General features: G+C 44.8%; 16 protein-coding genes across 22 annotated transcripts; 11 read left to right on the top strand and 5 right to left on the bottom strand.

Moving 5' to 3' along the window:
* The first annotated feature begins 5,641 nt into the window (after positions 1-5,641).
* LOC117844140 (lipoxygenase 2.3, chloroplastic) lies at positions 5,642-9,194 on the top strand. The gene is made up of 4 exons (XM_034724906.2): positions 5,642-6,173; positions 6,414-6,679; positions 6,851-7,412; positions 7,492-9,194. Exons 1-4 carry the CDS (start codon positions 5,834-5,836, stop codon positions 9,006-9,008), a joined length of 2,685 nt encoding a protein of 894 aa, XP_034580797.1. The 5' UTR covers positions 5,642-5,833; the 3' UTR covers positions 9,009-9,194.
* LOC117844147 (protein STRUBBELIG-RECEPTOR FAMILY 8) lies at positions 9,020-17,692 on the bottom strand. Of its 4 annotated transcripts, none has more exons than XM_034724923.2 (18): positions 17,180-17,691; positions 16,485-16,632; positions 16,310-16,381; positions 16,141-16,206; positions 15,974-16,045; positions 15,817-15,888; positions 15,124-15,195; positions 14,970-15,035; positions 14,814-14,879; positions 14,325-14,704; positions 13,796-14,049; positions 12,813-13,084; positions 12,498-12,642; positions 11,878-12,020; positions 11,647-11,803; positions 11,237-11,402; positions 11,080-11,152; positions 9,020-9,633 (listed from the first exon to the last, which is right to left on the bottom strand). In XM_034724923.2, exons 1-17 carry the CDS (start codon positions 17,262-17,264, stop codon positions 11,115-11,117), a joined length of 2,274 nt encoding a protein of 757 aa, XP_034580814.1. In that variant the 5' UTR covers positions 17,265-17,691; the 3' UTR covers positions 9,020-9,633; positions 11,080-11,114. The 4 variants fall into 4 exon arrangements, with proteins under 4 accessions (XP_034580814.1, XP_034580811.1, XP_034580819.1 ...); XM_034724920.2 differs by having other exon boundaries at positions 9,020-9,638; XM_034724928.2 differs by lacking the exon at positions 9,020-9,633 and having other exon boundaries at positions 10,139-11,152; positions 11,237-11,399; positions 17,180-17,692.
* A 534-nt stretch (positions 17,693-18,226) lies between these two features.
* LOC117847964 (leucine-rich repeat receptor protein kinase MSL1) lies at positions 18,227-53,657 on the top strand. The gene is made up of 9 exons (XM_072291257.1): positions 18,227-18,253; positions 18,302-18,459; positions 43,761-43,854; positions 46,452-46,559; positions 48,836-49,037; positions 49,347-49,351; positions 49,869-51,922; positions 52,088-53,393; positions 53,448-53,657. The coding sequence occupies exons 1-9, from the start codon at positions 18,227-18,229 to the stop codon at positions 53,655-53,657; spliced, it is 4,164 nt and encodes a 1,387-aa protein (XP_072147358.1).
* Positions 53,658-56,527: 2,870 nt separating this feature from the next.
* On the top strand, positions 56,528-63,385 carry LOC117847970 (uncharacterized). Its single transcript, XM_034729283.2, is given in 4 exon segments — positions 56,528-56,556; positions 59,344-59,542; positions 60,377-63,157; positions 63,160-63,385. Coding segments are annotated over 4 exon segments (3,084 nt in total). The 3' UTR covers positions 63,235-63,385.
* A 435-nt stretch (positions 63,386-63,820) lies between these two features.
* Positions 63,821-67,395, top strand: LOC117861069 (non-structural maintenance of chromosomes element 4 homolog A). Of its 2 annotated transcripts, none has more exons than XM_034744638.2 (7): positions 63,821-64,164; positions 64,286-64,366; positions 65,450-65,690; positions 65,776-65,872; positions 66,079-66,295; positions 66,383-66,474; positions 66,923-67,086. In XM_034744638.2, exons 1-7 carry the CDS (start codon positions 64,065-64,067, stop codon positions 66,947-66,949), a joined length of 855 nt encoding a protein of 284 aa, XP_034600529.1. In that variant the 5' UTR covers positions 63,821-64,064; the 3' UTR covers positions 66,950-67,086. The 2 variants fall into 2 exon arrangements, with proteins under 2 accessions (XP_034600529.1, XP_034600455.1); XM_034744564.2 differs by having other exon boundaries at positions 63,823-64,164; positions 66,876-67,395.
* Positions 67,396-67,632: 237 nt separating this feature from the next.
* LOC117860923 (zinc finger CCCH domain-containing protein 14) lies at positions 67,633-70,490 on the bottom strand. 2 transcript variants are annotated; one of them, XM_034744463.2, is made up of 3 exons: positions 70,093-70,307; positions 69,433-69,493; positions 67,633-68,572 (listed from the first exon to the last, which is right to left on the bottom strand). In XM_034744463.2, the coding sequence occupies exons 1-3, from the start codon at positions 70,163-70,165 to the stop codon at positions 67,822-67,824; spliced, it is 885 nt and encodes a 294-aa protein (XP_034600354.1). In that variant the 5' UTR covers positions 70,166-70,307; the 3' UTR covers positions 67,633-67,821. The 2 variants fall into 2 exon arrangements, with proteins under 2 accessions (XP_034600354.1, XP_034600283.1); XM_034744392.2 differs by lacking the exon at positions 69,433-69,493 and having other exon boundaries at positions 70,093-70,490.
* A 1,177-nt stretch (positions 70,491-71,667) lies between these two features.
* LOC117862245 (citrate synthase 4, mitochondrial) lies at positions 71,668-76,830 on the top strand. Its single transcript, XM_034745782.2, has 20 exons — positions 71,668-71,826; positions 72,053-72,127; positions 72,214-72,276; positions 72,363-72,404; positions 72,858-72,923; positions 73,025-73,090; positions 73,464-73,577; positions 73,784-73,847; positions 74,116-74,198; positions 74,409-74,458; positions 74,547-74,624; positions 74,766-74,894; positions 74,988-75,030; positions 75,205-75,291; positions 75,555-75,656; positions 75,870-75,977; positions 76,053-76,103; positions 76,182-76,255; positions 76,361-76,412; positions 76,496-76,830. Exons 2-20 carry the CDS (start codon positions 72,077-72,079, stop codon positions 76,589-76,591), a joined length of 1,419 nt encoding a protein of 472 aa, XP_034601673.1. The 5' UTR covers positions 71,668-71,826; positions 72,053-72,076; the 3' UTR covers positions 76,592-76,830.
* A 1,013-nt stretch (positions 76,831-77,843) lies between these two features.
* On the top strand, positions 77,844-78,943 carry LOC117847981 (putative F-box/FBD/LRR-repeat protein At5g44950). Its single transcript, XM_034729295.1, has 3 exons — positions 77,844-78,043; positions 78,151-78,682; positions 78,782-78,943. The coding sequence occupies exons 1-3, from the start codon at positions 77,844-77,846 to the stop codon at positions 78,941-78,943; spliced, it is 894 nt and encodes a 297-aa protein (XP_034585186.1).
* Positions 78,944-81,528: 2,585 nt separating this feature from the next.
* Positions 81,529-83,560, top strand: LOC117846858 (uncharacterized). The gene is made up of 4 exons (XM_072291258.1): positions 81,529-81,856; positions 82,872-83,071; positions 83,155-83,310; positions 83,396-83,560. The coding sequence occupies exons 1-4, from the start codon at positions 81,529-81,531 to the stop codon at positions 83,558-83,560; spliced, it is 849 nt and encodes a 282-aa protein (XP_072147359.1).
* A 15,032-nt stretch (positions 83,561-98,592) lies between these two features.
* On the top strand, positions 98,593-103,180 carry LOC117863181 (probable protein phosphatase 2C 72). The gene is made up of 5 exons (XM_034746794.2): positions 98,593-99,145; positions 99,278-99,706; positions 100,176-100,543; positions 100,964-101,200; positions 102,581-103,180. Exons 2-5 carry the CDS (start codon positions 99,385-99,387, stop codon positions 102,848-102,850), a joined length of 1,197 nt encoding a protein of 398 aa, XP_034602685.1. The 5' UTR covers positions 98,593-99,145; positions 99,278-99,384; the 3' UTR covers positions 102,851-103,180.
* A 2,196-nt stretch (positions 103,181-105,376) lies between these two features.
* Positions 105,377-108,449, bottom strand: LOC117863196 (uncharacterized). The gene is made up of 5 exons (XM_034746816.2): positions 108,274-108,449; positions 106,690-106,864; positions 106,505-106,603; positions 106,260-106,411; positions 105,377-106,100 (listed from the first exon to the last, which is right to left on the bottom strand). The coding sequence occupies exons 2-5, from the start codon at positions 106,858-106,860 to the stop codon at positions 105,719-105,721; spliced, it is 804 nt and encodes a 267-aa protein (XP_034602707.1). The 5' UTR covers positions 106,861-106,864; positions 108,274-108,449; the 3' UTR covers positions 105,377-105,718.
* Positions 108,450-109,361: 912 nt separating this feature from the next.
* Positions 109,362-113,291, bottom strand: LOC117863173 (SWI/SNF complex subunit SWI3B). The gene is made up of 6 exons (XM_034746783.2): positions 112,989-113,291; positions 112,496-112,902; positions 111,022-111,402; positions 110,417-110,549; positions 109,931-110,058; positions 109,362-109,834 (listed from the first exon to the last, which is right to left on the bottom strand). Exons 1-6 carry the CDS (start codon positions 113,230-113,232, stop codon positions 109,634-109,636), a joined length of 1,494 nt encoding a protein of 497 aa, XP_034602674.1. The 5' UTR covers positions 113,233-113,291; the 3' UTR covers positions 109,362-109,633.
* Positions 113,292-113,542: 251 nt separating this feature from the next.
* On the top strand, positions 113,543-116,591 carry LOC117863187 (bZIP transcription factor 50). Its single transcript, XM_034746806.2, has 3 exons — positions 113,543-114,060; positions 115,292-115,512; positions 116,068-116,591. The coding sequence occupies exons 1-3, from the start codon at positions 113,660-113,662 to the stop codon at positions 116,388-116,390; spliced, it is 945 nt and encodes a 314-aa protein (XP_034602697.1). The 5' UTR covers positions 113,543-113,659; the 3' UTR covers positions 116,391-116,591.
* Positions 116,592-116,843: 252 nt separating this feature from the next.
* On the bottom strand, positions 116,844-121,124 carry LOC117863206 (mediator of RNA polymerase II transcription subunit 18). The gene is made up of 6 exons (XM_034746825.2): positions 120,130-121,124; positions 119,950-120,012; positions 118,084-118,183; positions 117,953-118,010; positions 117,525-117,881; positions 116,844-117,422 (listed from the first exon to the last, which is right to left on the bottom strand). The coding sequence occupies exons 2-6, from the start codon at positions 119,983-119,985 to the stop codon at positions 117,320-117,322; spliced, it is 654 nt and encodes a 217-aa protein (XP_034602716.1). The 5' UTR covers positions 119,986-120,012; positions 120,130-121,124; the 3' UTR covers positions 116,844-117,319.
* Positions 121,125-123,114: 1,990 nt separating this feature from the next.
* On the top strand, positions 123,115-131,189 carry LOC117863160 (kinesin-like protein KIN-12G). Of its 2 annotated transcripts, none has more exons than XM_034746774.2 (21): positions 123,115-123,442; positions 123,622-123,777; positions 123,882-123,965; positions 124,081-124,200; positions 124,295-124,408; positions 124,620-124,712; positions 124,919-125,008; positions 125,135-125,205; positions 125,330-125,404; positions 125,542-125,629; positions 125,779-125,837; positions 125,935-125,998; positions 126,075-126,140; positions 126,270-126,422; positions 126,507-126,608; positions 126,687-126,922; positions 127,257-127,326; positions 127,428-127,481; positions 127,662-127,721; positions 127,827-127,906; positions 128,599-131,189. In XM_034746774.2, exons 1-21 carry the CDS (start codon positions 123,332-123,334, stop codon positions 130,478-130,480), a joined length of 3,828 nt encoding a protein of 1,275 aa, XP_034602665.1. In that variant the 5' UTR covers positions 123,115-123,331; the 3' UTR covers positions 130,481-131,189. The 2 variants fall into 2 exon arrangements, with proteins under 2 accessions (XP_034602665.1, XP_034602657.1); XM_034746766.2 differs by having other exon boundaries at positions 123,116-123,442; positions 126,504-126,608.
* A 5,470-nt stretch (positions 131,190-136,659) lies between these two features.
* LOC140221514 (uncharacterized) lies at positions 136,660-137,172 on the top strand. The gene is made up of 2 exons (XM_072291260.1): positions 136,660-136,728; positions 136,771-137,172. Exons 1-2 carry the CDS (start codon positions 136,660-136,662, stop codon positions 137,170-137,172), a joined length of 471 nt encoding a protein of 156 aa, XP_072147361.1.
* Positions 137,173-137,513: the final 341 nt, after the last annotated feature.

Consider the following 137,513-nt stretch of genomic DNA (forward strand, 5'->3'; position numbering starts at 1 on the left):
AAGTGGTTGTACGGATCAATATTTGTATGGGAGCGCATGTGTTATCAACTACTCCCTTCGTCCCAAATTACTATTCATTTTGACTTTTTAAGGTACATGAATTGTGCTATGTATCCAGACATAGCATATATCTAGATGCATAGCAAAAGCTATGAATCTAGAAAAGCCAAAACGAATAGTAATTTGGGACGTAGGAAGTAGTTCTTAAACTCACAATATGTGCTTCATAATGGTCCGTACATGTGTGCCTCAGGGGAACTAGATCAAATAAACTCCCATGGCTGGTTTTTCACCTAAGATAATAATTACACCATCTTCATCAATTATCAAAAAGGAAAAAGAAGATACCATCTTTTCCCAAGCTTATATTATATAAGTGGAGCCATGAGCCGCTCTAGCTAGTACCGAATATCTACGACCAATGCATGCATGAGTACATGGTTTACTCCAACAATAAACAACACTATTCTTGAGATGCCTATGGTGCGACTTCGTCGTTCACAAGATTTGTTGGCCCAATCTTTTAGAGGTGCTTGTAGGAGTAGGGTGTGCAATGTGTACATATTTATTGAGATGAGTGAGGCATGCATGTATGCGAATGTATGTATCCAGCAGTGAACGCAGGCCGACAGAGCCTAGAGGGGCTTGTCCACCTCACCCTTCCTCCTTTTCTTCCTCTCACTACTAGATTTAGAATAATTACCGAGAGAGATTTGATCTAGTGGTCGGGACATGCGTACTATGTATTATCTATCTGCTCTAATAGCTGAGCGTGTTTTAGTGTCAAACATGGATTTAGAGAGTTTAGCTTATTTCCCAATAATTTTTTCTCCAACCAAGAATCACAACATCAAAGGGTAGAAGCAACATGTAACCATCGACCACTTCACAACCACCCTTAGCAAAAGCTTTAACTCTTGTGCTTCCTCCTCTTGCTCTTCTCTTATTACTTGATCTCTCTTTTCTTCTTCCTTACCTTCATCCATGGCAAATTTTTTCTTCTTCTTTTTGTTGTGTGTGCGTGTGTGTGTGTGTTGGGGGGGGGGGGAGGGGTTATCATTTTCATGAGAGATGGAGAGATGTGGACTTCCATCAACCGAGTGTGTGTGTGCCTCCAATATGTATGCCATCAGCTGTGGTACACGCGACTTATATTGAAAGCAAATATCAACTCGATCTGAAAGCGCTATTCATTGCCTAGCATATGAGGCTATATATAACGGAGCTTTTTAAGCCTATGGTGATATTCCGAGGGTGTCAGCAACTCAACAAAAGAGGAGTTCCAATCCACACATGGTGACAGAAAAAAATTCAAGGAGGCCCAAAGTTGCTAGACTTTGGAAATGAGTAGCCAATGGAGAGTCCCATAAGTATGGAATTTCAAACGTATCCTACTGATAACCTATATTAAGATCTGAAAGTGCATCTAGGCCCCTAAGTGGATTTTGGTGAATTGAATGACAAAACGATTAAAGGACTAACTTGTTTGCTTAAGATTGTGAGCAGGGTTTTATTCTCATATTTATGATGTGATATTGTCTCATAAGTTGAATATGTATTATATGGTTCACAATAAAGAAAAGCAAGCGAGTATGTGATCCCGTGATGCAACTATATGATCAATGACAAGCAAGGGTGAAGTAAAACTTGGGGATATATTTATGGTTGATTTATAAGTCTCCAAATCATGTGATAGCTTGATTAACAAGTAAAGGGATCATTAAGAAAAGAATAGTGATATTCACAAATGAATATTGCAAAACTTCATGTGCATATAATAAAAAGACATGAGCTTATGTGTTACATGTTGGTTTTGTTATTGGAAGTTTGCAATTTATGGAACATTCTTTATCAATCAAGAACAAACATTTGAAGAGGATTTCAAATGGAATTTCATTGTTGGTGTCAAAAGCAAAGCTAAACTCGAAGTGGTAAGAATAGGTGAAGAAATCAAGCGAGGTACTAGAGCGAGGGACTAAGCAAGCTTTGGTCGAGCGACAGCTTGGACTACGTGCGTTTTGCTAAGGTGAAGTGGCTAGTATCTGGGGGGTTTCGAAGTATCATATCTAAGTCTTACTGAGGGAAGCAATGCAATGCATCTAATCTATTGTAATTGATAAAATGGAGTGACTTAAGGATTCAAGTATATCTTATCATGAATGAGGAAAAATCTTAAGTCACTAGCTCAAGATGGGTGTGCTCAAGATGATAGCTATGTTGAGAGCCCTCAAGTGACTATTGATCAAAGTATAGCATGGATGATGACTTACAAGCTCAAGTGGATGATATAGTGTTTATATTTATTTTTAAGTATAGGAATCCGTACTATCAAGAGGGATGCAATATTAGCTAATTGACAACACCAAAAGTGCTCTTAGTTGACCTATGTGAGATTGGCCTTGAGAAAACCCTTGAGTGAGCTAATTGTCCTAGCTCAGCTGACTTAGGTCGATTCAGCCAGTAGGTGGACCAAGAAAGTGTCTCTAGAGGTTTTTGGGACTAACTTAGCCAAACTAGTTTGACCGGTCTGGGGGTTCAGGGCACCAACAGCTAGTTTTTCAAACCAGACCGGTCTGACCGGTTTGAGCAGCTCTAACGGCTAGTTTCTAGTGTGTGGGGGTATTTATACCCCCTAGTCCCCTCCTTGAGGGGCTGCTGGCTACACACGCATTTAACATCATCTAGTGACCAGAAAAGCTCTCCCCAACCTCTTTTTGTGAGACTTAAGTGATTCTTGTGAAATCTTTTAGTTGGGTTGAGAGAGTGATTCTGTGCGAGTATTAGTGAGTTGAAAAGAGCAATCCATAGCTTGACCCATAGCTTGAGCACTTGTGGTTCGCATCAAGAAAGGCTTTGAAGCATTTGTTACTCTTGGAGGTGTGCCTCCTAGATGGCTAGGAGTCGCCGGCTAGCTCCCAAGGTGTGGTGAGTAGCGGCAAGTTTGTGAGGCTGCGATCTTGCTTCTGCAAGGAAAAAGATCATCTAGTGGAGACGAGGAAAGTTGTTGAAAGAGACCCGACTTGTTGGAAGGGAGTTGAAAGAGGCTCGTATTCCAATAGGCTCCTCAACAGAGATGTATGATTCATTGCGGTGAATCTGAACTTCGGGTAAATAAATCCTCGTGTCTTCCTTTCGTTTGTCTCACTTGTTGATTTCTAGCAAATTACTTGTGCTTCTGCTTCGATCTACTTGGATGTGCTTGTCTTGTGTGCAGGGACTACTTTACCCTGCCAGATATCATCTACAAAAGCCACTCTCAAAGTTCAGTTGGTGCTAGAAGTCAAGGAGGGACACGAGCAGAGCTTGGTGTGTGCTCAGCCCTGTACACCGATCCGAGCAACCGGTCTGACCGGTTTGGCCTGACCAGTGCGGCTGAGTGAGTTGAAGTTTTATAAATTGGTTAACTCGCCTATTCACCCCCCTCTAGGCGACATCTCGATCCTTTTAAGATTGTTTCACTTATTTTCGTCAAATCGAAGCTAGCAGACCTATTCTTCTATAGGTTTTCCATGTAACAATCATAAATATATGAAAAAGTGTATTTTTCATCCCTCAAGTATTGCAAAAGTGTGGCATTCATCCCTCATGTTTCATTTGGTGCAAATCAACACCTTAACTAACTAAACCAATACATTTATCATTGATATAATACTTTTGCAATATTTGAGGGATGAAAAAAATACATTTTTCCTAAAATATATGGTTAATATTGTTGATCTTAGATCATTATTGCATGTACAACAGGACCAGACTTAATCCAAATAGACAAATTAACTTGTTAAATGATGCGAGTTGTCATGCGTACCTACAAGGTGCTATCAGATTTTGTACATATGGAGCCTCTCTTAGACATCAATCTACACTACTAGTAAGAGTTTAGATTTCTAACATACGCATGCATACTGTTCATCTCCATGCACCATATATGCATATAGTCCTCTAGAACACTCGAACAACAACTATTTGCTCTTGCTTTATATATATAGACTTCGTCAATAATGCCACCAACTCTAGAGCAGAGTACTGATGCACCTAGTGTGTCCTACATGCCGGGGTCCTAGCGTATGCGATGCTGTTCGTCTCCAAGCTAGACGTGGCTTTGCCGGTGTGCATAATGGCTAGCTGCTGGGCCTGTAAACGATGGGGCGGTCACATGCGGTGCCGGGTGAGGCTTGTCCATATGCCTCCTAGTCCAATGCATGCCTGCCTTCACTCTTGGACTCTCTCGTCGATGCGGTGTCCATCGAAATGTTAGCGAGAGAGATGGAGTAACCACGAGGTGCTAGCTCCTGTAAGCCTGATCTCCCATACCCAAGCCAAAAGAGTTAGCTGAAGGGTTTCCAACCAGGAAGAGAAAAGGTTGAAGAGATAGGCAGATAGCGTTAGCCATGGAGCTAGCGAGATGGAGTTGTGTGTGTACAGTATGGCTACTAGGGGTTAGAAACCAGTACTGGAGCTTTTCCCAGCAGTGTGGCTAACGGTTGATCGACCAATAATTGCGCGGCAAGGGAACTGTGTGCTGCTGTTTTCCAACAGTACGAGCCTAGTTACTAGTAGATAGGGTACTTGCTAGCAATATAAGCTCCAGCCTTTTCCCCCTATCAATGTAAATATCTCAGGCGCGGCTAGAGTTTTCACTTTCATATATCACAGTTTTGTAGAAAAGTTGTAGACTTTTAAATTGCAATGCACCTGATTCGAAAAAAAAGAAGTATTGAAATGAAACTATGTAATTTCAATATGTTTCAAAAAATATTGTACACCCAGTTTCATCCTGACAAAATCCCCTTCTCCAATCCGTTCTCATAAATCTTTGACATGTCATCATATTGGATGATGTATCATATCATTTAATTCGAATGAAACCCTCACCAATGTCATCTAATCATATTTGAGTCAATGCAAAAATTTATTTTCGTGGTTCCATAGGCTACCATATCATTTAAACGTTGCATGTAAGCGACCAACGAGAATTGATGAAATATATGGAGATGAAACGCAAAGCATCTCAATAGGAGTTTCACATGGTTTTCAACGTGTTGGAAACGGTGAGCATTTCATTAAAAACTGCTCCCAGCTCTTTGCTCATGAATGCTTAGCCACATCATCAAATTTGCTAATGTGTTACTTATATTTAATACGCATGAAACTCTTATGAAACTGATACGGCATGTGTGTATGTATTCAAATCTTTGTCCAAACACCTGTTGATGGCATTTAGTATATGGATGCGCCATCAACATTTTACAGAGGAATGGTGTCAACATAATAGCACAATGTAAATCAAGATTCGATCTTGCTTGTTTTCACTCCATGGATCTTTGTGCGCAACGAAAGCAACCCATCGTCCTGGCCGAATAGTCCATGCGAAGTAGACCAGAGAAACAGGAAGGCGAAAGCTAGCAGTAGCGCTGCACGGTAATCCTAATGACCACAAAAAAAAGAAAAGAAGGGAAGGCCGTGACCATGACCGACATCCCCCCAATCCGATCCCCCGGGAGAAGTTCGGAAGAAGTAGCCCATCAAGAGTGATGCCAATGCCATTGCCCTTTCAAACTCTAAGCAGCCATTATTCCTCCCAATGCAAGAGATGGTTTCAGAAGCGATCGAGAGCACGCTGCACACACACAGCACAGTGCGCAGATATTTTCCCACGTGCAACACGGCCGGCCTCTCCGTCGTCAGGCCGGCTCGCTACATATGCCCACACGCCGCGGCACACCACAAGCTCAGAGCGAGCTCCTCATCACTCGATCCGAGACTACTAGCTCGGAGCTCACCGAGGACGAAGCAGCTAGGAGCTTAGGGCCGAGGTGTAGGGTACAGGGCAGCCATGCTGCACCTGAACCTGAAGCAGCCTCTGGTGCTGCCGGGGCACCAGGGCAATGTAGTCGGCGCGCGCCCGGCGCCGTCGTTGCCGTCCAGGAGGGTCGTCGGGGGGTCCTCGTCGTCGTCCCGGCGGCACGGCATGCCGAGGATCAGCTGCAGCGCGACGGAGGAGATCGGCGGCGCCGTGACGGCCGCCACCGTGGAGAAGATGCTGACGGTGAGGGCCACGGTGGAGGCATCGACGGCCATCGGGCGGATGTACGCCACCCGCGGCCTCGACGACATCGGCGACCTCCTCGGCAAGTCGCTGCTCCTCGAGCTCGTCAGCTCCGAGGTCGACCCAAGTGAGTAGCGTGTGACTAGTGACGCTGCTGCTTGACGAAATCTTTGCTAATAAACCTAGTAAAAAAAAATGAATGCTACTACAAATGATTCGAGAAAGCAAGATGCTCTCGACAAATCAAAGTACAAAGTGCACTACTATAGTCTGCTGCATGACCCCAAACAAATCTTGATTATGAGATGACGAATATCGGCAAAGATCTGACTGTGCGCATCTGGACTGTGTCGGCTGGGTGGAGCAGAGACGGGTCTGGAGAAGGAGCGTGTGACGGCGTTCGCGCACAAGACGCTGGTGGAGGGCCGCTACGAGGCGGAGTTCAAGGTGCCGGCGTCGTTCGGGCCGGTGGGCGCCGTGCTGGTGGAGAACGAGCACCACAAGGAGACCTTCATCAAGGAGATCAGGCTCGTCACCGGCGGCGACGACAGCTCCGCCGTCACCTTCGACTGCAACTCCTGGGTTCACTCCAAGTTCGACAACCCGGAGAAGCGCGTCTTCTTCACCGTCAAGGTCTCCTCGGAGCTAGGCTTCTCAGACCATCTATCTCCATGATCGATCATCCTTCCATAACTTGCAAGATATACATATATACAAATACAACGTATATATAATACCATGCATGGCACTGTACAGATCGACCGGTGGATCTAACAGTCGTTGTTCCTGCATGTGTCCGTGCAGTCGTACCTGCCGTCGGAGACGCCCGAGGGCCTGTCGGAGCTGAGGAAGAAGGAGCTGGAGACGCTGCGCGGCAACGGGCACGGCGAGCGCAAGTCCTTCGAGCGCGTCTACGACTACGACGTGTACAACGACCTCGGCGACCCGGACCGGAACCCGGCCCACCAGCGCCCCGTCCTCGGCGGCAGCGCCGAGTTCCCCTACCCTCGCCGGTGCCGCACCGGCCGCGCCCGGACGCAGCGGGACCCGCTGACGGAGCGGCGGGACGGGCACAACTACGTGCCCCGCGACGAGTGGTTCTCGGAGGTGAAGCAGCTCACGTTCGGCGCCACCACGCTCCGGTCGGGGCTCCACGCGCTGCTCCCCGCGATCCAGCCGCTGCTCATCAAGAAGGAGCTCCGGTTCCAACACTTCCCCGCCATTGACGACCTCTACAGCGACGGCATCCCCCTCCCGGCCCAGACCGGCTTCGACGCCATCCGCACCGTCGTCCCCCGCATGGTCAAGCTGGTCGAGGACACCACCGACCACGTCCTCCGCTTCGAGATCCCCGAGATGATGGGCAGTAAGCATGCAGCTGATCTTTCTCATCTGATTCATTAACAGATAGTTCTTACCTGAGAATTAATCGAAATCGATGGCAGGGGACCGGTTCTCGTGGTTCAAGGACGAGGAGTTCGCGAGGCAGACGCTGGCGGGTCTCAACCCGCTGTCCATCGAGCTGCTCACCGAGTTCCCCATCAAGAGCAAGCTGGACCCGGCGGTGTACGGCCCGGCGGAGTCGGCCATCACCAGGGAGATCCTGGAGAAGCAGATGAACAACAACCTGAGCGTGGAGGAGGCGCTGGCGGCGAAGCGCCTCTTCATCCTCGACTACCACGACGTGTTCCTCCCCTACGTGCTCCGCGTCCGCGAGCAGCCCGACACGACACTCTACGGCTCCCGCACCGTCTTCTTCCTCACCGACGCCGGCACCCTCATGCCGCTGGCCATCGAGCTCACGCGGCCGCAGTCGCCGACCAAGCCCCAGTGGAAGCGGGTCTTCACCCACGGGCCCGACGCCACCGGCGCCTGGCTCTGGAAGCTCGCCAAGGCCCACGTCCTCACCCACGACACCGGCTACCACCAGCTCGTCAGCCACTGGCTGCGCACCCACTGCTGCGTCGAGCCCTACATCATCGCCGCCAACCGGCAGCTCAGCCGCCTCCACCCCGTCTACCGCCTCCTGCACCCGCACTTCCGCTACACCATGGAGATCAACGCGCTGGCCAGGGAGAGCCTCATCAACGCCGACGGCATCATCGAGGCGGCGTTCTGGCCGGGGAAGTACTCCGTCGAGCTCAGCTCCGCCGCCTACGCCACGTGGCAGTTCGACACGGAGGCGCTGCCCAACGACCTCGTCCGGCGGGGGCTCGCCGTGCGAAAGGACGACGGCGAGCTGGAGCTCGTCATCAAGGACTACCCCTACGCCAACGACGGGCTCATGGTCTGGAACTCCATCAAGCAGTGGGCGGCGGACTATGTGAAGATATACTACAAGTCGGACGAGGCCGTCGCCGGCGACGCCGAGCTGCAGGCGTTCTGGGAGGAGGTGCGCACGGTGGGGCACGGCGACAAGAAGGACGAGCCGTGGTGGCCCGTGCTCGACGGCCGGGACGCCCTCGTCGAGACGCTCACCACCATCATGTGGGTCACGTCGGGGCACCACTCGGCGGTGAACTTCGGGCAGTACCACTACGGCGGCTACTTCCCCAACCGCCCCACCGTGATCCGGAAGAACATGCCGGTGGAGGAGGGCCGGGACGACGAGATGAAGAGGTTCCTGGACCAGCCGGAGGGGACGCTGCTGGACATGCTCCCAACGCAGATGCAGGCCATCACGGTGATGACCACGCTGGACATCCTCTCCTCGCACTCGCCCGACGAGGAGTACATGGGCGACCACGCCGAGCCGGCGTGGCTGGCGGAGCCCATGGTGAAGGCGGCGTTCGAGAAGTTCGGCGGGAGGATGAAGGAGATCGAGGGATACGTCGACGAGTGCAACAACAACCCAGAGCTCAGGAACCGGTGCGGCGCAGGGGTCGTGCCCTACGAGCTGCTCAAGCCCTTCTCCAAGCCGGGGGTCACCGGGAGGGGCATCCCCAACAGCATCTCCATCTGATCCAGATGATCTTGCATTGAGCTCCCCATGCATCCAGGGGAGATGATTGCATTATTATTGCATGTAGCAGGCGGCTTGTGAAATAAAATGTACCACTCTGTACACGACTGTAGTACCTATTGATTGTACATGTGTCACTGCAAGAGAGACGTTTTTTAGTTAATATAAAGGGTAGTTATGCTACTAGCTAGCTTTGTCATTGACAGTGACCTGGTTTTTAGGTTCCCTCGCTGGCTCGCTTAAGACGATGCACCTCAACCGCACGATCTCAATCGTGCGCTTCTCCTTAATCTTCTTCCTTCCATCGAGCGCTACTACTATTTTTCTTCTTCGTTGAAACATCTCTGTGCTCGATCCTTGCCTCACACCCTCCTCCATTTGTCTCTCTAGCTAGTGCCGTGTTTACCTCCATGTCGTAGTCCACCACTGCCCTAGCTGCACCCTAACTATAGTAACCACTCCATTTTTGCTGCTCTTCCACTTCCACCATTGTCATCACCTCCCATCAGTCGTCCTTCTTCGCCACTAGTGGCATGTGGCTCCCTGCCTCACCGCTCCACCTGCCGTCCGCCTCCTTCCCCGTGCTATTGACGTTGGCCTTCTTCATGCATAGCCTCAAATTTTCCTAAGCTTCGCAAATAAAGACGGCATTATTACCAAGATGTCACTATACTAATAGATTTTTTTTATGGTCTTTGGGCATTATTACCAAGAGATGCCCCCAAATTCTAACTATGGAGTGATTATATTACCACATCTTAGCAACTTTGATACCAAATTTCATTCTCTCTAGGTATAGTTGTATGATACCTCAGCCATTGAGTTCATTATTCAAGTGTAAACAAGAAAAAAATTGCGAAGATAAAAAATGAAAGTTAGGGTGTTTTCAAATGCCTGCATACATCTCAATTCCTTATAACCTAACACCACCAGCCACTCAAAGGAAGGCGGGCCAAACCAAATGCGCGAGCGCCATCCAGGTTAGATTGACATTTGAGAGGGTGCACTAGGGGGGCTTCCCTCTTTGCTTTCGACCGTCGGAAGGGTGACTTCCATGGTCCCAAGGCCGAGGGGCCAAGCCAACACCTAATAAGCTTAACAAAAAGTTTTCTTGTAGTTTGGCATATTCATCATAGAGACCGACCATATTTTCCTTGAGTTTGCATAAAATAATTGTCTTACATGACTCCTACTAGCTAGAAACGAGCTTGACACAATTATTCATGCATACAAAATATCTGTAACACCTTATGGAATATGGGACATCGGTCATTTGGTGAGAAAAATCTATATGGAATTGAGACACAAATGGGTATTTGAAACACCTAATTTGCATGTGGTGTTATTTTCTCAGGTAAAAAAAATTGATCCGGCCTGCAGGGTTAGTCCCCCATCCAGTTTAATTTGAATCCACACATTCACCTTTTACAGAATATACGAACCACAGACTGGTCAATTTCTCCGTGCATATCACGAGCAGCACAGCAGAGAGGACCTGTGGGTACCATCCAAAAATATTCACACGAAACATGTGAGCCACAGCCCAGTAGCATGATGGGCAGTTCTGGACCAAGCCAGATCGGATGCCGCTGGAGAGCATGGAGGCCAATGTCCACTAGCAAACGTCTTATCTTCGCGGTTTTTTTTCATAGGCAGCGAGCGTACACAGCTGATGACTATACAGGAAGTGAGGGCAGGTGTAAGCCTGGACCAGCCAATGGGCCGGGGATCCTGGACAAACTACATAAGAGCCAAAAATATCACCTCCATATGGGGCTCAACTGAAACTCCGGTCCCAAAGTGATGTGGGGTAAGAACCCTGAACCCGTAAGCCATGGCTGTACGGGTAACCAGGCTTGCACCAATTTCTGCAGGAGTTAACTACAGTTTGTTTCACTCATTTCTATGTAGACAATGGTTAAAACTTGAATCTATCCGATGTCATCCGGTAATCAGGGTGTTGCAACACAGCAGATTTGGGCATTGCCAACTGGCATCAGTAAGAAATGGGAAAGAGTTGGGAGGGTTGAGATACTTGGAGTGCCATTGAGTGGATAAGGCAGAATGAGACCTGGAAGGATTGGGGAAGAACACAACAGGCCTTCATCATTGGGAGATGCAGCTCTCGGTTCCACCCTGGCTGACTGAACAAAATAATCAAGTTGAGACTTTAATATCGTAACTTTAATAGCAAGAGTTTAAGAAAGAAGTGTTATCAAGTGAGATACCAGTAGAGGATGGCTCAAAGTAAGGTCGAGTTGTTACGAAAGAGGGGTCCTGAGCATTGAACTCAAAGTGCTGTGCTGTGCTAGTCTTTTGAAGACCTGTTGATTGGACAAGCTTTACTAATTTGTTTGCTATGATTGTCATCGGCGGGCGGAGATCTGGTGACTGCTGAAATGTAAAAGAAATACCGTAAGTTATTGCCACAGAAACTTGTGGTAAAATCTAATCGATCAATCTTGACAGCATTAGAATTGCTGCGAAAATATATTTTCAGTGTTAATGCCATCAACAATATATACAGAAAACTCTTAGTATTTCCAATAGCACCAGGTACGATCTGCAACTTCAAAGTTGTGTCACTAAGCCCAAATGTCCAAAGCAATATGTACCAGAAAAGAAAATGGAGAACTACCTTGATGCAAAGCAAGATGATGATGCCTAATGAAGAGATAGCTTTAGCTGGCATAGAGCCACTAATTCTTGGGTCAGTTATTCTTTCCAAAGAATCAAGGTCATTGAGATGAGGAGCTGCCCATTCTACTAGAAACTGCTCATTTTGCCTCCTTGAACTGAAGAGGTAAAGATCCTTTAGAAATCCAGATTGCAACTTTGGTACAACAGTGTTAGAACAAAGAATACATACCTGTCAAAAGCCTTTTGCCCAGTCAAAAGAACAAGTAAAATCACACCAAAACTGTAAATATCAGCTTTGATGGCATCTGCTCCTGGCTCAGTAAGTTCAGGGGCAGCATAGCCTTTAGCACTGGTGATAGCTTCTGGATCCTTCTGTGCAGGTGAGGAATTGTTAAAAAATAATCAAATGAGAAACCATCGATGACCAATGGATCGAGTTAAAGGAACTCAATTTTAAGTTGCAGGCTTAAAGCATGCATTGAACATAGAAGCAACATTTGTTATTATGTATCATTTTTTTAGGGGACATAATACACTAACAGGCTTAAAATGTTTGGAGGGAAAGATCAAGCAAGAAAACTAACAATCTTACACCAACATTTGATAAGTTGAGCATATCCAGTGATAAACCTTAATTTTTGAACAAGAGCAATTTCTGTTTTGAATTGAAATTCCAATCAGGAGAGGCCATGATCACTTATGCATGAGGATAAAACTGGAAGAGGAATGGCATCCATGGTGCAACTTGATCCTAGAATCAATCGAATAGATAACTGTATAACCATGCTAAAGATTACATACAAAGTAGTAATACTATCCTTGGTAGCTGGGAAACTTGAGGACACTGACCATTATTCTTGCGGTGCTGACAAAATGGCTTAACTTGGTTAATCCGCTGTCACAGAGGTAGGGCATGAGCTGAGCATCAAGCAAAATATTTCTCGCTTTAATATTTCCATGAGCAACTGGAGGGGAACACGTCAAGTGCATGTATCTGCAGACAAAGATACATATAAAAATTGGGAAATAATGCCTGTACAAAATCTCATCAGTGGTTGCACTTAAAAACCAAAATGGGCTATTAAAGTTGATATTGGTGTAATTAATAACCACGTCGTACAAAATAAAGGATGTAAAGGAATTTGGTGAGAGTGTAAATCTTACTCCAGAGCATAGGCAACTCCAAGAGCAATCTTCATCCGAGCTTTCCATGACAAAGCCCTGGATCTTGTGGCTGCTGAAAACAAAAGATCATCAAGAGAGCCATTTTCTGCATACTCAGATAGAAGCGCACAATGTCCAAACTCCACACAATATCCCACAAGCGCACAGATATTAGGGTGCTTTAATCTGGAGATATTCCAAAGCATGTCCATCAATTCATCTTGTTCTGATAATGATAGGTCTACCATGTCAATCCTCTTGATAGCCAGGAGCTGTGAAGACATTGAGAAATGTTTAATTATACATGTAAAAGTATAGAGAAAATCATGACCTGCAGCAAATTTGGTAAAACCGTACTTCAACTATTTAGAAAAATCACAAACTTTATATGCTGCAGAAGAACAAGGTCCCATTAAGATACTTATTTCAGAGAGTGACATATAAGACCACGCATCCCATCCTCCTTGCGCCTTAAAATGCAAATTATCAAGATTCAAGACATCAAGAAAAAAAAAACGTGTGCTTCCTCCCCTCACAGCAACCACTATTATCAGAACCTTTCTGTGGTCAGAGGGGGACAGGGGGTTATACCTCCCCCAAACCCCTTAACCATGATGTCCACCGTCCCAGACAGACAGTAAACAGTGGCTTGTTACTCATGCAAACAGTAAATAGGAATTCCCAGAAAAAGAAAGCACAAAGAGCCTGCAGCAGTCAACACAGAAAAACAAACTTCATGCCAACACAGAAGGGAAATAAGACCAATTTATGGATTTTTATGAATGAAAATAGCAGTAGACTATAGTTAGAAAGAACTGATGGCACATTTCAGCTATTAGGGCTATGAGATGCATGTTCTAGAAATCAGACTTGATTCATGTCATAAGAGCTTCGTCTAGATTAAGTGACAAACAATAATGCTACTTTCCAACAAGGCTACTACAGAAGACAGCAATAAATGTATGTTTATCAAAGTACCATACCTGGCCATCAGAAAAATCGCCTCTGTAAACTCGGCCAGTGAAACCTTCACCGATAAGGCATTCTTCATTGAAGTCCCTGGTAGCTGCCAGAATGTCAGCAGCTGGAAACTGTTTAGCAGTTAGAAGGTTTTTAGATGTCTTGGACCAACTTTTTATTTTGGGAACTCTGTCAGATGTAATGTCATTAGTAGATGAAGGATCACTGCCAATCAACAGAGAACTCCAAGAGTACAGGACCTCATTTGCTTTAGGGACTGCAAAATGGAAAATATGAGTTTCAGTGTTGCGAAAGAGTCTTGGTCTAATCCATAAATAGAAAATGCAGCATGAAGAAAATGAAAAGCAAACATCTGTACATGGATGAATTTAATCAATGTGCCTTGAAAATAACAAAGAGTTCATGTTTTATGACGAGTCCTGGATTTACAGTTTGGTCCTAGATTTTTAATGAGTATAAATAATTAGAAGCCTGGCTATCAACTACAAATGCATGAATGTTATGCTTAAATAATTTAAGCTCCAGTTCTACCTGCTTCCATATTGGCTGGGAAAGTCTTGGCACAGTTAGAGGTGCTCTTAGGGCACAATGAACAGCTTTTCCAACTTTTCAGAACCAATCCAACAATGAGTAGTAGAAACACTGTACATGTGGCACTAGCTACTGCAGCAACTGTCACTCGAGAGTGTGACTTCCTATGCTGGCTGTTACTTTGCAGAGAAGAATACACCAAAGAAGGCTTTGGAGATTTTGGCTTGCGCTTTGGATTCTGCTTAGCTGCTGGTGGAGGTGGTCGGGTTGGAGGTGGAGGTGGAGTTGGAGGCAAAGATTGAGGTGGAGGTGAATGGGTCCTCCTAGTAAATGAGGACGATGCATATCTGAAACCAGGTTGAAACTGGTTTCCATCAATCCTGGAATGTTGACCAGAAAGTTAATCATTTATTTAGAAGAGATTTGAAGCCATGACACATAGAGATAGTCAGAGAGGAAGGGGAGGCAAAGTATAGCAGAATTTAATACCTCAGCTCAGGAATGGACTCAAATGTTCCGGGAACATAACCACTGAAGTGATTATTTTCAATGTTGCTGTGAAAGAAGTTTACGATCATCAGCATTAGAAGTTAAGATTGATAAAACGCGGACCAATATTTTTAAGCAGCAAATCCAGTTTCTTACAGGGATGACAGTGGAAGGCCTGCTAACAAAATCACAGATCCTGTGAACTCGTTATGATGTAGATAACTGCAAATGCAAATACAAGAAACAATATATTCAAACAAGTTCTGCATCAATCTGCATGAAATAGCTCCAACCGGCAGGTCATTCTTACAGATAGTGGAGGTTAGTCAATGAGCTAAACGATCTTGGTAGGTCACCGCTGAAAGCGTTGAATGACAAATCCCTGAAAACCAGGGGGAATAAACTTCACATGAGTGGTAAAGATCAAATAAGTTGGGGACATTGTTATTTGCAAGGATGCTGAGGATGGGAAAATGCCATTTAGGGTGGAAAAGAACTGTTCTAGTATCAAAATGTGCACTTCTTTCAACAAACAAAATGAGCTGGATCCTCGTGAACAAATATGTGGAAGACTGTTTCAAGGAAGCACAGAACACATCTTAACAAAAAGAAAATGAAAAGGAAAGAGAGATAAGGAAACAAAATACGAATATTTAGGACAATCAATGAGCAGACAACATAGTCTATGTGATCGGCACAAACCACAACAAACAATTCGTTGTGAATGAAAGAAATCATCAGACAGCCAATGGTGAGATGCAGAAAACATGTATGGGCACAACTGAACAAGTAACAAGGGCCATACCAACAAATATCAGAGGAATAAAAGCTAGCAAATGAATACGTATACACTAATGTACAGCTGAAGTTTCTACTGTAGATGCATACGTTAAAGGAAGAATTTCCATGTCTTGTTGCGCGTGATATATAACGTCAAAGTGAAATAAAATAATTCACTTCCAAGTGGACAAACGATTAAGTAATTAAGATGTGGGAATCTTACATCGTTTCTAAGCTATCCATGTTAACAAAAACATCACCAATTACTCCAGAGAGTTTATTGTAGCTGAAGTTCCTGCGATAATGGTTACAGATCCATCAGTAAATTGTGCAACCAGATCTCAGAATGTGAAATGCTCCATTCCCAAAAGTACACTCACAGGTATTTCAGGGAGTGCAACCATGGCAATGATGCTGGTATATTCCCTTCAAACTTGTTGGCTGCCAAATTTCTGCAAGACAGAAACATGGGCGCGTCATTCATACTTTAAATTTAAGTATTTAAGTCACCTAAAATTGGTAGCCAAAGAAGGGAAAAGGGACATACAGGTGTTCCACATTTGGGGGCAAAGTGGGCGGGATTTCACCAGTAATGTTATTGAAGCTCAGATCCCTATCATCAACATGAAGTAAAGCACCAGAAACTAAATCGAATCATCAATTGCGAAATCAAAATTAGCTATCAGAGTACAAAAACTTGGCAATTAGAAGCTCACAGTTTTTTCAATGACTGAAACTTGAGCAGCTCTGGGCCAAGCCATCCACCAACTCCGAGCCCGCTAATGCTTCTGCATGTGAGTAACAGAGCAAATAACAAAGCCAATTGGTCAGCTTTCTATTAATTTGTTAGGAAAACTAATCAACAAGTTAATGAATTAACTAAAGAATTACATTGTGACAACTGACGATCCCTTGCAAAAGACGCCTCGCCACCGTCCACGCCCACCACCCTCACTGCATGGGTCGCCACCCTGGAATGTCCAACCAGAAAGCTGCCACGGCGACTCCAATGTGCGATATAACCCCCAAAGTCCTATCGCTGCGATGCGGCAAAGACAATGACAAAATAAGCACAACTACGAGCCTGTTAGAACCTAATGCATACAAAATCCCAACTTCAGAGCACCAAAACACAAACAGACAACAGGATTGCATATTTGCATCCCACCAAGGCATTGAGAAAAGGGAAGCGAGCACACAGTCTTATTCTGTACCCAGGGCTAAACGCAACGACCACTACCAATCCCAAGTGTGAGCACGCACAAACGGCCATCCCCTTAACCATAGCCAACGATCAAAGGGCTAAACGCCACAGATGACCATCCCGCGACCATAGACAACGATCACGGAGCTAAACGCTATCCCAAGCATGCATAGACACACGCCCAGGCGCGCGCGGCATGGATCGGGTCAAGCTACAAGCCAGTGCCAGACGGCGCGCAAGAAACAACACCCACACGCCCGCTCGGAACCGGATCGACACGCACGCTCCGAGACACCGCGCGCTCGCGTGCGCAAGCGCGAAGAGCAGAGCGCACCCAGGGGGCAGTGCTCGATCGCCTACGGAACAGAGGTCCAGGACTCACCATCGGGGGGGTCGGTGAAGGAAGCAGCGGAGGCGAACGCGGCGCAGAGCACCGCCACGGCGAGGAGGCGGCGCGGCGCCGCCATTCCGACTCCTCACGCGCGGCCCCTAAACCCGCCGCGCCGGTTCCCGGCGAAATCCCGGGCTGGATCGAGCAATCCCGAGCGCGCGCGAACCGGAGCAGGAGGCCCTAGAACGTTCCGGAAGCTTCCGGGGGAGCCGCGGGCTTGCGAGTTGCGGCGCCGTCTGAAATCCCTCCCCCAATTCCGCGCCGACCCGCGAGATCGCGCTCGGATCACGGGACCCGGTCGGGAATTGGAGGAGCCCGACGACCTATAGGGGGCCGAATCGCCCGGCGTGGTCGGCTGGGCGATGCAGATGCTCCCGGGGCGGCAAGGGTTTGGGGTTTTGGTTTGGTGCGGAGGGAGGGAGGGAAGCTTTTCGTTTTGGGAGGGAAAGGGCGGAGGCGTGGAGCCGAGGGAGACTGGGAAAGCGTATGGAGGAAGGGAGGCGGTCACGTGCGCGCCGCGCGAGATGCCGTTGCTGCGGTGCGCTGCGGCGGGCGATCCGGTGCCGTGGTGGGCCGGCCGGCCGGGGCACTACGGCTAGTTTGGGAGGCCCAGTCCCCAAGTGGATCCAGAATTTTCCCTAGATTGGACCCCCGCGCCGCAATTCGGTCCCGGGCTAAAATTCCATGGTGTTTGGGAGCGCGGCCGGCGGGGGAGGTTGATCCTATCCCTGCCTTTTCCACCGGGTGAGACCTCCCCACCTCGAAACACCGGACGTATATTCCCCTGTGCCGCTTGCAAGCGCCGTCACGGCGTCGCTCCTACGCCTCCCCCATCCCTGCGCCTCATCGTCGCTGCTCCTCCCCATCCTTCCCATCCCAACCGCATCGCCTCCCTGTCGCCTCCTAACTCCGTCCAGGTGCCGCCACCCCTCGCCGTCCAAGTGTTGCCCCCTCCGCCTGCCGCCGCTGCTCCGTCTCCCTGTCCAGGTGCCACCTCTCTGCCTCCATCTTGTTACTCCTAGGCGTCAATCTGTGACGATGTCCTGGGCACTGCTGTTGCATCGTGTGATTTTGTCATGGATCTCAGTTTTTCTGTGTGCTCTCTCTGTGTAGGTTGAGCTGAAGAAGAGACTAGCCAAGGTGTACGAGGTGAAGGACCCTAACACCATCTTCGTCTTCAAGTTCCACACCTACTTCGGAGGAGGCAAGTCCACTGGCTTCAGCCTCATCTACGACAACCTCGAGGCCGCCAAGAGTACCGCCTCATCAGGGTACTGTGGCGGATCCACTTCGGATCTACTTGGTTAAACATGATTTAGCCGCCTGATACGCGACGCTCATGCCTAAGCCGAGTAAACACGAAGTGCCGTCAGATTTCCTCCGATTTAACCACTTAAACAGGACCATTTTAGCAGACCCACACGAAGGTGAGCGGTTCCAGAGAGTACAACGAGTCCACCGAGTTAACAACTTAACCACTTAGTTTGATTATGAAATAAACATCAGAGTTTACAAGGTTTTCAGAAGGCAACGGAAAGTAAAACCACTAGCGGAAGCAACGTCGGGGTCGGACATCCCTGGCGAGGCCAGCCGGAACATCACTGATCCCTCTCCTCGCCGTCCGAGGAGGGATCCCACTCGACCGTCCAACCCGGAGGGAGTTGGGGCGGCCAAGTGCCAGCAGGAGAAGGGTCGGGAGCAGCAACAACACCTGAAAAAAAACAGGAGCCACAACAAGGCTGAGCTACTAAGCTCAACAAGACTTAACCGACAGGAGTAAGGCTACTCCACACTTCTAGACATGCAAGGCTTTATGGCTGAGGGGTTTGTTTGCCAAAAGCACTAAGTAAGACCCTATTTTCAAGTTTTAGCTTCGGTTCTAAGTTCATTAACCGGTCTAGGTTTTGCAACCTATTCTAAGCAATCATAGAACCAAAACAAGGTATGTATATATATCAACAAAACCATGTCATCATTAGATTCCTCATTTACTCAGGGTGACATAGCGATCAAGCAGTCTCAAACTGTGAGAGGCAGACGAATCGATTCGAGTTCTTTAACCATGCATGGTGAACCTAACCTCACGACATCCGCGCACCCAGAGGTCGCTTCCTGTGTCGGCCTTCCCCATCAATCCCCTAACCCGTGTCGGGCCCATTTCCTTTGGTGCAAGGTTTCACCGACCCGGCCTCTGCCGTTCTGTGACCACGCTTGTCACCACGTGCGACAACCAGCAGGGGAAACTCCGTTCCAAGAACAATGGGGCGACCGCTCACGTCTAGGTTCAATCCGGTACTAGGCTTCCTCATCCCATACTAAGTATGAGGTTAGTACTTTCAAACACTTGATCACGAACACCACCACTGTCGGGCCTTAGCAAGTTTTCATAGACAGACGGGGCGATCATCCGACCACCAAAGAGTTACCCAAACCCTGCCCCGTCCATCGTCCTTACAGTTGTAACAGGAAGGTAGACATCCAACTCCTACAACTCGCGAGTGACAGGGAATCACTCGGCTTTTACCGTCTCCTAATTAAGCAAGCAGCTACTCGGTCCAACAGCTAGTGTTCAGATCATGGGAAACTAAGTCATGCATCTAGGGTTCCAAACAACTCCTATACGTAAATGCACAGGCATGTTACAGAAGGCATGCGCAAGTCTGGTAAAACAACACAGGGTTTTCATGCAACCGGGGCTTGCCTTCGAGCAAGGAGGAAAAGAACTGCTCGACTTCGGGGGCGACTTCGGCTTCTGGGGGCAGGAGCTCAGCTACACCGTCGTCTTCTGGCGCCGGGTGCAGCTCGTAGAAGCCGTCGGCGAGGCGCAGCTCTACACGAATGCAATGTATTAGTTAGCATAGACGGTTATTTCAACAGCAACACTTGCAAGTCTGAGCCCAGAAACTTGCGACAAAGAGCAGGAGGGTGGGGAGGTTCAAGGGAGCTGGTGGAGATCAAAAGGTAAGGGTGGGAAAGGAACTTATGATCTGATCCTTAAACTAGAGGATGTGGTATACTAGGGATCCTCAGACGCAAGCGCTGAAGGGTTCCTAAGTTTTGCACATACACCCTCGGTTGAAGAAAAGATCACAGCCGAGCCCTCGGGCGAGGCGGATAGGGGTCGGCGGAACAGATAGGGTCGGGCGAGATGGAACAGGGGTCGGGCGGATAAGAGGGGTCGGGCAAAGCGGACTGGGGTCGGCAGCTTACCTTCTTCCTACAAGGAAAGCTTGGGGTCGGGAAGAAACAGGCTTGGGCGGAGGGACTAAGGCTTTGAACGGCGGCGAGGTCCGGCAGTGCTCCGGCGGCGGCGGTGCTTCTTGTGGATCACAAGTGAGCTCTTACGCAGCACGGAGGAGCAAGCGGCTGGGTGGCTCGGGGAAAACGGAGTGGAGCGGAGAGGAGAGTTCCTCAAGAACTTAGCGGTTGGCGCTAGGAGCTTGAGCAGGGAGCAAGAGAAATAGCGGAAGGCAGCAATGGCGGAGGGAACTCCGGCGGGGCTCGCGCATTCCCTTTTATAGCGGCTGGGAAGGGGGAAAGGAAGTGGCGCGGGAGAGAGAAGGGGAGCGGCGCGAAGGCCGGGGAAGAACAATGGAGTGCTCTGCCTGGGCGGCGATTGAGCGACGAGGGCGGTGGTGCAGGACTTCGGGGATGACGCCAGCGGTCATCGAGCTCTGGCGTCAGGGCGGCGCAGGAGCGGGTATGCCGGTGGTTGCAATTTGGCGGAGGCGGGCGTCGTCGTGCGGTGGATTTGATGGAAGTGACCGGGTTAACGGCGCTAGAATCGAGGCCGCACAGGTGAGAAGACAGGCAGCCGCGGGCGAGCGCGGAGCAACAGATTGTCGGGCGGCTTCTGACAGGGCGGGGAAAGGAGCTGTCGCGGCCGTGGCCAGGGTTGGCGGAGGAGGGATCGTCGGGTAGCGAAGACCAGGCGGCATGACTGTGTTCGAAGTGACGGAAAAGACGGGCGACGTCGGGCTCTGTGGCCGGGATCTGGCGATGTGATGATGGGCGCGGGAGGTGAGGCGTTGCAGAAAGGTCGCAGAGGGGCTTCCGCTGCCATTGGGGAAGGGGGCGCGAGAATCCATTCGGTCGCGGGCCAGAGACGAGGCCGAGCGGCGGGCGTCGGAGAAGATGAGCCACGCGGCGGAGAGACTCTGAGGCGGGCATGCAACTCGAGTGCGCCTGTCGCGGAAGATCTGGGGAAAAAAAAAGATCTCGCGGGTCCACCGGTCAGATAGAACGGACGTTTTGGGAGGACTTAGAAGGATCCGACGGTGAGCTGGGTTTGGCGGGGTCGGAACCGGAGCAAAGCGGGGAGGGGTCGGGTCTCAGGGGTCGGGACCGGTCGGAAGGTTGAACACTTAGGCGCAGAAAACTCGACAGATGATCAGGGGCTAGGATTTGGATTAACTTGGAAGATTTGGGGCCGGTCGTCCCAGCCTACCTCTCTTAAAAGGAATCTCGTCCCGAGATTCAGGTATCAAGGGGGTGTGCTGTTCTTACCTCCATGACGAGATAGAAAACCTGGGAAGTGCTTGTTCAGATACTCGTCTGTTTCCCATGTTGCTTCATCTTCGGTGTGGTTTCTCCAAAGGATCTTGTACATTTTGACCATTTGGCGCCGGGTATGCCTCTCTTTCTGGTCAAGAACTCGGTCTGGGTACTCGGCGTAGGTTAGGTCGGGCTCAACCTGAAGCTGCTCTTGCTCTAAGATCTCGGTTGGAACTTGGACACATTTCTTGAGTTGAGACACATGGAAAACATCGTGTATGGCCGATAGCTGTTCTGGGAGTTGGATCCGGTAAGCAACGGGTCCACAGATCTCCACAATCTCATAAGGGCCAATGTAGCGGGGAACCAACTTGCCTTTCACTCCAAACCGTTGTACTCCTTTGGTCGGGGAGACTCGAAGATACACCTGGTCACCAAGGTCAAACTGTAGGGGCCTTCTTCGGCTGTCGGAAGAACTCTTTTGTCGAGATTGGGCAGCCTTGAGATTTGCTTGGATTACCCTTACTTGCTCTTCGGCTTCTGCCACTAAGTCAGGGCCATAGATCTGTCTTTCTCCTGCTTGGGACCAGTTCAAGGGTGTCCGACATCTTCGGCCATACAGGGCTTCAAACGGTGCCATCTTCAAACTGGCCTGATAGCTGTTGTTGTAGGAAAACTCTGCCAAGGGCAGGCACTTGTCCCAATTCTTGTCATAATGGATGACACAAGCTCTCAACATGTCTTCAAGGATTTGATTGACTCTTTCGGTTTGACCATCAGTTTGAGGATGATATGTTGAGCTACGGATGAGCTTGGTGCCCATGGATGCTTGTAGTTGTTCCCAAAAGCGTGCCACAAACTGAACTCCTCGATCAGAGATGATGGTCTTGGGTACACCGTGTAGGGAAACTATGCGGTCGAGGTACAACTCGGCATACTGCTTGACTGTGTGGGTGGTGCGGACCGGAAGGAAGTGGGCGGTCTTGGTCAGGCGGTCCACTATAACCCAGATGGAATCATATCGCTGTGAGGTAAGGGGCAGTCCAACTATGAAGTCCATGCTGATGTCTTCCCATTTCCAAGAGGGAATAGGTAGGGGTTGCAGGGTACCTGCTATCTTTAGATGGCTGGCTTTGACACGCTAACAGGTGTCACATTCTGAAACATACCGGGCAATTTCCGGCTTCATTCCACTCCACCAAAAGGTTTGACGGAGATCATGGTACATCTTATTGCTGCCAGGATGGATTGAGAACTTGGAGAGATGAGCTTCGTCTAGGATCTGCTTCTTAATGTCGGGGTCGGCTGGTACAACCAGTCGATCTCCATAATATACGCCTCCAGTTTCGTCCTGCCGGAATTGCTTATATCCTTCATCCTTTATTAAGATCTTCCTGATGATCCGCTTTATTTGCTCATCCTCTACTTGTGCTGACCGTATTTGGTCTTCCAAAACTGAGTCAAGGGTGATGTGGCCGAGGGTTCCATGGGGAATAATTTCCAAGCTGAGTTTTCCCATCTCATGATACAGAGTCTCGGTGAGAGTTGTTACCAACAAGCAGTTGTAACGGTTCTTGCGACTAAGAGCATCGGCCACCACATTGGCTTTGCCGGGATGATAGTGAACTTCTAAGTCATAGTCTTTTATCAACTCCAACCATCTTCTTTGGCGCATGTTGAGGTTGGCTTGAGTGAAGATGTACTTGAGGCTCTTGTGGTCGGTATAGATGTTGCAGTGGGTGCCCATCAGGTAGTGTCTCCATATCTTTAAGGCATGTATCACTGCTGCTAGCTCAAGGTCGTGGGTTGGGTAGTTCAGCTCATGAGGTCGTAATGCTCGTGAGGCATAGGCAATGACTCGGTTGTCTTGCATAAGAACACATCCAAGTCCAGTGCCAGAGGCATCACAGTACACGTCAAACGACCTAGAGGGGTCGGGTTGAGCCAAAACTGGGGCTGTGGTCAGCAAGTGCTTCAGGGTCTTGAAGGCTTCTTCACACTTGTCGTTCCACGCGAACCTGACCTCTTTCTTTAACAACTCGGTCATGGGCTTAGCTATTTTAGAGAAATCTTGTATGAAGCGCTGATAGTAGCCTGCCAATCCAAGGAAACTCCTGATCTGGTGCACTAAGGTGGGAGGCTTCCATTCCATAACTTCCCGTACCTTACTGGGGTCGACGGCTATACCATCCTTGGAGATAGTGTGTCCCAAAAACTTGACACTATCTAACCAAAACTCACACTTGGAGAACTTGGCATAGAGTTGGTGATCTCTCAGCCGTTGGAGAACTACATGAAGATGATCGGCATGTTCTTCTTCGCTCTTTGAGTATACGAGGATATCATCAATGAACACTACCACAAACTTGTCCAGTTCGGGCATGAACACCGAGTTCATGAGGTACATGAAATAGGCGGGTGCATTGGTGAGTCCAAAGGACATGACCAGGTACTCGTATAGTCCATATCTGGTAGAGAAGGCTGTCTTGGGTACGTCACAGGGTCGGATCTTGATTTGGTGATAACCCGAACGAAGATCAATCTTGGAGAACACCTTTGCTCCAGCTAACTGATCAAACAAGACATCAATGCGTGGCAGTGGGTACTTGTTCTTAACGGTCACAGCATTGAGGGGTCGGTAGTCCACACACATGCGTAGACTGCCATCCTTCTTCTTCACAAACAGGGCAGGGCAACCCCAAGGTGATGTGCTAGGTCGGATGAAGCCTTTTTCCAACAGATCATGCAACTGGGTCTTCAACTCGGCTAACTCAGCAGGTGGCATCCGATAGGGTCTCTTGGATATCGGTGCGGTGTCAGGGATCAACTCGATGGAAAACTCCACCTCTCTATCAGGTGGCATGCCAGGCAAGTCTTCGGGGAACACGTCAGGATACTCACAGACGACAGGGAGGCTTTCTAGACGGGCTCCCGATAGAGGGTACACACAAGGAAGTGCAGACTTAGGATGTTTCAAGGATAGGGTAGAACTGCCATGGAAGGGTGAGTTGATGGAGAGAGTTCGGGCGGCTGTGTCTAGAACTACTTGATGTGGGGCCATCCAATCCATACCGAGGATGACGTCTATGCCTGCTAGGTCAAGGAGGATAAGGTTTTCCTTGAAAAGGGTTGAGCCTAGCTGGAGAGATACAAGGGTAACGATCTGATCCGATGCTATCTTTCCTCCCGGAGTGGTGATCACATAAGGTTCCTCAGTGTGACCGACATCCAGCTCACATCTTTCTCTAGCCTTACTCTCGATAAAGCTATGAGAGGCTCCCGAATCAAACAACACAACAACAGCTTGATTTAAAATAAGGAAAGTACCCGTCATTACTAGCGCACCTTCGGGGAGCTCGGTCAAGCTAGTGTAGTTGAGTCTGCCTTGTCGGACTTGTACCTTGGGCCTTCTTCCTCTGTTTGCCATGGGGTTCTGACTTTGCTGCTGATTCTTGTTCCTGGGGCAGTCCTTAGCAAAATGCCCTTCATTGCCGAAGGTGAAACAGCGGCTACTAGCTGCAGGGCGGGGTGGTGCTAGTGGAGTCGGCCGGGGCACCTGTGGTTGGAAGCCGGGAGAACGGGGCGCTGCTGCTGGTGGGGGTCGGGCAATCCACCTTCCCGACTGCTGGGGTCGGCCGGGGGCTGTGGAGGAACCATTCGGAACCTTTGGGTTGGCTGGCTCGGAAATGCCACGGAGGCCTTCCTCTTCTGGTCGGCTTTGAGAGCCTGCATGCAATCCTCTTGAGAGATGGCCAGATTGACCAACTCGTTGTAGGTGTCCACCTTGATGGGGTTCAACCTTTCCCTGAGCTCCAAGCTCAGTCCTCGGCGGAATCTGTCTCGCTTCTTCTCGTCAGTGTCCGCATGATAGCCGGCATAACGGCATAGGTCGTTGAAGGCTTGGGCGTAGTGCAGCAAATCTCGGGTTCCCTGGGTAAGGGCCAGGAACTCGTTGAGCTTGCGCTCCAGGAGGCCTTCCGGGATGTGATGCGCTTTAAACGCGGTCTTGAACTCGTTCCAGCTGACCTCATGGCCAGCCGGCAGCATGGCATGGTAGTGGTCCCACCAAAGCCGTGCGGAGCCACGCAGCTGTTGGGCTGCGAACCGGGCCTTATTATGGTCGGGGCACGGGGTGGTGAGAAGCTCGAACTTGGATTCGATCGTACGAACCCAGGCGTCAGCGTCGAGCGGTTCTTGTGTCTTCTGAAACAAAGGGGGCTGCGTCCCCAAAAAGTCCTCATAGCGAGCCACATGCGGCTGCTGCTGAGCCCTTCCACCATGGGGTTGCTGCTGTTGTCCTTGTACAAGATGCCTTAGCAGCTCGGTTTGAGTTGCTAGGATTGCCTCTAGTGGAGATGAGGGTGGGGGCGAGGGAAGATCCTGTCACTGTTCGCTGCTGCCGGGTACAAAACCAGATCTGGTGCGATGCGCCATCTGCAAGAGTTAGCGTTCCATTAAATTCCAAAACTTAGAAGTACTCCAACAGGTGGAACGCATGAGCTAAATTATCCAATGCAACTCTTGCTGATAATGCAACACACGTCCTCACAGGGGAGATACGCTCTTTTCATCCTCATGTTAGTTAGCGTTTATCTTAGCCTTGTACCCAACTTCGGGCGAATCACACCCTACCCAGACTCCTATAATCCAACTTGAGCCACGGGGTCGGGCTAGGTGATCCTCCCGAGAAAAAGGGTTAGCAACGATCCACACCAAAAAGGGGGTCGGGCGAGGCGGAGACTGCCTTGAGGGATCGGCGCATCCGATCTCGCGAACCGGGGTTAGCCAACTTGAACAGACTCACAGAAAAACGACGCGTGTGTGATCGCGGCTCAACTCACTTAGTCTAACATTCCAACACTTTACAAGAGTTAGAGGTCAGACTCAGGAATTGACTTCATATACAGCGGTGTTCCAACACAGGGAGTACTCGACTCAAGGCTAACCTATTACAATCCTTCCCAAAATTTAGGCTGCCGAGGAGTACAACAAAAGAATGAGTCCCTGGTAACTCTTAATCTACCAATGGACACTATGAGTAGGAGAAGGGGCGCCGTCTTCTTCGATATCCATGCTGGACGCTTCCTCATCCTCCTCGGGGTCCTCTTGAGCTTCGAGATGCATATGGAGGGCATGCATATCGTCGAGCTCAGCTTGATGCTCCTCCAAGTGAGCATTGGCAACCGCCAGCTCCATCTCTATTTCCATCTTCTCCTCCGACAGCTCGATCATGCCGTCCACTAGGTCGGCTACTTCACCTTCGAGCTCGGAGATCTGGTCTTGCATGTCGTGTATCTGAATGCCTCTTTGGATAAGCTGGTAGGTTTGGCCTACCAGGTCTCTCCTGGCTGACTGGAGGTATCCGTGAGCATCCGCTGCGGTCCGGGCAAAGATGGTCATGGCTCTCCCTTGAAGCTCGATCAGCCGATAGAGGGCTGTCATGCATCTGACGTTGGTGGAGATGGTGACCATGGAGTACGTGGTGGCTAGCACCTCAATATTTCCAACACGATCGAGCCACGCCGGATCCAACCGGTTCCTGGTGGGGAACAGGCCGATCGGGTCTAGCGTGACTTCCAGGGGATGCAGCTGACAGAACTTGGTGAGAAGCTGGAGAGCGGCGGACTCCCAAGTGTCCTCCGGAGCAAGGTCGTAGGCTGATATTCCGAAGGAGGGCCAGTCGGGCCGCACAGGGGGAGGAGGTACCACCGCCTGTACATGGCACGTCTGGATGCCCTGCTCCAAATACAGTCGTCCGGCGTACAATGGTGGGGACTGGTACCCAAACCATTTCAACATGTCCCACAAAATCGCGGGGAAACCCTCGAAATGCAGACAGGTTGACTGGAAAGTACCATCCGCTCCAAACAAAACATGCCCGGGGACGGCCATCTGGAACCAAGAACCAAAACCACGTGAGATAGACTCAAAGAGTCAGGGGTCGGATAGAGAAGCATTCGGCTTTAACCGAGAACAACTGGAAGAAACTAGAAATCCTTAGAACCGAAAAAGAGCTCTTCCGAGCAAGGTTGCTTTTGAGAAGAGTGACTTTACAGATTTCTGCTTATGACGCATGCACGGCCTACCTTACTCTTAACCAAAACAACTGCCCGAAACCTGGGTCCTACGCAGTCAGTGCCGGTGGCAAGGCAACAAGTACGTCTCTCCCTATAATAGCTAGTCGATTCTAGCAACGTCTCTTAAACGAACGCGGTTAGTGTACCTGCAGAAAACACCAACACACGAACCTTTCGTGCCAGCACCCACAAAAGCGTTCCCAAACATTACCGCTCACTATAGGAACGACACCCATGCGTTTTAAGGCTGCATGGACATCACTCAACCGTGGAAATAGGTTCCCTTTGAATGGAACCGTATAACCCTTCGCATACTCGTGATGCGGAATCAGCACACGTATGATAGACGTGGCGAATCAACCGTGCTGATAGGTTCGTTGGAATCGAACCGTACCAACCTTCGTATGGATTACATACGGAACCTGCGCACATGTGATAGACGTGGGCGAAAACAACCACGATGATAGGGTCCTTTGAATAGAACTCCCTATCAACCTTCACACACTCGTGATGCGGAACTCGGCACATGTATGACAAATGTGGCGAAGTGCTGGAAGGGTTAGCAAGATAACCAAATAAACTATTAGCCACCTAAAACAACCCCAAAATCCCCTAGGGCCTCTCGCACTAAAGTCATCCTTAACGGTCATACGAGATTTTTCAAAAAGTTTCTTGCAACTTTTATCTTTTCAAGAAGTGTTAGGGCTTGCTGTGTTCTCTGTACTGCTAAACCGGCTCTGGTACCAGCTGTGGCGGATCCACTTCGGATCTACTTGGTTAAACATGATTTAGCCGCCTGATACGCGACGCTCATGCCTAAGCCGAGTAAACACGAAGTGCCGTCAGATTTCCTCCGATTTAACCACTTAAACAGGACCATTTTAGCAGACCCACACGAAGGTGAGCGGTTCCAGAGAGTACAACGAGTCCACCGAGTTAACAACTTAACCACTTAGTTTGATTATGAAATAAACATCAGAGTTTACAAGGTTTTCAGAAGGCAACGGAAAGTAAAACCACTAGCGGAAGCAACGTCGGGGTCGGACATCCCTGGCGAGGCCAGCCGGAACATCACTGATCCCTCTCCTCGCCATCCGAGGAGGGATCCCACTCGACCGTCCAACCCGGAGGGAGTTGGGGCGGCCAAGTGCCAGCAGGAGAAGGGTCGGGAGCAGCAACAACACCTGAAAAAAAACAGGAGCCACAACAAGGCTGAGCTACTAAGCTCAACAAGACTTAACCGACAGGAGTAAGGCTACTCCACACTTCTAGACATGCAAGGCTTTATGGCTGAGGGGTTTGTTTGCCAAAAGCACTAAGTAAGACCCTATTTTCAAGTTTTAGCTTCGGTTCTAAGTTCATTAACCGGTCTAGGTTTTGCAACCTATTCTAAGCAATCATAGAACCAAAACAAGGTATGTATATATATCAACAAAACCATGTCATCATTAGATTCCTCATTTACTCAGGGTGACATAGCGATCAAGCAGTCTCAAACTGTGAGAGGCAGACGAATCGATTCGAGTTCTTTAACCATGCATGGTGAACCTAACCTCACGACATCCGCGCACCCAGAGGTCGCTTCCTGTGTCGGCCTTCCCCATCAATCCCCTAACCCGTGTCGGGCCCATTTCCTTTGGTGCAAGGTTTCACCGACCCGGCCTCTGCCGTTCTGTGACCACGCTTGTCACCACGTGCGACAACCAGCAGGGGAAACTCCGTTCCAAGAACAATGGGGCGACCGCTCACGTCTAGGTTCAATCCGGTACTAGGCTTCCTCATCCCATACTAAGTATGAGGTTAGTACTTTCAAACACTTGATCACGAACACCACCACTGTCGGGCCTTAGCAAGTTTTCATAGACAGACGGGGCGATCATCCGACCACCAAAGAGTTACCCAAACCCTGCCCCGTCCATCGTCCTTACAGTTGTAACAGGAAGGTAGACATCCAACTCCTACAACTCGCGAGTGACAGGGAATCACTCGGCTTTTACCGTCTCCTAATTAAGCAAGCAGCTACTCGGTCCAACAGCTAGTGTTCAGATCATGGGAAACTAAGTCATGCATCTAGGGTTCCAAACAACTCCTATACGTAAATGCACAGGCATGTTACAGAAGGCATGCGCAAGTCTGGTAAAACAACACAGGGTTTTCATGCAACCGGGGCTTGCCTTCGAGCAAGGAGGAAAAGAACTGCTCGACTTCGGGGGCGACTTCGGCTTCTGGGGGCAGGAGCTCAGCTACACCGTCGTCTTCTGGCGCCGGGTGCAGCTCGTAGAAGCCGTCGGCGAGGCGCAGCTCTACACGAATGCAATGTATTAGTTAGCATAGACGGTTATTTCAACAGCAACACTTGCAAGTCTGAGCCCAGAAACTTGCGACAAAGAGCAGGAGGGTGGGGAGGTTCAAGGGAGCTGGTGGAGATCAAAAGGTAAGGGTGGGAAAGGAACTTATGATCTGATCCTTAAACTAGAGGATGTGGTATACTAGGGATCCTCAGACGCAAGCGCTGAAGGGTTCCTAAGTTTTGCACATACACCCTCGGTTGAAGAAAAGATCACAGCCGAGCCCTCGGGCGAGGCGGATAGGGGTCGGCGGAACAGATAGGGTCGGGCGAGACGGAACAGGGGTCGGGCGGATAAGAGGGGTCGGGCAAAGCGGACTGGGGTCAGCAGCTTACCTTCTTCCTAGAAGGAAAGCTTGGGGTCGGGAAGAAACAGGCTTGGGCGGAGGGGCTAAGGCTTTGAACGGCGGCGAGGTGCGGCAGTGCTCCGGCGGCGGCGGTGCTTCTTGTGGATCACAAGTGAGCTCTTACGCAGCACGGAGTAGCAAGCGGCTGGGTGGCTCGGGGAAAACGGAGTGGAGCGGAGAGGAGAGTTTCTCAAGAACTTAGCGGTTGGCGCTAGGAGCTTGAGCAGGGAGCAAGAGAAATGGCGGAAGGCAGCAATGGCGGAGGGAACTCCGGCGGGGCTCGCGCATTCCCTTTTATAGCGGCTGGGAAGGGGGAAAGGAAGCGGCACGGGAGAGAGAAGGGGAGCGGCGCGAAGGCCGGGGAAGAACAATGGAGTGCTCTGCCTGGGCGGCGATTGAGCGACGAGGGCGGTGGTGCAGGACTTCGGGGATGACGCCAGCGGTCATCGAGCTCTGGCGTCAGGGCGGCGCAGGAGCGGGTATGCCGGTGGTTGCGATTTGGCGGAGGTGGGCGTCGTCGTGCGGTGGATTTGATGGAAGTGACCGGGTTAACGGCGCTAGAATCGAGGGCGCACAGGTGAGAAGACAGGCAGCCGCGGGCGAGCGCGGAGCAACAGATTGTCGGGCGGCTTCTGACAGGGCGGGGAAAGGAGCTGTCGCGGCCGTGGCCAGGGTTGGCGGAGGAGGGATTGTCGGGTAGCGAAGACCAGGCGGCGTGACTGTGTTCGAAGTGACGGAAAAGACGGGCGACATCAGGCTCTGCGGCCGGGATCTGACGATGTGATGATGGGCACGGGAGGCGAGGCGTTGCAGAAAGGTCGCAGAGGGGCTTCCGCTGCCATTGGGGAAGGGGGTGCGAGAATCCATTCGGTCGCAGGCCAGAGACGAGGCCGAGCGGCGGGCGTCGGAGAAGATGAGCCACGCGGAGGGGAGACTCTGAGGCGGGCATGCAACTCGAGTGCGCCTGTCGCGGAAGATCTGGGGAAAAAAAAAGATCTCGTGGGTCCACCGGTCAGATAGAACGGACGTTTTGGGAGGACTTAGAAGGATCCGACGGTGAGCTGGGTTTGGCGGGGTCGGAACCGGAGCAAAGCGGGGAGGGGTCGGGTCTCAGGGGTCGGGACCGGTCGGAAGGTTGAACACTTAGGCGCAGAAAACTCGACAGATGATCAGGGGCTAGGATTTGGATTAACTTGGAAGATTTGGGGCCGGTCATCACAGGTATGTTGCCATCCGGCCTCTGCTTCTATGGCACTGAGACAGTAACCTTATCTTAAGTGAAAGTGTGATTACTGATTGTATCTCTAGCTTAGATGTGTCACCACTAATTTATGTTGTTAGTACATATTTTTAAGTATAAATTATGCTGCAATGTTTCGATTTGTTTATGTGGGAACATCCTGAAGAGAAGTACACATATTAAAGTAGAGGCTAGTTGTGCATAAGCACCTGAGCTACAAAGTATCCAGAAGTAGATGTGTCATACTATGCAATTCGAAAATATCCTTATAATGGTGATACTAGACTGGTTTACGTTGAGAGTTACTTGTTACAGTAGCAATAATAGTTGGTTCTTGTGACCAAATCTTTTGGGACAGTGCTGGAACTATCTTGTAGTCATCTATTATGCTTGTGCTTTTTTACATGGATCCATGAACATAATATTCCTGCGTAATAGTAAGGTTACCATGGGGCTGAACAAGATATTGATCTGTTAAAACTTGAAGCTGATAAAATCAGTTATCTAGTTTTGATCAAGCCCACCCATGGTGGAGGGGGCAAGGTATGCTAAAATATCTCCCACAAGAAAATATTTGCTGAATCACTATTGCTGGTTCACACTAGATAACCACTAACTTTTTATCATTTTTTCCCTTTGCTAGAAACATCATTACATTGATTGAACTGCCTGATTGGTCATAGAAGAATATACCATATGGGTCAATTTGTTTATATCATATATTGTTCAGTGCTTGAACTTCTTCGATCCACTTGATTGAAAGTTCTCGGTGCTTTGAGTTTCCTTTAGTAATATCTAGCTCATTAGGAACTATTGTGCATGCATACGTTGGAAACTTCAACCTGAATTGATGATCTTGCCAATCAAACGAACCTTCTTTAATTTATTTGGATCATGTACTTCTAGCTAGCTAGATGATCTGAAGTTCTGAATGGCATGTGCCGAAACTGAAGTTGAAGTGATTATTTTGATCCTTGTAAAAATTTTCTCCAGAGGTTAAAATGGGAGGATGTTGTTTGTTGAAAAAAGTGGGAGGATATTTCCTTTCTTTTTGATTTTGAACCAAAATGCTAGCTTATATCATATATTTTTGTTCAGACTGCATATATCATAAATCCATCCACTATCATCCTCATTTCTCAAGCAATAGTTTAATTTAGACTTGTAATCTATTGTACAATATATTTAGTTTATTTCTATGCCCGATACTATCATTATCTCATATATCTTTTCAAGTGTTTTTAACTACACTGTTTTTGGAAGTTCAACAATTTTTACAGTGTTTTTAAGTAACTAATTTCTATCTCTCTCCTGATTTCTAGATAGTAACTGTACGATAATACTTCTACTTCTTTTGTTAGTTCTTTCCTGTTGATGACACATGTCTACTAGAAATGATTGCCTATTAAGGATGCTCTGAAAATGGTGTTAAAAAATTTTGTGCCGTAGTTTCGTTATTGGTTGCAGGACACTATTGTTGTGACAAAAAAATTTCATGGTAATATTTAATTTGCATGTAGTGTGATGCAAGATTCATGTATTATTTATTTTGCATGTAGTGTGATGCAAGATTCATGTATTATTTATTTTGCATGTAGTGTCATGCAAGTATTCTTGCAAGTATTCCAATTTTCACCACCTGTGAGCTTTTTTTTTCTAGACCATATGCATTTGAGTGACATAGTTTACTTACCTTACCATATACATACATATAGTTAATGGAATCTTGGGAGGGTGAAGTTAGGAGATTCATGCTAGAGGAGGAAGAAGAGGATGACGAGCTATTCCTAGTTATGGTCCCCGCGTTTCAGTAGTGTTTATATGAGGAGAAAAGGTCGGAGCACACCTCAACTCTGTCTAGTGCTAAAAAGGTCAGACAAATCTTGGAAGGCCACGAGAATTGGTGCAAAGTGAAGTTCAGGATGGAGCCTGAGATATTTAGAGTTATAGCAAATTATCTTAGAGTGAACTTGTTATGTGACACCCATGGTGTTAGAGTTGAGGAGCACCTGGGAATGTTTATGTTCATGCTCTCTCATAATGTAAGCACCGATAGGTTAAAAAAGAAATTCCAACACAGTGGTGAAACAATTCATAGGAAAATAATAGAGTTCTTCGATATAATTCCAGCATCGACTCATAGATTCTTGAAGCTCCCAAATGTGAACCATACACATGTGAAGATTGCTTCAGACCCTCGATTTATGCCTTTCTTCCATAACTGCATTGGGACTATTGATGGCACTCATGTCCCTATCACCATTGTACAAGAAAGAGCCGCTCCCTACAAAAATAGGAAAGCAACCTTGTCACAGAACGTGATGTGTGCATGTGACTTTGATTTAAATTTCGCTTTCATCTCATGTGGTTGGGAAGTATCTGCATCTGATGCAGGGGTCCTACGGTCTGCACGTGCAAAGGATTTTCATGTGCCTGCAGGGAAGTTCTACCTTGTAGATGGTGGATATACAAATACATCCTCATTCATTGCTCCATACCGAGGAGTTAGAAATCAGTATGCAAATTACAAAGAACTATTCAATCATCGGCATGCGCAGCTTTGCAATCATATTGAAAGGGCCTTTGGTGCGCTAAAAAAGCAACTTCCAATCCTGAAAGTTGGGACATTTCATCTAATTGAGAATCAAATTAAAATTCCAACGGCAGCTGCAATATTTCTCAATCTCATTGGAGGGCAAAATAGGGACGAAGGGTGGCTGGATCACCAACCAAATAATATCAACCCATCTGATTATGTTGAATTGCCAGAGGGAGATAACAACTACCCAAATGAACTGCAATCAAATGATGGAAGCACCCTACGAGACCAAATTGTCCTTCAGATGTGGGCTGCCTGTAATAATTAGGTGAAGCATAAATGTAAGCAATAGTATGCATGTATTGTTTATTCCTGCACTATTTTTTTTTTTGCTTCATTGCTTATTTCTATATTGTTTTTACGACAACCTTTATCTAATCTTGTTTATTTCTTGCAGCGATGTCAATGGAAAGGGCTACATGGAGCTACACGTATGAGAAGGGACTTGCGGATACTGAAAGAGCTTGTCAACGTCCCAATGTTTAACGGACAGAATGGGTGGACAACAGAAGGTTGGAGGAGTATCACAAACAAACTCAATGATATGTTTCCAACGGCACATTTCACAAAGCAGCAAGTGCAAGAAAAGGAGAAAGAGCTAAAAGGAAACTATAAGATAATAAAAGAAGCAACAAAAAGTGGTGTTGGCTGGAACGACACTTTAGGTATGATCATTGCAGAATCAAAAGGTTGGGAGAAGTTGATTAAGGTTAGATCTCTTAAACAGAGTAGAATTTTGAGAGGCACATTTTGGTTCTAAACTTCTAATCATATATTTTTTTTAACTTCAATAGGATAACCATAAAGTTGCCAAATTCCACAAGAAGTCATTTCCTTTATATAACAGCTTGGAATTATTGTATAAAGGTAATGCTTTCATCTTGCTCCTATTTACATTAATGACCACAACTTTAGTTAATTATTCACTTCTTCACCCATTCAATTGTTTGTTTAATAGGAAGTGTGGTCACAGGGGATTTAAATTTTACATCAATTGAGCCTCCACCACAAAGAACTGAGCTGTGAGCTGAACCCACTCCCCAAAGAAGTGAGCTGCGAGCTGAACCCACTCCCCAAAGAAGTATCTCAGAGCAAAGCAATCATAGCACAACACCCATGATATGAACCCGTTGGGTTGAATCCCGATCTTTTGATGAGAGAAGGTGGGGATAACTAGATTGGGGAATGGAGACGACATTCATGGCCCGACTACAGCCTTCCAAGGATGCCGCACCGTAGCAACTGATACACCACCTCCAATAGCTGCCGCGATCTTGTGGATCACGTCGTCCGACCACTAGAGCACTCGTCCTGTAAGCAATCGAAGAATTAGCAAGAACAATTATAACAAGTACTAAATTACTAGATGCAGATGAAGGTTTCAAACTCAAACTCAATTACGGTGTGGTTCCGAAGACAAGAAGATGGATGGCTGATTCAGCACGCTCGCTTATAAGCAAGAAACAAAAACTAAACTTAATCTAAACAAAATCCGAGTGTTCCTGGTGATGGCTAAGGGGTATAAGAATGTGGGAGGATGACCACAAGGATGTTGGGGTCGTGCTCCAACCCTAGGACGCGTCCCTAATGGACCCAACGGCCCATTGGGCCAAAATAAGGCGACGCAGTACCTTGGATAGAAAAATCTCTTGTTAATAATTTGATCATTGTAGCCACCTCAGAATAGATATGTACATGATTCCAGATCCATATGAAAATAGACTTCATAAGGATTCTATGAAGTACTTGAACATCCAAAACGGAGTCTAGATGAAGTCGTGACGACCGTTGCAAGTTGGCACAATGTTGCAGTCCGAATCCAGCCCCAAAACGTGTTGGATTGGATCTCTTTCTTTACTTGGGCCAAAAGTGACGTGGTGGCCTGGTGGAGGACGTTGGGAATACTTGGACTTGGTCCCCAGTCAACTTCTTTGGCCCTCCATGCCTTCCATGTGTGTTTAACACTATTTTTGATCCACGTATGTATTTCTGAAAATGACAATAAGAACACACATCATGATGCAGTATCAATTCATCAAATGTATCAAATACAATCATGATAAAGAATTATTTCACCTTTGAGTCAAAAGTTATCAACGTGGTTGTATCTGAGCAGGTGATGTCCTCATCAACCTAGCTTTGGATATAATGGCATGGCTTCTATTGATAGAAATCCACTCAATTTTGATCTTGGTGGTGTAGAAAGCACAGAAGTTCAATCTGCTCTAGCCAGTCGTAATTCAAAGGACCAAGATGTTACCGGTGGAAAGAAACATAAACAAAGTCAGATGGCAGCAAAACTTGGGGATTACATTGACTTTAGAAAGGATCAGATTGAAAAAAACTCTAGAAAAGTTAGAAGAGAAGAAGAGACATGAAGAATACTACTCAATCGAGAAACATATTGACATTGTGGATGCCATGGAAGGGCCATCGGATGAACAAAAAGTTATTGCAAATAAAGTTTTCCAAAGTGAAACAAACATAAAAATATTGGTGGGCACCAAAAACCCAAGTGTTTGACTGATTTGGTTGAAGAAAAAGATTGCTCGAGTATGTTCCCTTTTTCAGTTTTGTACCCTTGCTCAAGTGTCGGTTGAATCCTCTATTTGCATATATAAAACATAAAATTTTGTCCCCTGTTGGTGTCACTATATTTTTTTGTGTTCCAGCTTTCTAACTCCAGTGCTGCTACAAATGAAAACTAAGACGCCCCTTGTGCCTGCCTTCAGTGCTCATATAAGGTATGTTTGAAGCATTTTTGTTTCAATGATCATTTCAGTAGGATACATGCCATGTCTAGCTGTCTGTGCAATACATATCTTGTCACATCTCTTGTCTGCAACATATCTTGACAGATATCTGCAACATATCTTGACAGTAATTTTAACCTTGTCAATACTAGTATTACACCATCCACTATACTATAACTTCTAAGATGGTGACATGTAATGGTCAGGCTTTCCAGTAATAATAGCAAAAGGAGTATTCATGTGAATATCTATGCGCATATGTATATATTTGATCATTTAATTTTGATATTATGTACAAAGGTTTTGCTCATTACGTAGACCCAAGTCTTGTTCAATTGGCATTCATACATTACGATCTATATATATCTTTGAATTATCTGATCAATATGTTATATGCAAGATTTTAACTATATACCTAAATTTTCTACAGAACAATTGATGGATCAATAATTTTCTGATGCCTCATTCATCTGCTATCATCTATATGGTCTGAAGGCTGACGATCAATTTTGATTATATGTGTTCCTAGTTTGCTAAGCAAAGAGCTATTTTATTATGATGTGCCATGCTACCTTCAAATTCTGTGACATGAATTTTTCATATTGGAATTTGTCTTATTTCGTTTAAATCTAGCTATACGATAATTGGTCAGACAGTGTACTCTATGTCAATTTGCATGATTGCATCTCTTTATTCAGACTGTGTTCTGACTAGACAGGATCCGGCTAACAAGCTTGTCAATGATCACTCCTGTAGAGGATTCGGTTAACAAGCTTGTCAATGATCACTCTTGCAGAGGATTCGGCTAACAAGCTTGTCATATGGAGTTGACCATGTGCCACAGATTAGTTTGGTTTAACTCTAGCATGAATTGTATTTATCACAAAATGTTGATACAGATAATGTAATTATTTCTTATGTTGTGGTTAATGGTGTGCATTGCTGGTTTAAAAATTCAGAACACATGATGAAATTTGGTAGCTACCAAAGGATTACTTGTGTACATGCAAATTTTATTATGTGTGTACAACAACAGTCCAACGAAGCATGTATGACACCATGTATGACCTATTGGGTCTGCCCCTCACCACTTCCTATCTCCAAATAGCAATGGGTGGGGAGGGAGGCCTAGGGAGGCACCACCCAGGGAATCCATTGGCCAGGGAAATCCTCCGGGGTTCCCTTCCACGGGCTAATCTGCCACCAGCTCCCAAACTAAGCCTAAGGGTGCGTTTGGCAACTAAATGGGAAGGGGCATGTGAATTAGTGGTGGGAGTTGGAGGAGAGAATTCACTTGGGAATATGATTTTTAGTCCCATTCCCTTGTTTGTCTTTTGGAGGGAATTAAGTGTGGGAATTTAAGTGAGACTTCATATCCCTTACTTGGTATAAGGGTTTAGAGGAAGGAAATTATATCTTAAGTCATGATTAACCTATAGATACATCCATCTTGCATTTAAAACAAACTCCCACCCAATTCCCGCCCCTCCCCCTGGGAAGTGATTGGTGGGAGTTGCTCCTCTAAACTCTCATTCCTCATCCCATTAAAACTCCTATGCCCACCAAACAAATAAGAGAATTTTAGTCTTTCATATCTAAACTCCCTTTCCCTCCATCAATTACCTCCAACCAAACGAGCCGTAAAGGCAGTGTGTTGCGCGAGAAAGAGTTTGGAGTTTGGACAGTTGTAGAGAGTGGAGATGCTGTCAAGTGTCAACAAGGTTACAGCTCTCAACAAGATTACAGCTCTAATACCGTGTATTGGACTATTTGGTTAATACTCAATACTTTTTTAACACCATGTTTTATGAGCTAATGAGCAGCTTCTGAATATAGAAAAAAAACATATTCAGTGTGTTTGGTTTCTGAATCATTTAATTCATTCGGCATGAAGAAGGTAGAAGGATCATCTCATCCAACTTATTTTGAGGAACGAGTTTGCTCAAGAGATTGCCTAGCCGTTGACATATGGGAACACATGAGGGGAGGTGTGGTGTGCGATGGAGCGATGTAACATCTCCAAGCTGAAGCCACACCCGAATACTTGGGTGAATGTTGGGACGTTGTTGAGAGGAAAGAGGAAGAGGCAGCTGAAGCTATGGTAGGCAAGATACGATGGTGCGTGAGGAGCCAAATAGGGGGTGGAGGGAGAGGGGTTGTCCCTCAAGGGGCAACAAGATCCCAACGATAGGATCTGGAGTCTGGACCTTGATGCACCGACTAGGGTGGAGGGATCTCGACGTATGGTAGGTGAGCTCGATGCAATGAGCAATTGGGGGGAGGTGTCTCGGTGCGGCTTGCGAGCAGGGTACTTGAGGTGGTACGGTTAGGTTGCATGGGAAATAGTTTGAGGAAGTCGAGAGGGGGATGCGACCACAGACATTGGGATGGGTAAGCTACGAGTCAAGTGTCAGCAACATTACGGCGTTGGCCCGTCTATTATTCAATACCATTTTGAACACCCTGTGAGTAGCTTCTTGATATCCTCCTAAAAAATATATTTCCACGTAAGCTGTGTGAAGTTCCTTATCGGCCTAGGAGCGACTAGTGTATGATTGTGGTCCCTATGAGGCTGCCCCCCTTCCACGAAACTTCCTCTACCATTGGTTATGTGGGCCCGATACTACTCGTTATTATATTGCTTTGCGTCCCAGAATGATTGATCTCAATCGCTACCCTCATTCCTCGCATTATATATATTCCCACAGAGGTAGAAGGCGTGGTCGGGCTGCAATAGAGGGGGAAGTGCAGAGAAGCCATGCGAGATCTCCAAGCCGAAGCTAGGATCTGATGCTTCAGCGTTGGGGCACTGTTGGACTGAAAAAATGGAGAGGACTTGAAGCTAGGGTCAAGATGCGGAGGTTAGAGAGGGCGTAGCTAGAGCTAAAAAGATAGAAGGCTTGCGAGGGGGCACTGCGACATCCCCAAGCCAAAGGTAGGGAACTCGATACGGAGACATGGGAGCAGGGTTGTCCCGTAAGGGCAACATTATCTCAATGATGAGGTACGAACCTCCATGTACCATCCACGATGGAGGGACCTTGATGTACCCTAAACCCTAGGTAGAGAGCTCCACGTGGTGAGAGATTAGGGCCGGGGGAGGGAGTCTCATCGCGACAGGCCTAAATCTTGGTGTAGGAGCGATACTAATGGCTATTCGTGATGTTTTTGTATTTCTTTTCCTTTTGTTTTCCAGTTCTAATAAGTTTAAAATTTTCATCAGTTTTTGAGAAACCTTTTTCCTTCAAAAAGATCTATAAATTTAGGAGAAAGTTGTTGACCCTTTTTCTTTTTCGAGTGAATCTCGTCCCCCATTTTTCTTTTCGAATTTTGTTGTTCTTCTTGTGACCGCAAGCGCCCATCTTCTATGCATACCATGAAGGCATGAACAAAAACTCCATGCAGGTGCGTGGGCCCATGTTTAGCCACAACTACTTGGATTCTCTTTACCATCTCCCTTATTCCACCCACTCTCCTGATTAGCCTTGCCAATCTCTGCTTCCTAGGCAAATTTCAAAGAGCTACACTGCGTGGTTTTAAGAAAGGAAAATAATTGATTCTCTCCTTAAGTTATACAGAGGCTTATTAGAAAACAACGGTTAACTACCTGTATAGGGGCATATTGAGAAACTACGATTAATTACACCATCCTATAGTAGGAGCCTATTGAAGAACTACGATTAGTTACACCATCATATATAAGAACCTATTAAAGAACTACAATTAATTACGCCATCATATATAGGAGGTAATTGAAGAACTACGATTAATCATGCCAGGTGGAGTAGCAGTTGTATGGTGCAATGAATATGCTGCTAAAAAATAATACTCCCTCCATTTTGTGTGGGCGTGGTTTTCGGTGGGCGCGGTTTGGCCGTTTAGTCGAATACTATGTGAATTATATGCCCGAAAATCAATACTATTGGATTAAAAGTATTTTCTAATGATTTTGATTTCGTAATTATTGGTAAATACGATATGAAAGACCAATCATGGACGGTCACACTAAAACTGAACGGGGGGAAACCGTCCCGGTATCAATACATGCGAAACACGCAGCAGCAAGAGCAGGCAAATGCCATTTCGCAAAACAAAAATAATAAACAAAGAAATAAAAAGAATACAGGCAAACGGCATGCATGGCAAGTCTAGGAGACTGCCCATAAATACCCCTCCAGAACATGAGCGGAGGCACTCGCTTCATTCCTGCGCTCTACTCTCACTCGCTAGCTCCTCCCGTCTGCTAGCTCTCTCGATCTCTGCATCGCCGACGCGAGAGAGAGAGAGACAAGAGGGTGACCGAGGAAGCGAGCGAGATCGTCGTCGTCCTCCCCACCGCCGCCCACTTCATCTCCTGGTATTGCAGCTGCGCTGCCGTTCCTGCGTGCTCCGGCCGTGTTGCAGCGAGAAACTGTTGCATTGGTTTGCTCCGCGTATAGTTCGCTAGCTCTCAGATGTAACGATGGAAATGAAGCTGTGGATCGGATCTGTTAGAGCAGATCGAGCTCTTTCGTTTTCGTTTTGGAGTGAGAATAGCTGCCTGGTGTGTAGTGTAACATGTCGGGGAATGCAATCTGAACGGTGCACACCTAGTGAACGTTGGGAAGCTATATGGAGACAACTCTGCATGTACAATTCTTAGCAATGCATGGTCGAAAGGTCGCCTCGATCGCTCACCGATCTAAACATGCACGTAACCAAGAATCCTCATACATGAACTGCTTTACGAGGTTGATGGCTTCATACAAGGGAATAAGATTTGCTTATTGCTAGCTAGAGATCTGAGGTGGCAGCTTACTGGATCCTCAGATCTATCGGAGGGAGTTCGCAATCTAGATCTCTTTGCACGGTGTTCTCTTTCTGTTCCGGAGATATACTTCCGTACAAAATTCATGGGTCCCTTTTTTTCCTCGACGCAACCCTACACGTGCGGGTTTTTTTCCATTTATCACATCGTAATACGACACCTTTTAGGAACGCTCGCGCCTCTTTTGTGGTAGTAGATGAGTTACACGTGTGGTGCTTACTTGTCTCGCTATCGATGGTTTCATGCGTTTCTTTTCCTTCGCAGAAAATGCCCTTTTTGTCGATTCTAGCTTTACCTCCATTATGTACGTGCGGTTTTTTCAGTTAGTTCAACGGTAACCCCACACAGTGATGCGTACGTAAGCTTTGATTATCAGTGCTTTAGCACTATTCTTAAATGCTCACTATATTTCCACCTTTTGTTGTTACAGGTTCCTTTAGTGATAAACGACCGTCCTACTACTAGAGCTGATCGAATCTTTTACATTGCTGTTAATTTAGGACGGGACAATCACGGTTCTAAAGGTATCAGCTTTAAGATCCTTCCTTGGTTGTTTGATGTATGCTTTATTAGCGGTGTTCTTTTTTTTTTGCGTGAGCGATTGGTTCTTTTTAGCTTATATATATAGACTTGTTAGTGGTGTTCAAAATTAGTACCAAAGTCTTGCTTTCTAACCTCAATCACTCTTCATGTTTATGAAAAAGTCATTTCATCACTAATTTTGCATGTGTAAACGCACTAAACCTTATCTTTTGTGGTAGTAGAGTTACACGTGGTGCTTTAATCAACTTATCTACCTAGTTATCGATGGTTTAGTGCCCTTTTTGTCGATCCAAGTTATGCCTATTTTGGGCGTGTATTTTTTCGGTTTGATCGATCGGTTACTGCAGAATGATAGCAGTAGAATTGTGCCGTTATTATTACCTTACTTTTTTTATTATCATGCTTTAGCACTACTTTTAAATCCTTGGTATTGCAGCTGTGCTGCTCTTCCTGCGTGCTTTGGTGTAGCAACAAAACTGCTGCTTTGTTCCGCAAATGTAGTTTTCTCTCACAGATGCTTGTACTGAGGCTGGGCAGAAAGGGCCGGGTGATACATGGAAATAATGGGATTCTGGTAGAGCAGATCGAGAGCTTTTTGGAACAGTATTTGTTTTATTTTTCTTTTTGTTTTTTGGTGTGAGAATAGCATGCATGCCTTGCCTAGTGCAGTGTAACACGAAAGGGAACGCAAACTGATCCATCCACAGGTAGTGCACGCTGAAAATCTATGGAAACAACTTTACACGTTTCTTAGCAATGGACTAAATTAAAGATCGCCTCGTCAGCGGTCTAAAGATGCACGTAACCAAGAATCCTTATACATGAACTACTTGTACGAGGTTGATGTGAGGGATTAAACTTTGTTGTTGCTAGACCTTCGCCCGATCCTCAAATCTCGAGGGAGTTCGCAGTCTAGATTTGTCGCACGGTGTTCTCTTCCTCCTCTTGAGATATACTTTAGAGCAATATTCATGGATGCATCTTCCCTTTTTCATTCCATACAACCGTCCACATAGTGATTTTTCCAATTGTTCATTGGGTTGTTACAAGCTACCTTCTAGGAATGCTCGTTGCCTCTTTTGCAGTAGTAGAGTTGCACGTGGAGTTTTGATTAACTTACCAGCATGAATTTTAATGGTATTTAGTGTGCTTCTTTCCTCGAGGAAAATTACCTTTTTTGCTGATTCAAGTTATGTCTATTTTGGACTTTCAGTTTTTTAGTTCTTTTGATGGGACTGTGATGTTTATTACCTCGTTTGCAGTAGTAGAAACGTGGAGCTCTGATTACCTTGCTTGTTTTTATTGCCAATGCTTTAGCACTACTCTTAAATGCTCACTAAGATATTTTCCCCCATTATTTTGCAGGTTCTTTCTTGCAATAGACCATCCTTCTAGTGAAGTTTTGATTGCTGAAGCTGAATCTTTTGCATTGCTGTTACGCTCAGGGAAGAAAATTACGGTTGGCTCTTGATCCTTCCTTGGTTGTTTAATTTGACACTGCGTTTTATTGGTGCTGTAATTTTTTTCCCGTCAACACTTGTTTCTTTTTAGCTTGCAGCGTGTCTTTTGTTATTGATGTTCCAAATATCAGTATTAAATGAAAACATCTTTCCAACCTTAATTACTCTTCACTAGTCCATCAACCCGTGCTCCCGCACGGACTAATATTTTTTAGAAGCTATTGCATTTAAAAATTATTTAGAAATTAAACTTCTAGCTAATAATCAAAATTGTCTACCTACTGCTCTCTTATTTTTCAATACTTCAACATAATACTTACATAGATATGTATCTATCTTTGTCCAGTTGTGATTGATTTTTAATTAATAATTACTCAATACACTTTTTCATCCATATTCATATTTTTCCATTTTGTATCACACTTTCAATCCTCCATACATTATGTTTAGCATACAAATCAATATTTTTTCATCGATTCCTCACATACATGTATAAATGGTCTAAATGGTGGCACTCATCATGTGTATATACTTTAACTTAGTATTTTTATATTAACAATGACATAAATACGTAATTTAAAATTATATATTAATTTACCTTTTAACATTTCTGTACGATGCACATGAAGATAATTAGATTAAGATTTAAATGTTTACTTTAGGTTATTTTTAATAACGACATACGTGGATAACATAGATCAAATTTTAGAATGACATTTTAAGTTATGCTTTATAATGATGTGTATTAGTAAATTGGATGAAGGTTATGGGGTTACTTTAGATTATTTTTTATAATAGCTGAGCTCAGTAATTGAAATATAGGTTTAGAGCTCATTTTTGAATACTTTCACAATAATAGTGGTGGGTAACTTTTTAGAAAATATAATAGATCAATGGCTATGATTATTAGAGTTTACAGGATTGATGTTTGACGTTTTTAATTTTTATGAGAATTTGTCTCTTTTTTCTGGCTTGTCTCGTGGGAACTCATGCGAAGCCTCCAATGGAAAAAATGAGACTACATTGCTAAAAAACTATTACCATAAGCTAGCTCTCGTTGTTAAATATTCGAACACACAATGCTTATGTAGATATAAACTTAATATCTTCATCTAATTATGATAGATTTTAGTTAGCAACTACTCTATAATATTTTCATCCACATTTATAATCTTTAACTTTTCACTTTGCATCGTAGGTATGCGCTTGAATTTGTTTAATGAACGTTAAGTTTGAGATACAATTTTAGCATAGAAATCTATATTCTCATCACTTTATATCCTTATAAATGGTGACACACATCATGTGTATAGACCTTAATTATTATATCGTATACCAATAGTGCAAGATATAGACGATTTAGAATTATATATTGTTGTATATTTTTAATTAAGGTTATTTGATTCAAACGTAGAGTTACCTCATGTTATTTTTAATAATGGCATGTCTGGGTAATATAGATGCAAATTTTAAGGGGTTTACATTTTTTAAGTAATAGTGGTAGGCAATTTAGTTGCAAATTAGGGGTTATTTTAAATATTATTTATAATGGTATAAGTGGGTAATTTTGATGAAGATTAGGGGGTTACTTTAGTTTATTTTATATAATGGCAGAGGTGGGTAATTTATATATAGATTTAGGGGGTTACTTTAGGCTATTTTCATAATGGCATAGGTGGGTAATTTTTTAGAAAATATAATAGATCCAATGACTATGATGATTTGAATCTATCGATTGATGGTCGGATGTTTTGCTTTTTTTGAGAATTTCTAGAATTTCTCTCTTTTTCTAGAGTATCCACCTAGGATTTCTAGGTGGCTTCACCTGGAGGCTTCAAAAGAAGCCTCCAATTACTATTAGTAATAGTAAGATAAGATGCCTATGGAAAAAAATCTTTCCATCACTAATTTAGCAAGTGTAAAAGCGCTAAACTTTTCTTTTGCGATAGTAGAGTTACACATGTTGTTCTGATTAAATTACTTATCCGGCTATTGATGGTTTGGTGTGTTTCTTTCCTCCGAGAAAATTGTCCCTTTAGTTGATCCAAGTTATGCCTTCATTTTGGACGTGTGGTTTTTCAATTTGTTTGATGGGTCACTGCACAGTAATGCCTATCACCTCTTTTGCGGCGTTAGAATTCTTGAAATCTGATTACCTTACTTGTTTAATCATCAATGCTTTAACACTAATTGACAAAATTCATGAGTCACTTTTCCCTTAGACACAACCCTTTCTATCGATCCAAGTTTGTCGATTAGTGTGCATTTTTCCTTCTCTTCATTATGTTGTAACGGGTTCCTTCTAGAACCCTCATTGTCTGTAAAGTTACACCTGGAGCTTTGATTAACTTAATTGTTTGGCTATCGATGGTTTAGTGTGTTTCCTTCCTTCGAAAAAACTACCGTTCTGTCGATCCAAGTTTTACCTCCACTTTGTACGTGCAGTTTCTCAGTTTGTTGAATGAGTTACCAAATAGCGATGCTTATCACCTCTTTTGTGCAGTAGAATAGTGGAGCTCTGGTTACTTTGTTTGATTAGCAATGCTTTAACACTACTATTAAATGATCACTATATTTTTATCCTCCATTGTTACAGGTTCCTTTTGTGATAGACCATCCTACTACTATTGGAGTTCTGATTGTGCTGAAGCTGAATCTTTTACATTGCTGTTACACTCAGGTGGGGCAGTCACGGTTCCATAAGGTACTGGCCTTCCTTGGTTGTTTGACTGGGCGTGTTATTGGTGCTTTTCATTTTTTTTTCACGTGAGCGGTTGGTCATTCTTAGCTTGCACTAGTCCTTTTTTGTTAGTGTTGTTCAAACAATTTTAGTGCCAAGTGGCAAGTCTTTCCAACCTCAATAGCTCTTCATGTTTATGAAAAAGCCTTCCCATTGCTAATTTAGAATGTGTAACTAACACTTTTCTTTTGCGTTAGTAGAGTTATGCTGGTATTTTGATTTACTTACTTGTCTGGCTATTTTGTGTGTTTCCCATTATTGATGGTTTAGTGTGTTTCTTACTTATGGGAAAACTGCCTATTTTGTTGGTCCAAGCTATGCCTATTTTGGACATGTGGTTTCTTAGTTTATACGTCAGGTACTGTAGAGTGATGTGATATCACCTTTTTGTGGTAGTAGAACTGTGGAGCTCTGATTACCTTACTTGCTTTATTATTTATACTTTTGCATACTCTTAAATGCTCACTAAGATTTTCCCCTTTATTTCTATGGGGTTTTTTTTGTAATAGGCCAAACCACTACTGAAGTTTTGATTTTTTTCCCCCAAGTCTTTTGCATTGCCGTTACTCTCAGGGGAGATAATCACAGTTCCAAAGGTACCGGCTCTAATATCCCTCCTTGGCTGTTTGACTATGTGCTTTATTGGTGCCATTGAATTTTTTTTCCCATCAGCAGTTGTTTGTTTTTAGCTTGCAGTGTGTTTTTTTTGTTAAAGTTGTTTGAAAAAATTAGTACCAAGTGAAAATGTCTTTCCAACTTTAACACTTTTCATGTTTATAAAAAAAGTCTTTATCACTAATTGAGCACGTGTAGATGACACACTAAACTTTCCTTTTACAATAGTAGAGTTAGACACATAGTGTTTTGATTAACTTACTGTCTAGATGTTGATGGTTTAATGCGTTTCTTTCCTTTGGGAATTCATTTTGGCCGTGCGTTTTTCCAATTTGTTCGCATTGACAAGCTTACTGTACAATGATGCTTATCACCTCTTTTGCGCTGTTAGAATTCTGGAGCTCTGATTACCTTAGTTACTTATCTAATTATCTATGCTTTAGCCCTATTCTTAAATGCTCACTAGAAATTTCCCCTCTGTATTTACAGGTTCTTTTTCTAATATACCATCCCTGATTGTTGAAGCTGGATCTTTCCCATTTCTGTTATGCTCAGAGGCACACAATCACGGTTCCGAAGGTACTAGCTTTAAGATCATTCCTTGGTTGTTTGACTCTGTGCTTTATTGGTGCTGTTCATTTTGTCTTTTGGCGTGAGCAGTTGTTTCTTTTTAGCTTGCAATGATCCTTTTGTTAGTGTTGTTAGAAAAATATTAGTACCGAATAAAAATGTCATTTCAACCTCAATCACTCTTCATGTTTATGAAAAAAAAAGCATTTCCATAACTAATTTAGCATGTTTAAACCCACTAAACCTTTTCTTTTGTGGTACTAAAGTTACATGTGGTGTTTTGATTAACTATCTTGTCTAACTATTGATGGTTTAGTGCCTTCCTTTCCTATCCTAAGGTCTTGTTTGGATACTAGTGGATTGAAGTGGAATGAGAGGGATCAGAGAGGAAATTAATTCATTTTGGATTCAATCCCCTTCGTTCTCTTCCAATCCTCTTCTATCCAAACAAACCCTAAGAGAACTGCCCTTTTTGTCAATCCAAGTTATACCTATTTTAAACGCGTGGGCCTTTCATTCGTCGGATGAGTTATGGTAGAGGGATGCCTATTTCCTCTTTTGCGGCGGTAGAATCATGGGGATTGATTACCTTAGTTGTAATTTAGCACAACTCTTAAATGCTCACTATATTTGTCCCTTCATTATTATACAGGTTCTCTTTGTGATAGAGCATCCTTTTGAAGATTGATCAAGTTCTGATTGCTGAAGTTGAATCTTCTACATTGTTGTTACCGCTCGGGGGCAAGCAATCATGGCTCCAAAGGTACGGAGTTTGAGATCCTTCCTCGGCAGTTTGAGTGTAGCGCTTTATTTTTTCTGGTGATCTTTTTTTTCCGTCAGCAGTTGTTTGTTTTAAGCTTGCAAGTAGTGGTTCTTTGTTAGTGCCTTTTTTTTCTTATGGGAAAATGCTATCTTTTGTTATTCAAAAATATTAGTACCAAATGAAAAGGTCTTCCCAACCTCAATTGCTTTGCGCCTGAGCCACCCGTCCCAAGCTGGATGAAATCAGAGCCGTTCATTCTCTCTGTCATGCAAATGGACTTGATGGCCCACAGCGCCATGCTGCCAGTCGCCGCCTCAGCCCCCTTGATGGCCCCCCCAGCCCGCCGTCCTTGCGCGACCGCCTCGTCTCGCCGCATCACTGCCTCCCCGCCTTCATCTTCATGTGTCCTCCCGGTGGTGTCAAGGTGAAGTTGGGGGTGGAGATGGAGCGGAAGCGCGGGCTTTCGTCTGCGACGTCGCGGGCTGGGGCGCCAGGTGAGCCCATCACGTCGCAAATTTGGTCACGGTGACGGTGCGCTGCCACCAGTTCACCACTGTACCCAACACTTCACCTTATTTACCCACCTTGCCCATGAGTTTGGTTATTAGGAATCTACTACTGAGTAACTTATTTTATTTGCACATACTAGTGATTATTTACGTGGCTTATCATTTGTATCATCTTTCTTGACACCATTCTCACATAAGCTATTTGCGTACATGTAATTGTTTGAGTTCTTATGCTGTTGCGACGCATGGGTGACACATGGGTAACTTCGTTTTTTATCTTTTTTGGAATTGTAGGTCCGGTAGAGATTGCCGGACTTGTATTAATTAATAGAGAAGAAATGGATAACTTCGTTAGCAAAAGGCCAATTTTGCAGTTGTCTGGTCAAAGGTCAAGTAGAGTTTTTTTTTTCCTTGTAAAGTTGCAAATGGTTGTTCATCGCTAATTTAGCATGCATGTGTATTACCAATGCACCAAAACTCCTAAAAGCATGATTCATATAGATCCTGCATAAGCACGAGGTGTTACAAATCAAACTCTACCGGCTGAAGCATTTACACATAATAGCTTTGCTGAGTTTGTAAGAAAGATAAAAAGTTGTTTAACAATTTACAACTAAAAATACCTTTTGATTTATTATTGAATCTAAGCTAGAAGGTGCTCATTCCAAGTTCTTTATTTCATCATCTTGCCTGTGTTCTTCATTGGTTGGAGGCGTTCATACTAGTTCCAAACTCTGATACTTGAGTAATTACTTTGACGATACCTGAACATTAATTTGATATCTTTTGTTTTAACATCACCTTTCCTTTTTGCAGGATAGCTTCAGCTTATTCATTATATTTGTCTGCTTCATTGCTAGCTCTGCTTTCGCTGGATCTTCTGATATTGAGAATCTATACGATCTGAGGGATGCAGTTGCTAAATCAAAAGACTCCCTTTCGGACTGGTTTGGTACAGAAACATGTCCATGCAACTGGAGGGGTATAACTTGTGAGGGAGATACTGTTGTGGCCATAAACTTGTCATCTGTGCGACTGCATATCCCTTTTCCGTTATGCATCACGGCATTCCGGTCACTTGGTATGCTCAACTTAAGTGGGTGTGATTTATCTGGTCAGATTCCAGAAGCATTGGGAAATTTGCAGCAACTCCAGTACCTGGACCTGAGCAGTAACCAGCTTGCTGGGCCCATACCTTTCTCATTATATGATTTGAAGACGCTGAAAGAAATAGTGCTTGACAGAAACAGCGTGTCTGGACAACTGAGCCCTGCCATTGGCCAGCTTCAGAACCTCACTAAGTTATCGATATCGAGGAACAACATCTCTGGAGAACTTCCTCCAGAGCTGGGCAGTCTGAAGAACCTAGAGGTCCTCGACCTTCAGCTGAACAGATTCAATGGATCGATACCGGAAGCTTTTGGAAACCTAACTCGGCTCTTCTACCTTGATGCAAGCCGAAATAAGCTCACTGGTTCAATATTTCCTGGAATAAGCGCATTGCTGAACCTGCTGACAATTGATTTCTCTTCAAATAGTTTGGTGGGGCCAATCCCTAATGAGATTACTCATCTGAAAATGCTGGAGCGTTTAGCTTTGGGGTTCAACCATTTCACTGGAGGGATTCCAAAAGAGATCGGTAACATGAAGCACCTAAAAGAACTCTCTCTCACTGAATGCAGCTTATCAGGCACCATCCCTTGGTCAATTGGTGGTCTTGGAAGCTTAGTGGAACTTGACATATCAGGCAATGACTTTAACTCAGAACTCCCAGCGTCTGTTGGTGATTTGGGCAATATGACTATCCTGAATGCAAGGAAGGCAAAGCTCGTAGGGCGTATACCAAAACAGCTTGGCAACTGCAAGAAGCTTACTCTTCTACGTCTGTCTTTTAATTCCTTCACTGGCAGTATACCTGAAGAACTTGCAGGTTTAAAAAATATTGCCCATTTTGAAGTGGAAGACAACCAACTGTCAGGTACTATTAGTGATTGGATTAAAAAATGGGCAAATGTTGTTTCTGTAAACCTTGGAAATAACAAGTTCTATGGTTTGGTACCACCTACCATATGTCAAGCCAAGTTGCTGCAGTCACTCGACCTGCATTGTAACGATCTGACTGGGAGTATCAAGGAGACATTCGAGGGCTGCAAAAACCTGGTTCATCTGGATTTGCAAGGTAACCATTTCCATGGTGGGATACCTGAATACTTGGCTAAGCTACCGCTCACGATACTGGATTTGTCCTACAACAATTTCACAGGAGAGCTACCTGGCAAGTTGTTTGAGTCATCAACCTTTTTGGAACTCAGTCTCGACAACAATAACCTTACTGGCCATATACCTGAGAGCATTGGCAAGCTCCACAGCTTGCAGAGGTTGCGGATGGGCAGTAACCACTTGGAAGGACCTATCCCACTGGCAGTCGGCGCTCTAGAGAATTTGACAGAAATATCTCTTGATGGGAATAGACTATCTGGGAGCATCCCGCAAGAGCTCTTCAACTGCAGAAACCTAGTCAAGCTAAACCTGAGCTCTAATAGTCTGATGGGACCCATCCCGAGGTCCATATCTCAGTTGACTTCAGTCACTGGCTTGGTTTTGTCTCACAACCAGCTCTCTGGTTCCATTCCTGCTGAGATATGTGGGGGTTTCACGAACCCAACTCATCCTGAATCAGAGTATGTTCAACATCACGGCTTTCTTGATCTGTCATATAACCTGTTGAGTGGTCGTATCCCCCCCGCGATCAAGAATTGTGTTATTCTGGAGGAGCTACTCCTGCAAGGTAACTTGCTGAATGGATCTATTCCTGCAGAGGTTGCTGAGCTGAAGAATATTACGAAGATTGATCTCTCTTTTAATGCATTAGTTGGGCCTATGCTTCCTTGGTCTGCGCCATTGCTCAAGCTGCAAGGCCTTTTTCTCTCTAATAACCACCTAAGTGGCAATATTCCTGCTGAGATAGGCCGCATTCTTCCCAACATTGCAGTTCTAAACTTGTCCGGTAATGCATTTATGGCTACTCTGCCCCAATCTCTACTATGCAGCAAGACTCTGAACCGTCTAGATGTCAGTAACAATAACCTCTCTGGTAAAATCCCGCTATCTTGTACTGGCTATGGAGAATGGTCGAGCTCACTGATCTTCTTCAATGCAAGCAGTAACCATTTGTCAGGGAGCCTAGATGAGTCTATCTCAAAGTTCAGACAACTGTCTTATCTTGATATCCACAACAATAGCCTCACCGGAAGCTTGCCATCAGCATTGTTCAATCTTAGTTTTTGGGGCTATCTTGATCTCTCAAAGAATGATTTCAGTGGTGCCATTCCTTGTGGTATATGCAATATATCAAACAACGGATTTGTCAATATCTCTGGCAACAATTTTGGCATGCATAGCTTATCAGATTGTCCTGCATCAGGCATTTGTGCTGCAGATAGTATCAATCGTAGGGGCAGCCATACCCCTCATGTAATTCTAACAGTAGTGGCCATTTGTGTTGCTGTCACCGTCGTCATTGTGGTTCTTCTGGTATTTTTTCTGAGATGGAAGCTGTTGAGGAACAACAGGTCACTGCCTCTTGTCCCTACCACTGCCAGTCAATCCAGTGCTACAACTGAGCCAAGCTCAATGGAACCTCCGAGCATCAATCTCGCTACATTTGAGCATGCACTGCTGAGGTTCACCCTAGAGGATATCCTGAAAGCTACCAATAATTTCAGTAATGTGCACATCATAGGCCAAGGTGGCTTTGGGACTGTCTACAAGGCAGCGCTGCCTGAAGGCCGGAGAGTCGCGATAAAGAGGCTTTACGGTAGCCACCAGTTCCTCGGTGACCGCCAATTCCTTGCCGAGATGGAGACCATCGGAAAGGTGAAGCATCGTAACCTTGTTCCCTTACTTGGCTACTGCGCTCGTGGTGATGAGCGTTTCCTCATCTATGAACACATGAGTCACGGGAGCCTTGAAACGTGGCTGAGGGACCGAGCAAATGCTCCTAAAGCAATTGGATGGCCTGACCGTCTCAGGATCTGCATCGGTTCTGCCCACGGGCTCATGTTCCTCCACCATGGCTTCGTGCCCCGTATCATCCATCGGGACATGAAGTCGAGCAACATCCTGCTGGACGAGAACATGGAGCCCAGGATCTCAGACTTTGGCCTCGCAAGGATAATCAGCGCGTATGATACTCATGTCAGCACCAACGTTGCCGGCACGCTTGGCTACATTCCCCCAGAGTACGCGATGACCATGAAATGCACGGCCAAGGGGGATGTCTTCAGCTTCGGCGTCGTCATGCTGGAGGTGCTCACCGGGCGGCCACCTACAGGGCAAGAGGTGGAAGAAGGGGGTGGGAACATTATTGACTGGGTGCGGTGGATGATCGCGCAGGGTCGGGAGGGTGAGCTGTTTGATCCTTCCTTACCAGTCTCAGGTCTGTGGCGGGAACAGATGGTGCGTGTGCTTGCCATCGCTCTGGACTGCACCGCCGACGAGCCACGGAATAGGCCGACCATGCCGGATGTGGTGAAGGGCCTCAAGATTGCTGAGCTGATGGAAAGTGAACCTCACGACCTCCCTGGACGTGTGGCGCAGCCATGATCTTGCCATGCACTGCTGCCTACTGGTATGTTTTTATTTGTTTATTTATTTACTAAGAGCTTCATAGAAATTAGCAGTACTAAACTCATGCTACTTCTGCCGGATCCATCAGCTCTTCTGTCCTTTATGTGGTCTTAAAATGCTAACATATAACAAAAGTTTAAGTATATAAACCTGGATAAATGCAGCCTCTGCAGCAAGTTCCAAAATAGCCAATTGCATTAGCTGGGTTCTTTTGGGTGTACAAGTGCTAGAATACTGCATTTTCATACAGGTTTAGTGCTCATACTGTAACCTAGACCAGCTTGGACAGCAGTACTGATCATGTGACTTCGCATTGGCAGCCTGTACTTCCTGGAGATCAACCTACCAAAGGAGATGAGCTTGGAGCGTATAACGACACCCCTACAACTATTTTTCAACTTCACAGCAGCATCTGAAGTGGGCAACGACTCGTCAGTCTGTCAGGCAATTGGGCGTGCATGTGTTAGGGCAAAGAGAATAATAAGGCGCCAAACCGAAATAAAAACTTTGGCCTAAGATTGGTGCACTAGCCATGTAATGTTTATGCTGTTGTAGTGTTGTACTCCTGGTCCGCGATGAACATCAACTTGTCGCCGGGTAATAAATTTTAACTGGAACCATGACATCCTGATCGCGGTATTATTATTTTGTTTCGCCTGCCTGGCTGTGCAGCCAAACTGCTGCCAGTGATTTCTAAAGAATTTTGTAGGAATCTGTACTAGTTCTAGTGAAATTCTGATGCGATCCAAAGTATGCGCCAAAATTTGAACTCTCTATCATTAAGCGACACGACTAAAATTTAACACTCTTGGCAGTCCCTACAGCCATGGAGAGCCGTGGATTACTGTTAAACAGAAGTTTCATTTTACTCTGAATCGCATCATCTCTCACCGTGTTTGCTAGAAACGTGTTCAGGTAATAACAGATCAGAAAGACTTTGTTGCTTGGCAGTTGGCACTATGATGAAGAGAGTGGAATTTTCACTATTAAAAATACGTACAAAATTGGACGTATGTGGTCTATGGATTACAAGTTCAGCACACACATGTCGATTTTTGAATTGCACGTCTTTGGAGGGCAGTTAGAAAAAGAAAATAGCGCTGCATATTCCAATCACGAGTAGTACTGAGGGCTCCGCAGTGCAAATTGCTTCGAGAAACATTTTTACTTCAGCTTTTTTTGGAAACGTTTTCTTAGTGAATTCGCGAGATCGTTGATGGTGTCCACCACCAGAGAAGGTTCAAGGTTGCACAACACTTATAGGCTTAGTGCAGGAGAGCACAATCGCGTGGCACATGGGCTGGCACAACTCACTAGGCATATAACAAACATTGTTGTGGCATTTTCAAGCGCTTCTAGGTGTGGAGCTGGAATTTTTTCTTAGTACTCCCTCCGTTTTTATTTATAAGGCACACACGTATATCAGGATTTAAATTTTGCAATCTTTGACCAATAATTTGACTATTAATTTTTTATTTTTATAATGTAAACTTTATATGGTTGGATTCGTAATCAAATATACTCTACAATGATTATAAGTTTATAACCATAAACAATATACTATAAGATAAATAAATGGTCAAATTGTTATTTGGAATACCGTGCTAAATTATACCATACCTTGTAAACATAGATGGAGGGAGTAATATATAACGTTTTATTTTTCCTTTGAAAACTAGGACCGAGAAAATGTCCACGCTCATGTCATGGGGTCTTTAAATGGGAAAAAATAATTTAATTTCTTTTTTAGACAGAAAAAGGCAAATAGTTTGCTTTTACTCGCTCGCAACAAGAAATGTTCTTTGTCCTGTATATGGGTATATGACGATTACTGAATTCAATAGAGTAATAGCTGTTTAATGTTGTAAGGTATAGTGAAATGAATGTCCTACTAAAATGCATATTTTCACTATACAGGAATGCAAAAATATCTCCACACACCCAAACTGCGAGAACAGTAATTTTTCTTCCAAATAATGAAAAATGTGCGAAAAAGATAAAAGGATGAAAGTTACTATTAGAAAACATAAATGTGCATTCAAAATGTGAAAATTAGTCCATCCACATATGACTTTAGAAAAATCATAACTATTTCATGTGATCTCAAATGGATATGATCTTTATAGTTGTAGCTCTCAATGCAATCTACAACTTTGTAGTTGATACGTTTTCAATTTCAAAACTGTATTTTTTAGTCTGAAAGGCAGCTGTAAAGTTTTGACATGCGTTAATTCTCGGATCTTTTTAGATCGGAAACTAGTCATGAACTATATAGCTTCCTTTTGGCCACTAAAATAGTGCCAAATAAAAGATTACTAACAATAAAGTTGTAGATTGCATCAAAAGCTAAAATTTACATATAAAGCTTCATTGGAGACTCGGGGAGCATGTGGTCGACTTATGATTTGTTTTCAAAAGTCACCCGTTGATGGACTAATTTTTGCACTCCTAAATACGCGAACATAGTTTTCAATAGTAACTTTCCCTCCTTTAATATTTTTACGCAACAAGTATTTTGGGTTCCCTATTTGCAAGAGCGAAATTATCCATTTTCTTTTCAGAAGAATGTAAAATATTTTTTTACCTTTCAAAGATGATAGCATAATATTTAATTATGTAATTTGTTCATTCTTGCGTTATTCCTATAATATCCATATTGATTCATTACAAAACTAATTTTTTAGGGGATTTTCAATAGGGGCAAATGGGTAATGCAGAAGAACTGAAGCCATGGCAGGCAATGAATGTGGTACCGTCTAGCAAATTAAAGTTCAGGATTCTCCAAGAAAGGATTTTGCTTCGATTTCTCCCGGAAACGTTTTGTTGGTGAATTCGCGAGATCCCGGATGGTGTCCATCACCAGGGAAGGTTCAAGGTTGCTACAACGCTTCACGTTTAGTGTTGAATAGCGTGTAAATCATGTGACGCGTAGGTTGGCACGACTCGCTAGGCGTAACATACATTGTTGTGTGGCATTTTCAAGCGCCTCTATGTGTGGAGCAAATTAACATGATTTTTTCTTAGTAATACATAAAGCTCTATTTTCCTTTAGAAAAACTAATACTATAGCAAGTTTGTACATTCCTGGCATCTTAAGAAAAGGCAAAGAGTTTGCTCAATGTCATCCGCAAAATTTTTTTTTGCAGCATCTTCTATATAGAAGCCCATGACAACGACTGAATTCTATAGAGTAGGAGGTGTTTACTGCTGTAAGGTGAACCAAAATGAAAATCCTGCTAAAAAATGGATGGTTTATCATGAACCAAAATGAAAATCCTGCTAAAAAAATAGATGGTTTATCAAAGCTACAATAAAGAGGAAATCACCCTAGCAGGTGAACGGCGTGGCACCATCACGAGAATAAGCATGAACCATGCTGATAAATACCTACCGGAACAGGGAGCCAGGGCACTCATGTCTTCATTCCTGCGCATTCTGCTCCCTCTCTCGCTCGCCGCATCGCCGACGCGAGACAGAGACTGAGGCTGGCCGAGGTAGCGAGCGAGATCATCGGCGTCCCTCCGCTCACTCCATCTCGTGGTATTGCAACACACTTCCCTTCTTGCATATGTAGTTGTTGTGCCTGCGTTGTTCACTTGTTGTGGCGGAGTCTGTTCGCTTGTTGCGCATAGTCCGTTCTTGTAGATTTGATCCCTGTAGACGGGTAGTGTTTAGTCGTTGGGTTGGAATAGGCAATCGATGAAAGGCTGGGCATATTGATAGACCAGATCAAACGTGGTGCGACCGCGCTCTACATCGAACGTAGAGATCTATCTGAGGTGTTGACCGTCATATGGGATTTCACAATTTAGATCTGTTTACTGATGTTCTCGTTCTCCTTAGATTTTACTACCGCACGAAGTTCACGTGGCCTTTTTCTATCTTGTGATTCTCTACTTAATTATATGTTTCTTTTTTTTCTCCTAAATTGTTATCTTTTTGTAGGCTCTAGTTCATTTGTATTGCAATTTCGGTCATCCTTATTTCATTTTGAGATAAAAGAGTTGTGGACCTTTAATTATCTTACATATCTCGTTATCATTGGTGTAAAGCTTGTCGCATTTGTGTATGTGTGTTGTTCACTTATTGTGTGTAGTCCGTTCACTTATTGTGTCTAGTCATTTTCTTCTTGTGCGTGGTCCGTTCACTTGCTGTGTGTAGTCCATTTGCTGGTTGTGTGCAGTCTGTTGGGTCATATGTGCAGTTGGTGGAAGGTTAGGTATATAGTGGAAGGATAGAATATGGCATGACCATGATCTACAGTATGAAAGCTTAACAAAACTTTGATGGTTAGATGGTAGCTACTAGAAAAGCTGAGTTGCCTCATTGTTGCGTAATAGGTATTTCACAATTTAGATCTCCATTTCTCCTTGGAGTTTATTTCTACACAAAGTTCATGAGGCTATTTTTTGGCTTGAGATCCTATGCTTATATGTTACTTTTTTTCCTAAAAAACTACTATTTTTTGTCCATCCTAGTCCCACCTTCATTTTGTACAAGACGATTTTTCTATTTATTTGTATTGCAACGAGTTATCTTTCGATCTTGCTTGTTGCCTTTTCTGAGACGATAGAATTGTGAAAGCCGTGGAGCTTTGATTACCTTTCTTATCTTGTTGCTAGTGGTATAACCCTCATCGTGGTTGTGCATGTGTTTTGCTCACTTCTTGTGCGTAGTCAATTTGCTTGTTGTGTGTAATTCATTCTTAGAGCATTAGTCCATGTGGACGTGTACTCGTGTAGTGTACAAGCATTGGGTTGGGATAGGCAATCGATGGAAGGCTTATCAATGGATGCAATAGATCAAACTGATCTGCATTATGAAACTTTAATCAAACTCTGTCAGTCAGTAGAGGTCATACGTATCAGCTCCCTTTTAGAACCGTCAAGGGATTTCACGATCTAGATCTGTCTTCATGATGTTTTCCTTCTCGGTATTTACTCTTATGCGAAGTTCATGAGACTACCATTTTGCTTTGCGATCCCAACTTATATGTTGATTTTTCCCAGAATTGCATATTGAGATGGTAGAATTGCATTGTCTTTATTACCCTACATGTATAGTTATTGGCGGTGCAACACTCTTAAATGCTTACTCTCTTCTTCTTTTTTTTTGTTTTTTACAGGGTCTATTTCTGGCAGACACGCTCCGATTGCATTGCTGAAGCAGAGTCTTTGGAATTCCTACTTCGAGCTCGGAATCATGGCTCCAAAGGTAGTGTCTAAGATGCCTTTGCTGTTTGACCACTCAATTACTCGTTCCATGGTGTATTTCAATTTCCATGTATTTTCCCCCATCAAGTGTTTTTTTGTTGCGGTTGTACATGCCTTGCTCGTTATGATCGACTGATCGTGCAGGGGGGCATCGTACATTACATTTTTTTTTTGAAACGGTACGTTACTTGTTAGCGTTCAAACGTATACTATCAAAGATACCAAAGGAAATCCACGTCAGCCTTGCAACCCCACTTGCTTGTCATCTTTACATCCGAGCCATCCGTGGCAACCTAGATGAAATCAAGGCCGTTCATCCCTATGTTACCCAATAGACACGGCCACCCGGCAGGGGAAAACACTAGCGGCGCCGGGCGCCGGCACGGCAGCGCACAACCCGGCGGTCGGCGGATCCCGGTAGGTGGCGCGCCGACGCTGGAGGCCTGAAGGCCGGACCGGCAGCGGCGCCTGGAGGCTGGACGCGCGGCCGGCGTGCTTTGCCGGTGCGCCGTGCAGCCGGATGCGGGGTGCCCGGCGAGGAGGCGAGCACGCAGGCGCCGATGTGAGCGTGTGGGAGATGTGGCGCGGCAGACTGCCGGTGCCCCAATCCTCCTGATTCCCCAATCCGGCATTGAAGCAAGTCGGTCTGTCAGTTCTGTGCTCCTTTTCCAATCCGTCAGTCCCTCAGTTGAACAAATTGAATTCGTCATTCATGGGTTACTTATGATACAATCTGTAGATTTCTAGTAGAATTACTCAATCGGGAGGAAGACATTGAAATTCTTTTATTCTCCCTCTCCTATGCCTATAATTCAAGTTCAATCTCAATCTAAAACAATAGTACATCTGGAACTAGAAACAGTAGGAGATGAACCAAATCGGCACAGTTAGATATTCCTTTTATACAGCTTCAAAGTTTTTATCAAGTTTGTTGTACAATTAGACTTGAAATTGAATTATACTCTAAATCATGCATTTTATGCTTCAGTACTGTTAAATCATGCATTTTTTTTCGTTTCAAAAAAAGTACCGTTCCATATCGTTATGTGCTTGGTTTCGATGGTTTTAGGCCCTTATAAGTTGGCCCTAGGCGTGTGAACTCGCCACCTCCGCCACTGATTACAAACCTAGTAGATATCTGGTTTAGCATGAGTATACCAATACAGCAGCATCTCTTTTCTTAGACACACGATTAGTATAAGCCCTGCACAAGCATGAGCCATTGCCAAATAGAGACCCACTGGTTGAAGTACTTGTAATAGGAACTTTTCTCAGTTTGTAAGGAAACTGAAAAATAAGCAGTGCAATCATTTTATAAACCAGAACCAACTTTTAACTTATTATGTGCGATGTACTCTCATTTTAGATTCATTCTTTTAGCATTTTACGGTCCTTCATTGGTTGAAGGTGTTGGTATTGTTTATAACTTTGTTACCTGCACATTTATAACTTTTATTTTAACTTTGCCTTTCATTTTTGCAGGATGGAATCAGCTTATTGGTCCTATTTGTCTGCTTCATCGCTAGCTCTGCATTTGCTGAATCTGATATAAACAATCTATATGCTCTGAGGCAGGCAGTCGCTGAATCAAAAGGCTTCCTTCAGGACTGGTTTAGTTCAGAAACTCAGCCATGCAACTGGAGGGGTATAACTTGTAAAGGAAGCGCTGTTGTGGCCATAGAATTGTCATCTGTGCCACTCCGTGTCCCTTTTCCGTTATGCATCACAGCATTCCGGTCACTTGGTTGGCTCAACCTAAGTAGGTGTGATTTATCTGGTATGATTCCAGAAGCCTTGGGAGATTTGCAGAATCTCCAGTACCTGGACTTGAGCAATAACCAACTTACTGGGCCCATGCCTTTCTCGTTATATGATTTGAAGATGCTAAAAGAAATAGTGCTAGACAGAAACAAGTTGTCTGGACAATTGAGCCCTGCCATTGCTCAGCTTCAGAACCTCACTAAGTTATTGATATCCAAGAACAACATCTCTGGAGTACTTCCTCCGGAGCTGGGCAGTCTGAAGAACCTAGAGGTCCTGGGCTTTCACCAGAACAGATTTGATGGATCAATACCAGAAGCTTTTGGCAACCTAACTCGGCTCTTCTACCTTGATGCAAGCAGAAATAAGCTCACTGGTTCAATATTTCCTGGAATAAGCGCATTGCTGAACCTGCTGACACTTGATTTCTCTTCAAATAGTTTGGTGGGGCCAATACCTAATGAGATTACTCATCTGAAAATGCTGGAGCGTTTAGCTTTGGGGTTCAATCATTTCACTGGAGGGATTCCAAAAGAGATCGGTAACATGAAGCACCTAAAAGAACTCTCTCTCACTGAATGCAGCTTATCAGGCACCATCCCTTGGTCAATTGGTGGTCTTAGAAGCTTAGTGGAACTTGACATATCAGGCAATGACTTTAACTCAGAACTCCCAGCATCTGTTGGTGATTTGGGCAATATGACTATCCTGAATGCAAGGAAGGCAAAGCTCGTAGGGCGTATACCAAAAGAGCTTGGCAGCTGCAAGAAGCTTACTCTTCTACGTCTGTCTTTTAATTCCTTCACTGGCAGTATACCTGAAGAACTTGCAGGTTTAAAAAATATTGCCCATTTTGAAGTGGAAGACAACCAACTGTCAGGTCCTATTAGTGATTGGATTAAAAAATGGGCAAATGTTGTTTTTGTAAACCTTGGAAATAACAAGTTCTATGGTTTGGTACCACCTACCATATGTCAAGCCAAGTTGCTGCAGTCACTCGACCTGCATTGTAACGATCTGACTGGGAGTATCAAGGAGACATTCGAGGGCTGCAAAAACCTGGTTCATCTGGATTTGCAAGGTAACCATTTCCATGGTGGGATACCTGAATACTTGGCTAAGCTACCGCTCACGATACTGGATTTGTCCTACAACAATTTCACTGGAGCGTTACCAAGCAAGTTGTTTGAGTCATCAACCATATTGGAAATGAACCTCGACAATAATAAGCTTACTGGCCATATCCCTGAGAGCATTGGTAAGCTCCGCAGCTTGCAGAGGTTGCGGATGGGCAGTAACTGCATGGAAGGACCTATCCCACAGGCAGTCGGCGATCTGGGGAATTTGACAGAAATATCTCTTGGTGGGAATAGACTTTCTGGAAGCATCCCACAAGAGCTCTTCAACTGCAGAAACCTAGTGAAGCTAAACCTGAGCTCTAACAATCTGATCGGACACATCCCGAGATCCATATCGCAATTGACTTCGCTCACTGGCTTGGTTTTGTCTCACAACCAGCTCTCTGGTTCTATTCCTGCTGAGATTTGTGGGGGATTCACGAACCCAACTCATCCTGAATCAGAGTATGTTCAACATCACGGCTTACTTGATCTGTCATATAACCTGTTAAGTGGTCGTATCCCACCCGCGATCAAGAACTGTGTTATTCTGGAGGAGCTACACCTGCAAGGTAACTTGCTGAATGGATCTATTCCTGCCGAGCTTGGTGAGCTGAAGAATCTTAGAACTGTTGATCTCTCTTCTAATGCATTAGTTGGACCTATGGTTCCTTGGTCTGCGCCATTGCTGACCCTGCAAGGCCTTTTTCTGTCTAATAATCACCTAAATGGCAATATTCCTGCTGAGATAGGCCGCATTCTTCCGAACATTGCAGTTGTAAACTTGTCCAGCAATGCATTTATGGCTACTCTACCCCAGTCCTTACTATGCAGCAAGAGCCTGAACCGTCTGGATGTCAGTAACAACAACCTCTCTGGTGAAATCCCATTATCTTGTCCTTGGCATGAAGAATCCTTGAGCTCGCTGGTCTTCTTCAATGCAAGCAGTAACCATTTATCAGGGAGCCTAGATGGGTCTATCTCAGATTTCGGACAACTTTCTTCTCTTGATATCCACAACAACAGCCTCACCGGAAGCTTGCCCTTGGCACTGTCCAATCTCAGTTATTTGAACTATCTTGATCTCTCAAAGAATGATTTCAGTGGTTCCAACCCTTGTGGTATCTGCAATATAGTTGCCATCACATTTGCCAACTTCTCTGGTAATCGGATTGGCATGCATAGCTTATCAGATTGTGCTGCGCCTGGCATCTGTGCTCCTGATAGTATCAAGCATAAGGAGGGTCATCCAACTCACGTGATTCTAAAAGCAGTGACCATCTGTGCCGCCGTTATAATTGTCATTATTGTGGTGGTTTATGTGTGGCGTAAGCTGTCAATAAGAAGCAGGCCGATGCATTTTGAACCTACCAGTCAAGCCCAAAGTCTGCAATTGAGCTCGCTACAATTGATCCCGCCTCAAGCGATGCGCTCCTAGGAAAGGATGAAGGCGCTGGGTAGAATAAAATTTATGGCTAGATTGATGCACTAGCCTCGTCAATTTGTCATTTGTATGCTGTTGTACTCCTGGTCCCTGCGTTTGAGCATTTCCCCCCCTTTTTGCAATGAACAACGATTTGTCGTCGGTTTATAAAATCTAGCTTGAACCTCACATCTTGATGCATGTTGCGCCTGCCTGAGCCTGTCGAGGCAGGCAGCCAAACCGTTCTTACATTTTCTTTCGCCTTTTGTTATGTTTCAGTAAGTGATGCGTTTAAAATCATTACTGCCTTGCCTTGACTGTATTTTTCACTACGGATTGTTAACTTACGATGCCATTTGCCATCTGCTTTGCTCTGGACCAAAGCGAAGTGCTGAAGCGTAGGCAGCGCTCCGCTCAGACAGGGCGCGCCCAGATTTCCGAGCGAAACGAATCCGCGATTGGATTTTCCGGGCCAAACCCCCCAGTCACTGACGTCCTGGCCCAAAGCGAGGACACGGAAGCCCCACCCGCCTCCACCGTCCCAGCGCCCGTCGCTGCCAAGTGGGCCCTTTCCTCCGTCCCCACAACATTGAAAAATCCGAGCAGAGGGGTAAAAATGGGTAGCTCGGGTGAGCGGGGGCGCCGCTGGGTTCCTGTTCCTTCCTCGGGAAGATTTCAAATCCCCGCTGCCCTCCTCCACTCCTCTGCTCGGCCGCCTCCGAAAAAAAATTCGCGCATCCCGCCGGCGCGCTCTCCGATTCGCGCCCCCCATCTCCTTCCCTTCCCCATCCGATCGCTCGTGGCCTCCTGCGGTTAGAGCTGGGACTCGGGGCCTAGGGTTTGGAGCGGTTGGTTGGGCCAACCACAGATGGCGGGGGCGCAGGGGGAGAGCAGTGGCGAGCGGCAGGGGATGGCGGAGCGGCGGATGCTGCGGTCGCGGTACCTCGCCATGAAGAACCGCATCAGCGGTAGGCGGCCTCTCCCTCCCTCTCTTGTCCGCGCCGGCTCGCACGGGCTTCCATTTCTGGGTCGGGCTGGGTTGGGTTGAGGTGTGATTTTGACTTTTGAGGGGGCTTTGTTTGCGCGCAGATGAGCGGGATGAGATGGCCAGGGTGGATTCGGACAAGTTCACGGCCATCATCTCGCAGGTGGAGTGCCTGCACGAGCTCGGTGAGGATCGACTCCCTGTTGCTTGCGAACGAACTGCATTTCTTTTCTTTTTTATTCCAGAAAACAAGTGTTTTGATTGGTTGAGATTCAACTTTGAAGTGGCGTGAGACGAGAAGGTTTTGATTGGAATTGCTGCATCCAACTTTTATTTGGGTTTTGGATTTAGGGATGTGTTTTTCTATCATTTGAATGGTGTGCTAAGATTGCTGGTTACTGTAGAGTTGTTTGCTGGAGTGCTTGAAGCAGGTTTAGGAATAATCACTTCTGATTTAATAGCACACAAGTCGGGTACAAATGGCTCCAATTGAAGGGAGCTGCATTATTTGAACTCGAATTTTGTCATCAAGGATAGGTTCAGTTACAGCTAGCCTGAAATCTTTGATAAAGTAGTTTACTTGGGACCAAGTTCTAGTCAGCTTATGTATAGTTTCACTCTAGAGCTTCCAAAGACTGTTCCCCGATCATGACTTGCTATTGACATTCACACTGAATTTGAAATGTTTGGAGGTTCTGAACTCATCGCTCAGTTTGTTGTACTGATGAAGGTCTTGCATTAATTTATTCCTAGTCATATTTCAATCTCTTGTTGACATTTATGTTGCAAATTATTAAGTGAACATCAGGGTATAGTAATAACAGTTCAATAGTAATATCAGTGAACTGTTTATAAAATCCATAGATGTGTTTATAGACTTTGATGCTTCTCTTAGGTGTGTAGCCTTGACATTAGTATATTTTGAGAACAAGTTGTTATCTTAATGTTGTTGCCTTTAATAGTTTGATTTATAAATTTCTGGAATACATGTAACATGGACTCACATTACATATTATAGGGACTGTGAAGTTTGCATTAGTTTGTTCATCCGTGCCAATTGGTAATGTTGAATATTTGCTTGCTCAATACTTTGGTTTATTACATGGCTCATTGCATTCTGTGCTAAAATTGATTGTACCATTTGCTTGTCACACCAATTTGGTTATTTATTGTGAGAGCAAATGCTTTATTTTGCTATGCCTTGCTGGTTGGCTATTCAAAATTTAATCTGCACTAAAATTCACAATGAGTATCCTTCCACACTGCAGTGCAGAGACCTAGGGAGCAAATAGCTGATGCAGAAGCTCTGCTTGACATTGCCAGCACATTGGTGACTTCGGTGAGGTCCCAGTCAAGTGAAGGAATCACCCCTTCTGATTTTATAACAGCTTTGCTGAAGAAATTTGGAGAGCAAGAGAGCCCAGATGATGAGGCCACCTCCTTGCGCTGGGGAGATCTTGGACTTTCTGTTTCACATGCCTTCAGGCCTGTGCCTGGATGCTGCACCATGTATGCTCCTCTCTTTTTTGTAAGTTATGTATGCATCCTCGGCTAGTCAGATGACTTAAACTGTGCATTCTCTTAATGTTTCCAGGCTTGGACCCATGAATACAGAAGTAAAACAGCGAAAGGTTTCGACTGTTAGTAGAAAACGAACTGCACGGCCAACAGAAAACACTCGTCCTGAAGAGGTACCAACATGCTTTTCATGATGTAAATCATACATTCAAACAGTAGAAGTCAAGTGAACTCATGGTTTCTTTTAGGTCTTCCTTTTGCCTTCGATCTCAATGCAATAGGCCTTTCTTTCCTATAACTTTGTTGTCATCTATATGCACTAGGGTTGCTGACTGTTTCGGAGCTGACTTCCAGCCATATGATTTTTTCCAAAATGCAGCTTGCTGATTCTTCAGAGGAAGTAAAGACAGACACTGACAGGAATGTGCTGGTAATATTTGATACCCTGAGGCGGAAGAAGAGTGCAAGGCTGGAAAACCTTGTTTTGAACAGGCTTTCATTTGCTCAAACAGTTGAAAATATCTTTGCACTGTCTTTCTTAGTGAAAGATGGTAGGGTGGAAATAAATATAGACGATAACGGGCATCATATAGTACGTAAGTACTCAATTCCTTTTGTGGTTAAGTTATATTCTGGTTATTCTACTGCAGATGTTTCTAAATAATATTGTTGACCTCAAACAGGCCCAAGAAATGCACCTGCTGCTAGTGACGTAGCCTCAGGAGATGTCTCCTACAGCCATTTTGTCTTTAGATTTGATTTCAAGGACTGGAAGGTATAATTTCCGATCATTAGATTTGTATTTATTGGTAAACTTACATATATTTTACCTAAATATTCATTATCCAACCTCATGCCTGCTGCTAGTTTGGGAAGATAATTGTTGGAAATCCAATTGAAGGATTAGCTTAACATATCGAACTACTCTCCCCTTTGAGTACCCCTGATTTAGATATGTCACCTAGGAAAACCTCACATTCACCTATTCAGTTTGCCATATGTTTTTTTTTAAACTGCCACATGTTGTCCATATAAGCATGCTGCCTTTGCAAGAGAAATTAGAGAAACAAAAATGAATAAAATCAAAATTCATGGTGGGGAACAGTGACTGTAGTCTTATTTGTATATATTAACAAGTAATCTAATGTTACCTCTTCACTTATCATCCATTTACAGCTTATGAAAGAATTAGTCTCAGAGGGTGAAGAACTGTTGCCTCACAGGACCTCCCAGGGTGCTACCTGCACTGAAGAGAATGATCAGCCAAATCTGGAGGCATGTGCGCAAAGAACGCCGATCAGAAAACTCACCCGGAACCGAGGCTTGGTCTTGCAAGAACAGGTAGTCCAGGAAACACCCGAGGAGAACCAAACGTCCAAGCGCAAGCGCCTTTTCAGAGATCAGGACTGACCTAGCAATTGCTTGGCATGAGCATTGTACCCTAGAAATTGCTTGGCATGAGCGGTGTGGGCAGGCAGCCTGCCTTATTTTGTATGTACAAATGTTAGGTTTGTAGGACGGTTGTGCCATGCCATGTTGTCGTAGCACAGCTCGTGCTTCTCTGAGAAGTAGAGGTGTAACTAAATTTCAGTCGTTTCAACTTCCATTGACATCCTTCAACCATAGAACGGTCTTTGTAGATCAGACATGACGCGTCGACGTTTATGTAGATGCATCAGAGGCTGATGATGATTCATTCGATGCTCGTTCTGTTAAATTTTTATTCGTTTATTTACTGTACCCATGCGAGAGCTAATACAACCCCACAAACGGTTAAACAACTCGACAAAACAAAGTTACAACAGAAAATACTGGCAGCGTTTATGTTTAACCATCGGAACTGTCCACCATGATTGTCAGAAACCCTGGATACTACAGAGATAAAGGCAAAATAGCAGCATTAACGCTTCGCAAAACAGGGCACAATAGAACCTTCAAGAAGAAAGGGATGGGTAGAAGAACCACCAGGCTCCCAAAACAGGTCACAATAGAACGTTCAAGAAGAAAAACAGAAAACAGATTCAGTAGCATAGGCCTAAAGAAGTCAGCAAATCCATCATCCAAGATCAAGTTTTGAGTTACATTGACTAATCACTACAAAGTACTGACAAAGACATGGATCTCAAGCAGCAGCAGGCTTGCGCAGCTCATTTTCACCATGGGCAAAGTGGCATCTGTCACCAAAAGTGCACGACCCTTTTGCAAAGTTCTCACACATCTTGGTCTTGAAGTTGCTTCCTGAGCCTCCACGGTGAGGTCCTCCAGCTGGGTTCTTTGCTGGTGGAGGGGCACTGCCACTGATGTTGACAATCAGCTCCCCGACCATAGCGCTAGCATTCTTGATCTGATCAAAGGTGCCCTCAAGCTCGATGTTTTTCAACTTGGTGTCTGATTCATGGTCCCGGATGGCCAGCTTGGCCCCAGTGACTCGAGATATCTGCTTTGTGTTAACTCCACCCCTCCCAATGATGCGACCAGCAAGGGATGCATCAACACTGATCTTGGCTGTGGCAGAAGCACCAAAGCTTGCTGGAGTGGCCATGCCAGGGTTGACCATAGGCGGAGGTGCAAAGTGACCAGTGGGTCCTGGTCCCATGGGGAAGTGCGTAGAGCTGTCCATCAACATAGGCTTGCCAAGCTCCCTTTCACCGTGTGCGAAGTGGCATTTGTCCCCCCATTTGCATCCATCTGCAGTTTTGTACTTGTTGCACAAGCGAGTCTTCATGGTGGGTGTAGGTGGCCCGTCCATCATCATTCTTCCAGGAGGTGTAACTGCTGGGCCACCCAGGTTGGTTATCTTTGAAACTGCCTGGTAGCCGCCAGGGAAGCAATGGAGAAAATGGCAGCCCTCGCCAAAGGGACAACCAGAGGTACTGCAAGATGACAACATTATCTGGGTAAGTAACTGAAGTAGCTGAATAATAAATATATGGTAACAATTGATGATAGCAGCTGAGGAAAACAAAAGTATATGGCATTTTAAATGTGTGCTAATAAAAATATAATGTACCAGTATGGATGAACTTCAGAAAAATCTGAAGAAAACTTAACATGACTTAACAAAATAGTGGAAACGGATTATCTGCCATGTTCTGACAAAAGACATTCAGAGTTTGCTACATTTCAAAAGCTGGGCTTAAGAACATATTATTGGTACCATGTGTTCTAGATCCCAAGCTTAAAATTTGTAACTCCATCACGGTTAAACGATTACTAGAATTTAAACATCATAATATATGCAATGAACATTACTGTACAGCTACTGATGTAAGTAATAATAAGTATAATTTCGAACCATAAGGTGGTAGAATTTGTCCTGCAGATACCAAATATTTGGATAATTGGTGTAAGTTGCAAAGATATAGGTGGCGCAATTTCAAGATGGGATTCAATTGCAGTTCCCAAGTCATGTGCTCAAACTTCTTCTCAATTTGAGCAGATGACGCAGCATGACCACAGCAACTGATTGTTCATCTCAGAAAGAATTAGATGTCCTTATACTGTTGTTGCGTCTTTCAAAGGTTCAAAGTGATTTGCACAACCATGTGCTTTCCAATTTTACTCCAGTAGTGTTCTTAAGCTGGATTAGGAGAACCTGTATCACAATATTTCTTAACTGTTCTGTTAGCCATAAGAGATTCTTTCAACAAAAGCAAGTAAATTTTAATTGAAATAAGCAGCTATGCAGAATAAATGTTACCAGGTGGGAGTTCATTTTAAGTTGGATTATAACCTGAAAAATTTGGTGCATGGCTTCGTTTTGCTTCCTACACCAGTTTGAAATGACTCCGATTCTGTTACATCAAATTAATTTTGCTCGCCAAGTTAATATGTTGTTGATTTACTAATCTCAGTATACAAGAATGAACATTAATGAGGGCTTGCCTACATCAGTACAGTGCATTAATTAAAACACAAAGTTTACTGACTTCAGTTTGTATCTGCTACCCAGAGATTCTTTCCAAGCCGTTGCCAAATTATTGAGTGGGTAGAGGACACAGCAAGCCAACAACTAAAAAATTATAAACCCCTGCAATTCAAACAGAAGACCCGTACCCTAAATGATTCTAGGCCAAAATGCAACAAATAAGCCCATGCCCCCACCCGAATAATGCAAAATTGCCAACATACGAAAACTTCCGCGCCGAGTTGACGAAACTTCGGGAACGAAGTGATTCTCATTTCACCAAACAACAACCCTAGATCCCACCAGATCACCGCACCGCGCAGCATCCCACCGAAAATCCCCAAACCCTAGCATAGCAAACATCTCAAAACACAACCAATCCCCAAGACGCTCAGCCCTAAAATGTTCAACCGCGTAGACGATAAAACACGTCCCGAGAGGACGACGGTTTGCGGCCAGAGCGAGGGCGGGTTCCGCTCGACTCACCTCGCGCGCGCTTCCCGCCGGCGGAGGCCCCGTTGGCGCCGTCGGCCGTGCCCCTTTTGCGGACGTCTTCCATGGATGCTCCCGCTCTCGCGTCCCGCGAGTTCGGTTAGGGTTGGCAAGCCGCGGCGGCGCGGCGAGGAGCGCGTGGGGTCGTGGAGCCCGTGGGGAGTGGCCTCTGAAGTCTGAACAACGGCCACGGGACGGGGAGGCGTGCGGAAGAGAGTGAGCGAGTGCCAGCGGCGGGGGGAGAGAGGTCGAGGCGAGGAGAGAGGAAAGCACTGACCGACCGATGGGCTCGGGCCCACGAAGGAGGGTGATGTGCATTCCCGCTTCTCAGCCCAAATGATGCGCAGGCCCACCTGTCTATCTGGCCCCGGCGGCATGCCTGGCCTCCCCTTTTCTTCTTCTTTTTTGATGAAAAGCGCCTCCCTGTTCTTCTTGGGTAGCAAGACTTGACCTCCTCATTCCGTTCAGAATCCTAATGGGCAGGTGGGAGAGATTTTAGCTGCCAACCACGACGTCACGAGGACGCCGTTCTGTTTTGAAGTTTCTCTTTTTATTAGATGTGTTTATTATTAAATAAGTAAACAAATAGAAGATGACCTGCCAGAAAAATATCCAAGTCAAACTGTTAATTTGTCATTATTTTTTCAAAAGGAAAAGGGAACCCTGAAACGTCCTCACTTTTCTATTCTCTTTTCAAAGAAAAAGTGTGATGCCGTCTCGCTTTTGCGGTGGTACAGCGCAGTTTAGCCACCAAATTCCAAATCATTGACCAATAGATTATTCAACCAACCTTTCAAAACAATCAGTACCATGTGTCACAATTCACAAGTCATAAGCCGTCCACCTCACGAGTCCTGGGAGCTAAAAACCGATGTCCCTTTCTTCATTGCAGAGGCCATATGCCCATATGGAAGAGGCACACGTCGCATCATAATATTTGCCCTCTGGTTGTGTACCATTCTTCACTTCGTATATTTCTAAACAGGTCCAGCCGTGCCTCCTGGAAGCTCGCTTCTATTCGTCTAGAAAATCCATGTCAGAGTCAGGTGAAGGTGATAGCCTTATTGTGCATGAAGAGTTGGAGACTACAAGTCGTACTTTGTGTTCTTTCTCCCCACTTTCGAGCTGTTGAATTTGCCTTTCATGAATTGTTTGTTTCATGCAAATTTTCCCATGGTCTCAACCAAAATTCATTGCAAACACAACAAAACTTGTCCCCCACCCCAACCTGGGCTGTTCATCTGAGAAAAGGACGATCCACGTTTCATGCAGTTCTTAACCTTGCAGTGTCGCCCTTTTAGAAAAGGCACACCTTTTTTCCGCTGAAGATTTTTTTTTCTTCAAAAGAATCATGCAAGCCTCCTACATTCTTTTTTCATTCTAAGTAATTCCCTGGATGCTCTCTTAACCTCGACAATTATAACAAAAAAAACATCTTGGGATATGCCCCTTCAGTTTTTCTGATTAACTTCAATTTTTTTTGTAAAATCTATCTAAACCAAATCAAAAAGATATTGAAGGGGCGGGTATATCATTTCGGATGGAACCCGAAGCCCCCGTATATATTCGGCTCGCCCCTGACCCCTCAGCCCTCACCAACCGAGCCCGACGAGGCGACGACCACCCCCATTCCTCCTCCCCCAACTTCTCGGCTCCCCACCTCCCTCGCCGCGGAACGCGCGGCCCGTCCCCGCCCGTGTTGATCTCTTCATTCCTTGGTATTCCTTGGTAAGCAAGCCTACACAGATTGCTAGTTTTATTCGTTATTAGAAACTCCCCTCCGCCGCGAGCCCTCGAATCCAATCCCATCTCCAATCTCCCCCTCGCTCTGTTGCGGATTTGCTTGCTGCGTGGCGGAGTGGAGTAGTAATTATCAGTTTGTTTCCCCTAGTTTTTTTTCGTTGGGGTTCGTTTCGATTCAACTGCGGTGGCCTGATGTGATGTGTCTGCGCAGGTGCGGTAGCCGAGCGCTCCGGCCATGGCGTTCTTCCGGGGCCTCACCGCGGTCTCGAGGCTGCGATCCCGCGTGGTGAGTAGTGGCGCGTGTGTATTTGCGGGCTGATTCACCGTTTTTTGGGTGCTTTCTGCTGAGATTTTTGGTGTTGTTGCCGCCAGACGCAGGAGGCCACCACGCTGGGTGGTGTGAGATGGGTGCAGATGCAGAGCGCTTCCGATCTCGTAAGACACTTCGTCCTCCTGTTGTGCCTTGTGATGGAATTTTGTGTAGTCTGGACATGATGCTGATTGTGTTTCTGCAAATGCAGGATCTTAGGTCCCAATTGCAGGAACTGATTCCCGAACAACAGGTTTGTTACTCAATAGACCTGTCTGTAAATCTTGTAAAGCCAAAAAGTTCCTGGGGTATCTGATACCTTATCTTCTGTTCTTTTAGCCAAAAGTGTCAATTTCGATCTCTTTTGTTCAGTTCATGTAGTTCTTTGTGAGATTTTGCTTAATTCTGTGTCTAATACATTTTGTCAAACGTGTGGTGGAACATGAAATCAATTTTCTTCTCTGAAAGTAGCATCTATTATGCATCAATTCTATTCCCGCTTCTGTCAGTGGCACTTAGTTTGTGTGCAGCTTTATATTTGCACCTAGCTGCGATCAGAAAAATTAGAATTAGTTTAAGAGAAACCCACCTGGCAGCTGATTTCTGTAAAAACTTGTCCTTATGAAATATGAACACCTGTTCATCTCGCCTTACTGTTCTCGAATGTTAGGAGAAACCATCACTTACTCTGCTGTATTTGTTACAGGATCGCTTAAAGAAGCTCAAGTCAGAGCATGGAAAGGTCCAGCTTGGAAACATAAATGTGGACATGGTATGGATATATCACTATTCAAATGTCTACGGATACCTCTGGTTCCTTTCTAGAATGTATACTGACTTATTATGCGAAATTCCTGAATAATGTTCTTGCAGGTCCTTGGTGGAATGAGAGGGATGATTGGAATGCTTTGGGAAACATCACTACTTGACCCAGAGGAGGTAATCTTTCATTCATCCACTTCATAATGCTATGTTAGCAGTGTATTATCAGTTCATGTCCATTCTATGTCAAAATATGATCAAAGTTTCAGAATTAAGTAGTGCACAATGATCTATAGAAGATGCACATGGAATAAATTTTCTAAGAGTTTACTATGGCGCAGGTTTACCAGAATATTTTAAGTTAGTTTCTTGTATTTATTATAGTATTGGAGCTGATTTCGATTTTACCAAATCTGAGTGGCTGGACACACAAATTCATCTTTGTTGTTGGATGCAACCTAGTTTCGGGCGGCGTTAACATATTTAAACATCGAAGTGAAGCAAAGAATCACATCATTCATTGGCTAATAACCACTTCTTTTCTATCCAGGGCATTCGTTTTAGGGGCCTCTCAATTCCAGAGTGCCAGAAAGTGCTGCCGACGGCGGTTAAGGGTGGTGAGCCTTTGCCTGAGGGTCTCCTTTGGCTTCTTCTGACGGGAAAGGTATATCCCTGCCTATAAATCACTTGCTCCATAATAGTTTAAAAATTGTTGCAAATGTGTTCCTCCAAAACTAGGAAATTCGTTGCTGATTGATTCAATGGGACAAGTTTCTTGCTTATCTTTGTATTGTTATTCCTGTAATATGTTTTCAGTTATCCCCAATACCGTATTTCTCAGTTTTAAGCCTCTTGGTTTTTTGTTTTCAGGTTCCAACCAAAGAGCAAGTTGATTCCCTTTCAAAGGAATTGCTGGCCCGTTCAAGTGTCCCAGGTACTTTGATCACACTGCTGGCTACTTTTGTTATTGTTTTTCCCCTTGGAAATTTGGTCAAATTAAATCCAGAAACTATCTGAATTGATTGATGCTAATGTCCCACTTTTCTGCAAGTTCAAAGGTAGTCACAGATTAATAGCGAGATCTGAACTCCAAAAAAATCAATAGAGAGGTCCATATGTTTCCGTTAGTACGATCATGTGTAGTTTATGTGCTCTATCTTGCCACTTTGCTCGCTAGCAGCTGATAATTGATATGGTTGCAGCACATGTCTATAAGGCAATAGATGCTCTCCCTGTAACTGCACATCCTATGACACAGTTTACCACTGGAGTAATGGCTCTTCAGGTAAGTCCTGCCATGTCTGACATGCTGTTTCTTTTTTTCCCCCTCAGAAAGTCTTGTGGAAAAAATTCACTATTTGTGATTTATTTGCAGTTGTATTTCTAAAACTGTTGCAAGTAGGATTTAGATTAATTTCTCATCGTATCATTCCTGGTATTTGGAATTACTTTAAGCCTTCAAAGTGTGACTCTTCCTGTTTTTACTCCGTTTCAGGTTGAGAGTGAATTTCAAAAAGCTTATGACAAAGGACTGCCAAAAACAAAGTAAGCCTGGGATTTATACTGCTATCCATTTTCTTATTTTTTCAACAGTTGCTTTTCATGGTTTTTACAATTATTATATTGATAATAGGTTCTGGGAGCCTACGTATGAAGATGTCCTAAACTTGATTGCTCGGCTTCCGCCAGTGGCATCTTATGTTTACCGGAGGTAGCTTTTGTTCACAAATGCTTGATCTTTCAATTCACTTACTGGAGATGACATCCATGAATGATTATTTTGTGATGAAGTTATAGACATGAGCAAATTTAGAATTTGTATCAATTATTTTGTTTCACTTGTCCTTTGAAGGATTTTCAAGGACGGGAAATCAATAGAAGCTGATAATGCTCTGGATTATGCTGCAAATTTCTCACACATGCTTGGTTTTGACGATCCCAAAATGCTGGAGTTGATGCGCCTCTATATAACAATTCACACGTAATTTTCCATCCATCCTTATATTTTTTTATTTTATGTTTCTGAAGAACTTGTTTTAATTTTCCTCTCATACTGTTAACTGGGTTCTTGCAGTGATCATGAAGGTGGGAATGTCAGTGCACATACTGGTCATCTGGTAATATTTGTTCTCTGGTTGTGATCTTGATTTTCTAAACAATGTTTCTTAACGTGCCAAGATGATGAAAACTGATCACTGTGTGGTACCTTATTTGGTATCATGGCCTTTTACTATTTACTCCATGGCATTGGGTTGAAACATCCTCTGATCATGCCGCTCATCTAATTGCAGGTTGGAAGTGCCCTGTCAGATCCCTATCTTTCTTTCGCAGCAGCTCTGAATGGTTTAGCTGGGCCACTTCATGGTCTGGCTAATCAGGTATGCACAGTTTGACACACCGGATCTGCTCTGCAATATTTATCTTGCCTTGTGCTTTCTTTTACTCGTGATTGCAAAAAAGATTTCTCTCAATAGATAATCTCCCCCTGGCCCCACAGCCATTCATTGTACTATTTCACTACATTACTTGATAAGTTGATATGTAATGAACCTCCTTCACTGAAAGAAGAAACACATTTTCCTGCCACTCTTAGTTTGATGACTTGATTTTATAACGTTTATAAACTTACCATATATTGCAGGAAGTGCTTCTATGGATCAAATCTGTAATTGAGGAAACTGGGAGTGATGTTACCACAGATCAACTCAAAGACTATGTCTGGAAGACACTAAAGAGTGGAAAGGTAGCATGTCTCAGTGTTATATTAATTCAAAAGATGTTTACTTCATGCTCAAAAACAGGTTCATCAAATGTTATGAGATTTGAAATGCTGTGCAGTAGGTCTAATAGAGTTGACTTGGAATGTTTATGCAATGTTACGTGCACTGTTGTTTATTTGGTTGAGCATGAAGTTATAGAAATCAAATTCCTAATAGTTGGTTGCATTCAATCATAGGTTGTTCCTGGCTTTGGTCATGGAGTTCTGCGTAAGACAGACCCACGGTATTCATGTCAAAGGGAGTTTGCCTTGAAGCATCTGCCTGAGGATCCACTTTTCCAATTGGTCAGTCTAGACCCTGAATCTAATTGCATTTACTTTCTTGGGTTCAACACTCTAAAATGTGATGTTCTGTTACAGGTATCCAAGTTGTATGAAGTCGTGCCTCCTATTCTCACTGAGCTGGGCAAGGTAATGTGGTTGATCATGTTCTCCACTCTTGTTTTAACATACTCTCATGAACACCATTCTTTGCTCATGTATTCTCAGGTCAAGAACCCATGGCCGAATGTTGATGCACACAGTGGAGTTTTGCTGAACCACTTTGGATTATCTGAAGCACGGTATGTTTATCCTTGGCATTTAGATATCAATTTAATCCTGACTTGTGACCTATCAAATCTATGTATGAGTACTCATGTCCGGAACACCTTGTTTTAACCACGCAGGTATTACACAGTCTTGTTTGGTGTCTCAAGGAGCATGGGGATAGGATCTCAGGTCTGCTTTTGTACCCTCCACTCTTAGATTCTTATATTCTGGTTCTTCTATCTGCTAATTGTGGTCACTTATCTTTGATATAGCTCATCTGGGACCGTGCCCTTGGCCTACCACTGGAGAGGCCGAAGAGTGTCACCATGGAGTGGCTGGAAAACTACTGCAAGAACAAGGCTGCTTGAAGCTAAACATAGGCTGATGCTTTTTTACACACCGTCATTTTTCCTGTTAATAAATTACAGTAGTCGTTTTCCTTTTGGCGGTCGAATAACAAGAGCAAGAGGCTCTCAGACGGCAGAATTTTGTATCCTCCGTCACTCGTGACATCCATATAGTTGAATCTCTGCGGCACCACTGAGCAGACGAGAATAGGACATGTTCATTAATCTTTATACATGGCGATGCACGCCAGTTCTTTTAACCTTTGCTCGTTCGAGTCTGTTTACAGTTATTTGGGTTTTGGCAGCATAAGCTGACAGTTCTTTCATGATAAAAGAGGATATTCTGATGCCTGTCATGCGTGGTGCGGCGTGTTCCAAATTGTGAGTAGTGTAATCGCTTTGTGGTTTGCTGATTACTTCTCTGGTACCGGTGTTGGTTCACTTGAACTGAAATGAAAAGAGTGTTACACTCGAATTTTATCGAGGTTATGCTATGGACATGGGAGGCGAGCTCGATCTATTATCAGGGCTGTTTTGTCGAGGCACATTGCGATCGGGCCGGCCAGTTCGTCGCCGTATCAACGGAACGCGGATGACGACGGTCGACGGGCGCGCGAGGGCGCACGGACTCGTTTTGGATCGATCGCTCTCTCTCGGTCTCTCTTCGCGGTTGATTTTGGGCCTGGCTTGCAATTGGGCCAGGAGGGATGCATGGCCTGACGACGAGACAACAACATTTAGTCCCATCTCGGTTTACTGCCCTCGGGTAACCAGGCTCAAATGAGCGGTACACAGCCCACACCTCGGGGTTGGAAGGAGGTGAAACGGACCTAGGTCTACGCTGTTAAAAGTGAGATCGCCCAGGTTGGGACGAGGGAGTGGGCTCGCTATCTTGGCCCATATTCCGAACACGAAACTTGGGCCCCTCCCACGAAGCTGGGCTCTGACCCCGTGGGGCAACTGGTGGCCTCGTCCGGCCCTCCTTCCGACTCCACCCCCACCTTTTTTTTTGTTTTTTAAATTGTTCATTTGGCAGGCCATGTTGAAGGAACAAACGGGCTGGAAGCCCAGAAGCAACAATCCGCGCAACCTGGCAGTTCTGTCTGGTCAAAACAAAAATCCGTGCGCGCGTGATACTGGCCCGCATCCGCGCGCGCGGCCGTTTCCCCTTCTCGCATCGGCATAACCGGCCACCATCGGCGCGCCCTCGGTTCCATTTCAAGAGTTTTGAACCAGTAGGTCGACGGTCGGTCAGCCGGGGCCAAGCCAGACCATGTCGCCGCGTGACGATGCCGCCGCCAAGCGCGACCGCCTGAGCGCGCTGCCCGACGACCTCCTCCACCGCATCCTGCGGCCCCTGGAAGCGCGCCAGGCGGCGCGACACCTCAGCCTCCTGTCGCGCCGGTGGCGGCGCGTGTGGGCGTCGTCGCCCTTCGTCACCCTGAAGGACAAGGACAGCGCCGGCTCGGAGAGGTTCGTGAACAATCTGCTCCTCCTCCGCGACCCCCTGGATCTGCAGGTCTTCTGCCTGCAGAATTGGCAGTGGGAGCGCTTCGCCTGTGGCTGTGCCACGCCCTGAGCCGCGGGCTCCGCGTGCTCGAGCTCGCGCTCCGAGGCGCCAACGCGATCGGGCTGCCGGACCGCGTCTTCACCTGCGCGACGCTAGAGGAGATCAGCCTGTCATCCAGGGCCAGGGATTTTATCGCGCCCAAGTCCGCGGTTTGTCTCCCGCGCCTAAAGAAGCTGCACCTTGAGAACGTGCAGATCGATCCGTCCGCAGTGGAGAAGCTCAACTCTGGATGGCCGTCGCTCGAGGACTTGAATCTGTATCAGTGCTGGCTTGGTTCGTTCAAGATTTCGTCTGAAAGTTTGAAGACTCTGTCGATTACCGCCTGCGTGTACGATGAGATCCATGTTTCTGCTCCTAACGCCGGTTCCCTGAAGATAACAGTTTCGAGAAGAGTCTATCTGTCTGCCATGCCATCTCTGGTGAGTGCCTGGGTGCACTGTGTTGGTGCAGCTGATCACCTTGCTCCATGTGCTTATGATCTCATCGCGGCGCTTTGCAATGCTCAGCGCCTTGAGCTATTCAGATTTGACGTACTCCTCCAGGTGAAAATCTCTATCTACACTACTATTTAACTAATTATGACACTTTTTATGGTAACATTTCGTATGCAATCTTTTGTTGATCTATTTTTTTTGGTAAAGGATATTGTGCATAAGCCAGCCACTGAAGGCCTGTCGTTAAGCAATTTGAAGAGCCTCTACGTTGGAGAATGGCTGGTCACCGACTTCTACAACGCCCTTGCTTTTTTCATCCAGAGGGTGCTCCTAATCTGGCTGCTCTTTCCTTGGATCAATGGACGGTAACATGCTGCACATCTGCCATAGGCACTTATTGTCATTAGTGACATTAAACTGAAGACATTACTCTCTGCTTCTTCAGAACTTGTATCAAAGTTCAATGGGATCGGAGCTTACCCAAATCACTGTCTAGGGAAACGAAACCTAGTGCTGATGGCAAGCTGAAACTGCTACCTCCATTGCCCAGAAACCTTGAAACGCTTTGGATCAGACTGTCCAAAGGCGACGACGTTGAGGAATTTCGCAAGATGCGCAGCGCCTTGAAGGAGAAGACAAAACCCAGAGAGATGGAGGTGGTATGGTTTTAAACTCGATCCACGTGGCCATTTACCCTGCATACCATACCATGGTGCTGCTGTTCAGCTCTTGAAATGTTTCCAGATTAGAGTCTCTGACTGTTTGCAAAGTGTACTTTTCTTCAGAGCCTAAAGAAACCAAACTGTTTCTTGTGATGAAATATCTATATATTCCAAAACACACCCTTTCTGCCATATGTAGTTATGGTATAACTCGAGCTAGCTGGCTTCAGATCCGAAGGCAAACAAGGTAACCGAACGCGCCCAAGGAGTTATCACTACCCTCACGTTCGAACCTCTTCCTCGCGTGCTTCTTGAGTTCTTTCTCGCTCCTCGGCAATGGCCTGCAAATAAAACCATGGAGTGGCTGGAGAACAACTGCATGCAGGAACAAAGCTCTTTTCATTCACGGGGTGCACCGCTTAAAATAAGTGTTTTCCTTTAAACGCAAAAAAAAATATGAACTCACTAAAAAAGTTGGCTCAACAGATCTGTATACTGTAAAAACCTAAGTCGATAAAAAAATTGTCGATCCAAAATTTCCTGCAAAAATAGCTGAATTGACATATCTCCCATAAAAAAGTTAAATCACAAAAATGTTGAGACAACAAATTTGTGAAAAAAGGTGAAGTCAACGAGAAAATTTAAATCAATATTTCCTAAAAGAATATTACGTCAATAAATTTGGTAAGCAATTAATATTGAGTCAATAATATTGAGTACATGGGAAGGAACGTAAAAAAAAAAGCTTGCGAAAGTAGTAGCCCCAGAAGGAGAGAGGTGGAATGAAATCAGCTTAAAAAAAGAAACAAAGAGGTGGGATGAAATCAGCTAAAGAAAGAAGGAGGTGGGAGAAAATTGGTCAGAATTAAAATTGATTGCTAAACTGAGTAATGGTGCACCGCATGATGATAAAAATATGAGAAATTTTTAGAGTGCTTGGAAAAAAACTGAGAGCCGTCCATCCGACGAAATCGAACGGTGGAAACAAAGAAAATACCATGAAGTATCTAAAGAGAAGTAACAATTTGGTGGGATCAAGAACAAAAATAGTGAGAAATTACTATAATGACCTTTTAATTATGTGCAAATCTATTTAAATCTTTTTTGTAAGTACCTACAAGTACCATTGGTACTTTAAAAGCTTTGTAAAAAAACTCTAAAAATGTTTATCCTTTCCAAAAAATCACTTGTGCTTTTTTTAAATGCTCCACTATGAACACCGCTAGGACGGGCTTGTTGGGCTGGGCCAGACCCACTCTACGGAGATCGAGCCCACCAGATTTGTTCGAGCATCGGTCTCCACGTGCATTCTTCTCTTGTCTCTTCCCGTTTCTCTTCCACGCCCCGCGACGCAGAGCAACCAACCGGCGACGCGCGGCAGCGCGGGGCAGCGGCGAGGCCCCACCCTCAGGTACGCGAACCCATGCCCGAAGGCGATTGGTAGCTGGCTTGATCCACCTAGCGGCCCAACGACGGCGGTGACCACAGGCGGCGCACCGGCGCAATAGGGACATAGGGTTCCCCCGGGGTGGGGGTGGGGGTGCGGCGGCGGCGGGTGGTTCCTCTCCACCGGCTATATAAGCCGGAGGTTAATGCCAGCCCGGGAGCGGGGTTGGAGGCGAGGCGGCGCAACGTGCGGGCTGCAGGAGACAAATGGAGTGGTCGCTCTCGGTCCATCATCCCGCCAATAAATTTATGCGTTGTATTGTGTGTACGTTTCTCTGATCGTTGATGCGTTCGCACCCGCGCAGATTTCTCATCATTCCAACGCAGCTTCTCGGTCCGTGAGGAAATTTGACGCGATCCACTAGGGGTTCTAACTTCTAAGTGTCAAGTTACGGCTCCATTTGGATACCCCTCCTAAAGTTTAGCACCTATCACATTAAATCTTTGAATACTAATTAGGAGTATTAAACATATACTAATTACAAAACTAATTGTACAGATGGAATCTAATTCGCGAGACGAATCTATTAAGCCTAATCAGTCTATGATTTGACAATGTGGTGCTATAGTAACCGTTGCTAATGATGGATTAATTAGGCTTAATAGATATGTCTCGCAAATTAGCATTGGGGTTGTGCAATTAGTTTTATAATTAGCTCATGTTTAGTCCTTCTAATTAGCATCCGAACATCCGATGTGACATTGCTAAAGTTTAGCACCTAGTATCCAAACATCCCTTTACGTTGCAGACTTGCAGGGCTCACAAGGTGTTTGATGTAATGCGTATGCTGCTCTGCAGGGGGCAACTAGGCCTGAGTTCAGCGCACACGGGTCATAGGTGAGACCATGTCGACGCCGGAGGTCCCAGAGCGTGATCGGCTGAGCGAGCTGCCTGATGACTACCTGCACCGCATCCTGCGCTTCCTGGACACGCAGCAGGTCATCACCCAACTCAGCAGCCTGTCACGACGGTGGCAGTACCTGTGGGCGACCATGCCCTTTGTCACCCTGCGGTCCGGCTCCGAGAAGTTCGGGAACTTGCTGCTGCTCCTCCGTGATGGAACCGTGCCGCTGCACGCGTTCTGCCTGCACAGCTGCGACGGGAAAAACTTCGACCATGCACACAGGTGGCTACGCCATGCCCTGACACGTGAGTTCAACCTATTGCGCCCAGGTCGGTCTGTCTCCCGTGCCTGAAGAAGCTGCACCTAGACTCTGTACCACTGGAAACTCGCTTTTAATCCCGGTTGGTAGGGAACAAATCTTCCGAAAATACATCCGAGATAAAGGTGGAAAACTCACCTTTAGTTCCGGTTGGTAGGGAACAAATCTTTTGAAAATACATCCGAGATAAAGGTGGAAAACTCAACTTTAGTCCCGGTTGGTAGGGAATAAATCCTCTGAAAATCCATCCGGGATAAAGCAATCGAGACAAGGGGGGTCTTTAGTCCCGGGTCGCCAGGACTAAAGGGGTCGCCAAATATGCGTGTGCGCGTGCGTGGGATTCGAACCCACGACCTCAAGCCTTGCGCATAGCTTTCTTATCATTCCACCTACACAACACATCTGACTATAGGGGATGCAATCCTTTTGCATTAATTCGTGGGGAACCCTTTAGTCTCGGTTTGTGTTACCGTTACCGGTTGGTAACACAAACCGAGACTAAAGGGTCCGAGGGCTTTAGTCTTTTTCAGCCACCCGTGGGAGACCTTTTAGTCCCGATAACACAAACCGAGACTAAAGGATCTAAGGCTTTAGTTTTTTCAGTCACCTGTGGGGGATCCTTTAGTCCCGGTTGGTAAAAAGTCGAGGGCTTTAGTCCACCAATCAGGATTAAAGGGTCCCCACGGGTGGCTGATTTTTTCACCCGGGATTACAGGGTCTCCCACGTGTGGCTGATTTTTGACCTAGGACTAAAGGGGGCCTTTAGTCCCGATTGATATTTGATCTGGAACTAAAGCACCTTTTGTCCTGGGCCAACTTTGAACCGGGACAAAAGGGATGCATGGAAGGTGAGTTGTCTACTTAGTGTACGGTTTGCTGATCCATCCGCGGTGGAGAAGATCAACTCTCGCTGTCCAGTTCTTGAAGAGTGAGTTTGTCCTACTGCTTCCTTGGTTCATTCAAGATATTATCTGACACTCTGAAGATTCTGTTCATTACTAACTGCTATTCATATGTGATTCAAGTTTCTGCTCCTAATGTTTGTTCCCTGAGGTTAACTATTTTCGGGAAAGTTCATCTTGATCGAATGCCATTTCTAGTGAGTGCATGGGTGTACCTTTGTGATGGAGGAGTTTCGCACCCTGCTCAGAGTGGATATGATCTCATTGCAGCAATTTGCAATGCCCAGCATCTTGAGTTATTCAGATTTAATTTGTTTCTCCAGGTGAAAATCTTTCTTCTCCTAACTGCAATGCTGCTTTGCACCTCAAGTTACACCTAACATTATGTTGATTGTTGCATCTAAAGGATATAATGGAAAACTCAACTCTTGAGGGCCTATCATTTTGCAAATTGAAGAGCCTGTACATTGGAGAATGGCGGGTCATTGACTTTTATGGCCCATTAGCTTATTTCCTTCAGTGCGCTCCTAATTGGGCTGCTCTTACTCTGGACCAGTGGAAGGTAAACTGTTGCATAACTACAGTCTGTACGCACTGTTTTAGAAAAATGTCTGAAAAACTTACGGAGCATTTCTCTGCTACTACAGTTGTATCAAAGAGACAAAAGGAATATGGAGTCCATGGAAACGAAACCTAAAGTTGAGCTGAAACCGGTGTCTGCTCTGACCAGAGACATTGGAGAATTCCGCAAAGTGAGACTCTTATTGAAGGAGAAGACAAAGCCTAAGGAGACAGAGGTAGTATGGTTTTAGACTTTTTTTTTAGTGGACGGTTCCTCGGCAGTACTATGGTGCTACTGTTCATCGCTCTTCCGAATCAGTGTCTGCATCTGTTACCTGTGCTGCCATTCGTTTGGCGTAATACTTGGGAAAGTCTGGACTTGGTTATTGTTGGATATTACTGGGCTAAATTATCAGGTTATCGGCATGTACTTTGTTTAGGGTATTGATCGGCAGGCTCGTCAGTATTAATTTAGTTTATGGACTTTGAGTAATATCTTGCATCTCTTACTTGGTCTTGGACTCTTGGTCATGTTTGAGTATTTGGACATGTGTACTGTGTGCCACTGGAAACTAGATTTCAAGTCTCTCCCATCTTAAAATCTGATATGGATATCTTAAATTCCTTGACCCCTTTCAAGGGAACTAGTGTGGTCAAGGGAACTAGTGTGGTCTAATGCAGAGATTATATGGAAAGTTTAAGCATTTCCTAGTTCTATGTTGCATCTATATAATGATCTTGCGTGTGTGTTGACCACACAAAACCATGAAATAATAATGACTTCATTTTTGGCATATTAGCCTACGCACTATAGAATTTACGTCGTGTGATTACAATAACGATTGTGTGGCCTAGGAATTCAATTACATATCCTTTGTGGATATGATGAATTTCTAATTTGGACAATCACTACGGGAAACATGAAAATTGCCGAGTGTATTTTTTTTGCCGAGTGTTTTTTTTCGAGCACTCAGCAAACAAGCTCTTCACCGAGTGCCAAGCCAAAAACACTCAGCAAACCGGGGCTTTGCCGAGTGTCAAATAAAAAACACTCGGCAAAGAGGGAGGTTTGCCGAGTGTCAAAAAAAACACTAGGCAAATAGGGGGTTTGCCTAGTGTTTTTTTGACACTCGGCAAAAAAATAATTTTTTTTCCTCTTTTCACCATGAAATTTTTTCTACTCCCCACATACAACATGTGGTACTCCATGTTAAAATTTGGTATATTTTTGGATTTATTTGCTATATTTATTTAATTAATTGCATTTCAAGGGAATTTTTGGTATAAGTCAAATTTGAACTGCAAGTGATTCAAATTATGGAACAAAATGAGTAGAAAAATGATATTCATATTATTCGGCCCAATTTGAGACCTGACCCATGAAATGACAAGAAATTTCGAACATCTTGTTCAGGAAACACGACCACGAACGTGTGGCAGTGGTATTTTTAAATTATAAAAAAAATAAGCAAAGTCTGAAAATCATGAGATTTGTCATGATGTGAAGATATCATAGGTGGAGGCTGTGGAAAAAAATTAAGAATGTTTTGCACATTTCGTCACATACGATGTTTACAAACCGAAGCATCTCAGAAGAAGATTAGTAACGTTGAGAAGGATTGCATAAGATTTGGAGTCAAAATGACGGTCGAGTTTTGATTTGACTACAAAACTTTTTGTATAGTCAATAGAGAACATATATTGGTTTGTGTGAAAATTTGGTATTTTTTTGAAATGGTTGGATATTTTTTAAATTTTTTTCAAAATAAGTTTGCCGAGTGTCCTACGTTGGACACTCGGCAAAGAAACCCTTTACCGAGTGTCCACGTAGGACACTCGGCGACCTTTTGTTTTTCCCAACCTTATCCCCGCACCGCACCGCACCGTTCACCTGCACCGCACCTTACTCCCTCGAACCTTCTTCCTCTCTCCCCCCGCCCCCGGCCCCGCCGCCCGGCGCCCCCCGCCCCGCCGCCCGCCGCCCGCCGCCCGGCCCCCGGCCCCGCCGTCGCCCGGCGCCCGCCCCCTCCGCCGCCCGGCACCCGACCCTGCCCGCCGCCGCCCCCTTCTTCCCCTTCGGATCTGGCCGCCGCCGCCCCCTTCTTCCCCTTCCCTGGCTCCCTCCCCTCCAGCCGGATCCGCGCCCCCTTCTTCCCCTCCGGCGCGGATCCGGCAGCCCCCACCTCTCTCCCCTCCGGATCGGGCGCGTGGTGGCGGGCGGTAGCGGCGGGCGGCAGCGGGCGTGGCGGCGGCAGCGGCGTGGTGGCGGCGGGCGGCAGCGGGCGTGGCGGCAGCGGCGGGCGGCAGCGGCGTGGCGGTAGCAGGCGGCAGCGGGCGGCGTGGTGGCCGTGGCCGTGGATGGCCTGGGCGTGGCGGCGGCGGCGGCGGCCAACTGGAGCTGCCCCCGGTGGCCGGGGTATGTTTTTTTTATTTTTTCTGGAAATATTGTTTGCCGAGTGTTTTGTGCCACTCGGCACACCCTTTGCCGAGTGCCCGACCAAAGACACTCGGCAAAGTTAACTTTGCCGAGTAAAACTTTGCCGTGTGCTCATCGCCGAGTGTTACACTCGGCAAACACGTTGCCGAGTGTTTTTAGGGTTTCGCCGAGTGCCTGGGGCACTCGGCAATTTGTAGCTTTCGCGTAGTGAATTAAGATAACCGCATATGACCATCACCACACACTCATGACTATAAGTTTCCTTATGCTTTTCACCATGCGGGAATACACGAGGTACTTTCCTATTTGTTTACATTGGGTGCGTCCTAAGCTTCCCAGGCTCACTACCACAGGAAAAAAGGTATCTATGTGAGATTTCACTCCCCGTCAATCATTAAATATTTAGATTCTTTTAGTAAGGATCTATTTATGACCCAATACACTGGTTTTATTCTAATCACGAGCATTTACAGGCATTAGGAGAAAAATTATAGCACCACAAAGAATATTAAGAAATTGATTGGAACGCATAATGCATTTTAGGCTTAGGATCGCATAGCAAAACATGGTCAATATTTGCAAGAAATTACGAATCAACTACTTCTTCTCATGGAGGGGCATCGCGCTGGTGTGGAGCCGATATCGAGCCTCTTCTACCACAACTTGATTCTCGGCTGGCCGCGGGGATGGAAGGAGTTGGGGACGAGAAAAGGAGGTGCGAAAGCAGATGGGGAATGGCAGATCGAGTGGGGGGAGAGGGTGTTGGTCGAGCTTGGGGAGGAGTGTGGGAGTGAAACGTTCCTCCCCTCCAGCTGAGCGGCATTCTCTGTATTTGTGTTCCACCTAAACTGAGGGTCTTGCACTCCTGCTACGGCTGGCGCGCGCATTCGTGCAGGGCATCGTTTATGCATTGAAATCTCTTCTATAACTTGAGATGTATATATAGGCTTAGTATAAGAGTAGAAGTTCGCCGGCAGCAACCCGATACCCATCCGGCGCCCGCGGGCGGACCACGCGGCCGCGCCACCCAGAGCTCCGCCGCTGTTGCTAAATGCGTCGACTGCGGACACTGTCGACTGGCCATTGCGGCCGCCGCTCTCTGAACGCCCTCGCCAGCGCGCCGCCACCGTGCTGGCAGCCGACATGGCGCAGATTTCGTTACTGCGCCTGTGCCGTCCGCCACGATTCTCGCCCCGCGACCCCTCGACCTCGAGTCCGTCCATGCAATGCATGCGCCCGATTCTTCAACAGGGCCAGAACAGAGACGCGTGGGGCCTGGTTGATGCGCACGGGTGAGGCCGGCCGGCCGGCGTGCAGCGAGGACGTCATGAGGATCGATGAGCACATGGGATGGATGGGGTGACGAAGAGTGGCTGACATAGTTTCGTGCGCGCGCCACGATGCCTACCATGCCGGCTGTCGCGCTGCGCCTAGAACGCGGTACGTACGTCGGCCCCTATGCTGGCAGATATCACGCATTAATTCACACCATCGCCACGCGAGCTAGATGGCGAGGCTCCGATGTGCTCATAAGGAACAAGATGGAAGAAGTTAGCTAGAGACGCCCGGCCTGAGTGCGGCGGCGCTCCGGCGAGCTGCGCAGGAGGACCCCAAAGGGCGGACGGTGTTTGAGATACCGTCCACCCCCGGGTGCCTACCGCGCCGTCCAATCGTGTTTGTGCGGTCCAGATCGGCCCAGCCGTCTAATCCAAGGAGGGTCTTGCTCGTCGTCAGTAGCCCAAGGCCGCGGTGCTCTCTGTTGGCGGCTACCATGGTGAGAGCCTAAAATTCTATTCTTGTATGATAAGCTCTCAAGTTGCAGGTACGAAATACGAAAATGTAAAAGAGTAGGTAAGAAAGAATGCAAACTCAGACATGATGATTTATCACATGGTATTCGTAGGCAAATAGCATCCCTAGTCCACATTGGAGCTCCACCGAGGATATACTCCCGGTTACCAAATCTCTCCCGATCAAGGTCTTGAACTCGCCATAAAGGCTCGTGCCAAGCTAGATGAGAAATATGCCACTAAGGTAAGGCTCACCACTCCCTCTCTTCCGGTCACCTTGACACCGTCTTCACTACGGAGTTTCTCCACCAAGGAAGGGGTCTCCTCGTCCCCCGCAAGGGACGCACACGGTCGTCGACGCCGCTCCACACCAAGCCGGAGAGTCGAAGACTTGCTGGCAGCCACCAAGGCTCCAAAGCGCCGGCACACCTTGTACAACTATAGTTCACTCATTGAACCGATCACAAGGCAGCAACACCTTGCACTCTCTCTTCTATAGGCCTACTAGAACTAATCACTCTTCTAAACTTGTGCTAAGCTTTTGATTAATCACTTATGCACTTTTGGTGGATTGGATGTGTTCTTGATTAGTCTTGATCTCCAATGGATTTCTGCACACTTCAGCAACTTCAAATGTGTGAGTGGAGGGGGTATAAATAGCCCAAAGCTTTAAAGAGCCGTTGCTCCAACGGCTAGTTAAAGTGTACGATCGGATGTTCCAATCGTTCCTTTTTGGCATGCATCGGAACATCCGGTGCAACTAGCCGTTGGCCTCGCTGCGCCCAAGCTCTTCACTGACACATCAAAATTCACCTGATGCTTCATCCGATGCACCATCGGAACATCTGGTGCTAAAGGGGTTTCACCCGAAATCTCTCTAGAACTTCGCAAAGTAAATATGCTTCATCCGACGCCTCTAACTTGTGACCGTCGGATCATCCGGTGCCTTGGGGTTGTCTTCGTCTTCTCTGCGAATTACTCCAACGCATGTGAAATACAGGTTGTTGGATCATCCGGTGCACTTCAAACTTTTTCCCTGATTTTCATGTTGTCCCAATTGCTCCGATGGTTAGTCTGATGCTTGCTCCAGTGGACCATCGGAACATCCGATGGTACTGAATTTTTTGAGTTGAAAACTGCCACTTGCACACCGAAAATACCATCACATGGATGTATTCCATCACATAGATGCTTGAATACAATAGAATAATCCTAGGTACCATAGCTTGGTCACTTGAATACCACCGTTTGAATACAGAAAATACCGTTATTTGGATCACTTGAATACCATGATTTGGACTTTTGCCATGGTTTGGTTTGCATGCTTGAGACCTAGAAAACCTACAAGATACATGATAAACAATTCATTAGTCCCAATAACTATATTGTCATTCAATCACCAAAATTACAATCTATAACCCACCATTTTCACTACACGCGTTGACCCACGAGCAGAGCACAAAATCCAAAACAGAAGTGCTCGGCTCAGCGCAAGACTCTTCTCAGTCACTCGCTCGGATAGACTGCGAAGAGGCAACGCCAAGTCGCTCGGTCGGTGTTGCTTTCATGGGCCGGCTATACATCTAGCTGCAATGCTGGATTGACTTTCTCCTCGGCCCAGCCGCCCGGCGGGCGTGCGTTTCACTCACTCTCTCTCTCTCACACACACACACACATATATATATATATATATTACTACTCCGTATCAAAATATTTGTTGTTGTTGATTTTTTTCACAATGTTTAACCATTCGTCTTGTTCAAAAAATTACTTTGCAATAAGTTTTTGAATAAGATGAATGCTCAAACGTTACCAGAAAAAATCAACAGCGACAAGTGTTTTGATACGATGGGAGTATCTTATTACGAGCAGAAAATCTAGCGCGCGGTGGGTTTTCAAGCTGGACATACCATGCATCGTCGATTACGTGCCAACAACAGCAAAAATTAGAGATTAAAAAAATAAAGCATAGAGTCATCAGCAGATAAGAGATCATATATATTTACACACGTCGTCATCATCATCAGTCCATGCGGATACGAATAGTGTCAATATTTGTCGAATAATGATATATTATTCGTCCTATTCGTATATTAAATATCGAACTTTGAGTAACCGGATTTGGATACGGTACGGATATCGAACGTTTGAATTCGGATACGAACTATCCATTTGAGTGTCTGAACTCCTTCGATCGGACGAACGGACGGATAATATCCATACCACTTTCATCCCTAATTTTGCCATATCGCCTGCACGTACGATCATATCAAAAAGCATTTCCAACCTTGATTATTGTGCTGCCAATTCGTCGGATGTAGTAATGACGACCAGCTAGCAAAATGATCTAAGCAACGGGCACGACAGAGTGTCAATCGAGGTCACCCAATTACCAGAGACGGAACCAGCGTGGAGCCGGGGGGGCTAAGCCCCCCTACTTACGCTGGAACCACGGAAGCCCCCCCTCCCCACCCTCCTTATGCTTTGGATCCACCCCCAGCAACTGCGCGAGCTAGCTCACGCAATGGCATGCGGCTGGGCACCGTACCCTTTGCGAGTTGCGACCCATCAAGTCAGGTGGCAAAAAATCTTGTCATGCATTTCTCCCTCAGTTACCGAAGCGAGAGAGATGATCTCCTGAGATCCATGTACCCTACTTCACTGCACGTTATTATATATCCTCACATTGGATAGTCATCTATCCATCTTCAGAATAGTGCAGTTGGTATGTGCTTCTCTTGAAATACACTATACGGAGTAACTAATTTCATTATATTTGGATAAAAATAATGTAGTCAAACATTAGAAATATAAATTTAATTATAGGGAAAAACATGAAATTGATCTTAATCTAAGTGAATATTAGATTCTAGTTTTATTCAATGAAATTTAGATGAGATAATAGAAATGAAAGTTGTATGAATCTGAATTTGGAAATGGCTACGTCCTACGTGCAAACTTTGAAGCTTCCACTTAAAATCCCAATCCTTCTATTTTTGGACACTGTTAAATCTAGAATTGGAACACGATTAACTATGAACAGATTTACCAATTATATTTAGATTTTATATAAAAAATAGAGTAAGGTGATAGTAGTTATGTTACGGATGTCATTACTAATTTGTAATGCTATTGATGGAACTATAATATTACACCATGTTATCTAATGTATTTATAGTATTTTTGTTAAATTTGGGGAAATAGATATTCGAGTTGATGAAATGCTTAGTATGCTACTCTTACCAACAGCTATACTTATTTTCATAAATATTCAAATTCTTGTAGATAAAGAAGATAATAGGTGGGGGTGTTCGAACCACCGACTAAGTGGGGTGCCTTTCAAAGCGTCTAAGGCGTCTAAGGTAACTTTGTTATTCTCAAGATCTGCCAGCCTCATCAGTACGAATGTGTTTGCACTGTAATTTTTCTTTTTAAAAAAAAGTTATACGGTACTACTTCCTCAGTTCAACTACATATAAACTATACCTGCAACATTTGAGTTGCCCCGCTAATAAAGCTGCTTCTAAATCTGTTCAGATCTATCTTCGGATATTTTTATTATGAAGTGTGTTATACATGCATGCACATCATGTAAAAAAATACTTTTGCTTTCATTTGAGGAATGAGCAACATTTGCCGCTGACAGCCGTTGATGATCGCGTCCGCTAGATCCTTTGCACGGCAGCCATGCATGGTGCAAACTGCAAAGTAGTGGCATTCTGCTGCATGTTGCTCCAGTATGGTGCTGTATCATAATCATCATCTAAAAAAGATCTCTGGCATTCCCATGCTGCTGTCATCACCCCACACGTTTTGCGTCAAAACTAGCATTGCCTAGGTTCGTCGATCCACTTGGGAAGGTTAGGGGAAACAGACATGCACAAGTGAAGTAGAATAACCTTTGAGGTGCTGACCAGGGCCAGGCAGGCGCGTACAGAAACGCTAGCAAATGTTTTGGCAGCCACAAGCGCAGTGCAAACGGGCAACATGCCAATGTGTAATGCCGTGGACCTGCACGCGTCGGATCTGGATCGGACGGCCTCAGGGTGCCGTGGGGTGCGTCGTCGGACACGCCAGGGCCAGCCGCCACAGCCAGCCAGCACCCACGCGGCCACGCCACGCATGACGCACGAGAGGTCGGGTCCCGTCCCGGCGCCCGCGGGCAGTGTCCGGGTCTCAGGAATCTTCCCGGAAGTTGACTCGCCGTGCGGTGCGCTGCTAATCCGGCGAGTAAAGAAATTGGGTAAAGTGGCCGCGCTAAGTACGGTCATTTCATTAAAAGAATGTCATTCTAAATCACTTTGCAGGTTGCATAAGGAAAATGGTAACACCAGACACACAGCTAGTAAGGGTTAGTGGTCTGGATGGTACGTAAGAGCATTGCAAAAAAGAAAAAAAAAGGAAAAGAAGAGGAGAAGCTAGCAGTGGTTCGTAAGAGGTTTTGAGAAAGAGGGGGGATGCTTCGACTTCGACCAGTTTTCAGCTATCCGAGGGATTGAGCACCAGTCGGGGTCAAAAAGCTTAAGTTCTTAAGCAACGTATTTTTCGAGCTAAATTAAATTAAAGCCGTTAGGAAACGATTTGGTACGTTTCTTTTCTCCGAGGAAGCAAAGCCACTTCGTTCTCATCAGTTGCTGCAGCAGTACATGTGGACACACGCTATGGACCGTGAAACATTTTGTAATAACGGTGACACCAGCAGCAGCGTTACCACGGACACATTATTTCTTGTGCTCTCTGAGACCTGCCCTCCGAAAAATTCTAGCAACTCATTGCTAGTTATGAGTAAATACCCTAATAATAAATTAATCCGGACTGTGTTGATGATCGAGAGAAGTAATTTAGACTTTTTTCTCCTCACTTTTTAGACTTAGGAAAAAATGGTGCGGTGAAAGGAAAAAAAGAGGGATTAGTGGATGCAACAGAGCACGATTCCGCCGCCGCCGCCGCTGAAGCCTGACCTCCCTGTCACGTGGATTATTGCCGACGACTTTCGTCGGGCAGTCTAGGGGGAGCTCCTGCTTCCCTGGTTTTACTGCTACGTGAATCCCATCTAGGCTTCACGGGAGTAGACGTGGAAGCAAACGATCGTTTCGAGGCAGTGCTTCCAATCTAGTTCAAGGAGTTGAATCGGAGTTGGATTGACGTGGAAAAGTTGATCTAAGACTCAGGTTGGACCACGAGACGGACTGGCTATATATACAACGGTGAGCTAGGGTTTTTCTCTCGGTTCTGCTCGTGTTCTTGGTGATGGCTCTCTGGTCATAATTGTCCTGCGTCCTGCGGTGGGGTGATAAGGGATTTCTGATGAGGAGATTGCCCACCCGAAGTCAAAGGTGCTTGACACGTGGAAACAATGGCTGGCACGAGCAAAGCGATGGAGTTGGGTGATGTTGCTGCATGGAAGATGGCGAATCAGGAACAAGACAACAGATTGGTTCCTGCTATGGATCAATCTCCAAAATATGGAGAGAGGGAGGTCGACAGATCTGAGAAGAAGGGGAAGGCACCTCAGATGCAGGTGTCAAACCCTGATAAAAGGATTGTTCTGGCAGGTCAGGTAATCTAGTGAAGGAGACAGTGGCCGAGGAGGAAGATGAGTATGTCTTTGAAGAGGATGAAGAAGCAATTCAAATGCCTTTCAAGAGGAGGTCAATTGCCCGATATTACTCCGGTCAGGAATTCTCCAGCTGGGGCATGTTCAATGAACTGAGCAAGGCGTGGGGCAAAAAGGAGCCAGTTCCTTTCAGAACGCTTGGTGATAACAGATATCTTGTTGACTTTGATTCTAAGAGACTATGGAAAAAGGCCATCAAAGGTGGCCCATGGAAGCACAAGGGAGATGCTCTGATTTTTGTTCCTTATGGTGGAGTGATGAGAACTTTAGAAATCATTATTGAGTCTATTACTCTATGGGTTCACATTTATGATATCCCGATAACTATGCTGACAGAGGGTTTTGCAAGAGCTTTGGGTGCAAAGATTGGGAAGGTGTTAGAGGTAGGTGAAGCTCGCAAGAATTACAAAAGAGTTAGGGTTGATTTTCCCCTGGCTAAAGCTATTATGCACACGTAGAAATAAAAGTGAGAGGTCAAGGCCCAATGGAGTTTTTGCTGCGCTATGAGAACATACCTTATTTTTGCTTTGGGTGTGGAAGGATAGGACATGCTCTACGTGAATGTCCAGCTGAAGGTCAGATGGGAGGTGATGTGAACTTTAGCAAGGCCTTAAGGTGCTCCCCACAGAAGAAGGATGAGGGGAAGCAGATGACAATACCAGCGGAGGACCCTGATGCTCGGCGAGGCCTCAATTTCAGTTGTGATCAGAGGTGTAAGGTTATGTCATCTGCAAGTTCTTCCAATAATCTGAACAGCGGCAAGAAGAATATGCATAAAGGAAGAAAGTCAACTGATGGAGATAATGAAGTACACGTCAATGAAGGGAAAGAACACTCAGGGGTTCCGACGGAGGTAGCTGAGGATCTTGTGCATGGTGTGGAGAACATGACAAGGGACATACAACTTTTTTAGAAAAAGGAAATGTTTCTGACCTTTGCAACCGCACATAGCTAAGTTTTATAGCATTCTCAGCTCAAAAGCTGATGAAAAAAAGGTGAAAAGATGTACGCATATAAAGGAAATAAATCAAAAGCAAAATCTATTATTGCTTCTCCAACCATTCTTAGCAAAGATATCCAAAGCAACAATCTCCAACGCTTTGCTTGCTGAACAAATAGTTTTCCTTGATTCCTCACGCTGCAGTAGAGACCAAAATCGCAAAATATGCTCCCCTAAAAACAACCTGCATAAAAGAGATAAACCGTTTTTTCTTAAAAACCAAATAGTTATGCGTACACCAAATAGCCCACATAAGAGCTGCGACCCCCACAAAAATTAGTAGTCTTTCTTTCTTCCTTATGCCCGTTAACCAGTTTCGAAGCATACAAGATACTGATTTAGGTGGAGTTAACCCAGTAGCTATATGAACAATCCTCCAAATAGTCTTAGCATGCTGATAGTCAAAAAAGAGATGTTTAATTGTTTCATTACAATTACAGAAACAATATTTTTGACTTCCAGGCCATCTTTTAAATGACCATCCACCTATTGGCCACCCAAAGAAGGTCTCATGCATGGATTCCTTTGTGGATTCGAGTGAAGAGTCTGGTGGTGTTAAAAATGCAAGTGGGTTGGGGACTCGCCTAAGTATGCATGAAAGATTGATGATGGCAAAGGACTCCAAGGCGGGTGCCAAAGTGGAGAAGAAGGATGGTACGAAAGGACTAGGAGGAGCTGCAAAGGAAATAGAGAAGCAAAGGAGGAACAAGGTGGCTCTCAATCTGCACATAGTTGAATCTATCGAGATAGGTTTAGAACTTGTTATTGAGAAGGCTTGGCAGAAGGGTAGTGACTTGGGATATATAGCTGAGGCACTGAAAATAGTGATGAAGGATTTGCAGTGCTGGAGTCATGAAAAATTTGGGCAGGTAACAAAGCGCATTGAGGAGCTCCGGGTGCAGTTGGAGCTTCTTGAAAGGGATGAACTGGTACACAACCGTGGGATCATTCCGAAGGCAAAAATGGAGCTCGATAAATGTTATATAGAGAGGAAATGATGTGGCTTCAAAGATCGAGAATCTCCTGGTTGAAAGAAGGGGACAGGAAAACCAAATATTTCCACAGAAAAGCACAATGGCGGGCAAAAAAGAATAGAGTGAAACGTCTAAAGAAGAAGGATGGCAGCTGGTGTTCTGATCAAACAGAGATGCAACAAATGGCTACAAATTATTTCAACGTCCTTTTCCAGAAAGATGTGAGTGTCTACTCACAAGAGGTAAGTGATTTGTTCTAGCCTGTTATTTTGGATGAAATTAACTTCGATCTGTGCAAGCCATATACCGAAGAAGAAATTGGAAATGCATTGTTCCAGATTGGTCCTATAAAATCTCCGGGACCAAACGGGTTTCCTGCTCGTTTCTTCCAGCACAATTGGCTAATTGTGCGAGATGATATTGTGAAAATAGTACAAGACTTCTTTAAAACTGGAAGGATGCTGGAGGGGGTTAATGATACATGCATTATCCAGATTCCTAAGGTTCATACACCGGAAACGCTCAAAGACTTTTGGCCAATAAGTCTCTGCAACATCATCTACAAGGTAGTGTCAAAATGCATGGTAAATCGCTTACGACCAATCTTGCAGAATATTATATCACCTTGTCAAAGTGCTTTCATCCCTGGCAGACTGATTACAGATAATGCGATTATTGCTTTTGAGTGCTTGCATGCTATTACCTCTAATACAGATGAGATGAGCCAATATTGTGCTTACAAGCTGGATCTCTCCAAGGCGTACGATCGTGTGGATTGGAGTTTTTTGAACAATGTGTTGCTAAAGCTGGGCTTTCAGAGTTCATGGGTGGATTGTATTATGACATGTGTGTCAACGGTCCACTATAGGGTTCGCTTCAATGGTGTCTTATCGACACCAATCACTCCTACTCACGGTCTTCGCCAAGGTGATTCGCTGTCGCCTTATTTATTCAACAGGTAGGAGAGGTGAAAGATATATTGGACACCTATGGTCGTTGTACTAGACAGCTAATAAATCCTTCCAAATGCTCCATTATGTTCAGTAACAATGAGACGAGTGCTGTAAATGACCAGGTTGAGTAGACGGCGTTTGAGGCTAAATATCTTGGCCTCCCAACTCCGAATGGAAGGATGAAAGGGGAACACTTTCAATCATTAAAGGAAAGGCTAGGCAAAAGACTGAAAGAATATTCAGAGAATAATATATCAACAGTTGCAAAGGAAACATTGATAAAGGTAGTGGGCCAAGCATTGCCCACCTATGTTTTGAGTGTGTTTAAATTGCCTCTAGGTCTGTGTGATGACCTGACAAGCATTATGCGAGAATTCTAGTGGGGAGTAGAGAATGGTAAAAGGAAAACAACCTGAGTTGCATGGAAAGAACTATCCCTCAAGAAGTGTTGTGGTGGCATGGGTTTTAAAGATCTACGCCCATTCAACCAAGCGTTGCTTGCTAGACAGGCATGGCGTCTGATAGCTTTCCCAGGTAGCTTATGCACCAGACTGCTGAAGGCGAAGTACTACCCTAGAGGATGCTTAATTGATACTGCATTTTGTTTGAACCCCTCTCAGACATGGCAATCCATCATGCATGGCTTGGATTTACTCAAAAAAGGAGTAATCTGGAGAATTGGATGTGGTTCGTAGGTGAGGATTTGGAAGGACCCTTGGATACCACGTGAACATTCCCTTCGGGTCATGTCCAGACAGGGGCGATGTCGTTTGCGGTGGGTCTCTGACCTACTGGATATTACTGGTCGTGTTTGGAACCTTGACAAGTTGGCTGGATATTTCAATCCGGCAGACGTGGATGCCATTTCAAAAATAAAGCTCCCTCGCAGAGGATTTTGTTGCATGGCACATGGAGAAAACATGAGTGTTCTCAGTCCAAAGTGCTTATAATCTTGCTCTTGATCTTCAATCACACCAAGTTTGGGAATCCACGAGTGCGTTGCCTGATGGAGAAAGGAAACTTTGGAAGAATGTTTGGAGTGAAGGCATTCCACCAAAGGTGAATGCATTCACCTGGAAGCTGTGTAGGGTTGGGCTGCCTACAAGGCACAACAAGTTCATGAGGAAAATGGAAATGGATGATTGCTGCTTGTTGTGTGACAGAGAGACAGAAAATGGTTTCCATGCCACAGTGGCATGCCCACAAGCACGAGGACTCAGATTGGCCATGAGAGAGCATTGGTGTTTGCCGGAGGAATCTCAGTTCCTATACACAGGTCCATATTGGCTTCTTTTGTTGCTAGACGGATGCACTGAGGAACAGAGAAACCTGATCAAGCTCATACTTTCGAGAGCATGGACAGTCCACAATAATATTACTCATCAATCGAGGCTGATAAGTACTCTAGAATCGGTGCACTTCCTCCTGGCGATGCAGCCCTCACTGTGCCAGATACGGCAAGGAGCTGATTTACATGATCGGAAAGGCAGGCCGTCCGATAACAGAAAGAAGAAAGGGAGAGATAAAGCTAATAAGGTTGCAACAACATCATGGGAGCACCCTCCGACTGGCTGGGTAAAGGTCAATGTGGACGGCTCATTTGTGGCACAAACAGGAGAAGCAGGAGTGGGCGCCATCATCAGGAAGAGCAACGGTGAAGTGGTATTGACAGCTTGGAGAGTGCTTTTCAGGTGTTCAAGTGCGGTGGAGGCAGAAGTGCTGGCGTGTGTGGAGGGCCTCCGTTTAGCGGCCCAATGGGCACAAGGTTCAGTTATCCTGGAATCCGACTGTGCAAGAGTTGTCCAAACACTTCAGAGAAAGGAAGACAAGTTGGAGCTTCGCTTCATGGTGATGGAAGCGCTAGAGCAAGCACAGCTGCTTAACGAGTGGAAAATCAGTCAGGTAAAGAGAGAGCGAAATCTAGTGGCAAATGAATTAGCGCATTTTACGAGGAGGGACGTACACTCAACAGTTTGGTTAGGGAGAGCGCCTGCCTGCGTTGACACCCTAATCGCCAACTATTGTAATTCCTCTCTGTTTAAGTAATAAAGCTCTCTTTTACCAGAAAAAAAGTCCACTTACTATAACACTACTAGTCCTAAACACTTGTATAAGCAAAAATCTTAACATAGAAAGAAAGTCCTGCCCGATGGCGCTGAATATATTGAACAAAAAAATTGGGCTGACCCAAAATAGTTAAATCATTTATTTTCTTACTGAAAATTGATGGGCACGCCGGCCATCCCGACCCGATTTTCCAGGTTTGATTGAGTTAATTAATGGGCAGATTTTAGGTCTGAAATAAACTGGACTTTTTTCATCAGCCCAGCCCGAGCCCAGTCCAGTCCACATAATGCTCATGTCTACCAGACTACAGGCAGGGGCGGCTGATCCAGAGTCCAGAGACCCGTGCTGGGGGGCCGCAACCCGGATCCAGCCCAAGAAACACCGTGTACCCCACCGGTCAGCCCAGCTTATAACACGCACAACAGCCAACAAGGCACAGCAACGCACGCTCGCATCGCACTCGCACCACGCTCGCGGCTCTGCTTCGTTTTCGGCGTCGTTTTTTTTTTCCTTCTCCCGTGTCGCGGCCGGCGGCACCCTCCCCAATCCCATCGCCATCCGCCCATCCAGACCCCGGGCGGCACCCCGCGGCAGCAGGCAGCGACGCAGCGTCGCGGCTCCCGCACCGCACCTCCACGGCTTGGCCAAGGTGCCCAGGCGGCAGGGGCGAGGGGCGGATCCGCCGCGGCGCCATTGCCAGGCAGTGCTGGTCCACCCGGATCCACGCCATCCGCCTGCAGCTACCCGTGTTCGCGCGCCGTCAAGGCGGATTCAGCCTCCACGCCCCCTTGCTCTATTTAACGCTAGTATAAGCGCCGCCGCCGCCGCCGCCGCCCTCCGTCGGTAGATCCGCCACTGCGGGTAGGAGTCTGCCGTTTCTAAAAAAACCCAGTCTTTCCTGCCTTGCTCCGCGGCCGAGATCGATAGGTTTCCAGATCTAAGACCCCCTCCTCTGGCCGAGAGATCGCGCAGCTACTAGGGGAAACACCCAAGAAAAGGTAATTCCTTTTTTGCTTCGCCTCCCGCTGCAAGAAAAGTATGGTGGACCTGGTGGTCTTCCTTCCTTCCTTCGATCATGCAATTTGGCTGCTACATGCCCGGGTGTTGATCCTGTTTGGTTCCGATTGCAGATTTTTGTGGGGTGACGGAGCAGGAAGAAGAAGGTATTGGAGAAGACAATGGTACAGAAATGGTCTTCATGATGAAGCGGGCGATGGGGCACTGGCGGAGATAAGGGATGCTATCGGCTGTGATGGATTACTTGAGATCTTGCTGGGGACCTGCATCGCCGGCCGGGCGCCCCCGCAGAGGATCAGACACCGCCGGCCGCCAGGACGGGCTCCTGTGGTACAAGGATGGTGGGCAGCTCGTCAACGGTGAGTTCTCCATGGCCGTGGTCCAGGCTAATAACCTGCTGGAGGACCATAGCCAGGTGGAATCGGGGCCGCTGAGCGCAACGGACCCTGGCCTCCAAGGCACCTTCGTCGGCGTCTATGATGGGCACGGTGGCCCGGAGACGGCACGTTACATCAATGATCATCTCTTCAACCACCTGAGGAGTAAGGCCTCTACTTCTGCTGAAGTTCATGCTTTAGATCAAATAACGATCAAGCTATGCTATCTGTTTTACGATCGATATATCCAATTTTTTGATATGCAAGTGTGTATTAGCTGATGCCGATTGCTCTCAAGTAAAGATATTTGCCATTTCAATGGGTCTGTATTGTATGCGTGAGTTGCATAGAATGATGTTCAATGTAGAGTTATACGGAAAAGCGCGTGCAAATTTAAATGCAGTCATCTTTAGACAAAGAGCCAATGTTACCCTAAATTCGATCTTGATATAATTGGAATAGAATGGAAGCACATCATTCCATGGAATAGTGTGATAACTATAAAACGGCTAGAAATTATTGATGATCACAAAAGGATAGTGCCTTCTGTCACATCTCCTAATTATATCATTATATCGTTTAACTGCTTATCTATTTTCATTTATGCCATTGCATGACAAACTTAGTTTTCCAGGATTTGCATCTGAGCACAAGTGCATGTCAGCGGATGTGATTCGGAAGGCTTTCCGAGCGACTGAGGAGGGGTTCATTTCTTTAGTTAGTAGCCAATGGTCATTGAGACCTCAATTAGCAGCGGTTGGCTCTTGCTGTCTAGTTGGCGTGGTTTGCAGTGGAACTCTATATGTTGCAAGCCTTGGAGATTCCCGTGCTGTTCTTGGGAGACTTGTCAAGGGAACTGGAGAGGTTTTGGCAATGCAGCTCTCAGCGGAACACAATGCATCCTATGAGGAGGTTAGACGAGAGCTGCAGGCATCACATCCTGATGATCCCCATATTGTGGTCCTAAAGCACAACGTTTGGCGTGTTAAGGGTATCATCCAGGTATAAGAACTTGAACTGTAATTTGTGTAAGATAAAGTTGTTAGTTTTTGTTCATTCAATCTGACTCATGTATCAAATATTTTGAGTAGTCTTAAAATTTTTTTCTTGTAACCTTGTATATTCATCAAAATTGAGATTTGTGTGCTGTAGGTAGCTAGTTTTATGTTTGCATTTTCTTTTTTACTTGATATTATGTAATTGGCATTTCATTTACAGAGCCATATTTACATGTATTTATGATAATTCTGTAGACATGGAGATGATCTTGGTAATGTAGTAACAATTAATTAAATTTTTTATGCAAATGCCATGCCAATTACTTCTGGTGCTTAGTGTGTATAAGAAACTTCTGGCATGCAATGTTACCTGTTGAACTTCTCTGCTTCCAGGCATCTCATATGGTATGATGATGTTTTGCAGATAACAAGGTCAATTGGAGATGTATATCTGAAGAAACCAGAGTTCAATAGAGAACCTTTGCACAACAAGTTTCGCATCCAGGGAACTTTCAGGAGACCACTCCTTAGTTCTGATCCAGCAATTACTGTACATCAAATACAGCCAACTGATAGGTTCATCATTTTTGCATCTGATGGACTCTGGGAGCATCTTAGTAATCAGGAAGCAGTTGACATGGTTCAGAGTAGCCCTCGAAATGTATGTATTCTTATCTTATGTTTATTTTTCTGTAACTTGGTTCTTTTGAGGCACAGTGCTAGTTTGTTTTTTTGTTTATCTGATCAAAATTACAAGAATACACTTTTGTAGTAGTTTAATCATGCTTTGACTGATGTTTCTGTTGAGGTAGATGGATGTACCTTGTTGCCTTTGAAATTCGAGAGTATAATATCTGTAATTTTTTATGTTTTTAGAAGCATCTGATCTAAGTTTCTAAAGATGTAATGAGTAACTTTCTACAATAAGTGTAGTAGATTTAGCCATGGTATGAAGGCACCTAGATTGTTGAATGTGAGAATTGTACCAGAATAAGTATTTTCTAAGATCTAGGTCTTTAGGCATTCTAGTCTGTAGGATCTACATCTACTATTTGCAGTATTGGTGATTATTGTGTGTAGCAAAGTGTAATTCAAGGAAACTGCACTGTTGCTTAGTCCCTCCAAGTTTGTGTTCTTCACATCATACTGGATTAGACCGTCTCCAGGACAATCTGGAATGTTATCGTCATCTTCATTTTCATTTGTTTCGCTTGAAGCTTTGGTGGTTGAGTTGAAGATCTACTTGTGTAATCTTGATTATTTCCAGAACAGATATGTCTGTTTGTTGTCTTCATAAGATTTTTAGTTGGTAGATACTCCTGACAATGACAGTCTCCAAAATGCAACTCTGACCACAGATTTCTACTGTGGTATATCTATAAAACCGAATAAATTATGGAAATTATTCCTGAAACAAATCCGCACTTGATTTTGAATGTCACAGATCTAAATACTAAAATATAGTTTGACTGAGTTTATGTAAAAATGGCATGTATTTGTCTGATGGGAGGCTCACGTGTAAATCTGCATTCAACATGAAATACGGATGATCTGTTTTGTGACCGCTTTGTCTATGTTTATCATGCCTCTCCAAAACTACGGACTTGCTTCATAGAAATCACATTTGCTTTTCAAAACTTGGTAATACTACAGTCTAACTAAATAAATGTCATCCTTTAATGCATGCGGCCATCCCTTGAAAACTTGACCACTAATATATGCTAGAGCATTTATCTGTCACATTGAAATGCTGTCAAACACATCATGATCATATGCTTCTAATTCTTGAAGTTTTTGCTAATTAAGTTGTAACATTCTTTTTGCTACCATTTAATTAGGACAAACAAGAGTCAAAATTTATATACGATACCATGTCGATGTCCTAAACAAGCAATGAAACAGGTGTGGAAGTATTTTAATAGGCAGGATAGATCAAGCGCGAGTTCACAACTTCCTCATTTACAATTTTTTTGTTGGTTTATTGCTCTTACAAAAAGATACCAGTTGCTGTTTTGTTGACTCTAATCACTTTTATGCCCAGGGAATCGCTCGAAGATTAGTAAAGGCCGCAATGCAGGAAGCTGCGAAGAAGAGGGAGATGAGGTATTCAGACCTCAAGAAAATTGACCGTGGGGTGAGGCGACACTTCCACGATGATATAACTGTCATCGTGGTCTTTTTTGATTCAAATGCCATGACAACTGCTGCCTGGAGCAGACCCTCGGTCTCTCTCCGAGGGGGTGGTGTTCCAATCCCTTCGAACACCCTTGCTCTGTTGTCAGTTCCCACAGAGCTAAACAGCTCTTACTGAAACCATACTGGAGGTGAAGGGGCCAGGCAAGAAGATTAAAAAAAGTAAAGGAAAAGGTAAAAGAAAAAGAAAGAAAGAAAGCAGCAGTTGTGATCAGCTGTAGTGTATTTTGTCGTATGCGTTCTTGTAAAACCTTTTTTAGATTCTCAACCTGGTGACAAAGCGTACTGATAGCAAGGTATAAGATTAGATTATTCTTAGCTTTTTTTTTTCTCTTTTTTCTTACCCTTTAGATTCACTCATGGGATATCAGGTGGCTGTACATTCTCTGGATCAACTTGTGATAATAGTTCATTCGCCCTTTTGTGCAGTAAAATGTTCATCATGCCATCCCAAGACTGATCCGATTGTCCAGCAGGTTGTTCTGATGATGCGTGCTCTCCATGGTCCATGCAGGATTGGTTTTGTTTCCTGGCCTGTTCTCCACATCACTGTGCTGACATGGTGAGGCGAATGCTTTGCAGAGTATTGTCATTTTTAAAAACAAAAAGGGTGGAACAAAGTTGACAACGGTGCACAGCAAAGTATGCTCGGCTACGATTAAAATTTACAAAGCAAGTATGCTCGACATTTCACAAATTTAGGTTTAAACAAAATGATTTGTGTGGCCACATGGGTTTGCACGCACAGCCCTCATCTTTGCAACATGGGCCTCAATCCCACGGCCCGTGGGTGTTCCTCGATTTTTTTATTTTTTTATTTTTTATTTTAACATTTTGCAAAAATATATGTCAAATAAAAAAAATTGCAAATCCATAACGGCTATAGCAGTTCAACCGACAAAAGGTGCACTGTAGCAACCTTACCGTCAGTTTAACTAGCAGAATTTCCCTTATCTGAACTACACATTTTCAAAAAATCATAACTAGAATGGAGATAAACTTTATATAAAAATTGTAGATCCACAACTTGGAATCATCTTGTACTAAAATAATTGATACAATGTTCAAATCTAAAATTTGGTGAAATTTTCCTTCTCGGAATAGCATATCTTCAAAAAATCATAACTAATTCATATGAACTTGATAGAGATAATCTTTGCATGAAATTGTAGATCTTGAAGATATCTATAATAGTTCAAACTTTTTTCATTTGGAATCATCTTGGTACTCAAATAATTGACACAATGTTCAGATTTAAAATTGTGTTGATTATTTGAGCACCAACATTGTGTCGATTATTTAAGCACCAAGATGATTCCAAATGATAAAAGTTTGAACTATAAAGTTGTAGATCTTGTCGAGAACTACAATTTCATATAAAGTTTATCTCCATCAAAGTTCATATGAATTAGTTATGATTTTTTAAAGATATGTTGTACAAAGGAGGGAAATTCCGCCGATTCGACCGGCGGCAAGGTTGCTACGGTGCACCTTCCGCCAGCTGAACTGGATATAGCCGTTTCAAATGGCGGTATGCGTATAGATTTGTAATTTTTTGTTTGGATATATATTTTTGCAAAATGCTAAAATAAAAAAAATTCGTGTTCCTCTCACCCTGGTCGCCCAGCAGGCCCGTCCAGCCGTCCCGCCGCCGCTGAAGGCCCTCCGCAGCAGCTGGCCCAAGCGGCATCACGCTGCTGCTCTCGCTACTTTAGTGAATTTTCTCCTAGCAAACCTTTTTGTTGGTTTTGCTCTAAAAAAACTTTTGTTGATTTTTGTGCATGAAGGATATGATGGGAAATTTAGATAAGGAAGTCCAACATTTAGCAACTTTTTTTTAGGACAATACATTTAGCAAGAGCCTAGTTATAGAAGAACGGCTTGTTTATTCCTTCAGTATGCTTTGAATTTGGCCTCTCTTTGTTTTGGACTGATGGACGTGGCACAAATCGAAGGTAGCATCTTGGATATTTACAACCTACATGGCTACATACACAATTATAGTGAGAAATTTTGTTAAGAAGAAAAATCTGGTGAAAATTACAGAAGAGAAAACTCTCGGCAGTCTTATGAAAGAAGACTATGGTAAAGTGTCCAAGGAAAACAAATCTAGTGGCAACCTGAAACTGGTACCAGGTGTTCACTGAGACCTTGAGGTTCTTCGGATCAGACTATAAAAGTTATAAGTCTCAAAAGACAATGAAAGTGAAGAATTCCGGAAACTGCGAGGTTTGTTGAACGAGAAGATAAAAACCTCATCGTGTGCGTTCGCTGTTTTTTTAAAAAAAAGAGAGAGAGAGGAAAGATCGTATTACAACGCTCAGATATCCATTCTTTTCTTACAAGTTACAAAATTGTAGCAAATTCACATCTCTGAACATGGTCCACCTCTATATTTTAAGAACATTTAGTAGTGGATAAAGATCCACGTTCCTTTTTTGGTAACTTCAACTAAAGACTACTCAAAATGTTACAACACGCAATTAGATCATCCATCCAGACATCATGTTACAACTACAAAAGATCCATCCAGACATCATGTTTGAAACTCTGGAAAGCAACGCAATTAGATCATCCAAACAACACGCAACTCTTTACTCATACATTTGATCAGGGGCTACAAAACAAATCCACCATGAACAAATAGAATCGAAACTGCAGATCTTGCAGTATGATCATCAAAATTAAGTCAGGATTTGAGCGTCATGACGTAACATGGTAAGTAGGATCCAAAGAGCATACACAAAGCAGTTCATCTTCATCCTATCCCAAGTGATCATGGTTACAATCACCTCCCACAGGATACAGAAACAAAATGAGGTACTCACACGTCCTTTCATTTGCTTACCCAGATATCTATAGCTAACAGTTCTGTACCATCTCCAGGATAACCCAAGATTCATCAGCAGGCAAGAAGCACCACAGTTCTATTCTGCTAAACAGCCTCTCAAAAATGATTTGTGCGGCCTGACCGTAGGATCAAAGATCAGCCGCTGATGTTGCCGAGCCAGAACAGCATAGGGAACTGCACAACTGCAAGGAAGAGCAGGAAGTAGTGGTTCCGGCTGGGGTGCCTCTCATAGCTCCTTGGCCCACCCAGAAGAACCCTCTTCATGGTCTTCACAAGGAAGACTCCCGTGCAGATGCAGAACCATGGCATGATGAAGTAGTAGAGGTAATTCCAGAAGATGCGGGCCAGCATCGCGAGGGAAGTACCAGCAAAGCCATATCCAGCGTACGCTACGATGTCCAGCAACGGAGCCTCACCACTGCCCAGGGAGTACAGCAGCCCTTTGATGAGGATAACTTGCAGAAACCAGCCAAGTATCCCTTTAGAGAACTGTAGGGTCAGCGCCTCAGGGGTAAACCTGCATCACCAAGCAATGCACCCCAGGATGAATCCCCAATCATGTAAATCACAGTGGTTCAAATATTTATTTGGCTTCCTGTCTGTGCTGCTAGTACAGTGTTCTTCTCTAATTTCAAATGAAACGCAAAAAATTGCTCACAGCATAAAAGATATTTACCTTCCAAGAACTCCCAAGGCATACCCAGCAACTACAATGTAGGTGCCAAATGCCATCAAAGGGATGTACAAGTCTGGTGCATTGATATCCTGGACTGGGGGTTTGTAGGATAGCCTTCCTCCTACTGGTTCAGTTATTCTTGTCCAGTGACCCTTAAGGAAAGCCAGGCATATGTTAAGAGACTTCACAAAATCGCAATATGCAAAAATTCCTGCAGAGATAAATGAAATATCACCAGCTCTTACCCTGTGCAAAAAAGGGAACAAGATGACCTTCAGTTTGTTCCTCACATACTGGCTGTTGACTTGAAAGTAGTACTGAGGGTCGGACAAATATTGTGTAATCTGACAATGACAGAATGAGGTTTAGACTTTCTAATTTCGGGATAGTTGCACTGATCTCTAAACAAGAAACCTGTGAACAAACTTACATTGCTCTGCATAAATTCAGAACTTGAATCTAAAATCCTCCCACCATATGCTTCTAGTCCAGTACGGATCAGTCCTGATCCAGTACCATTCAAGGCACCTCCAAAAGGGTTTGCTTGTGGATTTGTAGGCCTGCCACCTAGGCCTCCCAAATCACTATTCATCGCTGCCATGTAACTGAATAAAATAGCAGTCAGAAGAAACCATTCAAGGATACAAAGTATGGTCTACATCATTACATCTCATCTTTAATTGTATAACCTACTGTCCACAGTAACACAACAATATTGTGGTATGTGCTACTGAAATAGCATTAGGTATGATTTTTTGCCAATCAGACTTCTGTTGGCCGAAAAGAACAATTTGGACCTACATCAAATTACAATATTCTTGATTTGAGATTGCATATTACGGAGCAGTCTAAATAAATAACAAATTAAGCACCTTTCCAATGCAATTATTATTGGCATCGCTGTTCAGTATTCACAAAGCATTATGAAATCTACTGAGGAACCAATGGTAACTACAGATGCAATTGAAGCAATGACAATCTAGAGCCTAATCAGATTCGAGAATTTGTAAATTGTATTAATTCTAATGATCAGGCCATTTTACAACCTTTTTGAGATAACACACTTAAGCATTTGTTGATAGATGAGCTAACCCTGCATTGCATTTCTGAATCTCAAATAAACGCTACAAAAATTTGTATATTCCGATCCTGTGTAGCTGCCTTCCTATATCCTACCCTACCTCTTTGTTATGGACAAATACTACTATCTCCAGTCCTTTTTGTTTGATGCTTTAGACTTATGAGCTAGTACAGAGGTACTAAGAAAATGAACAAGATGTCCATATGTATTCGTTAATTTACTACCACACTAATTTGTTTATCTCTGATAATCACATAAATTCAGTGACCTACAAGTAAAGACATCAAATCTTGTAAATGTAAGCACACATTTAAGTGAGATAGTGGGACTACACATCAAATCTTCTCAAAACCATATACGTCAAATAGGAAAACACTACTCCGCTCCAAATAAAGAAAGAGACCCTTGATATTTTACCCAGCTACTCAACACAATCTGGGTGCCGTTGCATTGCCATCCCACCTCCATCCGTGCAATCGTTCAGTGGTCTCAATGGCATGTACATCGACGCCCAATTTCCCAGCAAAATACACCACGAAGAACACTGGATCACTCACAGGCCACAGAAAGCGGACTTGACGTCGGGATCACAACTTCCAGATCCTGCCCAACCCCCAATTGGGTAACTAAAATGCACCCGCGCGTTGAACACCAACTTGTGCGCAGTCGGCTGCGACTGATCTTGCGCGCAGTCGGCTGCGACTGATCTTGCGCGCATTTGAAGTAAACAAAACCCAACCGGAATAGAACCACTCAGATCAGCAGTCCCCGATGCAGTGGCGCACCTTGGGGGGTACACAAGTACACCCGATATTTTTAGCAAAAAATCCTAGTAGGTAGAATACACGGCCAGATCCGAATACAAATAGCATAGCTAGGGTTCGGGGTGTTCGATCTCGCACGGCAGGAAGGGAAGGGAATGGGCGGGCATACCTGGCTGATGCTCGTCGCCGGCGAAGACCTGGAACAAGGGCCGGCGCCGCTCGCCCCCTGTGGTCGCCGCTAGGGGAGAGAGAGGTGAAGGCCCGATAGAATGCACTGAACCAATGCTCTGAAGTCTGAACCCCCGAGAGAATACAGGGAGGAGCCAGAGGGGGACGGACGGCTACCGCTGGGAATGGGATCGGGTGAGATTGCGAAACGATCAGTACCCATGTCCTCAATCATTTTTCTGAAGATTACGCATACTCGTCACCTGTAAAATAGACTTGACGCCATCTTAAAAGAAGTAAAGTAGTTTTGATTTTCTTTATAAAAAAGTGTAATTTTCATCCATAAGTGTACATTCATCTTTCATATTTCATTACTAACTAAACCGGTGCATTATCATCACTACCTTTGTTACCTTTGTTTAAATATAAGTGTACATTCATCTTTCATATTTCATTACTAACTAAACCGGTGCATTATCATCACTACCTTTGTTTAATAATGGTTTAGTACCATCTCATTGTGATTTATGTAACGTAATCATCTGACTAATCCCTACTTAGCGATGTAATATGCTGAGTCAAAGATATAAAACTAAAAAAATTAGTAAATAAATTATCTAAGTTGCCTATTTCAAAAATTCTTTTTTGAAAAATTAACAGACCAAGTGATTGACTCAATATTAGACGTGGCTAAATAGTGATTAGTAAAATGATTACATGACCTATACTGATACTATATGATACTAAACCATTATTAGATTAAGGTGGGGATGATAAATGCACCGATTTAGTTAGTTAAACGATTGATTTGCACAAAATGAAATATGAGGGATGAATATCACACTTTTGTATACTTGAGGGATGAAAAATACATTTTTTTTCTTTTTTTATATATAAGGGTTATTTTGAATGTGGACCTGCCTATCTAGATCCCTGCTGGTACGCAGCTATGCACAGGGAATAAATACCAACGAAAGGTATGAATCCTTTCCGTTGGCAAAATGTTGCTTTTATTTACACATTCGCCCATTAGTCGAGGCAAACAAGAAAGCCGAGGGCTCATCAACGATAGTAACGACAAGAGGCCGATTCCAAACCATTACCGCTTCATCAATGATTCTTCACAACTGCTGATCCATGCTACTTTAGGTCTTTTTTGGTGCAACAAGATTAGAGGGAAGGAAGCCAGCCATTCTCATCAGCTATAATTGACATGGCACACGGATTGAACATACAACCTTAGAGTCAGGCCAACAAAGGGGGAGAAGGAAAAAGGTTAGCTAAATGCTGCAGACCTATGTCCAATCCTCACAACTGCAGAGGAACCATTTCCTATCTTGCATCAAATCCCTCTATTTGAATCAACTTATGTTAACAACGGGTTTTGGCTTCTCATCAAGTTTGCTCTCTGTGGCTACAGCTTGGGGCCGGCGATGATGTTGCATGACCGTCAGTTGATCTGCGAAAAGCAAATCCCTCAGGCAGCGGAGCTGCTGCCGCTCTTTCTCCATCAGCATCTCCTTGTGTTCAAAACGGCATATTTTATCTTGGATTTCCTTCATCTGAGAAAGGTTTTACAACAAAAGATGATAGAGACATGAAGTCGGTACATAAATCAATTTATATTAGTTATCATCCCATACTTCTAGTGTTGGTACCTGGACATCCACTATATCAGATAAAGATTGCTCTATGTTGCTCCGTTCCTTCTCAAGTTGTGCCCGTGCATTAGTGGCAGCCTCTTTGAGCAAATCGTTAACTGAAAGCCCATTTGTGTGAGACGATTCTGAAGAGAACAGTAATGTCAGCAGGCAAGCATGCATCAGGCACTTAGCAAAGATTTTGATACTGTTCATCATTTAAGTGCCAACCCTAAATAATTCAAGTACAAGTGCGTTTACAACTATTTTCACATGGCACAATGCTATATACTAGAAATTTTATGATTGAGCATAGTGCTCCCTTAGGATATAATGTACAAACTGAAGCCGTTCACACAACATTCAAACTTCCACCAACCTCATTGTTGGGTTTGCATTTTGCACATTGCTGTGCAAGCAGTATGTCGAACATCTATATGGCAGAAGTTGCAAAAGGAAAAAAAAAGAGAGGCAAAGACATGATTTAGAGAGCAGAGTTTATACCTTCTTCCATGGCGCTATTTATTGAAGAATCAATCTCACCGTCATTTAGATCAACATGGGATTGTGCAGAAATAGCTGCTTGAGCTGCAGCTGAGGCCGCATCTGAACCCACAATGGCTGATAAGAATGCAACCTGGGAAAAATAACAGTTACTTAGTTTTCTCCGGATTCAAAGTAGGTACAGTACAAGGCAGCCGATGAAACATGCCTGCCACCAGCATGCACATGTGAGGCCAGTGTAACACATTTGTGCACCATGCATACCAAAGTTAGGGATCACTTTATAAAATGGTATACCAGAGGTTGTTCAAATATTATTGCAATGTTTCATGCTGGTTCTGAAGTAAAGAATATGGGCTATACATGTGTGGAACCAAGGCTACTTGAGGAAACGTTGTGTACATCAAATGATAATGATATGGAATCAAATGCAATTTCCAGGTTACATTCTTAAATAGATGAAATGACTCAGAAGTTAAAACTCACAAAAATGATCTGTATTGGCAAGTACCATTGCCGCCTTTGCTCCTAGCCCAAGCAAATGTCATACTGCTTAAAAGTACTCTAGCCGCTACCAAATCAGGATAAAAAGCAATGACACGGACCTGACCCATAATTGGATTGCTTGCGTCTGCCAGTGGAGTGAGACGTAGTCGTTTTGAGACATGTGCTCCAGGCTCATCAGTAATGTCGCCATCATTCTCAAACCCCATTCTATCCTCCTTAGGTCCCATGAACTGTTCTCCAAAAGGTAATCGGATGAATCTTGCAATGCAGTCTTTTTCTGATCGACTACCAACATACTCAGACACCTTTTTCCAGTCCTCGCCATAATGTAAGACAGCCTCAAGCAAGTGAAGAGTTTCTTTGTCTGTCCAATCTGATTTTGCATCTTCAGTAATTTCGATTCTCTTGAAGTTTGCAGCAGTCAGACCCGGCCGGTAGTTATTACATACAAAGCATCTAGCACAGAGACTTATATCCGCCTGATCACATGCAAAAGGTCAATATGGGCAACTTAGAAACTCTTCAAATTAAAAATCTAAGAAGTCAAGGAAAAAGTTTCAGCCAGCATGGTAAGAACAGTATACAATGACAATAGCTGAAACTATTTGTTTCACTTGAAATGACATGAACTTGATCTGTATTGTTTACAATCTTCATTACATGTCCATGCCACTTTGATTGGAAAAATTAACTGTATAGAGAGTCTAAGTTCAAACTTCACTCTAAAGTGATGAATAATGACACCCTCCAGAAAGAAGAAATGAACCAATGCCTCTACTACAAAAGCTGAAGCAGTGTGCCAATGCCTGAACAAGTATACATGTTCCTACATGAGAAACATTGTTGTAAAACTACAACAGGCCTACTGGATACAACACTTCCCAATTTATTCAGAAGAAACAAAATTTGGCAATTGCTGAAACAAACATTTATCGACCACCATTTATCAATAAGCTGATTGCCCACCAGTCCTACACTCCTACTGCCCCTTCTTGACAACAATAAGAAGGATAAATACCTCAAATATTTGCAGATAATTTTTGTGCACACAAGTTTCATCGTGCCCTCAGTTTAAAATTCATGAACAACTAAATATAACAATTGTGGAAGCAAAAATATGCTTGCATACAACATGGGATTTTTGTTGAAAAAGGTTGTTCGTTCACCTGTCCAAATACCCTTTCCAGGAGACATGTTAATGGATCATGAACCAACCCGGAACACATTCAAACCCCGCCAAATGAATTTCTTGGTACCGAACTCATAACCACAACTATTACTCCTTGCAGTACATAACATGAGAAACCAAAGATACAGATTTTGGCAGCTCAATTTTTCTTAATGTTACCAGCCAAGACAAAATGCTTTTGCACTGCAACTACACTAACTGGTATCCCAAATAGTAGCATTAATGCGCTAAGTAGTTCTACTCGAACCTAAATGTTTCATGCTTATTACCAAATCTATAACCGTAACAGAAAATTTATGCAGCGGTGCATATGTCTACATCCGTAATGGAAAATTTATGCAGTGATACACTTATATACAAGTCCACAATACAAAAACACTCACCTTATCGCAGGCGTAGTAAGCAAGCCCACACACAGAGCGGCAACCAGTGCAAAGCTTCCTGGGTGCTGTTGCCCCAGAAGGCAATGACGGCTGTGGCGCAGCCTCTTCCCTCTTCTCTTTCGCCTGCTTTGAGCCCGACGGCAAAGCACCATAGTTGATGAGCCCCCATTCCTCAAGGAAGTCGAAGACGCGGCGGACGGAGCCAACATCGCCAACAAGTCCCCGCCTGGCCTCCGTAAGCGTGAGCCGTCGACCCGGCCGCGCCCGGAACCTCCGTATCAGGGTGTCGCGGTAGTACTTGTACGCGCCCGGGCCCCGGCACCCGGACGCCGCCGCGGCCTCCCCCTCGAAGAACTCCGGCAGGAGGCGGCGCTCAGTGTCGTGGATGGAGTCGAACGAGAACCACGCTGCAAGGGAATCCACGGTTAGGGTTCCATGTTTCAGCCTCCAGAAGAGGTAGGCGCCGCCGTGCTAAGGCACCGGTTTGATTTACCTGAATAACTTGGGACGGTGATGATGTAGGATGGATCCTCCGGTCCGGATGCGGCGGCGGCGGCGGAGGTAGTGGACGAGGGGGCTGGAGGGGCCTCCGACTTGACGGGACCCAAGGTGGAGGGGGCCCGGGAAGCGGGTGGTGCTGCGGGGCGTGGATGCGGAGCCGTTGGTGTCGGCACGAAGTTGGCGTTGGCCGCCGGCGCCGGCGCCGGCGCCGTCACCGTCGCCGTCGTTGTAGCCATTGGAGGCGGAAGGGGAGAAGGTGCGGAAGCGGCGGTCGAATCGGGTTTGGGTGTGATAAAAAAAAGGAGGAAACTGATGCGTGCGTGCGTGTTGGGCTTATGTGTTGGGCCCCCAGTAATGAATATGCCCTCATAAGTAGCCCACACAAAGTAAAACAGTAATCGAGCCGATGCGGTTTATTACCACATTGTAAAAGAAAATCCACGTGGCACTTTCCGGCCTCCCCATTGGCCCAACCACATCATCACTATCCGTAGGCCCACTGGATGACTAGACCGTCTCCTTCCTCAGAAAGTGATAGCCAACTGAAGAAATGCGTGTTTTTTTTTTCCTGAACGGAGAAGAGAAGAAATGCGTGCTCGCCAACGAGCCCAGCACTCAGCTGCCACGTCTCGGCCGTAGCCGCCTCGCCGGGCCAACGTCGCCATGGCTGCGGCGGGGTTCAGGGGAGGAGGGGAATACGACCTTCCCCTCGAGGAGGTCGACGCCGTCCTCGCCTCCTTCTCCGGCGACCCCGCCGCCGTATTCGCTCCGCTGCCGGCACCGGAGGCGGTGGCGGGGGCGTCGCGGGAGCTGTTGGCTCCTGGGGAGGGCCTCCGGGAGGGGTTAGGGGAGGTGGAGAAGTTTCTCATGGAGGACTACGAGAACGAGGCAGGGGTGGACGGGGTTGATGAGTTCTTGAACGGCGTCTTCGTCGGGGACGGCGAGGACGACGGGAGCCCCAAGACCACTGGAGAGAGGAGCGCGGATGGGGCGTCCGCAGGGGAGGATGAGGAGGTTGCGGGTGCGGATGGCGGCGATGATCCTGACGGCAAGAAGAAGAGGAGGTATGACCCTCTTCTTTTCCGTGTTTTTGGTACAAAAATAAATCCAATTGTCTGCAAATTTCGAGTCTGAATGTTGTTATGCCAAAGTTTGTCAAGGGAATAGCAAATTTGCTACAAGTATTATGTGTGGTATAAACCGAATGGAGGGATAATTGGGCATCGATTAGTGTGGGAGGAGGAACTGCTAAACTTTGGTTTTTCATAAGTATCTAGTTCAGTATATGTATGTACAAGTTGAATGACCCGGAATAATTGCATGATTAGTTTCTTCATGGGAAAACTGCAAGTGTAATGTTCTCCAGAACTGACTGTAAGATGATTATGTACAGTGTTGGGGAGATGAAGAAGTACTGTAATCCATAATAGACTTATAAGTATGTAAACCTTTGCAAAAAGATCAAATACTTCAGGTCTTTTTCTCTGGTTTTCATTATTTCTTAGTTGAGGTTTCAGGCTGATTAGGTTTGTTGTTCAGAACGTGAGCAGCACATGCATCTCTGGCCTTCCATTATTACTTGGAAGCTCAGGCGGAAGCCCGGTTACTTATGTTTTCTCATATGAATCTCCAGTCTCCCGCTATTCAAGATCCTATTTGCGTGCCAACCCAAGACATGCTTATCAGACTTTATGTATTAACGATTGGAAACCGTTGAGGTATTTGTGCAAATAGATATAATAGTTGCGGAAACTCTCCAAATATAAATAAGTATACGAAAGATAAAGAACCCCATTTTTCTAGTTCCTATGATGCACTGGGAGCTTATAGACAGAAACGAATCGGTTTGAACAGTCCCTTGTGGCTCCGATGGAAACTAGATCAACGCGTCGTTGGGTCAAGAGAAGTTCCGATTGAAGTTCAATATGAATCTTTTGGGACTTATCATGAGATTTATGCCCACTATCTGGTAGTGGGAAATAGAAAAAAGGAAATCCGTTCTTGTGGGTTGGAGACTTGATGAGCTTCTTCTCAACTCATGTCCTGCTTATGAGGCTGCCCCTTGATCTAATAAAAACATTTATACTCTTTAAACAAAATTTGAAGAAAAAAATGTATGATTGTCTATGTATCTTCTGTTGTTTTTTTTTTGGTGGCACATTCATCACTACTGTAAATATCGATTGAGAGGTTGTCATGAAAGATGGGTAACTAGAGAACCATGTATGATACATTTGTTTGCTTCTTGGTTTGGCAACATATAATATCAGTGCCTTTTGTGTTGTGTTTCAATAGACGAATGAGGAATAGGGATTCTGCCATGAAATCTAGGGAGAAGAAGAAGCTGTATGTAAAAGATCTGGAGATGAAGAGTAAGTATCTGGAGGCAGAGTGCTGCCGCCTAAGCTATGCCCTCCAGTGTTGCGCTGCTGAGAACATGGCGCTTCGCCAGAGTTTGTTGAAGGATAGGCCGGTTGGTGCCCCCACAGCCATGCAGGAGTCTGCCGTACTCACGGGTAAGATCTGCCAGCATGTACATTAGTTTCAGTGCATCAGTCTTTACTTGTATTTGGGATCCACTGTGGACATGTTCATCATTCTTCAGTGCTCTCAGGATGGACTATGAACTTTGCATCATCCTTTATGCTAGTTAGTTTTTGGTAGTCCTTGAATAAATCCTTTTACTGTATAGCCTGTAGGCATGATTTACCTTGTAAGATTTTGAATCGCTTATGCTAATAACACCAGGATAACTAATCAGGTATTGAGTTCCACATGTTCAAAAAGGAGATACAAAGGCAGTACTCTTTGGCTTCCTTGTTTTTCCTGATAGGGCATTTTGACCTTCATGTGGTGTTTTGTTTATCTTTTTTACTGTTGGCGAAGTTATAATCCATATTCATTTAATATGAAGTAGGAGATGTAGACTAATTTCTTCCGGCAGTCATGTGAAAGATGAAATGTAACAACCATATTTCATTCTTTTTTGTGTGGAACAAATTCCGATTCTGAGTAGCTGCAGATGGTTTTGTTATACTATTGCCTATAATGCAAACGTTTCTTGTGTGCAGAAACCCTGCCGCTGGTTTCCCTGCTTTGGCTAGTGAGCATCGTGTGCCTGTTCCTGACCCCCGGCGTACCCAACAGAAGCCTGGTGGCTCCAAGCAGCCTCGGAAGAGATCTCGCAAAGCTGGCCAGAACATCAACAAAAGGTGTAAAGATGTTCCGAGTGGCAACAAACCGTGATGATCCTAGGAGTTTGGAACTCGTTCGCCTTGGGAGACGCTGCAGATGCGCAAGGGCGAGGATCAAGTCACCTTGGTTGCCTTGGTATGCAGTAGCTGCTACCGCGGGACGCCGGTCATCTTGCAAGCCTTCTCTGAGCTGTTGCTAAACGTGTTGGCACTTTGGAACGCCTCTGTATGCACCATCGCTGTGAATCTTTGTTCCCTTCTTTTCCTGACACCTTGCTGATGTGCTTTAAGAAAAAGTAGTTCAGAAAATGGTGTTTAAAGTCGGTGATAACAGCAGATAGTACCGAAAGAGGGATTTGCTAGCTGGGTCACCAGTTGATTAAGTCCTGAACCTTTCAATCTTTCTTGTTGGCCCATAGCCTTTCTCATTTTACCCCTGGAACTCGATGTGAGCTCGTGATCCTGCCACCAGGAATCAGGAAGTAAGATTGACACAGGTCCTGGTTCGTAGTCCCGTAGTTCAGGCTCGTTGTGCATGTCAGAGAAAAGGCTGAATTGCTCATTTAAGAATGTTGCAGAGACGAAGTAGCGAAGGATAATTGAAGTCGTGGAAGACGTAAATAACTCGATTATACAGGGACAATATTAATCAATACCATCGGACAAATTAAATGCCTATCACATTCAACATTTCAGTCCAACATTGCTCCAATGAACGCAATTAGACAAGTGCAAGAATAATAGTCATCGTCTCATCGACATCACAAAAGATTACAAAGATTGCCCCATGATGTCCCAAACACCAACAATTTGCAGCTTCCTAAAGCATAGCGAAACATGCGAGTGCATTACTTCAGAACAACTACCCGGATCAGATCACAACGCCAGCTTGGTCAATAAGATTATACTAAAAACAGGTGTATACACCACAGGTGGGTCTCACGGACCGTGCAGCCACAAGGCACGACACCGTCATGGAATCAGATGTAGGAGGTCAACTAACTGGGTGGGTACAGGCAGCGTCAGCCATGGACCGCCAGCAATACGGAAAAACTGCCTACTCAGCACAAAGAAGAACACATCAACAGCCACACATTCCACTCAGCTCCAAGAGACCAAGAAGACCACTTTACAAGGTTTTGCCACCACCACTTGACATGAGCGAGGCAGCAGCGGCGCCAGCAGTTGCGACAATTCCAGTTGAGTGTCCTGGTTTCGACAGGTGCAGCAGCCTGCAGCATTGTGTGAGTAAGGATTATTAAAAGAAGACAGTTTGATTCATCCGTATATACCTTCCAATTGGTGTCTTGGAATTCAAGCTAAGAGGTACTCACGGTGCAAGATATTCACAGAACGCAGTGACGGCTGAAACAACGTCATTGTAATTGTCAGCAGCAGCAGGAGCTGTGATTTCCACTAGCTGTATGCCAGGAGTGACCGGCACAGCTTCATCGGTTGCATGGAGTCTTGGCATCTTGTTAGCAGATGTAACAGTGACGGTGATCTGGGCACCTCGGTGGAAACGGAAAGCAAAACCAATCTTCAAGAGTTCATGGTCTAACTTGTACCCTAAAGTGTAAAAGTACTGCAAGACATTCTTGCTAGCTTTGCTCTCTACAATTGTACGGACCAGAACTGAGATTTGCTCTGCACCAGCACCTCTCATGGCACCACCAACATGTCTTATGGTCCTACAATCTTACCACAATTAATGACACACACTACAAAAGGAAACTTTTAGCAGCTTAACACGGCTAGTTACCAGGATGGTGTGGGTTGAGCTAAGTCACACAACAAACGAACCTCTGATGGGACAACACCTGGATCATTGAAAGATGTCAGTTAATATACCACTTGTGTAAGAATGGAAGAGCAGATTAATCACAAACTAACCTAGATTGGGTCCACTTTTAAGACAGAGCTCGTGCACCCTAACACGCTCTTTTGGGACACCAGAGAGACCCTGGAGAAGAACCTCAAGAGCCTCAACATGCTGCAAAACGTGAAGATCAATCAAAGGTTACACTACTAATGACAGGGCAGTTCCAAGGAAAAAAAAAGGCAGAGCAGTATAATGAAGGCTAAGTGACATTCAGTGCACAACACATCAACTAGAATATACAAATGAATTAAGTTCCTCTCTATTGTAAAAGCACAGTGATAGATCAGGTTCTCCAACTGCATATTAAATGTTATTATTATGTGAACATGCTGAGCAGGAAAAGCAAATGAAACCTTAGTGATCAGAAGCAGTCCTTCAAAGTGAGGAATAAATGATTGGCATGCAGTGGTGCACATGATCTATCTATCACTTCTGTGAAGTATATTTTTTTATTATTATTATTAGTGCCAATCTGTGCTGGAGTGAACTGAAAAGTGACCAGCAACTAGTCATGGAGACAGCGAGTCAAAGATAATCTCTAGCAATTTATTATTTGTGTACATTAACTTCTAAAACCAGTCCATGCTTACCCAAAAACATGGCTAGTCAATGCACTTTCTCATTCTTAAGTATATAGTGCAGAGATTTGAATGGGTTCTAAATTCTATGATTGATGGCTCTCTATTCTAAAGGTAGTTCAGCACGAGGTAGATCACCAAAGTTTGGCTGACTGAATCAAAGATTAGCATACATAATATTTAAATAGTTTTTACAAGTCCTCATCAGAAAGCAATTGATCAATTGGTGTCTGAAAGAAACAAGAAAGTAGTTATCTTTACTACTATATAAAACATTTTGTAGTTGAATGGTATGTTCTTTCAGGGGCGGATCCAGCCGAAAAAATCATCCAGGTCATGGGGTCAAGTTTATTACATGATAGGGTTTTTCTTGAGTCCTAACAGTGATTTACTAAAGGATTTACAAATTTCGTTGGGGTCGGCTGACCCTGATAAACAGGGCTAGATCTGCCCATGTTCTTTTGGCTCTCCCTCTCTAATTCTCTGAAAAGACTGCCAGGCCAATCCTTCCACCCTAAAATTTTGTTACCGAAAAATAAAATAGAAAAGGAGCAAGATTATTTTCATAACAAACAACTCAAAAAAAATATATTCCTACCTAAAAATCCCTCACAACAAGAACAGAAAAGGTCACCTTCCCAACAAACAAAACAGTTTCTAACCAATCAATCCTAGCCAGAAAAAAGATTCTTTCTCTCACACAAATTTGTTTTAGTGAATCCTATCCCCCCTAGATGCTCTTAGTTTTCCAAACACACACCAAATCCTCTTAGTCCTCCCAATTTTACCAATCACTGACACAAATGAGCAATACTTTTTGTATCAGAGATTGGCAGGATCTAGTACTGGAGTCGATGTCGAAAAGTAGGCGCAGCACAGTGGTGGAGGAAGTGAGACTACTGGAGAGGAAGCTCAACTGAGCACTCAAAGCAGCTAATGGAGTGGTCCACACTAAACTCAACACTCAACAGTGGTGCTCAACATTTTACATCAATATGTTTTTTTAGCGACTGCAATGAGAACTCAATTAGTTATGCTGAAATGTTCAACGACGGAATAAATATTCTAAATCAACTCAGAGAAATTTCTCTGACGAATATTAACATTCTAGAGACCAAGTGTTGAAAATACTTGTCAGATCTAGATGCAATCGGCTAGCGCAAAAGCTTATGCCGGATCAACAACCTTAGAACACAACAAATTAGGCTACACAACCCATGATGAAGGGCTACTAAAAGTTTGAATGCGTGAAGAACATTACATAAACCATCATTGCCGACTCGCATTACGGCACAATACCTGGGTCTCGATGATTCCCTGCACCACGCACTCCATCGGCCTACTGTCCCTGCTAGCGGAAGACTGAAAAACGAACAAACATCATAATGCCTCCTAGGACGGAATACAAATAGCATAATTTAGGGTTTGGGGGTGCTCTGTTTCGCGCAGTAAGGAAGGGAAGAGAAGGGGAGGGCATACCTAGTGGTGCTCGTCGCCGGCAAAGGGCCAGGTGAAGACGTCGCGAGGGGCGCCGCTGCTCGCCCAGTCGTCGGCTTGTCGCCGCCAGGAAAAGGAAGAGAAGACCAAGTGAGAAGAGAGGGGAACGGGGGAAAGAGAGAGACGAACGCCCAGCAGGCAGCGACGCGCTGGGCCTCCCGCCTCCCTCGTACAGAGGAGAAAACAGAAGTGGGCTGAGAGATTCGGCCCAGGTCAAGGATAGAGATTAGGAGTTGCTTTTTCTTATTTAATTTAATTTTAGAGATTCAAACCTATGCATAAATATTTCATAAATTAATCATGGCATGCTGTGCCACAAGCCCACGATGAAGATGGACTTATCAGTGACGCAACGAATAAACCACAATTAATCCTATGCATTCTGGTTTTAATTAAGGAAGAAAAAAATATAAATTAATTCTATTACAAAGATATTTAATTTGCATAGATAGGTATAGATAGTATATAAAATAGAAAAATAAAATAATATGGTTTTAGTCATCCGTTACTCCGCTCGATGTGTGTTGGATCTCGACGCGTACAACGTGAGGAGGAAAAAAAAACTGGCTGCAGGTTGCTTGCCGAATGCCGACAGACAGAGAAGGAATGAGAAGGGCGGCATGTATTTACATGCTTAGAAAAAATTGATCTGATAAAATTCAATCTACTTTAGAAGACCATTCGTATTAGGTGGAAGAGTAGTGCATGGACTAATTTTTAACGTGGTCACCTCGGATATTTGATATCAATTAAAAGGACGTGAGCTAATTATAAAATTAATTATATAAGTCGTGACTAATTCGTGAGATAAATCTATTAAGCCTAATTAATCTATGATTAACATATTTCTTTTAGCATCACATGACCAATCATGGACTAATTAGGCTTAATAGATTCGTCTCCTGAATTAGTCTTCATTTATACAATTCGTTTTGTAATCCAAACTGTTGGGGGAAATATTAACGACTCCCTCATTTTCCTTAAACAACGATCATAAGGGCCTGGGCCCACCTCCGGTAACAGTGACCTCCGCCGGCTTGGCCGGACCACAGGCGCTAGGCGTCGGATGCGCCCGACCCCTCGTCACAAGGCTCCGCCTCGCCCGACCCAAGGGCAAGGGGTCGGCCCCGCCCAACCCCTCGTCGCAAGGCTCCGCCTCACCCGACCCCGGGCGCTAGGGGTCAGATGCGCCCGACCCCTTGTCGCAAGGCTCCGCCTCGCCTGACCCCAGGCGCAAGGGGTCGAACGCACCCGGACCCACAGGACAGAGTTTCGCCTTGCCCTAGGACGTGCGCGGATCCGCAGATGAGGGCGCAGATCTTGTGGGCCCCCATCGATCTCGCCATAAATGCCACCGATGGGGCGTGCTCAACCGGGACACGGCTCTGACACACGGAGAGGCGCCCGTCTTCCTCGATGTGACCCGTTGGAGTCTTCGTGCGGCGCACTGCTGCCATGACTGCATGAGGCAACAGTTGCACCGCCCTAACCCTCCTCTGTGGCGTTTGCCATAGGGCGGTCTCGCCCATGTAGCACTGTGCGCCGCTCGGTTTCCGCTCGGCCTGGCATCAGGGGCGTCCCGGCCGTACCTCCCGACCATCACGCATGGCTACAGAGGTCGCCCGTCATCCGCGACGTGCACAACTACGGCGGCCAGTCATCATCATCAACCTGCATGGCTACAGCGGTCGGTCGCCACGCACGTCTCCTCGACTACAGTGGCCGACCGCTGGGTCGTCAGAAGGGCCCAACAACAGCCATCCTTCTCCGGCGGCCATGCTGACAGGAGCAGAAATCGGAAGGGAAGGCGACGACCTCGGGGGCTCGGTCCTTCTCCCTGCGCTTTTACTTCCCTACTTACCTTTTTCACTTCCCTTACTCCTGGCTCGATTGTAACTCCTGTGTCTTCCTTATGCTATAAAAGGAGGACCAGGGAGCTCGAGTGAAAGGCGGCTCTCAAGCAGACAAAACAACCCCCGTCTCACAACTCTCCTACACGAGCATCAGTACACACCCACAAAGACTTGGGACCAGCTTCCCTCTCTCACCCGTTTGTAACCCCTACTGCAAATTCTGTATGAGTAACACGAGCAGCCTCCTGCACTGGACGTAGGGCTATTCCTGCCCGAACCAATATACACCTCGTGTTCTCTCGTGCAACCATCCGAGCCTTACATGCATAGAAAACAAATTACTTGCTGTAGTATTGATCCGTGATTTTCGATAACGACACAAACATTCGATGTGACATGGACTGCGCGCCTTAGCGTTGGCCACAAATTACTCCCGACTGGGCTGAGCAACGAGTACACATCTGCTAGCGCATGCACGTACACTAAGGGTGCGTTTGGTTGGGAGACAATGTAGAACGGGACGGTGCGTGAAAGAAATCCTCATCAACTTGGACGAAAAATTAGAATTAGAGATGAGATCATGTTCTATGATATAATATTTTTTTTATATAAATTCATTTTCTAAAGTAAAAACACTAGGAATTGTGTGTAATAAACAACATAATAATATAATAAAATTATATTTAAAAATAAAATAATACAATTAGTATTTCCCGTGCATATTTGATAGCGTTTTTACATATCAAAAGAAACTATAGCATCACGATATTCCATGTAAGGATTATTTATAAAATATTGCATTTTCATCTTTAATTTAAAGTAATATAGCTATACCGTATTATCGAAGTTGTTCATAGAAACAAATTCTGTATTGGTTTTTTATAAAAAAAAAATACAAACGCTTAAATGGAGGGAGCGAACTAGTGGGCACGTTTATTTGGTAGCATCATTAATGAATCTTTCATGAAAACACCGGCAAAATATTTCAAGAAGATGAACACGTGCTCCATATTTCGATTTTTTAAAATGAAAATTTCGAATTTTCATTTATGTACTCCATTCAAAGTCTGCGCTTGTCTTGCTTTGGACTTCAAGGCCGCCAGTCCGCCACAGCTCACGGCCTCGCGCTGCTGTGTCTGTGTGGACTCTGGACGCGACCCCAAATTCAAAATTGGCTAACGTCTCCTCCCCTCCGCTCCCCATTTCAAACCAAGACCCCATCTCAGCTGCCGGCCCCCTCCACCACCGCATCTCCGATCTGCCACCGCCTCCGCCTCTGCTTCCGCCCCACCCAGCTGCGGAAGTCCTCCTCCGCCTCCGCTGCACCCGCGATGCCGTCGGACGGCGTCGACGACGAGCTCGGCGGCGGGAGCGTCGGCCCCGCCCCCGCGCGGTTCGAGCTCCAGGAGGACCCCTCCTTCTGGAAGGACAACAACGTGCAGGTAGGGTTTCCTCCGCCTCGCTGCGAGCTGTCTCCTCCCCTTCTCAGCCGGCGCACTTTCTACTCCATTAGCGGCAGTGCTCCGGTCCAATTCGGCCGGGTCGGAAAAAAAAAGTGGCTGTGTCCGCGGGCATTTCGTCGAGTACCTATCGGTGGTTGCTTAAGTGCTCCAATCTGCAGGTTGTGATCCGTATCCGGCCGCTCAGCGGCAGCGAGATATCGCTGCAGGGGCAGAAGAGGTGCGTCCGGCAGGATAGTAGCCAGAGCCTTACGTGGACTGGACATCCTGAGTCTCGGTTCACGTTTGATCACGTCGCGGACGAGCATGTCACGCAGGTCCTCTTGACACTCTCGATTCCCAATTATTCGCATCTATTTGCTTCTTCTGACTTATTTATTTGTGCAAAATGTATAACTGATCCTCATTTGGTGCTCTTCAGGAGAATATGTTCAAGGTTGCTGGAGTGCCAATGGTGGAGAATTGCATTTCTGGCTACAACAGCTGCATGTTTGCTTATGGGCAGGTTAGCAACACGTTTAACTTGATGCTGCAGATTCTCAAGTTTTTTGGGTCCCACAGGCACAGGTTGTGCATAATTCTCTGTTTATCTTTCAACGCTTTGTATCTGCTTTTGCTAGACTGGAAGTGGAAAGACACATACAATGCTTGGTGATATAGAAAATGGGACACGGAGGAACAATGCGAATTGTGGTATGACGCCTCGAGTGTTCGAGCATCTCTTTGCTAGAATCCAAAAGGCAAGTCTCTACGATCTGTTGCTTTTTGGATGCCTCATTTTGGCAGACATGTCATGTTAATTTTATTAGCTATTTTCTTCGCTACTGTTTGCAGGAAAAGGAAATAAGGAGGGATGAAAAGCTCAGGTTTACATGTAAATGCTCTTTTCTGGAGATATATAATGAGCAGATTCTTGATCTGCTCAACCCAAATTCTGTAAACTTGCAGGTAAGTATCATGCAAGGTTTCTGTTATACAGGTCTTTATTGTTTTTGTACCTTCTGTTCAAGTTATGCCTAGACTACTCATACCTCCTGTTCATTTAGTATTGACTGCTTTTTCTTTCTTGTGTATTTGTAATGCTGTTTGAAAATGTCTGTATTTCAAGATATATATTATCTAGACTATGAGCTGATTAGCTCGAGTTACTTTCTTGCAGATAAGAGAGGATGCCAAAAAGGGTGTCCATGTTGAGAATCTGACGGAACATGAGATCTCCAATGCTCGAGAAGCGCTTCAACAACTTATTGAGGTTAGTTGATAAAATGTTTGCATTTTTGTTCTTGTGTTCTGCTGAGGTTTATCTCTAGTTGGGATTGTTAGAAACTTGGATCTCTTTTACCAGCTTCAAATGCAATCAATGATTGCCCAAGTCACTTTAATGTCTGGTACCCAAGTTTAAGATTCAGTACATGAATCAAACCTTAAGAGTTAAGACATTCTGCATTTTATTTTCAGGGGGCAGCAAACAGAAAGGTAGCAGCCACTAATATGAACCGAGCAAGTAGCCGCTCTCACAGTGTTTTCACTTGCCTTATAGAGAGTAAGGTATATGAAGTAAATAATTTCCAAAGATCTTTCTATGTTAAGATGTCGTTGTACATGTAATCATGTTATTGTGGGTAACATCACATATGTGTTTCCCTTTACTCACTCTTGAAATTAACTATTTAGTGGGAGTCGCAAGGTATCAACCACCATCGATTTTCTCGGCTCAACCTTGTTGATCTTGCGGGCTCAGAGAGGTAAGTTGTTCAAGTAGCACTGTCTATAATTATTTGATACGACTTTAATGGATTTTTAGTGCGAGCACACTTTTTTTTCATTCTCTCACCTTCCAATTCAACATGCATGCCTTCTGCTGTGCAGGCAAAAAAGCTCAGGTGCTGAAGGAGAGCGCTTGAAGGAAGCTACCAACATCAACAAGTCACTCTCAACTTTGGGGTTAGTTGATCATCTTCTAGCATATACCTTGGACTAAAGAAAATGTTTAATGTTTTTTATGAACTTAGCGCACTAAGCCAGATTCTCAAAGCATTACACTTCTTTTAAAACTATTTTGGGCTTTGGCATTCTTGCAGACTTGTCATTACGAACCTCATTGCTGTGTCAAACAAAAAATCACACCACGTTCCCTACAGAGATTCAAAATTAACATTCCTCCTCCAGGTAATATGCAAAACTGAGACAATAAAGGTTCTCATGTTGTAAGTTGAAGGCTAAGGAGCTATTATGAATTTGAAAATTTTTCAATGCAAATTTGCGTTACGGTCCATTTATGATAAAAGTTTTGCATATGTTCTACCTCTGCTTTATAGGATTCGCTTGGAGGAAATTCAAAGACGACTATAATTGCAAACATAAGCCCATCTCATTGGTAGGTTCCTAATTATGATCTGTTGTTCTATTCAGTTGCCTTTCTATTTTGAAACAGTTCTACATGATATATTATGACACTCTCCTTTTCTACCCAGTTGTGCTGCTGAGACACTAAGCACATTGAAGTTTGCGCAACGAGCTAAGTACATAAGGAATAATGTATGTAATTTTTTGCATATTAATTGTGATACAACTGTTTTTCCTGCACGCATCAGCTAACCATTACTCTACATAGGCTATCATTAATGAGGATGCCTCTGGTGATGTTCTCAGCATGCGCTTACAGATCCAGAACCTTAAGGTATAGATGACTTTGAGCTTTCTCAGTTTTTTTACTGTATATTGGAAGCTGTTTCCCTAAATATTCTATTGCATAGACATTTGTAATTTTTAATTTATCATGTATATTAACATTGATACGATATTGCAGAAAGAAGTTAGCCGTTTGCAAGGACTAGTAGGTTCTGATAAAACTGAAGGCCTTGGTTCTCATGGATTTGTCTGTGAGTCTCCTAGCATGTTCAAATGGGATCAAGGTCATGGCACATTCAGTCCACTTAATTTTGATAAAAGGACTACACAGGTATTCATAACTGAATTTGCTCGTAGAACTTGATATGATTCACAGGGACTTACACTGGTTTTGTTGGTGTGCTGTGTTCAGAAGAATGATTACGATGCTGCCCTTGTCGCTGCTTTTAGGAGGGAGCAAGAGAAGGAAGCACAATTGAAGGCAACAATAGCTGCAAAACAGATTGCTGAACAGCTGGTCTGTAGTTAATAATCAAAGAAAAAATGTGCACAGGTAGTCATGTATTTTCTAACTTAATGTTTTGTTTCCGCACAGGCAGCTCAAAAGACAGAAGAGGTAAGAAGTTTCAAGATGAGGCTTAAGTTTCGTGAAGATCGGATCAAAAGATTGGAGCAGGTTGCTTCAGGAAAATTATCTGCTGAGGCGCTTCTTTTGCAAGAGAGGGAAAGCCTTGTGAAGGAGTTAGAGGTCCTGCGGAGTCAATTAGATCACAATCCAGAAATCACGAAATTTGCAATGGAGAACCTACAACTAAAAGAAGAGCTGCGAAGGTTAGCATTGCTGTTAACATCTTAGTGATTTTAAATGATCATGCACCCCTGTTGGCAAAGAATAATTTATTCTTGAGTAAACTATTGTTTGAATTAGTTGTTTTCAGTTGTTAACTCTTTATTGTATTGCTACCAGTCACTTATAACTTGTTGAATATTTTATTATGTGATTATCAACTCAATTTACATTGTTGTATCACTGCTGCAAAGGAGTAACTGATTCTTGTATATTTTATTATCTGAATAATCTCATCGGTCTGGCTCTTTGACTCTTTGTTTATCTGCTTTGTGTTGGAAGCTTAACAACACTTTATTTGTTCTTAAAAAAAATCAGGTTGCAGTCATTTGTTGATGAAAGTGAACGGGAAATGATGCATGATCAAATAATTATTTTACAAGATAAGGTACATCTAGGTGTTGATGGGGCTGAGGCAAACTTTTATTATTACCTCTTTTACTATCTAGAAGTAGTGAGCTTATTCAACATCTCTGAATTGATTTGCAGCTGCTAGAGGCTCTTGACTGGAAGCTTATGCACGAGAAAGATCCTGTCAACAAGGTTTGAATGTTTGATTATAACTATACGCAAAATTCTGAATGTAGGATGTCACTTGTGCGTTTATTAGTAAACCCTTGACTTACATAGAACTAATAGCTAAGCCATTTTTTAAAAAAATACTTTACAGCAATATTACACGCTTACCTGTCAATGGACTTAGATTTATAATAACTTGTGCAGGGCCTCTCATTATTTGGGGAGTCAGCTGGTGATGAGGAAAATGAGTTCCTTCGTTTGCAGGTTGGTGTTAGAGTACTTCCTGTGCAATATCACTCTGATTACACCTTTGTTTATAGTATGCTTGTTTGTTTGTGGCTGAATCCAGTTTATGATTTTGTACTGCAGGCTATTCAGAATGAGAGAGAAATCGAGTCATTGCGTAAAAAATTGACCTTCTGCCTTGAAGCAAAGGAGAACCTTGAGAGGTATAACTATTTTCCTACCTTGGCATGCTGCTACGAGGGCTTTTATTGCTTCATAATCAATATGTTTCCTTCTTCCATAGTATACTGTGATATTAATGATTATAAAGATGGTAAATAATAGTGTATCTGTTGGGCACATATAGGATGGTTAAAATTCTGAAGCACTGTGGTTTGTTATTTTCAACTCATTTACTATGTTTCCTTTGATTCACTCGTATTCATGTACCAGTACCACTTTACCAGATATAGCATGTCTTGTGGTTCAGGATTTGCACAGTAATGTTAATTAGAACTCATAATGTTTGAAAAGGCCAATCAGTAGACCATTTGTTAAATCATTCATTTGCACTTCTCCATGTCATCATTGCTGCTGATTGTACCTGATAAATTGCAATCTGTGCATGTTTCTTTTTTTTTGACCAAAGTCAGCAGGGGAAGCCCCTACCTATTTTTTTTTATAATTTTTTTATTCCAGCCCTTTTTAATTCGCTCCCACGGGGAGTCGAACCCGAGCCTACTGGGTGCTACTCAGGTGCCCTTTCACCATGTTTCTTTTTTTTCCTCTCTAGGAACTAGAAAATCATTTTTATGTTTTTATGGAACTTACATGTGTGCTATCAACTACTGTTCTGACACCTAGTAAAATAACCATTGTTCTGATGACATTACCTGATGTATCGAATAATGTGCAGGCGTGTTGATGAACTAACCACGGAATTGGAAGTTGCAAAGAAACATGATGACATAAATAATGAATGCAAGGCTGTCGAACTCCAGGAGCAAGGAGAGGCAGGTTTACATAACTTATCTGATGCTCAGATAGAACTTAAGACTTTGGTTGACGCAATATCTTCGGCAAGTCAAAGGGAAGCAGAAGCCCATGAAACTGCAATTGGTTTGGCCAAAGAAAATGAAGAATTGAGGATGCAGCTTAAGGTTTTGATTGAGGATAACAAGAGACTGTTTGATCTATATGAACATGCTATTGTAAATGTTGAGGCAAATCAAGATGGAAACTGCCCTACCATTCCTGGAAATGAACATGCAAGTGGTCAGCAAGGTAGTCATCCTTTTGGAGAAAACCTTGTGAATGAAGATCTGCCTAATGCCCCACCAGCAGGCCCATCAGATTTGCATGCACACAACTCATCCAGCATGGAAGAAGAGTCTAAGATAGCGGATGAGAAATGCATCAACGAGGATAACTTGTCAAGGAATACATCTGCTGAACTGTGTCTTCAGCTGGAAGAGATGCACGAGGAAAATGATAGACTTATGGGTTTGTATGAGAAAGCTATGCAGGAAAGGGATGAATACAAAAGGAAAATTTTAGAGCAAAGCAACTCTGAAACTGTAAAAGAGATTCGGTCGGATGAAAAAGATGATGAAATGAGTGAAGCCGCAGATCCTAAGAGTCTTGAAGTGAAACATGTTCATGACTCTACAATTTTAGCTTTGAAAGAAGTGCTGCAGCTTGTTCGGACTAAGCTGGAGCTTGTCCAAGACAAGGTTGTGTCTGCTCAGGATGCAGTAAAATATTTTGAGCTACTCGAAAGGGTAAGTAGAAAGGCGGAAGAACTTTCTGCAAGCATTCAGCTTCGTCGTCTAGACGTGCAGCATGGTCAGGAAGAAACCAAGGCCCTGAAGTCTGCACTGTCAGAATCACAGGACAAGAAAGATACTTTTGAAGGCAAGTATTTCTTGCCTGCAGCATCGTGTTGGAACTTGGATTTGAAGACCAAAGCCATTGCTTCATCCAAGTTTGATTCTAACTTTGCATTGATGAATGAAAAGAAGGAACAGTTGAATCTTCTCCAAACTCGCAAAAACCAACTATCTGCCATGAGAACAAGGGCACATGAATCTGAAACTGAGTTGCGAAGCAAAATTGATGGCCTTAAACTGAAGCTTCGCTCTTATGAAGCTCAAAGGAAGGAGGAAGAAAAGGTTCTGTTCGCTATTGATAATCTTGATACATCTACTGCATTGACACATAAACCCAAGAATTTTAGTAAGGCAACTGATCTGCTGAAATCTGAGGAGGAGCGGATAAAGCTTTCATGTGAACTGCAGAACGCCCGTGAACAGCTTCGCATAGTTCACAAGGAAATAAAAAGTATGCAGAAATGTGATTATATTGATTGCGAGATGGCACTCCTTGAAACAGAAATAGAAGATTGCTGCCTCTCCTTGCTGGAAGCTGACATTGAGAAGTTTGTTCGTGACAACACATTGGCAGAGGTTTGGGAGGGTGAGGTGAAGAACATGGAGGCCTTGCTGATTGACTACCAGGACTGTGTTTTCCATGTCAACTTGAAGGAGGAAGAGATCAAGGTGTGTGAGGAGTCCTTGCAGCATCAAGCCAGGGGTCTGGATGAACTGCACTTGAAGCTAAATCAAGCGATGCGGGAGCTAGCTGAGCTTCTGCATGACAGAAGAAGCTTAACCTCTTGCAGCTTGGATCAATCCATGCCGCCTGTTGGTGAAAAGGTGGCAACGGATCTTGAGTCCGTCCGGATCCATGTCGCTGAAGCTAAGCAGCTTTTGCTTCTCGACAGCCAAGCAAATTTGTGAACCTGTGCGACTAGCCTCAGATTCCTTCACTGATGCAATGATTCCCACCGACTGACAGGCTACTCTGTCTTGCCTTCTGCTCAGTTACATTTGTAGCAAGACGTCAGCGATCAGACGCTGGCATGCTGCCACTTCTAGTAATTTGCTTCGCAGGATGGAAACATCCTGATCCTTTTTTTTTCTTGCGGCCGCCTATCCTCTGGTGGGCTAGTTTCAAGTCATCAACAGGTCCTGGGCTCCTGGCTACACTTGCAGGTGCAGGACATACTGATTTGACATGATACCGAATCCATGGAGGCATGACCTCTTGTTTCTGTAACTCTCTAGACTAATAACAGGCAGTGAGTGGACTTGTATCATAAGTTAATCTGAAACTGGGTGGATGCTTTTACACTAGTTGAAGAATGCTGCACTCCAGCATCATGTAAAAAGCTTTGGCCTGATCTTGACTTTTATCGTAAGTGACGAGTGTGTTCTGCTGCAAACAGTGTGCCAAGTTCGTCTGGCTTCTAGCTAGCGTCTGGTGGAATGTAAATGTTCCTTTATTTTGGTTCCCCTCTAGACTGTCTGATGATCTCCTGTTGTTAGTGTAGTTTGGACATCTGTGGAAGCTTCTTCAGCTCTTGTCCCGTTGCTTAACTGGTTTGTAATTATAAATTGGTTCTTCAGTTTGCCATCAGATTCTAGTAGTTCAAGATATTTTTGTCAAGTGTTCTCCAGAAAGATACTCTGTCAGGTGAACTGTGCACTTATTTTCTCTAAAATACATTGCTCAGATATGGTCAGATTTTAGGTGCTATCCCTCATGCAGTACTGGTGGAATCAATGGTTTTGGCCCATCTTGCAGTCCTGAATGCTTTCAGTACAGGGGAACTGTGGACGTGTTTTCTAAAGTCACTAGACCGGCAAGTGCTTGTTGAGCAACTCTCTTCCTTGTGCTTTCCTCTTTCCCGAAAATCATCTGTTCTAATGATTAATAAACATCTGCAGGAAGGAATATTTAGACTATGGAGAGGTACTGGTACAAGCCTAGCATTGGCTGTGCCAGCGGTAAGTCCTTTCAGCTCAACAATGTTTGTACCCTAACCCTGCAGCATCAATTTATTATATTGCTACATGTCAGGCAACAAGGAATATAGATATAGCTAGCTATAAACATTAGGTTTGTACGTCACATGTTTTTCATCAGTATTCATACGTGCTTTCATTAGACACACATTAATTTTCTTTTCTTTTCTCTTTGCTCCTTCAGGTTGGAATGTATCTACTTTCTTATGATTTATGGCGAAATTGGATTGAAGAATACTCCGATCATAATTTTCCAAAATTAAGACCATATGCTCCTCTTATTTTTGGCTCTATTGCACGATCGCTGGCATGTATAACTTGTTCCCCTATTGAATTTGCAAGGACACGTATGCAGGTCAGTAGTATAAAAGTTCAAGATGCTGACCTGCATCAGTAACCCTGAAAACTGTGTGTACTATGCTACATCACTATTTTTTAGCTTGTAATTGACAAACTTTTAATTTATATTGCCATAACATTTTAAGATACTAACAATTTATCAATTTCTGAACCATATTATCTGCAATGTTTGAACGAACGCGTACATATGAATCTTGGAACCACAGCATTATGTTCTCATTTGTTCTGAATACTAAAGCTATGTACTTTGGAATTTGAAAATAGTTCGGGGATACTACCTCCTATGGACTGGTCTAGGAGCACAACTAGCACGTGATGTCCCCTTCTCAGTATATGCTGGACAGTTCTTCAACCAGTAAGATACTGCTGAACTGATGCTCTCTATGTCATACTTTGGATTAAAAGAAAGTTTCAATTTAATAAGACCTGCTGAGACAACATTCTTTTTTAATCTTCCAAATGCTTCTTATGCAGATTAGAAGGCACTCGGCAGGATTAGTTGGTGACAAAAGCAATCCAGCAGTTATATTGGGGGCAAACTTTTCTGCAGGCTTCATTGCTGGGGTCATCTTCGCTGGTGCTACCTGCCCGCTTGATGTTGCCAAGACACGCAGACAAATAGAGGCAAGTGTGGTGTTTTGGGCTCATTTGTAGTTTCTTATACCTTTTTTATCCAAATTTTAGTTTTTCTTAAACTCTTGCTATTTAGTTAAGCCTGGCTTTGGTCTTTTCATCCTAAGAACTTGGAATCAGCTAGTGACAATAAATAATGACTCTCTGAATCCTGCATTCTTCTGCAGAAGGACCCTAAAGGGTATTAAACATGAACACAAGGCACATATTGGTTGAGGTTTGGAGGTACTTATCCAGCCTTCTCTTTTAGCAGTGACACATATTCAATTCTTCCTATATATGTTGGCTCATCTTTGCTGGTTCTGGTTTGTGGTATAAAAGCAAAGATTTTGCATCTGTGCCAGTTCTTAATCAAATGGAAAACCCTTGTATGTCAGTGTTACAATGCAAAGTAAGCTTCACTGTGATCATTCGCTGTATGAGATTGGAACAAGAGTCTGTTTATAATAGGACATTTACGACTACGATCTTGGTTGTCAAATCAAATTCAAACGTCCTTATTGTGGTGCAAGTCACTACTACTATTGTCTTTAGTGGTAATGTTTGTTATGGTGCAAAGCTGAAGCCACATCATATAGCAACTTGTTAGGCATTTCAAGAACAGTCTTTATGCTTAATCACCGAAATCCTTCGTGTCATTATCGTCACTGTAAATCTCCAGCATCTTGCACGATTTCTTCACGATCAAAAGCAAATAACACTTTGGATATGACACTTGCTGCAGGAAGGAAGGTATCAACGGTTCTGTTCAGGGGTGCAGGCCCACGAATGGGACGCGCAGGGCCTTCAGTGGGCATTGTCGTCTCCTCTTATGAGGTCGTGAAGCACATCTTGCACAGAAAACATGCAGAGCTATGATGAACTTTTAAGAGGTGGTCATACGTAGGCTGCACCACCTACACACGAACTAGATCGCACTGTGTGCTCTGTTAAAGAATCAAGAGTTTGTTCTGCGTTTCGCGACATCCTTCTCAAAGACGAGGTAGGAATGCCGCTGTTCTAATTAGGGGGTGGGGGGGGGGGGGGGGGGGGGGGGGGGGGGGGGTACGGGGACGGGGACGGAATGCCCAAAATGTTTGTAAGTTATGTCTCCGCCTGTATATCTACTACTGTTCGTTTCATCTCTGCTGAATCTCTAAACCTATTTGATTCGATTGCTATGAAGACGGGAAGTTTATAATTAAATTATGCCATATACAAGGACATAAGACTGACAAAATGCCCCTATGATCACAACTAAATAAAAAGGATAAAAGTGTCACTGTCATTCCTGCCTTGGCTTCTTTTTCAGTGTGGAAGAGATCCTTTTTAAGGTCCAATGTGGAAGATTTGCTAACTAGACAATTCCTGGAAGGTTTCTTCCGTTAGAATTAAATCTAACATTTAGGCATGACAGCATTGCGGCCCTCATATCCATTATCCAACATGGCAACGGGAGTATATGGTCCCAGGCACAGCGAACAGATAGGCAAATTGTAGTAGCCTAGCCCAAAATAGCAGTCTGCAGACAACAGGCATCAGGTGCACAGGGGGCAGGATAAAAGTGAACTAAACACGCTCTTAAGCAACGCCCTTAAGCAAACTGGAGGGCTACGGGCCTGTTTGGTTTGAGTTGCTTATGCATAAGCAACTTAAAAATAAGCAAATAAGTTGCTTATGAACCAATCACTCTTGCTTATAGACTTGCTTATAAGTTGCTTATGCATAAGCAAACAAGCAACTTTTGGATTGCTTATGGTTGCTTATGGGGCACTTTACACCTCCTACCCTCATTCTCTCTCCTCTCTCCCCTTTCTCTCTCCTCTCTCCCGTCACCACTCAGGCCCACCGCCGCTTCCGCCCGCCGCCGCCGCTGCGTCGGCCGCCGGCCGCCTCCGCGCCGCCCGCCGCCGTTGTGCCGGCCGCCGGCCGCCTCCGCGCCGCCCGCCGCCGTTGTGCCGGCCGCCGGCCGCCTCCGCGCGCCGGCCGGCGCCGCTGCGCCCGCCGCCCGCTTCCGCGCCGGCCTCCGCGCCGCCGCCTCCACGCCCCGCCTCCGCGCCGCCGCCTCCGCGCCCCGCCGCTCCCGGCCCGCCGCCCGCCTCCGCACCCCGCCGCCCGCCTCCGCGCCCCACCGCTCCCGACCCGTCGCCCGCCTCCACCTGCCGCTCCCTCCTGGCGCCAATTTCTTCTGGCGCCAAGGACCAGGAGGTCCAGGACCCGGGTATTGATTAGGGGTAGAGGGAAATGGGATGGTAGGGGCAAATGTGTCAATAGCACTCTCATTTATTGCAAATAAGCAACCCAAACCAAATACCTAAACTTAAAAATAAGCAACTACAATAAGCAACTTTAAGTTGCTTATAATAAGCAACCATAACCAAACAGGCCCTACATCAGTTTAAGTAGATTCCAGCAGAACAAGGTACTATCTTAATGCCAGAATGATTACAAGGTGTCATCTTAACCTTTCATTCATCTATGTTAATACAAAACCAGTTACAAACGAGTGTTTTCTTCAACGTCTATTCCTTCTGCCTACTTTCAACGCCGCAGATGCAGATCCGTCAGAGTCGTCTGATTCGTCTGATCCAGAGAGCGACCCTGACGACGTTCCAGTTGAGGAGCAGGACGCGCCAGTTGCGGCGTCGGACAAATGGACGGTGTCAATCAGGGATGAGTTGGGAAAAGGCATTCCCATGGCTGATATGGCTGGTACGCTACGGAGGACTTGGGTCTGGGAAAAGTCTTGAAGCCAGAATACAAGTGTAGGGAGTACGCTCACCCCCGCTATGCTACGTACTAGGAGGTGGTAGTATCCCTCTACGAGAAGATGGGAGAAGGATGGAGGGTTGAATCTATTCACCCCGACGTGGCTCATAGGGAAACCATGGAGGAAGGGATTGCCGAGTTTGCTAGGAGGGCACTCTGTGTCCTCTCTCACCGGGCACGCCAGCAGTTGGGTGGTACTACTCGCTGGCACATCCCCTACAGAGCCAGTGGTGAAGCGAAGACTTACGTCGCTTCAGTCACTGAAAACTGCACCAATGGCTGCGTACGAGAGGTCAGCGAGTTGTTGGCTACCACCAACACCGCTTTGGACGGCACCAATAACACCTTGCACAAGGCTCAGGAGAAGTTGCGGGAACTTAGGGCTGAGAGGGACCGACTGGTTGCTATTGTTTAGGGAATAGGTGATCCAGGAAATCCTAAGACGGTGTTCCTGCCGATGTCGCCACCTCCGAAGCGCCCACGCTACAACCAGCCAGATGCCCGCACGGAAGATCCTTAGGATTTAGGAGTGCTAAGTTTAAATTCTTGTAATCGTTAGTGTCGTCGTCGTTAGAGTGTGCTTAGTTTAAGGAGTGTGTTTGGATGCTTGGTCTTGTGTTAAATGCTTGAGTTGGATTTTTTTTTTAATGAGTGCGGTGTGTGGGGTGATTGCCAAACGACACCGGTCTTAGTAATAAAGTGCTTAGCTGGGTTTTAGAATCTGTTCTAAATCAGCATCTATCCTTCTTTAATCATGATCCTTATTTATCTAAATTTGTCTATCACGGAAGTTGTGAGATGATCAAATCTTTTCTCGTCATTAAGTGACATGTCAGTATTGTTTTGTTAATATCTCGAGCTACAGAAGTCCAAATGACGTGAAATCAGTGGGGTTAGTTTCAGAATTTTGTGAAGTATTTTCTGTTAACTTTACAGAATTTTTGAATAATCTGTCCGGGAGATATGTGTGAATTGGTGAAGCAATCAGAATCTCAAACTGTCACCTGATACTGCCAACTTGTTAATTTTATATCTCAAAGATCTAGACCTCCGATTGAGGTGATTCCAGTTGGGTTGGTTTACAAATTTAGTGAATAATGACCTGGTAAATTTTCACGAATTTTGGATATTTGCACTGACAGCCACATTTGATATAGTGGAGCGATCAGAATCTGTCTTATTGGATATCCTGTTACTTTATCTTTCTGAATTATCTATTTATGCACCCATCTAAATCGATTGTTTCTAATGCTGAGATGGTGAATACCAGGTCCGGATCAGGAGTTGACCAGCCCGCAACGCCCCGTAACACGAACAACAACAGCATCCCCAATCCCGCTCCTCAGCCGAATCAGGAAGCACCTGCAGGGATGGAGCAGTTCTTGGCAGCTCAGACTCAGCTCCTCGCCAACATGGCCAACACTATGACGGCCATGCAAGTTCAAATGAACAATAACAACAACAATAACAACAACAACTAGCAGCAGCCGCCGCCAAGGGACAAGCATAGGGAGTTCATGAGCCATAAGCTCCCGACGTTTACGAGTTCTCCAAACCCGCTTGATGTTGATGGCTGGTTGAAGACTGTGGAGAGGATGCTGAACATCACTCAGTGCTCTGATAGAGAAAAAGTCCTGTATGCTTCAGGACGCCTAGAGGGACCTGCTGCTGATTGGTGGGATGCCTACACCATCGCCCATGCTAACGCCAACGACATCACCTGGGAGGAATTTAGGACTAACTTCAGGAGTCACCACATTCCTTCCGGACTGATGAAGCTCAAGAAGGAGTTCCTCGCTCTCAAGCAGGGGAACATGACAGTGACTGAGTACAGGGACAAATTCATCCAGTTGTCCCGCTACGCTCATGGGGGCATGTGTTGACGCCAGATTTTGACACGTATGGAATCGGCGCCAAGGGAAGAAAAGGATTGGCCGATGCGGCAGATTGAAAGGTCACGACTAGGAATCGACCGATTGGTGTTGCAGTTGGGAATCGGCCGATTGGCGCTACAGTGTTTTGGCGGACGGAGTTGATGGAGATCGGTCAATTGGAAGGCTGGAGCGATTGGGCCAATATGGGTTTAAAGAGGATCAGAGAAAGAAGATAGAAAAAGATTGGCCCGTGGGAGTACGATATAACCAACTACAATACGAGTTGTGTTTGTAAATATTCGTTTTCGTTTAAAATTAGAGATAGATCCTAGTCGGTTATGAAATTGGTT

This window comes from Setaria viridis, chromosome 1 (assembly GCF_005286985.2).
Source record: "Setaria viridis chromosome 1, Setaria_viridis_v4.0, whole genome shotgun sequence".
Taxonomy (NCBI): Eukaryota; Viridiplantae; Streptophyta; class Magnoliopsida; order Poales; family Poaceae; genus Setaria; species Setaria viridis.

Bases quoted from the DNA above. Each gene is read 5' to 3' on its own strand.
- LOC117844140 (XM_034724906.2), top strand. From the start codon at position 5,834: ATGCTGCACCTGAACCTGAAGCAGCCTCTGGTGCTGCCGGGGCACCAG. The intron at 6,174-6,413 runs GTGAGTAGCGTG...TGGGTGGAGCAG, and splicing joins CAGCTCCGAGGTCGACCCAA to AGACGGGTCTGGAGAAGGAG. The intron at 6,680-6,850 runs GTCTCCTCGGAG...GTGTCCGTGCAG, and splicing joins GCGTCTTCTTCACCGTCAAG to TCGTACCTGCCGTCGGAGAC.
- LOC117844147 (XM_034724923.2), bottom strand. From the start codon at position 17,264: ATGGCGGCGCCGCGCCGCCTCCTCGCCGTGGCGGTGCTCTGCGCCGCG. The intron at 15,036-15,123 runs GTAAGAATGACC...TTGCATTTGCAG, and splicing joins TTGACTAACCTCCACTATCT to TTATCTACATCATAACGAGT. The intron at 13,085-13,795 runs GTATGGTACTTT...ATGTCTTCACAG, and splicing joins GCGATTTTTCTGATGGCCAG to CTCCTGGCTATCAAGAGGAT.
- LOC117847964 (XM_072291257.1), top strand. From the start codon at position 18,227: ATGTCCTGGGCACTGCTGTTGCATCGT. The intron at 46,560-48,835 runs GTACTGGCCTTC...GATGGCCCACAG, and splicing joins GGCAGTCACGGTTCCATAAG to CGCCATGCTGCCAGTCGCCG. The intron at 51,923-52,087 runs AGTTGGGCCTAT...TACTCTGCCCCA, and splicing joins GATCTCTCTTTTAATGCATT to ATCTCTACTATGCAGCAAGA.
- LOC117861069 (XM_034744564.2), top strand. From the start codon at position 64,065: ATGGCGGGGGCGCAGGGGGAGAGCAGTGGCGAGCGGCAGGGGATGGCG. The intron at 65,873-66,078 runs GTACCAACATGC...TCCAAAATGCAG, and splicing joins AAAACACTCGTCCTGAAGAG to CTTGCTGATTCTTCAGAGGA. The intron at 66,296-66,382 runs GTAAGTACTCAA...GACCTCAAACAG, and splicing joins TAACGGGCATCATATAGTAC to GCCCAAGAAATGCACCTGCT.
- LOC117860923 (XM_034744392.2), bottom strand. From the start codon at position 70,475: ATGCCGCCGGGGCCAGATAGACAGGTGGGCCTGCGCATCATTTGGGCT. The intron at 68,573-70,092 runs GTGAGTCGAGCG...GTCATCTTGCAG, and splicing joins CGGCGGGAAGCGCGCGCGAG to TACCTCTGGTTGTCCCTTTG.
- LOC117862245 (XM_034745782.2), top strand. From the start codon at position 72,077: ATGGCGTTCTTCCGGGGCCTCACCGCGGTCTCGAGGCTGCGATCCCGC. The intron at 75,978-76,052 runs GTCAGTCTAGAC...GTTCTGTTACAG, and splicing joins AGGATCCACTTTTCCAATTG to GTATCCAAGTTGTATGAAGT. The intron at 76,413-76,495 runs GTCTGCTTTTGT...TCTTTGATATAG, and splicing joins GCATGGGGATAGGATCTCAG to CTCATCTGGGACCGTGCCCT.
- LOC117847981 (XM_034729295.1), top strand. From the start codon at position 77,844: ATGTCGCCGCGTGACGATGCCGCCGCCAAGCGCGACCGCCTGAGCGCG. The intron at 78,044-78,150 runs GTTCGTGAACAA...CCACGCCCTGAG, and splicing joins GACAGCGCCGGCTCGGAGAG to CCGCGGGCTCCGCGTGCTCG. The intron at 78,683-78,781 runs GTGAAAATCTCT...TTTTTGGTAAAG, and splicing joins GATTTGACGTACTCCTCCAG to GATATTGTGCATAAGCCAGC.
- LOC117846858 (XM_072291258.1), top strand. From the start codon at position 81,529: ATGTCGACGCCGGAGGTCCCAGAGCGTGATCGGCTGAGCGAGCTGCCT. The intron at 81,857-82,871 runs GTCGGTCTGTCT...ATGTGATTCAAG, and splicing joins GTTCAACCTATTGCGCCCAG to TTTCTGCTCCTAATGTTTGT. The intron at 83,311-83,395 runs GTAAACTGTTGC...CTGCTACTACAG, and splicing joins TTACTCTGGACCAGTGGAAG to TTGTATCAAAGAGACAAAAG.
- LOC117863181 (XM_034746794.2), top strand. From the start codon at position 99,385: ATGCTATCGGCTGTGATGGATTACTTGAGATCTTGCTGGGGACCTGCA. The intron at 99,707-100,175 runs GTAAGGCCTCTA...TTAGTTTTCCAG, and splicing joins TCTCTTCAACCACCTGAGGA to GATTTGCATCTGAGCACAAG. The intron at 101,201-102,580 runs GTATGTATTCTT...TTTTATGCCCAG, and splicing joins TTCAGAGTAGCCCTCGAAAT to GGAATCGCTCGAAGATTAGT.
- LOC117863196 (XM_034746816.2), bottom strand. From the start codon at position 106,860: ATGGCAGCGATGAATAGTGATTTGGGAGGCCTAGGTGGCAGGCCTACA. The intron at 106,412-106,504 runs GTAAGAGCTGGT...GCTTTCCTTAAG, and splicing joins TGTTCCCTTTTTTGCACAGG to GGTCACTGGACAAGAATAAC. The intron at 106,101-106,259 runs GTAAATATCTTT...TTGGTGATGCAG, and splicing joins GCCTTGGGAGTTCTTGGAAG to GTTTACCCCTGAGGCGCTGA.
- LOC117863173 (XM_034746783.2), bottom strand. From the start codon at position 113,232: ATGGCTACAACGACGGCGACGGTGACGGCGCCGGCGCCGGCGCCGGCG. The intron at 112,903-112,988 runs GTAAATCAAACC...ATTCCCTTGCAG, and splicing joins CACCGTCCCAAGTTATTCAG to CGTGGTTCTCGTTCGACTCC. The intron at 109,835-109,930 runs GTACCAACACTA...AACCTTTCTCAG, and splicing joins CTGATATAGTGGATGTCCAG to ATGAAGGAAATCCAAGATAA.
- LOC117863187 (XM_034746806.2), top strand. From the start codon at position 113,660: ATGGCTGCGGCGGGGTTCAGGGGAGGAGGGGAATACGACCTTCCCCTC. The intron at 114,061-115,291 runs GTATGACCCTCT...GTGTTTCAATAG, and splicing joins GACGGCAAGAAGAAGAGGAG to ACGAATGAGGAATAGGGATT. The intron at 115,513-116,067 runs GTAAGATCTGCC...TCTTGTGTGCAG, and splicing joins GGAGTCTGCCGTACTCACGG to AAACCCTGCCGCTGGTTTCC.
- LOC117863206 (XM_034746825.2), bottom strand. From the start codon at position 119,985: ATGGAGTGCGTGGTGCAGGGAATCATCGAGACCCAG. The intron at 117,882-117,952 runs GTAACTAGCCGT...GTAAGATTGTAG, and splicing joins GCTCAACCCACACCATCCTG to GACCATAAGACATGTTGGTG. The intron at 117,423-117,524 runs GTGAGTACCTCT...ACAATGCTGCAG, and splicing joins TTCTGTGAATATCTTGCACC to GCTGCTGCACCTGTCGAAAC.
- LOC117863160 (XM_034746766.2), top strand. From the start codon at position 123,332: ATGCCGTCGGACGGCGTCGACGACGAGCTCGGCGGCGGGAGCGTCGGC. The intron at 123,966-124,080 runs GTTAGCAACACG...TGCTTTTGCTAG, and splicing joins GCATGTTTGCTTATGGGCAG to ACTGGAAGTGGAAAGACACA. The intron at 125,405-125,541 runs GTTAGTTGATCA...GCATTCTTGCAG, and splicing joins AAGTCACTCTCAACTTTGGG to ACTTGTCATTACGAACCTCA.
- LOC140221514 (XM_072291260.1), top strand. From the start codon at position 136,660: ATGGAGCAGTTCTTGGCAGCTCAGACTCAGCTCCTCGCCAACATGGCC. The intron at 136,729-136,770 runs GTTCAAATGAAC...AACAACAACTAG, and splicing joins ACACTATGACGGCCATGCAA to CAGCAGCCGCCGCCAAGGGA.